Below are 144179 nucleotides of genomic sequence, written 5' to 3' on the forward strand. Positions count from 1 at the left end.
GCCAAAACAGAGTTCCTAGGGACTCTGAAAATCCCCGGGAGAGGGTCCAATCACCACCTGTTACCGGGCAGAGAACGGCTTTTGGGCCAATTCATTGCCCCCCCCCCCCTCCCCCACCCTCCGTCCCAGCCAATCAATAAACCTGAATCCTGCCCCATCGCTCTCTCTCTCTGGTGCCGAGATTTTGGAAGCTGCTGTTCAAACCAGAAAGAGCCAAGCGGAGTGCTCCCTCCCGTAACGCCAGAATCGCTCATTCTCGCCACTGCTGCCTGACAGACACCTGTCCATTAATCATCCGTGTCAAAAATAATCATGGCAAAATAAAAGAAAGGGGGAATGAGGAATAAAGACATAACCGTACGGGTCCCAGAAAGGGACAAAATTCAGCATCCGGGGTGCCAGCATTCAAATGTAGGATCCGTAATCTCCTCCAGCCCCTACACGCTCCCTATCTCCCTAACCTCCTCCAGCACCGACACCCCTCCCTATCTCTGTAACGTCCTCCAGCCCCTACACCCCTCCCTATCCCTGTAACCTCCTCCAATCCCTACACCCCTCCCTATCTCTGTAACCTCCTCCAATCCCTACAACCCTCCCTATCTCTGTAACATCTTCCAGCCGCTACAACCCTCCCTATCTCCCTAACCTCCTCCAACCCCTACACCCCTCCCTATCTCTGTAATCTCCTCCAGTCCCTATAACCCTCCCAATCTCCCTAACCTCCTCCAGCCCCTACACCCTCCCTATCTCTGTAACCTCCTCCAGCCCCTACACCCTCCCTATCTCTGTAACCTCTTCCAGCCCCGACAACCCTCCCTATCTCTGTAACCTCCTCCAGCCCCTACACCCTCCCTATCTCTGTAACCTCCACCAGCCCCCTACACCCCTCCCTATCCCTGTAACCTCCTCCAGTCCCTACAACCCTCCCTATCTCTGTAACCTCCTCCAGCCCCGACACCCCTCCCTATCTCTGTAACCTCCTCCAGCACCGACACCCTCACTATCTCCCTAACCTCCTCAGCCCCGACACCCCTCCCTATCTCTGTAACCTCCTCCAGTCCCTACACCCCTCCCTATCTCCCTAACCTCCTCCAGCCCCTACAACACTCCCTAACTCTGTAACCTCCTCCAACCCCTACATCCCTCCCTATCTCTGTAACCTCCTCCAGTCCCTACAACCCTCCCTATCTCTGTAACCTGCTCCAGCCCCCTACACCCCTCCCTATCTCTGTAACCTCCTCCAGCTCCCTACAACCCTCCCTATCTCTGTAATGTCCTCCAGTCCCTACTACCCTCCCTAACTCTGTAACCTCCTCCAGCCCCCACACCCCTCACTATCTCTGTAACGTTCTCCAGCCCCGACAACCCTCCCTATCTCTGTAACCTCCTCCAGCCCCTACGGCCCTCCCTGTCTCTGTAACCTCCTCCAGTCCCTACAACCCTGCCTATCTCTGTAATGTCCTCCAGTCCCTACTACCCTCCCTATCTCTGTAACCTCCTCCAGCCCCCACACCCCTCCATATCTCTGTAACCTCCCTCAGCCCCTACGACCCTCCCTATCTCTGTAACCTCCTCCAGTCCCTACAAACCTCCCTATCTCTGTAATCTCCTCCAGTCCCTACTACCCTCCCTATCTCTGTAACCTCCTCCAGCCCCTACAACCCTAACTATCCCTGTAACCTCCTCCAGCTCAGACAACCCTCCCTATCCCTGTAACCTCCTCCAGCTCAGACAACCCTCCCTATCTCTGCAACCTCCTCCAGTCCCTACAACCTTCCCTATCTCTGTAACCTCCTCCAGTCCCTACAATCCTCCCTATCTCTGTTACCTCCTCCAGTCCCTACAACCCTCCCTATCTCTGCAACCTCCTCCAGCCCCTACAACCCTCCTTATCTCTGAAACCTCCTCCAGTCCCTACAACCCTTCCTATCTCTGTAACCTCCTCTAGTCCCTACAACCCACCCTATCTCTATAACCTCCTCCAGCCCATACACCCCTCCCTATCTCTGTAACCTCCTCCAGCCCCTACAACACTCCTTATCTCTGTAACCTCCTCCAGCCCCTACAACCCTCCTTATCTCTGTAACCTCCTCCAGCCCCTACAACCCTCCTTATCTCTGTAACCTCCTCCAGCCCCTACAACCCTCCCTATCACTGTAACCTCCTCCAGCCCCTACACCCCTCCCTATCTCTGTAACCTCCTCCAGCCCCTACACCCCTCCCTATCTCTGTAACCTCCTCCAGCCCCTACACCCCTCCCTATCTCTGTAACCTCCTCCAGCCCCTACAACCCTCCCTATCTCTGTAACCTCCTCCAGCCCCTACACCCCTCCCTATCTCTGTAACCTCCTCCAGCCCCTAAACCCCTCCCTATCTCTGTAACCTCCTCCAGCCCCTACACCCCTCCCTATCTCTGTAACCTCCTCCAGCCCCTACAACCCTCCCTATCTCTGTAACCTCCTCCAGCCCCTACACCCCTCCCTATCTCTGTAACCTCCTCCAGCCCCTACAACCCTCCCTATCTCTGTAACCTCCTCCAGCCCCTACACCCCTCCCTATCTCTGTAACCTCCTCCAGCCCCTACACCCCTCCCTATCTCTGTAACCTCCTCCAGCCCCTACACCCCTCCCTATCTCTGTAACCTCCTCCAGCCCCTACACCCCCTCCCTATCTCTGTAACCTCCTCCAGCCCCCTACAACCCTCCTTATCTCTGTAACCTCCTCCAGTCCCTACATCCCTCCCTATCTCTGTGACCTCCTCCAGCCCCCTACAACCCTCCTTATCTCTGTAACCTCCTCCAGCCCCTACACCCCTCCCTATCTCTGTAACCTCCTCCAGTCCCTACACCCCCTCCCTAACTCTGTAACCTCCTCCAGCCCCTACAACCCTCCCTATCTCTGTAACCTCCTCCAGCCCCCTACAACCCTCCCTATCTCTGTAACCTCCTCCAGCCCCTACAACCCTCCCTATCTCTGTAACCTCCTCCAGCCCCTACACCCCTCCCTATCTCTGTAACCTCCTCCAGTCCCTACACCCCTCCCTATCTCTGTAACCTCCTCCAGCCCCTACAACCCTCCCTATCTCTGTAACCTCCTCCAGCCCCTACACCCCTCCCTATCTCTGTAACCTCCTCCAGCCCCTACAACCCTCCCTATCTCTGTAACCTCCTCCAGCCCCTACTCCCCCTCCCTATCTCTGTAACCGCCTCCAGTCCCAGCACCCTCCCTATCTCTGTAACCTCCTCCAGCCCCTACGCCCCTCCCTATCTCTGTAACCTCCTCCAGCCCCTACACCCCTCCCTAACTCTGTAACGTCCTCCAGTCCCTACAACCCTCCCTATCTCTGTAACCTCCTCCAGCCCCTGCAAATCACCCTATATCTGGAACCTCCTCCAGCCACCAACACCCCTCCCTATGTCTGTAACCTCCTCCAGCCCCTAGAACCCTCCCTATCTCTGTAACTGCCTCCAGCCAACTACACTCCTGCCTATCTCTGTAACCTCCTCCAGCCCCTAGAACCCTCGCTATCTCTGGAACCTCCTCCAGCCACTACAACCCTCCCTATCTCTGTAACCTCCTCCAGCCCCTACAACCCTCACTATCTCTGTTACCTGCTCCAGTCACTACACCCCTCCCTATCTCTGTAACCTCCTCCAGCCCCAACAATCCTCCCTATCTCTGTAACCTCCTCCAGCCCCCACAACCCTCCCTATCTCTGTAACCTCCTCCAGCCCCTACAACCTTACCTATTTCTGTAACCCCCTCCAGCCCCTACAACCCTCCCTATCTCTGTAACCTCCTCCAGCCCCTACAACCCTCCCTATCTCTGGAACCACCTCCAGCCCCTACAACCTCCCTATCTCTGTAACCTCCTCAAGCCCCCACAACCCTCCCTATCTCTGTCACCTCCTCCAGCCCCTACAACCTTCCCTATCTCTGTAACCTCCTCCAGCCCCTACAACCCTCCCTATCTCTGTAACCTCCTCCAGCCCCTACAACCTTCCCTATCTCTGGAACCTCCTCCAGCCCCTACAACCCTCCCTATCTCTGTAACCTCCTCCAGCCCCTACAACCCCCTATCTCTGTAACCTCCTCCAGTCCCTACAACCCTCCCTATCTCTGTAACCTCCTCCAGCCCCTACAACCCTCCCTATCTCTGTAACCTCCTCCAGCCACCTACACCCCTCCCTATCTCTGTAACCTCCTCCAGCCTCCGCATTGATCCCCGATTCCCATCGCTCCCGCATTGATCCCTGATTCCCATCGCTCCAGCATTGATCCCGATTCCCATCGCTCCAGCATTGATCCCCGATTCCCATCGCTCCCGCATTGATCCCGATTCCCATCGCTCCAGCATTGATCCCCGATTCCCATCGCTCCCGCATTGATCCCGATTCCCATCGCTCCAGCATTGATCCCGATTCCCATCGCTCCCACATTGATCCCCGATTCCCATCGCTTCAGCATTGATCCCGATTCCCATCGCTCCCGAATTGATCCCGATTCCCATCGCTCCAGCATTGACCCCCGATTCCCATCGCTCCAGCATTGATCCCGATTCCCATCGCTCCAGTATTGATCCCGATTCCCATCGCTCCCGCATTGATCCCGATTCCCATCGCTCCAACATTGATCCCCGATTCCCATCACATCCGCATTGACACCGATTCCCATCGCTCCAGCATTGATCCCGATTCTCATCGCTCCCGCATTGATCCCGATTCCCATCGCTCCAGCATTGATCCCGATTCTCATCGCTCCCGCATTGATCCCGATTCCCATCGCTCCAGCATTGATCCCGATTCCCATCGCTCCAGCATTGATCCTCGATTCCCATCGCTCCAGCATTGATCCCGATTCCCATCGCTCCAGCATTGATCCCGATTCCCATCGCTCCAGCATTGATCCCCGATTCCCATCGCTCCCGCATTGATCCCGATTCCCATCGCTCCCGCATTGATCCCCGATTCCCATCGCTCCCGCATTGATCCCGATTCCCATCGCTCCCGCATTGATCCCGATTCCCAGCGCTCCCACATTGATCCCCGATTCCCATCGCTCCAGCATTGATCCCGATTCCCATCGCTCCAGCATTGATCCCGATTCCCATCGCTCCAGCATTGATCCCGATTCCCATCGCTCCCGCATTGATCCCGATTCCCATCGCTCCAGCATTGTTCCCCGATTCCCATCGCTCCAGCATTGATCCCGATTCCCATCGCTCCAGCATTGATCCCGATTCCCATCGCTCCAGCATTGATCCCCGATTCCCATCGCTCCCGCATTGATCCCGATTCCCATCGCTCCCGCATTGATCCCCGATTCCCATCGCTCCCGCATTGATCCCGATTCCCATCACTCCCGCATTGATCCCGATTCCCAGCGCTCCCGCATTGATCCCCGATTCCCAGCGCTCCAGCATTGATCCCGATTCCCATCGCTCCAGCATTGATCCCGATTCCCATCGCTCCAGCATTGATCCCGATTCCCATCGCTCCCGCATTGATCCCGATTCCCATCGCTCCAGCATTGTTCCCCGATTCCCATCGCTCCAGCATTGATCCCCGATTCCCATCGCTCCAGCATTGATCCCGATTCCCATCGCTCCCGCATTGATCCCGATTCCCATCGCTCCAGCATTGATCCCGATTCCCATCGCTCCCGCTTTGATCCCCGATTCCCATCGCTCCAGCATTGATCCCCGATTCCCATCGCTCCAGCATTGATCCCCGATTCCCATCGCTCCAGCATTGATCCCGATTCCCATCGCTCCAGCATTGATCCCCGATTCCCATCGCTCCAGCATTGATCCCGATTCCCATCGCTCCAGCATTGATCCCGATTCCCATCGCTCCCGCATTGATCCCCGATTCCCATCGCTCCCGCATTAATCGCGATTCCCATCGCTCCAGCATTGATCCCGATTCCCATCGCTCCCGCATTGATCCCGATTCCCATCGCTCCCGCATTGATCCTCGATTCCCATCGCTCCCGCATTGATCACGATTCCCATCGCTCCAGCATTGATCCCCGATTCCCATCGCTCCAGCATTGATCCCGATTCCCATCGCTCCAGCATTGACCCCGATTCCCATCGCTCCAGCATTGATCCCGATTCCCATCGCTCCAGCATTGATCCCGATTCCCATCGCTCCCGCATTGATCCCCGATTCCCATCGCTCCAGCATTGAACCCGATTCCCATCGCTCCAGCATTGATCTCGATTCCCATCGCTCCCGCATTGATCCCCGATTCCCATCGCTCCAGCATTGAACCCGATTCCCATCGCTCCCGCTTTGATTCCCGATTCCCATCGCTCCAGCATTGATCCCGATTCCCATCGCTTCCGCAGTGATCCCGATTCCCATCGCTCCCGCATTGATCCCCAATTCCCATCGCTCCAGCATTGATCCCGATTCCCATCGCTCCCACATTGATCCCGATTCCCATCGCTCCCACATTGATCCCGATTCCCATCACTCCAGCATTGATCCCAATTCCCATCGCTCCCGCATTGATCCCGATTCCCATCGCTCCATCATTGATCCCGATTCCCATCGCTCCAGCATTGATCCCGATTCCCATCGCTCCAGCATTGATCCCCGATTCCCATCGCTCCTGCATTGATCCCGATTCCCATCGCTCCCGCATTGATCCCGATTCCCATCGCTCCCGCTTTGATTCCCGATTCCCATCGCTCCAGCATTGATCCCGATTCCTATCGCTCCAGCATTGATCCCGATTCCCATCGCTCCAGCATTGATCCCCGATTCCCATCGCTCCCGCATTGATCCCGATTCCCATCGCTCCAGCATTGTTCCCCGATTCCCATTGCTCCAGCATTGATCCCCGATTCCCATCGCTCCAGCATTGATCCCGATTCCCATCGCTCCCGCATTAATCCTCGATTCCCATCGCTCCAGCATTGATCCCGATTCCCATCGCTCCAGCATTGATCCCGATTCCCATCGCTCCAGCATTAATCCCGATTCCCATCGCTCCCGCATTGATCCCGATTCCCATCGCTCCCCCATTGATCCCCGATTCCCATCGCTCCAACATTGATCCCCGATTCCCATCGCTCCCGCATTGATCCCCGATTCCCATCGCTCCCGCATTGATCCCCGATTCCCATCGCTCCCGCATTGATCCCGATTCCGATCGCTCCCACATTGATCCCCGATTCCCATCGCTCCAGCATTGATCCCCGATTCCGATCGCTCCCACATTGATCCCGATTCCTATCGCTCCAGCATTGATCCCGATTCCCATCGCTCCAGCATTGATCCCGATTCCCATCGCTCCAGCATTGATCCCGATTCCCATCGCTCCCGCATTGATCCCAATTCCCATCGCTCCCACATTGATCCCCGATTCCCATTGCTCCAGCAATGATCCCGATTTCCATCGCTCTAGCATTGATCCCGATTCCCATCGCTCCCGCATTGATCCCCGATTCCCATCGCTCCCACATTGATCCCGATTCCCATCGCTCCAGCATTGATCCCGATTCCCATCGCTCCCGCATTGATACCCGATTCCCATCGCTCCCGCATTGATCCCGATTCCCATCGCTCCAGCATTGATCCCCGATTCCCATCGCTCCAGCATTGATCCCGATTCCCATCGCTCCCGCATTGATCCTCGATTCCCATCGCTCCCTAATTGATCCCGATTCCCATCGCTCCAGCATTGATCCCGATTCCCATCGCTCCCGCATTGATACCCGATTCCCATCGCTCCCGCATTGATCCCGATTCCCATCGCTCCAGCATTGATCCCCGATTCCCATCGCTCCAGCATTGATCCCGATTCCCATCGCTCCCGCTTTGATCCCCGATTCCCATCGCTCCAGCATTGATCCCCGATTCCCATCGCTCCAGCATTGATCCCCGATTCCCATCGCTCCCGCTTTGATCCCGATTCCCATCGCTCCAGCATTGATCCCCGATTCCCATCGCTCCAGCATTGATCCCGATTCCCATCGCTCCAGCATTGATCCCGATTCCCATCGCTCCAGCATTGATCCCGATTCCCATCGCTCCCGCATTGATCCCCGATTCCCATCGCTCCCGCATTAATCGCGATTCCCATCGCTCCAGCATTGATCCCGATTCCCATCGCTCCCGCATTGATCCCGATTCCCATCGCTCCCGCATTGATCCCCGATTCCCATCGCTCCCGCATTAATCGCGATTCCCATCGCTCCAGCATTGATCCCCGATTCCCATCGCTCCCGCATTGATCCTCGATTCCCATCGCTCCCGCATTGATCACGATTCCCATCGCTCCAGCATTGATCCCCGATTCCCATCGCTCCAGCATTGATCCCGATTCCCATCGCTCCAGCATTGATCCCGATTTCCATCGCTCCAGCATTGATCCCGATTCCCATCGCTCCAGCATTGATCCCGATTCCCATCGCTCCCGCATTGATCCCCTATTCCCATCGCTCCAGCATTGAACCCAATTCCCATCGCTCCAGCATTGATCCCGATTCCCATCGCTCCCGCATTGATCCCCGATTCCCATCGCTCCAGCATTGAACCCGATTCCCATCGCTCCCGCTTTGATTCCCGATTCCCATCGCTCCAGCATTGATCCCGATTCCCATTGCTTCCGCATTGATCCCGATTCCCATCGCTCCCGCATTGATCCCCAATTCCCATCGCTCCAGCATTGATCCCGATTCCCATCGCTCCCACATTGATCCCGATTCCCATCGCTCCCACATTGATCCCGATTCCCATCACTCCAGCATTGATCCCAATTCCCATCGCTCCCGCATTGATCCCGATTCCCATCGCTCCAGCATTGATCCCGATTCCCATCGCTCCAGCATTGATCCCGATGACCATCGCTCCAGCATTGATCCCGATTCCCATCACTCCCGCATTGATTCCGATTCCCATCGCTCCCGCATTGATCCCCGATTCCCATCGCTCCAGCATTGATCCCCGATTCCCATCGCTCCTGCATTGATCCCGATTCCCATCGCTCCCGCATTGATCCCGATTCCCATCGCTCCCGCTTTGATTCCCGATTCCCATCGCTCCAGCATTGATCCCGATTCCTATCGCTCCAGCATTGATCCCGATTCCCATCGCTCCAGCATTGATCCCCGATTCCCATCGCTCCAGCATTGATCCCGATTCCCATCGCTCCCGCATTGATCCCCGATTCCCATCGCTCCCACATTGATCCCGATTCCCATCGCTCCAGCATTGATCCCCGATTCCCATCGCTCCAGCATTGATCCCGATTCCCATCGCTCCAGCATTGATCCCGATTCCCATCGCTCCCGCATTGATCCCCGATTCCCATCGCTCCCACATTGATCCCGATTCCCATCGCTCCAGCATTGATCCCGATTCCCATCGCTCCAGCATTGATCCCCGATTCCCATCGCTCCAGCATTGATCCCGATTCCCATCGCTCCCGCATTGATCCCCGATTCCCATCACTCCAGCATTGATCACGATTCCCATCGCTCCAGCATTGATCCCGATTCCCATCGCTCCAGCATTGATCCCGATTCCCATCGCTCCCGCATTGATCCCCGATTCCCATCGCACCAGCATTGATCCCGATTCCCATCGCTCCAGCATTGATCCCGATTCCCATCGCTCCAGCATTGATCCCCGATTCCCATCGCTCCCGCATTGATCCACGATTCCTATCGCTCTCACATTGATCCTCGATTCCCATCACTCCCACATTGATCCCGATTCCCATCGCTCCCGCGTTGTTCCCGATTCCCATCGCTCCCGCATTGATCCCGATTCCCATCGCTCCAGCATTGATCCCGATTCCCATCGCTCCCGTATTGATCCCCGATTCCCATCGCTCCCGCATTAATCGCGATTCCCATCGCTCCCGCATTGATCCCCGATTCCCATCGCTCCAGCATTGAACCCGATTCCCATCGCTCCCGCTTTGATTCCCGATTCCCATCGCTCCAGCATTGATCCCGATTCCCATCGCTCCAGCATTGATCCAGATTCCCATCGCTCCGCTTTGATTCCCGATTCCCATCGCTCCAGCATTGATCCCGATTCCCATCGCTTCCGCATTGATCCCGATTCCCATCGCTCCCGCATTGATCCCCAATTCCCATCGCTCCAGCATTGATCCCGATTCCCATCGCTCCCACATTGATCCCGATTCCCATCGCTCCAGCATTGATCCCGATTCCCATCGCTCCCGCATTGATCCCGATTCCCATCGCTCCAGCATTGTTCCCGATTCCCATCGCTCCAGCATTGATCCCCGATTCCCATCGCTCCAGCATTGATCCCGATTCCCATCGCTCCAGCATTGATCCCCGATTCCCATCGCTCCAGCATTGATCCCGATTCCCATCGCTCCAGCATTGATCCCCGATTCCCATCGCTCCCACATTGACCCCCAATTCCCATCGCTCCCGCATTGATCCCAGATTCCCATCGCTCGCTTTGATTCCCGATTCCCATCGCTCCAGCATTGATCCCGATTCCCATTGCTCCCGCTTTGATTCCCGATTCCCATAACTCCAGCATTGATCCCGATTCCCATCGCTCCCGCATTGATCCCGATTCCCATCGCTCCAGCATTGATCCCGATTCCCATCGCTCCAGCATTGATCCCGATTCCCATCGCTCCCGCTTTGATTCCCGATTCCCATCACTCCAGCATTGATCCCGATTCCCATCGCTCCCACATTGATCCCGATTCCCATCGCTCCCGCATTGATCCCGATTCCCATCGCTCCCGCATTGATCCCCGATTCCCATCGCTCCAGCATTGATCCCGATTCCCATCGCTCCAGCATTGATCCCCGATTCCCATCGCTCCCGCATTGATCCCCAATTCCCATCGCTCCAGCATTGATCCCGATTCCCATCGCTCCAGCATTGATCCCCGATTCCCATCGCTCCAGTATTGACCCCCGATTCCCATCGCTCCCGCATTGATCCCGATTCCCATCGCTCCAGCATTGATCCCGATTCCCATCGCTCCCGCATTGATCCCGATTCCCATCGCTCCCGCATTGATCCTCGATTCCCATCGCTCCAGCATTGATCCCGATTCCCATCGCTCCCGCATTGATCCCCGATTCCCATCGCTCCAGCATTGATCCACGATTCCCATCGCTCCAGCATTGATCCCGATTCCCATCGCTCCCGCATTGATCCCGATTCCCATCACTCCAGCATTGATTCCCGATTCCCATCGCTCCCGCATTGATCCCCGATTCCCATCGCTCCAGCATTAATCCCGATTCTCATCGCTCCCGCATTGATCCCGATTCCCATCGCTCCAGCATTGATCCCCGATTCCCATCGCTCCAGCATTGATCCCGATTCCCATCGCTCCAGCATTGATCCCCGATTCCCATCGCTCCAGCATTGATCCCGATTCCCATCGCTCCAGCATTGATCCCCGATTCCCATCGCTCCAGCATTGACCCCCGATTCTCATCGCTCCAGCATTGATCCCGATTCCCATCGCTCCCGCATTGATCCCGATTCCCATCGCTCCCACATTGATCCCGATTCCCACCGCTCTAGCATTGATCCCGATTCCCAATGCTCCAGCATTGATCCCAATTCCCATCGCTCCCGCATTGATCCCCGATTCCCATCGCTCCAGCATTGATCCCAATTCCCATCGCTCCAGCATTGATCCCGATTCCCATCGCTCCCGCATTGATCCCCGATTCCCATCGCTCCAGCATTGATCCCGATTCCCATCGCTCCAGCATTGATCCACGATTCCCATCGCTCCAGCATTGATCCCGATTCCCATCGCTCCAGCATTGATCCCGATTCCCATCGCTCCAGCATTGATCCCCGATTCCCATCGCTCCCACATTGACCCCCGATTCCCATCGCTCCCGCATTGATCCCCGATTCCCATCGCTCCCGCATTGATCCTCGATTCCCATCGCTCCAGCATTAATGCCGATTCCCATCGCTCCAGCATTAATCCCGATTCCCATCGCTCCCGCATTGATCCTCGATTCCCATCGCTCCAGCATTGATCCCCGATTCCCATCGCTCCCGCATTGATTCTCGATTCCCATCGCTCCGGCATTGATCCCCGATTCCCATCGCTCCAGCATTAATCCCGATTCCCATCATTCCAGCATTGATCCCCGATTCTCATCGCTCCAGCATTGATCCCGATTCCCATCGCTCCAGCATTGATCCCGATTCCCATCGCTCCAGCATTGATCCCCGATTCCCATCGCTCCCACATTGACCCCCGATTCCCATCGCTCCCGCATTGATCCCCGATTCCCATCGCTCCCGCATTGATCCCCGATTCCCATCGCTCCAGCATTGATCCCGATTCCCATCGCTCCAGCATTGATCCCGATTCCCATCGCTCCCGCATTGATCCCCAATTCCCATCGCTCCAGCATTGATCCCGATTCCCATCGCTCCAGCATTGATCCCGATTCCCATTGCTCCCCCATTGATCCCGATTCCCATCGCTCCCGCTTTGATTCCCGATTCCCATCGCTCCAGCATTGATCCCGATTCCCATCGCTCCCGCTTTGATTCCCGATTCCCATCGCTCCCGCATTGATCCCGATTCCCATCGCTCCAGCATTGATCCCCGATTCCCATCGCTCCAGCATTGATCCCGATTCCCATCGCTCCAGCATTGATCCCGATTCCCATCGCTCCAGCATTGATCCCGATTCCCATCGCTCCCGCTTTGATTCCCGATTCCCATCACTCCAGCATTGATCCCGATTCCCATCGCTCCCGCATTGATCCCGATTCCCATCGCTCCCGCATTGATCCCGAATCCATCGCTCCCGCATTGATCCCCGATTCCCATCGCTCCCACATTGATCCCGATTCCCATCGCTCCAGCATTGATCCCGATTCCCATCGCTCCAGCATTGATCCCGATTCCCATCGCTCCAGCATTGATCCCCGATTCCCATCGCTCCCGCATTGATCCCGATTCCCATCGCTCCAGCATTGATCCCGATTCCCATCGCTCCAGCATTGATCCCCGATTCCCATCGCTCCCGCATTGAACCCGATTCCCATCGCTCCAGCATTGATCCCGATTCCCATCGCTCCCGCATTGATCCCCGATTCCCATCGCTCCAGCATTGATCCCGATTCCCATCGCTCCAGCATTGACCCCCGATTCCCATCGCTCCAGCATTGATCCCGATTCCCATCGCTCCAGCATTGATCCCCGATTCCCATCGCTCCAGCATTGACCCCCGATTCCCATCGCTCCCGCATTGATCCCGATTCCCATCGCTCCAGCATTGATCCCGATTCCCATCGCTCCCGCATTGATCCCCGATTCCCATCGCTCCAGCATTGATCCCGATTCCCATCGCTCCAGCATTGATCCCGATTCCCATCGCTCCCACATTGATCCCGATTCCCATCGCTCCAGCATTGATCCCGATTCCCATCGCTCCCACATTGATCCCCGATTCCCATCGCTCCAGCATTGATCCCCGATTCCCATCGCTCCAGCATTGATCCCGATTCCCATCGCTCCCACATTGATCCCGATTCCCATCGCTCCCGCATTGATCCCGATTCCCATCGCTCCCGCATTGATCCTCGATTCCCATCGCTCCAGCATTGATCCCGATTCCCATCGCTCCCGCATTGATCCCGATTCCCATCGCTCCAGCATTGATCCCCGATTCCCATCGCTCCAGCATTGATCCCCGATTCCCATCGCTCCAGCATTGATCCCGATTCCCATCGCTCCAGCATTGATCCCGATTCCCATCGCTCCAGCATTGATCCCCGATTCCCATCGCTCCAGCATTGATCCCGATTCCCATCGCTCCCGCATTGATCCCCGATTCCCATCGCTCCAGCATTGATTCCCGATTCCCATCGCTCCAGCATTGATTCCCGATTCCCATCGCTCCAGCATTGATCCCGATTCCCATCGCTCCAGCATTGATCCCGATTCCCATCGCTCCCACATTGATCCCCGATTCCCATCGCTCCCGCATTGATCCCCGATTCCCATCGCTCCAGCATTGATTCCCGATTCCCATCGCTCCAGCATTGATCCCGATTCCCATCGCTCCAGCATTGATCCCGATTCCCATCGCTCCAGCATTGATCCCGATTCCCATCGCTCCAGCATTGACCCCCGATTCCCATCGCTCCAGCATTGATCCCGATTCCCATCGCTCCCGCATTGATCCCGATTCCCATCGCTCCCACATTGATCCCGATTCCCACCGCTCCAGCATTGATCCCGATTCCCATCGCTCCAGCATTGATCCCAATTCCCATCGCTCCCGCATTGATCCCCGATTCCCATCGCTCCAGCATTGATCCCGATTCCCATCGCCCCTGCATTGATCCCGATTCCCATCGCTCCCGCATTGATCCCCGATTCCCATTGCTCCAGCATTAATCCGATTCCCATCGCTCCAGCATTGATCCCGATTCCCATCGCTCCCGCATTGATCCCCGATTCCCATCGCTCCAGCATTGATCCCGATTCCCATCGCTCCAGCATTGATCCCGATTCCCATCGCTCCAGCATTGATCCCGATTCCCATCGCTCCCGCTTTGATTCCCGATTCCCATCACTCCAGCATTGATCCCGATTCCCATCGCTCCCGCATTGATCCCGATTCCCATCGCTCCCGCATTGATCCCGAATCCATCGCTCCCGCATTGATCCCCGATTCCCATCGCTCCCACATTGATCCCGATTCCCATCGCTCCAGCATTGATCCCGATTCCCATCGCTCCAGCATTGATCCCGATTCCCATCGCTCCAGCATTGATCCCGATTCCCATCGCTCCAGCATTGATCCCCGATTCCCATCGCTCCCGCATTGATCCCGATTCCCATCGCTCCAGCATTGATCCCGATTCCCATCGCTCCCGCATTGATCCCCGATTCCCATCGCTCCAGCATTGATCCCGATTCCCATCGCTCCAGCATTGTCCCCCGATTCCCATCGCTCCAGCATTGATCCCGATTCCCATCGCTCCAGCATTGATCCCCGATTCCCATCGCTCCAGCATTGACCCCCGATTCCCATCGCTCCCGCATTGATCCCGATTCCCATCGCTCCAGCATTGATCCCGATTCCCATCGCTCCCGCATTGATCCCCGATTCCCATCGCTCCAGCATTGATCCCGATTCCCATCGCTCCAGCATTGATCCCGATTCCCATCGCTCCCACATTGATCCCGATTCCCATCGCTCCAGCATTGATCCCGATTCCCATCGCTCCCACATTGATCCCCGATTCCCATCGCTCCAGCATTGATCCCCGATTCCCATCGCTCCAGCATTGATCCCGATTCCCATCGCTCCCACATTGATCCCGATTCCCATCGCTCCCGCATTGATCCCGATTCCCATCGCTCCCGCATTGATCCTCGATTCCCATCGCTCCAGCATTGATCCCGATTCCCATCGCTCCAGCATTGATCCCCGATTCCCATCGCTCCAGCATTGATCCCGATTCCCATCGCTCCCGCATTGATCCCGATTCCCATCGCTCCCGCATTGATCCCCGATTCCCATCGCTCCAGCATTGATCCCGATTCCCATCGCTCCAGCATTGATCCCCGATTCCCATCGCTCCAGCATTGATCCCGATTCCCATCGCTCCAGCATTGATCCCGATTCCCATCGCTCCAGCATTGATCCCCGATTCCCATCGCTCCAGCATTGATCCCGATTCCCATCGCTCCAGCATTGATCCCGATTCCCATCGCTCCCGCATTGATCCCCGATTCCCATCGCTCCAGCATTGATTCCCGATTCCCATCGCTCCAGCATTGATCCCGATTCCCATCGCTCCAGCATTGATCCCGATTCCCATCGCTCCAGCATTGATCCCGATTCCCATCGCTCCCACATTGATCCCCGATTCCCATCGCTCCCGCATTGATCCCCGATTCCCATCGCTCCAGCATTGATTCCCGATTCCCATCGCTCCAGCATTGATCCCGATTCCCATCGCTCCAGCATTGATCCCGATTCCCATCGCTCCAGCATTGATCCCCGATTCCCATCGCTCCAGCATTGACCCCCGATTCCCATCGCTCCCGCATTGATCCCGATTCCCATCGCTCCCACATTGATCCCGATTCCCACCGCTCCAGCATTGATCCCGATTCCCATCGCTCCAGCATTGATCCCAATTCCCATCGCTCCCGCATTGATCCCCGATTCCCATCGCTCCAGCATTGATCCCGATTCCCATCGCCCCAGCATTGATCCCGATTCCCATCGCTCCCGCATTGATCCCCGATTCCCATCGCTCCAGCATTAATCCGATTCCCATCGCTCCAGCATTGATCCCGATTCCCATCGCTCCCGCATTGATCCCCGATTCCCATCGCTCCAGCATTGATCCCGATTCCCGTCGCTCCCGCTTTGATTCCCGATTCCCATCACTCCAGCATTGATCCCGATTCCCATCGCTTCTGCGTTGATCCCCGATTCCCATCGCTCCAGCATTGATCCCGATTCCCATCGCTCCAGCATTGATCCCGATTCCCATCGCTCCAGCATTGATCCCGATTCCCATCCCTCCCGCATTGATCCCGATTCCCATCGCTCCAGCATTGATCCCGATTCCCATCGCTCCCACATTGATCCCGATTCCCATCGCTCCCGCATTGATCCCGATTCCCATCGCTCCCGCATTGATCCCCGATTCCCATTACTCCCGCATTGATCCCGATTCCCATCGCTCCAGCATTGATCCCGATTCCCATCGCTCCAGCATTGATCCCCGATTCCCATCGCTCCCACATTGATCCCCAATTCCCATCGCTCCAGCATTGATCCCGATTCCCATCGCTCCAGCATTGATCCCGATTCCCATCGCTCCAGCATTGATTCCCATCGCTCCCGCATTGATCCCGATTCCCATCGCTCCCGCATTGACCCCGATTCCCATCTCGTTAACCTCTCCTCCTCTCTCTCTCCTTCTCCACTCCAATGCTCTGTCCTCACTCCCTCCCTGACCGGGCGTCAGTTGAACTCTCTCTGGGATTAGCCTCCGTGTCAGGCCCTGCCTGCGTTTCGCGCTGTGTTGAGGGTTATTAAGATGTCTTCACCTCTCTCTCTCTCTGATTTTAGTGTTGTGTCGAGTTCGCTGTGTGAATGGGGGGACATGCCTGCCCCCTTTTCAATGTCAGTGTCCTCCCGGCTACACTGGCCTCTTCTGTGAGAGAGGTAGGTGAATCTTCGGGAGTCTTGTCTCCATGTCGCTGCACTGGTTATGCGTGTAACTGGGACCCGCGTCGCGAGTTCAAATCCCACCTTCACCACCCAGGGAATATTTAAATTGACTGATTAAACCCTGAATGGTAACGTCAGCCCCAGAAACTGTGACTTTGAAACTATCATCGATTCTTCCAAATGCCCGCTGTCATAATATACATCCCTGTATACAATGGAGTGCAGACAGGCATTGATTGACACACAGGATGACCAGTAAGCGCACAGAACAGAGCAGCCAATCACCAGGCAGGACACGACCACTATAAAGCCAGAGGGCACCAGTTTTCCCGCTCTCTCGGGACCCAGCCTCTGAGACAGTCAGAGTTAGTGAGCTGTCCAGTGCAAACACCATGTGGTAGCTAGTAAGTCTGGTTAGGCTAGTATCAGGTCTCCAGTCAAGTCAGCCTAGTGTCAACCCACAGTTGAAGATGTAGAATAGTTTAGATATTAAATAAAATTGTGTTGCATCTTATCAAGTGTTGGAGGCCTGTCTCTCGCTACACTGCATCGAGTGCAGTCCACCTCGACCCAGCCTACCCAACACATCATGGTAACAGTGAGTGATGCTGAAAATTTGACGGACCTACCTTGAGTGAATCAGCGTTGACCAGCAAACAGCCATCCGGTGACATGGAAAACGTGCGCCCTCCTCCGCAGCTCCGCATCGCCGGCAACCTCGGTGCAAATTGGAAGATCTTCAAACAAAAGTTCCAACTCTATCTCGAAGCCACCGACCTCGAGGCCGTGTCGGACGCCAGGAAGATCGCACTATTCCTCTCCATAGCCGGGGGCCACGCCACCCACATCTACAACTCCCTCACATTCACTGAAGGCGAAGACAAGACGAAATTTAAAACAGTCCTACTGAAGTTCGACAGCCAGTGCGACATTGAGGTGAATGAGAGCTTTGAACGGTACGTTTTCCAGCAGAGGCTTCAGGGTAAGGATGAACCTTTTCAATCCTTTCTGACCCATCTCCGCATCCTCGCGCAGGCATGTAACTCTGACTCGACACTGATTCCATGATCCAGGATCAGATCGTTTTCGGGATCCACTCCGATTTCCTTCGCCAGCAGCTCCTGAAAGTCAAGCAGCTCACCCTCACCATCGCCATCGAAACGTGCGTTCTCCACGAACACGCTAACAATCGGTACTCCCACATCAGGGCAGCAGAAACGGCAAAGCTCACCTCCCACGAGGCGGAACGGGCGCAGGCCATCGCACAAATTCAGGGCCTAAGTATCGACGAGAGTGGCCATTCCGCGCGCTTTTCCCGGGCCCCTGCGCATGTACGCCACGACCGAGGGGACGGCGAGACCGATGACCAGACTGTGCAGGTGCGTACGTCGTTCAACCGCACTGCGCATGCGCAATGGCGCACGCATCGCGCTGACGTTGGCGTCATGACGTGTCCGAATTGTGGCTCCGCCCATTTAAAGCGACAATGTCCGGCAAAATCACGACGGTGTCTACAGTGTGGCAAGCTTGGCCACTACGCAGCCCTTTGCAGATCTGCTCCACTGCCCAGCATCCAGCGATCCCAGCCGCGGCGCAGGAGCGCCCGTTCAATACAGCAGGCCATGCCAGACTCCGACCCCGACAGCCCAACAGATCCTGATGCTGCGTGCCTGAAATCTCCATACCGGGTGGGCATCATTACGAAGCATGCGCTGCCTTTCTCCAAGACAGCGACGCACCTCCCGATCCTCAGCGTGGATCCCGACGACGAGTGGTGTGCTGTCCTCACAGTCAACAAGGCTCGCATCCCGTTCAAACTGGACACCGGCGCATTGGCGAAACTCATCTCCAAATCCGAGCTCGACACCATCCGCGTCAGACCAAGCATTCTTCCACCGGCCTGCCAGCTCCTTGACTACAATGGCAATGCCACAGCTGCCAGTGGCTCATGCCAACTCGGAGTTTCCAACAAGTCATTTGAAGCAACACTGCGATTTGACATCGTGGGACCTGACAGAGCGTCCCTGCTCGGTGCTCGGGCCTGCAAACTCCTGAACTTGGTTCAATGAGTCCACACCATGTCATCCTCACAGGCGACGGCCTCACCTGATGAGAACTTCCAGCTGAAATTGATGACATCATCACGCCGTACCACAGCGTGTTCGACGGAATGGGCACACTCCCATACCGATACAAAATCCTGCTCAAACCCGAACGCCACCCCTGTGATCCACGCACCACGTCGGGTGCTGGCGCCCCTCAAGGACCGCCTCAAGCAGCAGTTACAGGACCTCCAGGACCAGGGCATCATATCAAAGGTCACAGAACCCACGGACTGGGTCAGCTCCGTGGTCTGCGTCAAGAAGCCGTCAGGGGAGCTTCGAATCTGCATCGGCCCCAAGGATTTAAACCGCGACATCATGAGGGAACATTACCCGATACCAAAACGAGAGGAGTTGACCAGCGAGATGGCCCATGCCAAACTCTTTACGAAGCTGGACGCCTCCAAGGGGTTCTGGGAAATACAGCTGGACACGTCCAGTCGCAAGCTGTGCACATTCAATACCCCGTTCAGTCGCTACTGCTACAACCGGATGCCTTTTGGCATCATCTCTGCCTCAGAGGTATTTCACCGCATCATGGAACAGATGACGGAGGGTATCGAGGGGGTGAGCGTGTATGTTGACGATGTCATAATCTGCTCCACAACTCCTCGAGAACACATCGATCGCCTCAAGCAGGTATTCCACAGAATCCATGAGCATGGCCTCCGACTCATCAGAGCCAAGTGCTCGTTCGGTCAATCAGAAATCTAATTCCTTGGTGACCACATCTCGCAGCAAGGCGTGCGGCCAGATGCTGACAAGGTCTCGGCGATCAACGCCATGAAGACCCCAGAGGACAAGAAGGCGGTCCTCCGCTTTCCAGGGATGGTCAACTTCCTCGGGAAGTTCATTCCCAACATGGCGGCACACACCACAGCCCTCCGCCATCTCGTCAAAAAGTCGAGGGAATTCCAGTGGCTGCCCGCTCATGAGAACGAATGGCGTGAGCTGAGGGCAAAACTCACCACAGCCCCGGTTCTGGCGTTCTTCGACCCTACCAAAGAGACCAAAATATCCACTGACGCGAGCCAGGACGGTATTGGGGCGGTGCTCCTCCAACGGGATGACTCCTCCTCATGGGCCCCAGTGGCGTATGCCTCCAGAGCCGTGACGCCCACTGAGCAACGGTACGCTCAGATCGAGAAGGAATGCCTGGGCCTCCTAACGGGAATCGACAACTTTCCCGACTATGTGTATGGCCTCCCAAAATTCACGGTTGAGACGGACCACAGGCCACTAGTCCACATAATCCAGAAGGATTTGAATGAGATGACGCCTCGGTTACAACGAATCCTTCTCAAGCTACGCCGCTATGACTTTGAACTTGTCTACACGCCAGGCAAAGAACTCATTGTTGCAGATGCCCTTTCCAGGTCTATCACCACACCGTGTGAACAAACTGACTTTGTCTGCCAAATCGATGCGCAGCTGCAATTGTGTGCCTCCACCCTTCCGGCCACTGATGAGAGGGTCATTCAAATTCATGAGGAAACGGCCAAGGATCCTCTGTTACAGCGTGTGATGCAGCACCTCACGAATGGCTGGCAGAAGGGACAGTGTCCCCAGTTTTACAACGTCAAGGACAACCTGACGGTGGTGGACGGCATCCTCATGAAGCTCGATTGGATTGTGATTCCGCAGAGCATGCGAGCTATGGTGCTCGGCCAACTCCATGAGGGTCACCTGGGGCTCGAGAAATGTCGACGCAGAGCTCGAGAGGCAGTCTCTTGGCCGGGCATCAGCCAGGACGTTGCCAACATGGTCCTCAACTGCCCCACATGTCAGAAATTTCAGCCACTCAACTCAAAGAAACTCTGCAGCAACATGAGATAGTGACCTCCCCATGGTCCAAAGTCGGTGTCGACCTTTTCCACGCCAAGGGGCGTGACTATGTCCTCCTGGTCGACTACTTCTCTAATTACCCAGAAGTGGTGAAACTGCCCAACCTCACATCGAAGGCGGTGATTAAAGCATGCAAAGAAACGTTCACCAGGCATGGGATACCGCTCACGGTGATGAGTGACAACGGTCCCTGTTTTTACAGCCAGGAACGGTCTGATTTTGCCCGCCTATACAACTTTCGTCACGTAGCCTCCAGCCCCCACTACCCGCAGTCAAACGGGAAGGCCGAAAAAGGGGTCCATATCGTCAAGAGATTACTAAGCAAGGCTGCAGACTCAGGCTCCGACCTCAACCTGGCACTGCTGGCAAACAGAGCATCCCCGCTGTCCACTGGGTTGTCTCCCGCGCAGATGCTCATGAATCTGCGAACCACGGTTCCAGCCATCCATGTTCCAGACCTTGACCACCTCACGGTCATAAAAAAGATGCAGCAGTCTCGGGCCCAACAGAAATCCGCATCCGACGCTCATGCCACGGATCTCCCCGAGCTGGTCCCAACTGATGGTGTTCGTGTGCAGTTGCCTGACGGCGGCTGGTCCACCACAGCTGTGGTGGTCAAGCAAGTGGCCCCGAGATCGTTCCTCGTCCGCATGGCTGGTGGCTCCTTCCTTCGAGCGCTGCGCAGAGTTCCACGCCCGCCACCTAACCATGATGCCCCGCCTCACACAATGCTTCCTCCGGACGTGCCCTACCTCGAGGCCACCGATCTACCAGCAATCCTGCCGACCTCTGCGACCACCGCATTGGCGGCGGTCCCACCTATCCAAGTGCAGGCGGCCCCTGACCCACCCTGGAGGCAGTCAACCAGAATTCATCGCCCGTCGCAGAGACTAAACTTATAGACTGAACTTTTGCACAACTGTGTTACCTTATCGTTTTGACCTCTGCAAATATCGTTGTTACCGTTTCATCTGCCCTATATCTGCACTAGCGACACCTTCCGGTGTACATAAGGTCATTTTAGCACATTCTGTATATCGTCACGCACATATACACATCCACACGCACATGCACCTTAATATTTATTATCTCAACACACACAATACAAAACAAAACAAAAAATAGGGGGCTGGATGTCATAATATACATCCCTGTATACAATGGAGTGCAGACAGGCAGTGATTGGCTCACAGGATGACCAGTAAGCACACAGAACAGAGCAGCCAATCACCAGACAGGACACGACCACTATAAAGCCAGAGGGTGCTAGTTTTCCCGCTCTCTCGGGACCCAGCCTCTGAGACAGTCAGAGTTAGTGAGCTGGCCAGTGCAAACACCATGTGGTAGTTAGTAAGTCTGGTTAGGCTAGTATCAGGTCTCCAGTCAAGTCAGCAGAGTGTCAACCCACAGTTGAACATGTAGAATAGTTTAGATCGTGTTGCATCTTATTAAGTGTTGGAGGCCTGTCTCTCGCTACACTGCATCAAGTGCAGTCCACATCGACCCAGCCTACCCAACACATCACCCACCTGGGGCCCCTCCTCGGGAAGGGCATGTTTGGGCCTTTCCCGTCCGGCCGAGATAGGCTTCAATGACACCACCTCTCGTACCAAACCTTTCGCCTCTACTGCAAGGGTGTGCGGTGTAAAATCAGGAGTCTTATCACAGCTCAGAGGGATTCGGAGCACCTCGTCCGTCGATCGCAAAAGACCAGCCTGCAAATTCAGCAAGTACTCGGGAAGGGGATGTAATGCCGGATTTATTTCAACGGAAATGGAATGTAAAAATAGGAATGTTTTGCTAAAGCTGTACAAGGCATGGGTTCGGACACCTGGAGCATTGTGAAGAGACTGATCCACTTGTCTAAGGATCTCACTGAATGGGGGAGGAGCCTCGCTGGGTCCTCACTCTGTGTTGTGGTGTTAATTCAGGATTACTGTGTCACTTCCTGAAGGAGGTGGTGGTCCCGGGAAGCTGGACTGGGCAGATTCCTGGGATGAAGGGGTTTGTGTGATGGGGGGAGCTTCCACAGGTTGGGACTGTTGGGAGCATCGAAGATTGAGAGGACATACGGACACATGTATTAGGAACAGGAAGAGGCTCTAGCCCCAATCTACAGGATCATCGGCTGACCCGACTGTAACCTCGACCCCACATTCCTGCCGACCCCCGCGATAACCTTTCACCCCCCCCTCGTCAATGATCAATCTCTCCGGCTCTGCCTCAATGATATTCCCAGATTCTGCTCCCGCTTTTGAGGAAGAGAATTCCAGAGACTCGCCGCTCCCTGAGGGAATTAAATTCTCCTCATCTCCGTTAGAAATGGACGTCCCCTTTATTTCTAACCCCCTCGTTCTAGATTGTTCCAGACGAGGAAACATCCTCTCCACATCCACCCTGTCAACACCCCTCAGCCTCTGAAAGGTTTGTCATGATATTCAGGTAAACGTCATAGCACATACATACATACATACTGATGGACAGATCAACGGACCAATCAACACACACACAACACCACAGCCAATCACAGGCAAGAGCATACACACTATAAAACAGGGAACACAACACTTCCTGAAGATTCCAGCAGGAGACAGCTCAGAGCACAGAGATCACAGCAAGACACTCAGATATCCACCATTTGCTGAGTGCTTCTCCAAGATAGTGTTCGGGCTGGGTCCACAGGTTAGAGAGTAATGAACGAACCTCAGTAACCAGTTTATCATTGTAAATATTGTTAGTAATAAAACTGAGTTGTACCATCCACAACCGTGTTGGTTCGTCTGCGTAGCAGAGAACAAACACGACATGGTACCAGGAGTGGGGTCCAGTATCTGTGAGACCTACCTACGCGTCCTCGGGAGTCCGCCATCCTGCGCCATGGACACCGTCAGCAAGCCGCAGCCGCTGCAGATCGCTGGCAACCTCGGCGTCCACTGGAAGCTGTTTACACACCTGCAGGGTAGGGTTGACCCTTTTCGGTCTTTCCTTGCGCACCTCCGTGTCCTCGCGCAGTCCTGCGGTTACACCACCTCCGATTCAATGATTCGGGACCAGATTGTTTTTGGGGTCGCCTCGGACACCCTACGCCAGCAGCTCCTCAAAATGAAAGGCCTCACCCTAGCCTCCCAGTCGAGGCCTGCGTCCTTCATGAAAACCTGACCAGCCGCTACTCCCAATTTCAGGCGGCCGGATCGGCGAGGCAGGCGTCCTACACGGCCGGATCGGAGAGGCAGGGGTCCTACGTGGCCGGATCGGAGAGGCAGGGGTCCTACGCGGCCGGATCGGAGAGGCAGGGGTCCTACGCAGCCGGATCGGCGAGGCAGGGGTCCTACGCGGCCGGATCGGGGAGGCAGGGGTCCTACACGGCCGGATCGGGGAGGCAGGCGTCCTACGCGGCCGGATCGGAGAGGCAGGGGTCCTACACGGCCGGATCGGAGAGGCAGGGGTCCTACGCGGCCGGATCGGAGAGGCAGGGGTCCTACACGGCCGGATCGGAGAGGCAGGGGTCCTACACGGCCGGATCGGAGAGGCAGGGGTCCTACGCGGCCGGATCGGAGAGGCAGGCGTCCTACGCGGCCGGATCGGAGAGGCAGGGGTCCTACACGGCCGGATCGGAGAGGCAGGGGTCCTACACAGCCGGATCGGAGAGGCAGGGGTCCTACACGGCCGGATCGGAGAGGCAGGGGTCCTACACGGCCGGATCGGAGAGGCTGGGGTCCTACGCGGCCGGATCGGAGAGGCAGGCGTCCTACGCGGCCGGATCGGAGAGGCAGGGGTCCTACGTGGCCGGATCGGAGAGGCAGGCGTCCTACGTGGCCGGATCGGAGAGGCAGGGGTCCTACACGGCCGGATCGGAGAGGCTGGGGTCCTACGCGGCCGGATCGGAGAGGCAGGCGTCCTACGCGGCCGGATCGGAGAGGCAGGGGTCCTACGTGGCCGGATCGGAGAGGCAGGCGTCCTACGTGGCCGGATCGGAGAGGCAGGGGTCCTACGCGGTCGGATCGGAGAGGCAGGCGTCCTACGCGGCCGGATCGGAGAGGCAGGGGTCCTACGTGGCCGGATCGGAGAGGCAGGGGTCCTACGCGGTCGGATCGGAGAGGCTGGGGTCCTACGCGGCCGGATCGGAGAGGCAGGGGTCCTACGTGGCCGGATCGGAGAGGCAGGGGTCCTACGCGTCCGGATTGGAGAGGCAGGCGTCCTACGCGGCCGGATCGGAGAGGCAGGGGTCCCACGCGGCCGGATCGGAGAGGCAGGCGTCCTACGCGGCCGGATCGGAGAGGCAGGGGTCCTACGTGGCCGGATCGGAGAGGCAGGGGTCCTACACGGCCGGATCGGAGAGGCAGGGGTCCTACGCGGCCGGATCGGAGAGGCAGGGGTCCTACACGGCCGGATCGGAGAGGCAGGGGTCCTGTGAGGCCGGATCGGAGAGGCAGGGGTCCTACACGGCCGGATCGGAGAGGCAGGGGTCCTACGCGGCCGGATCGGAGAGGCAGGGGTCCTACGTGGCCGGATCGGAGAGGCAGGGGTCCTACGCGGCCGGATCGGCGAGGCAGGGGTCCTACACGGCCGGATCGGGGAGGCAGGGGTCCTACGCGGCCGGATCGGAGAGGCAGGGGTCCTACGCGGCCGGATCGGAGAGGCAGGGGTCCTACACGGCCGGATCGGAGAGGCAGGGGTCCTACGCAGCCGGATCGGAGAGGCAGGGGTCCTACGCGGCCGGATCGGAGAGGCAGGGGTCCTACGCGGCCGGATCGGAGAGGCAGGGGTCCTACACGGCCGGATCGGAGAGGCAGGGGTCCTACACGGCCGGATCGGAGAGGCAGGGGTCCTACACGGCCGGATCGGAGAGGCAGGGGTCCTACGCGGCCGGATCGGAGAGGCAGGCGTCCTACGCGGCCGGATCGGAGAGGCAGGGGTCCTACGCGGCCGGATCGGAGAGGCAGGGGTCCTACGCAGCCGGATCGGAGAGGCAGGAGTCCTACACGGCCGGATCGGAGAGGCAGGGGTCCTACGCGGCCGGATCGGAGAGGCAGGCGTCCTACGCGGCCGGATCAGAGAGGCAGGGGTCCTACACGGCCGGATCGGAGAGGCAGGCGTCCTACGCAGCCGGATCGGAGAGGCAGGGGTCCTACACGGCCGGATCGGAGAGGCAGGGGTCCTACGCGGCCGGATCGGAGAGGCAGGCGTCCTACGCGGCCGGATCGGAGAGGCAGGCGTCCTACACGGCCGGATCGGGGAGGCAGGGGTCCTACACGGCCGGATCGGCGAGGCAGGCGTCCTACGCGGCCGGATCGGAGAGGCAGGCGGCCGGATCGGAGAGGCAGGGGTCCTACGCAGCCGGATCGGAGAGGCAGGGGTCCTACACGGCCGGATCGGCGAGGCAGGGGTCCTACGCAGCCGGATCGGAGAGGCAGGGGTCCTACGCGGCCGGATCGGCGAGGCAGGGGTCCTACACGGCCGGATCGGAGAGGCAGGGGTCCCACGCGGCCGGATCGGAGAGGCAGGCGTCCTACGCAGCTGGATCGGAGAGGCAGGGGTCCTACGCGGCCGGATCGCAGGGTCCCAGCGCCACTCAAGGACCGCCTCAAGCAGCAGCTGCAGGATCTCCAGGACCAAGGGGTCCTTTCCCGGGTAACGGAGCCAACTGCATGGGTCAGCTCCATGGTGTGTGTTAAGAAGCTCTCTGGCGAGCTCCGGATCTGCATCGACCCGAAAGACCTGAACAACAACATTATGAGGGAACACTACCCCAGACCCAAACGGGAAGAGATCACGAGCGAAATGGCCCGGGCTAAAATTTTCACAAAACTTGATGCCTCAAAGGGTTTTTGGCAGATTCAGCTGGATCAGTCCAGCAGGAAGCTGTGCACCTTCAACACCCCTTTCGGCAGGTTCTGCTACAATAGAATGCCGTTTGGCATCATCTCGGCATCCGAGGTATTTGATCGGATCATGGAACAGATGATGGAGGGCATCGAAGGGGTCGCGTCTACGTTGACGACGTCATATCTGGTCCACCAAACCACAGGAGCACATCAAAAGGGGCAGCACGGTAGCATTGTGGATAGCACAATTGCTTCACAGCTCCAGGGTCCCACGTTCGATTCCTGACTTGGGTCACTGTCTGTGCGGAGTCTGCACATTCTCCCCATGTCTGCGTGGGTTTCCTCCGGGTGCTCCGGTTTCCCCCCACAGTCCAAAGATGTGCAGGTTAGGTGGATTGGCCACGCTAAATTGCCCTTCGTGTCCAAAATTGCCCTTAATGTTGGGTGGGGTTACTGGGTTATGGGGATAGGGTGCAGGTGTGGACCTTGGGTAGGGTGCTCTTTCCAAGAGCCGGTGCAGACTCGATGGGCCGAATGGCCTCCTTCTGCACTGTAAATTCTATGTCTCCAGCGCGCCTTTGCGCGGATACGGGAAAACGGCCTGCGCCTCAACCGAGCCAAGTGCTCCTTTGGCCAAACTGAGCTAAAGTTTCTGGGGGACCGCATCTCCCGGTCAGGGGTCCGTCCGGATGCAGACAAGGTCAGCGCCATCACAGCCATGTCGCAGCCGGCAGACAAGAAGGCAGTGCTACGCTTCCTAGGCATGGTCAACTTCCTGGGGAAGTTCATTCCCAACCTCGCCTCCCACACAACGGCTCTTCACCACCAGGTCACAAAGACCACGGAGTTCCAGTGGCTGCCCGCACACCAGCTGGAATGGGAGGAGCTCAAGATTAAGCTCACCACAGCCCCGGTATTGGCGTTCTTCGACACATCTCGTGACACTAAAATCTCGACGGATGCCAGCCAGTCCGGCATTGGGGCGGTGCTCCTGCAACGGGGCGACACCGCATCATGGGCCCCGGTCGCCTATGCCTCGCGGGCCATGACCCCCACAGAACAGCGCTATGCGCAGATCGAGAAGGAGTGCCTGGGCTTGCTAACCGGTTTGATAAGTTCCACGACTACGTGTATGGTCTCCCCCAGTTCACCGTGGAAACCGACCATCGCCCCCTGGTCAGCATCATACATAAGGACCTGAACGAGATGACCCCTCACCTCCAGCGCATCCTGCTCAAGCTCCGGAGGTACGACTTCCAACTGGTCTACACCCCGGGAAAGGACCTCATCGTGGCGGATGCCCTGTCCAGAGCAGTGAGCACACCGCCCGACTCGGAGGGGTTCGTCTGTCAGGTCGAGGCGCAGGTGGCCTTCACATCGGCCAATCTGCCAGCTGATGACTCCAGTCTGGCCCGTATTCGCCGGGAGACTGCGGCTGACCCCCTTCTACAACGGGTGATGCGCCACATGACGGGAGGGGGGCTCAAAGGGCAGTGCCCACAATTCTACAATGTCCGGGACGACTTGGCCGTCATTGACGGTGTCCTCCTGAAGCTGGGCCGGATTGTGATTCCGCACAGCATGCACAAGCTGGTCCTCGACCAACTACACGAAGGCCACCTGGGGGTCGAGAAGTGCAGACGGAGGGCCCGAGAGGTGGTATACGGGCCGGGCATCAGCGACGACATCGCCAACATGGTACTCAACTGCCCCACCTGCCAAAGGTTTCAGCCGGCACAGCCCCCTGAGACACTTCTGCCCCATGAGTTGGTGACGTCCCCCTGGGCGAAGGTGGGTGTGGACCTTTTTCACGCGCTCGGCAGGGACTACGACATCATCACAGATTACTTTTCAAACTATCCAGAGGTCATACGCCTGCACGATTTACATCGTCCGCTGTCATCCGGGCCTGCACAGACACCTTCGCTCGCCACGGCATTCCGATGACTGTCATGTCGGACAATGGGCCCTGTTTTGCCAGCCAGGAATGGTCGCCCTTTGCTGCTTCGTATGGCTTCACACACGTGACGTCCAGCCCTCTGCATCCCCAGTCCAATGGAAAGGCGGAGAAGGGCGTTCACATCGTCAAGCGGCTCCTCTGCAAGGCTGCTGCTGCCGGATCGGATTTCTGCCTCGCCCTGCTGGCCTATCGCTCGGCCCCACTGTCCACGGGCCTCTCGCCAGCCCAGCTGCTGATGGGTCGCGCCCTCAGGACCACTGTGCCATCCATTCTGGTCCCCACAACCAACCATGCTCCGGTACTACACAGAATGCAACAGCAGCGCGTTCGACAGAAGATGGCACATGACACTCGGGCAACTGATCTTCCCGCCCTGGCGCCTGGAGACAACGTCCGCATCCACCTACCAGAAGGTGGCCAGTCGGCAACCGCCGAAGTTCTCCGCCGCGTGGCTCCCCGCTCGTTCCTGGTTCGCCTGCCGGATGGATCCATTCGCCGGCGTAATCGCCGGGCTCTTCGCCTACTTCCACGCTCGCTACGGGAACTTACACCGGTACCACGCCCTCCTGTTGTCCCTGATGTCGACTTCGTGGAGCTTCCTGTCACCATGCCCCTTCCGTCGTCGCCCGTGGCCAGACCCGTTCCTCAGCCGGTGGATCCTGACCCACCCTTGAGGCGGTCAACCCGAATTCGTCGCCCACCTACTCGGCTGGACCTATGAGCCTGTTTGTACATTGAACTCATAACACCGCTGTGTTAATATGTTTCTGTTCTTCCATGTCGTTACAGGAGTTTGTTTCGTCGTTCAACATTTCCCCGTTCTTTGTTTGTGGTACAACCTCGTTGCTCTGTCGCACCCGACATCGCCCCTTGTATATAGTTTAGCCCCATGTACATGCTGTAGATATTGCACACACACACATTCAGCTGCACTCAGTACACATCTCTATTTATAACAACATAGGCACATGTTCTTGTAAAAAAGGGGGGATGTCAAGATATTCAGATAAACATCATGATACAAACATACGTACATACTGATGGACAGATCAACGGACCAATCAATACACATACAACATCACAGCCAATCACAAGCAAGAGCAGACACACTATAAAACAGGGAACACGACACTTCCTGAAGATTCCAGCAGGAGACAGCTCAGGGCACAGAGATCACAGCAAGACACTCAGGCATCCACCATGTGCTGAGTGCTTCTCCAAGATAGTGTTCGGGCTGGGTCCACAGGTTAGAGGGTAATGAACGAACCTCAGTAACCAGTTTACCATTGTAAATACTGTTAGTAATAAAACTGAGTTGTACCATCCACAACTGTGTTGGTTCGTCTGTGTAGCAGAGCACTCAACACGACAAGGTTTGGACCAAGTCTCCTCTCAGTCTGATAAACTCCAGCGGATACAATCCCAACCTCTCCATCCTTTCCTCAGGGGAAATCCCGCCCATTCCTGGTGTTAGTCCAGGAAACCTTCTGGGAACTGATTCCAAAACATTGACATCGTTCCTTCAATCAGGAGACGGATTCTGTCCACACTCCTCCAGATGTGCTCTCCCCAATGCCCTAGACGAAGATAGCGTTGTGACGGTGTGCGATTCGCGGTTTAATTGACACGTCTCCTGGTTATTTCTCTTCCTCAGCTGTCTGCAGTCCATCTTGCGTTACGCCCACCACGTGCCTGACACCCAACACGTGCTCCTGCCCAGTGGGGTTGGCTGGCGCACAGTGTACGGAGGGTAAGAGGGCGATTGGTGGGGTTCTGGTCGGCGGCTGTGACTACCGATTAATTAACTATTAACCCACTCCCCACACTCTCCATCCAAATCCACAACACTTCATATCTACCCAATCTCTCAACCAAAACTCCACCCCCCAAACTTTACTCTGCAACCTCCTCCAGCCCAGACACCCCTCCCTATCTCTGTAACCTCCTCCAGCCCCTATAACCCTCCCTATCTCTGTAACCTCCTCCAGCCCCTACAACCCTCCCTATCTCTGTAACCTCCTCCAGCCCAGACACCCCTCCCTATCTCTGTAACCTCCTCCAGCCCCTATAACCCTCCCTATCTCTGTAATCTCCTCCAGCCCCTACACCCCTCCCTATCTCTGTAACCTCCTCCAGCCCCCTACAGCCCTCCCTATCTCTGTAACCTCCTCCAGTCCCTACACCCCTCCCTATCTCTGTAACCTCCTCCAGCCCCGACAACCCCTCCCTATCTCTGTAACCTCCTCCAGCACCCTACACCCCTCCCTATCTCTGTAACCTCCTCCAGCCCCTACACCCCTCCCTATCTCTGTAACCTCCTCCATGTCCCTACACCCCTCCCTATCTCTGTAACCTCCTCCAGCCCCTACACCTCTCCCTATCTCTGTAACCTCCTCCAACCCCTACAACCCTCCCTATCTCTGTAACCTCCTGCAGACCCTACACCCCCTCCCTATCTCTGTAATCTCCTCCAGTCCCTACAACCCTCCCTATCTCTGTAACCTCCTCCAGCCCCTACACCCCTCCCTATCTCTGTAACCTCCTCCAACCCCTACACCCCTCCCTATCTCTGTAACCTCCTCCAGCCCCTACAACCCTCCCTATCTCTGTAACCTCCTCCAGCCCCTATACCCCTCCCTATCTCTGTAACCTCCTCCAGTCCCTACACCCCTCCCTATCTCTGTAACCTCCTCCAGTCCCTACAACACTCCCTATCTCTGTAACCTCCTCCAGCCCCCACACCCCTCCCTATCTCTGTAACCTACTCCAGCCCCCACACCCCTCCCTATCTCTGTAAACTCCTCCAGCCCAGACAGCCCTCCCTATCTCTGTAACCTCCTCCAGCCCCTACACCACTCCCTATCTCTGTAACCTCCTCCAGTCCCCACAACCCTCCCCATCTCTGTAACCTCCTCCAGTCCCTACACCCCTCCCTATCTCTGTAACCTCCTCCAGCCCCTACACCCCTCCCTATCTCTGAAACCTCCTCCAGTCCCTACAACCCTCCCTATCTCTGTAACCTCCTCCAGCCCAGACAGCCCTCCCTATCTCTGTAACCACCTCCAGTCCCCACACCCCTCCCTATCTCTGTAACCTCCTCCAGTCCCCACACCCCTCCCTATCTCTGTAACCTCCTCCAGCCCCATACATCCCTCCCTATCTCTGTAACCTCCTCCAACCCCTACACCCCTCCCTATGTCTGTAACCTCCTCCAGCCCCTACAACCCTCCCTATCTCTGTAACCTCCTCCAGCCCCTCCACCTCTCCCTATCTCTGTAACCTCCTCCAGTCCCTACACCCCTCCCTATCTCTGTAAGCTCCTCCAGTCCCTACAACACTCCCTATCTCTGTAAACTCCTCCAGCCCCCACACCCCTCCCTATCTCTGTAACCTACTCCAGCCCCCACACCCCTCCCTATCTCTGTAAACTCCTCCAGCCCAGACAGCCCTCCCTATCTCTGTAACCTCCTCCAGCCCCTACACCACTCCCTATCTCTGTAACCTCCTCCAGTCCCCACAACCCTCCCTATCTCTGTAACCTCCTCCAGTCCCTACACCCCTCCCTATCTCTGTAACCTCCTCCAGCCCCTACACCCCTCCCTATCTCTGAAACCTCCTCCAGTCCCTACAACCCTCCCTATCTCTGTAACCTCCTCCAGCCCAGACAGCCCTCCCTATCTCTGTAACCACCTCCAGTCCCCACACCCCTCCCTATCTCTGTAACCTCCTCCAGTCCCCACACCCCTCCCTATGTCTGTAACCTCCTCCAGCCCCCTACACCCCTCCCTATCTCTGTAACCTCCTCCAGCCCCGACACACCTCCCTATCTCTGTCACCTCCTCCAGCCCCCTCACCCTCCCTATCTCTGTAACCTCCTCCAGCCCCTACAACCCTCCCTATCTCAGTAACCTCCTCCAGTCCCTACAACCCTCCCTATCTCTGTAACCTCCTCCAGTCCCTACACCCCTCCCTATCTCTGTAACCTCCTCCAGCCCCCTCACCCTCCCTATCTCTGTAATCTCGTCCAGCACCTACAACCCTCCCTATCTCTGTAACCACCTCCAGCCCCTACAACCCCTCCCTATCTCTGTAACCACATCCAGCACCCTACACCCCTCCCTATCTCTGTAACCTCCTCCAGTCCCTACACCCCTCCCTATCTCTGTAACCTCCTCCAGTCCCGACACCCCTCCCTATCTCTGTAACCTCCTCCAGCTCCTACACCCCTCCCTATCTCTGTAACCTCCTCCAGCCCCTACACCGCTCCCTATCTCTGTAACCTCCTCCGGCCTCTACAACCCTCCCTATCTCTGTAACCTCCTCCAGCCCCCTAAACCCCTCCCTATCTCTGTAACCTCCTCCAGCCCCTACAACCCTCCCTATCTCTTCAGCCTCCTCCAGCCCCTACACCCCTCCCTATCTCCGTACCCTCATCCAGCCCCTACAACCCTCCCAATCTCTGTAACCTCCTCCACCTCACAACAACCATCGCTACCTCAGTAACCTCCTCCAGCCCACCTACCACCCTCCCTATCTCTGTAACCTCATCCACTCCCTACACCCATCGATATCTCTGTAACCTCCTCCAGCTCCTACAACTTTCCCTATCTCTGTAACCTCCTCCAGTCCCTACAACCCTTCGGATCTCTGTCACCTCCTCCAGCCCCTATACCCCCTCCCTATCTCTGTAACCTCCTCCAGCCACCTAAAACCCTCCCCTACTCTGCAACCTCCTCCAGCCCCAACAACCCTCCCTAGCTCTGTAACCTCCTCCAGCCCCCACAACCCTCCCTATCACTCTAACCTCCTACAGCCCCTACAAACCTCCCTATCACTATAACCTCCTCCAGCCCTTACAATCCACCCTCTCTCCGTAACCTCCTCCAGCCCTTACAACCCTCCCTATCTCTGTAACCTCATCCAGCCCCTACAACCCTCCCTATCTCTGTAACCTCCTCCAGCCACCTACACCCTCCCTATCTCTGTAACCTCCTCCAGCCACCTACACCCCTCCCTATCTCTATAACCTCCTCCAGCCCTAACAACCCTCCCTATCTCTGTAACCTCTTCCAGACCCTACAATCCTTCCTATCTCTGTAACCATCTCCAGTCCCTACACCCCTCGCTATCTCAGTAACCTCCTCCAGTCCCTACAACCCTCACTATCTCTGTAACCTCCTCCAGTCCCATACATCCCTCACTATCACTGTAACCTCCTCCAGCCTCTACACCCCTCCCTATCTCTGTAACCTCTTCCAGTCCCCACAACCATCCCAATCTCTGTAACCTCCTCCAGCCCCTACACCCCCTCCCTATCTCTGTAACCTCCTCCACCCACCTAAAACCCTCCCTTACTCTGCAACCTCCTCCAGCCCCTACAACCCTCCCTATCTCTGTAACCTCCTCCAGTCCCTACAACCCTCCCTATCTCTGTAACCTCCTCCAGCCGCCTACAACCATCCCTAGATCTGTAAACTCCTCAAGCCCCCACAACCCTCCCTATCTCTGTAACCTCCTCCAGCCCTTACAAATCTCCCTATCTCTGTAACCTCATCCAGCAACCTACACCCCTCCCTATCTCTATAACCGCCTCCAGCCCTAACAACCCTCCCTATCTCTGTAACCTCTTCCAGACCCTACAATCCTTCCTATCTCTGTAACCATCTCCAGTCCCTACACCCCTCCCTATCTCTGTAACCTCCTCCAGTCCCTACAAACCTCCCTATCTCTGTAACCTCCTCCAGTCCCATACATCCCTCACTATCACTGTAACCTCCTCCAGCCTCTACACCCCTCCCTATCTCTGTAACCTCTTCCAGTCCCCACAACCCTCCCTATCACTCTAACCTCCTACAGCCCCTACAAACATCCCTATCACTATAACCTCCTCCAGCCCTTACAATCCACCCTCTCTCCGTAACCTCCTCCAGCCCTTACAACCCTCCCTATCTCTGTAACCTCATCCAGCCCCTACAACCCTCCCTATCTCTGTAACCTCCTCCAGCCACCTACACCCTCCCTATCTCTGTAACCTCCTCCAGCCCCTACAAATCTCCCTATCTCTGTAACCTCCTCCAGCCACCTACACCCCTCCCTATCTCTATAACCTCCTCCAGCCCTAACAACCCTCCCTATCTCTGTAACCTCTTCCAGACCCTACAATCCTTCCTATCTCTGTAACCATCTCCAGTCCCTACACCCCTCGCTATCTCTGTAACCTCCTCCAGTCCCTACAACCCTCACTATCTCTGTAACCTCCTCCAGTCCCATACATCCCTCACTATCACTGCAACCTCCACCAGCTCCTACACCCCTCCCTATCTCTGTAACCTCCTCCAGCCCCTACAACCCTCCGTATCTCTGTAACCTCCTCCAGCCCCCACAACCATCCCTGTCTCTGTAACCTCCTCCAGTCGCTACAACCCTCCCTATCTCTGTAACCTCGTCCAGTCCCTACAACCCTCCCTATCTGTAACCCTCCAGCCCCCTACACCCCTCCCTATCTCTGTAACCTCCTCCAGCCCCTACACCCGTCCCTATCTCTGTAATCTCCTCCAGCCACTACACCCCTCCCTAACTCTGTAACCTCCACCAGCCACTACACCCCTCCCTATCTCTGTAACCTCCTCCAGCCCCGACAACCCTCCCTATCTCTGTAACCTCCTCCAGCCCCCTACACCCCTCCCTTTCTCTGTAACCTCCTCCAGCCCCTACAACCCACCCTATCTCTGCAACCTCCTCCAGCCCCTACAACCCACCCTATCTCTGCAAACTCCTCCAGCCCCCTAAACCCCCTCCCTATCTCTGAAACCTCCTCCAGCCCCTACAACCCACCCTATCTCTGTAACCTCCTCCAGTCCCTACAACCCTCCCTATCTGTAACTTCCTCCAGCCCCCTACACCCCTCCCTATCTCTGTAACCTCCTCCAGCCCCTACACCCGTCCCTATCCCTGTAACCTCCTCCAGTCCCTACACCCCTCCCTGTCTCTGTAATCTCCTCCAGCCACTACACCCCTCCCTATCTCTGTAACCTCCTCCAGCCCCTACACCCCTCCCTATCTCTATAACCTCCTCCAGCCCTAACAACCCTCCCTATCTCTGTAACCTCAACCAGCCCCTACACCCCTCCCTATCTCTATAACCTCCTCCAGCCCTAACAACCCTCCCTATCTCTGTAACCTCTTCCAGACCCTACAATCCTTCCTATCTCTGTAACCATCTCCAGTCCCTACACCCCTCCCTATCTCTGTAACCTCCTCCAGTCCCTACAACCCTCACTATCTCTGTAACCTCCTCCAGTCCCATACATCCCTCACTATCACTGTAACCTCCTCCAGCCTCTACACCCCTCCCTATCTCTGTAACCTCTTCCAGCCCCCACAACCATCCCTATCTCTGTAACCTCCTCCAGTCCCTACAACCCTCCCTATCTCTGTAACCTCCTCCAGTCCCTACAACCCTCCCTATCTGTAACCTCCTCCAGCCCCCTACACCCCTCCCTATCTCTGTAACCGCCTCCAGCCCCTACACCCCTCCCTATGTCTGTAACCTCCTCCAGTCCCTACGCCCCTCCCTATCTCTGTAACCTCCTCCAGCCCCTACACCCCTCCTTATCTCTGTAACCTCCACCAGCCCCTACACCCCTCCCTATCTCTGTAACCTCCTCCAGCCCCTACAACCCTCCCTATCTCTGTAACCTCCTCCAGCCCCCTACACCCCTCCCTATCTCTGTAACCTCCTCCAGCCCCTACAACCTACCCTATCTCTGCAACCTCCTCCAGCCCCTACGACCCGCCCTATCTCTGTAACCTCCTCCAGCTCCTACAACCCACCCTATCTCTGTAACCTCCTCCAGCCCCCTACAACCCTCCCTATCTCTGTAACCTCCTCCACCCACCTAAAACCCTCCCTTACTCTGCAACCTCCTCCAGCCCCTACAACCCTCCCTATCTCTGTAACCTCCTCCAGCCCCCTACACCCCTCCCTATCTCTGTAACCTCCTCCAGCCCCTTCAACCCTCCCTATCTCTGTAACCTCCTCCAGCCCCTACAACCCTCCCTATCACTGTAACCACCTCCAGCCGCTACAACACTCCCTATCTCTGTAACCTCCTCCAGTCCCTACAACCCTCCCTATCTCTGTAACCTCTTCCAGTCCCCACAACACACCCTTTCTCTGTAACCTCATCCACACACCTACAACCCTCCCTATCACTGTAACCTCCTCCAGCTCCTACAACCCTCCCTACCTCTGTAAACTCCTCCAATTCCGACAACTCTGCCTATCTCTGTAACCTCCTCCTGTCCCGTCACCCCTCCCTATCTCCGTAACCTCATCCAGTCTCCTACAACCCTCCCTACCTCTGTAAACGCCTCCAATTCTGACAACCCTGCCTATCTCTGTAACCGCCTCCTGTCCCGTCACCCCTCCCTATCTCCGTAACCTCATCCAGTCCCCTACAACCCTCCCTATCTCTGTAATCTCCCCCAGACTCTACACCCCTCCCTATCTTCGTAACCTCCTCCAGCCCCCTACACCCCTCCCTATCTCTGTAACCTCCTCCAGTCCCTACAACCCTCCCTATCTGTAACCCTCCAGCCCCCTACACCCCTCCCTATCTCTGTAACCTCCTCCAGCCCCTACACCCGTCCCTATCTCTGTAACCTCCTCCAGTCCCTACACCCCTCCCTGTCTCTGTAATCTCCTCCAGCCACTACACCCCTCCCTAACTCTGTAACCTCCACCAGCCCCTACACCCCTCCCTATCTCTGTAACCTCCTCCAGCCCCTACAACCCTCCCTATCTCTGTAACCTCCTCCAGCCCCCTACACCCCTCCCTTTCTCTATAACCTCCTCCAGCCCCTACAACCCACCCTATCTCTGCAACCTCCTCCAGCCCCTACACCCCTCCCTATCTCTCTAACCTCCTCCAACCCCTACAACCCACCCTATCTCTGTAACCTCCTCCAGCCACCTAAAACCCTCCCTTACTCTGCAACCTCCTCCAGCCCCTACAACCCCCCCTATCTCTGTAACCTCCTCCAGCCCCCTACAACCCTCCCTAGCTCTGTAACCTCCTCCAGCCCCCACAACCCTCCCTATCACTATAACCTCCTACAGCCCCTACAAACCTCCTCCAGCCCTTACAATCCTCCCTATCTCTGTAACCTCCTCCAGCCCCTACAACCTACCCTATCTCTGCAACCTCCTCCAGCCCCTACGACCCGCCCTATCTCTGTAACCTCCTCCAGCCCCTTACACCCCCTCCCTATCTCTGTAACCTCCTCCAGCTCCTACAACCCACCCTATCTCTGTAACCTCCTCCAGCCCCCTACAACCCTCCCTATCTCTGTAACCTCCTCCACCCACCTAAAACCCTCCCTTACTCTGCAACCTCCTCCAGCCCCTACAACCCTCCCTATCTCTGTAACCTCCTCCAGCCCCCTACACCCCTCCCTATCTCTGTAACCTCCTCCAGCCCCTTCAACCCTCCCTATCTCTGTAACCTCCTCCAGCCCCTACAACCCTCCCTATCACTGTAACCACCTCCAGCCGCTACAACACTCCCTCTCTCTGTAACCTCCTCCAGTCCCTACAACCCTCCCTATCTCTGTAACCTCTTCCAGTCCCCACAACACACCCTTTCTCTGTAACCTCATCCACACACCTACAACCCTCCCTATCACTGTAACCTCCTCCAGCTCCTACAACCCTCCCTACCTCTGTAAACTCCTCCAATTCCGACAACTCTGCCTATCTCTGTAACCTCCTCCTGTCCCGTCACCCCTCCCTATCTCCGTAACCTCATCCAGTCTCCTACAACCCTCCCTACCTCTGTAAACGCCTCCAATTCTGACAACCCTGCCTATCTCTGTAACCGCCTCCTGTCCCGTCACCCCTCCCTATCTCCGTAACCTCATCCAGTCCCCTACAACCCTCCCTATCTCTGTAATCTCCCCCAGACTCTACACCCCTCCCTATCTTCGTAACCTCCTCCAGCCCCCTACACCCCTCCCTATCTCTGTAACCTCCTCCAGTCCCTACAACCCTCCCTATCTGTAACCCTCCAGCCCCCTACACCCCTCCCTATCTCTGTAACCTCCTCCAGCCCCTACACCCGTCCCTATCTCTGTAAGCTCCTCCAGTCCCTACACCCCTCCCTGTCTCTGTAATCTCCTCCAGCCACTACACCCCTCCCTAACTCTGTAACCTCCACCAGCCCCTACACCCCTCCCTATCTCTGTAACCTCCTCCAGCCCCTACAACCCTCCCTATCTCTGTAACCTCCTCCAGCCCCCTACACCCCTCCCTTTCTCTATAACCTCCTCCAGCCCCTACAACCCACCCTATCTCTGCAACCTCCTCCAGCCCCTACACCCCTCCCTATCTCTCTAACCTCCTCCAACCCCTACAACCCACCCTATCTCTGTAACCTCCTCCAGCCACCTAAAACCCTCCCTTACTCTGCAACCTCCTCCAGCCCCTACAACCCCCCCTATCTCTGTAACCTCCTCCAGCCCCCTACAACCCTCCCTAGCTCTGTAACCTCCTCCAGCCCCCACAACCCTCCCTATCACTATAACCTCCTACAGCCCCTACAAACCTCCTCCAGCCCTTACAATCCTCCCTATCTCTGTAACCTCCTCCAGCCCCTACAACCTACCCTATCTCTGCAACCTCCTCCAGCCCCTACGACCCGCCCTATCTCTGTAACCTCCTCCAGCCCCTTACACCCCCTCCCTATCTCTGTAACCTCCTCCAGCTCCTACAACCCACCCTATCTCTGTAACCTCCTCCAGCCCCCTACAACCCTCCCTATCTCTGTAACCTCCTCCACCCACCTAAAACCCTCCCTTACTCTGCAACCTCCTCCAGCCCCTACAACCCTCCCTATCTCTGTAACCTCCTCCAGCCCCCTACACCCCTCCCTATCTCTGTAACCTCCTCCAGCCCCTTCAACCCTCCCTATCTCTGTAACCTCCTCCAGCCCCTACAACCCTCCCTATCACTGTAACCACCTCCAGCCGCTACAACACTCCCTCTCTCTGTAACCTCCTCCAGTCCCTACAACCCTCCCTATCTCTGTAACCTCTTCCAGTCCCCACAACACACCCTTTCTCTGTAACCTCATCCACACACCTACAACCCTCCCTATCACTGTAACCTCCTCCAGCTCCTACAACCCTCCCTACCTCTGTAAACTCCTCCAATTCCGACAACTCTGCCTATCTCTGTAACCTCCTCCTGTCCCGTCACCCCTCCCTATCTCCGTAACCTCATCCAGTCTCCTACAACCCTCCCTACCTCTGTAAACGCCTCCAATTCTGACAACCCTGCCTATCTCTGTAACCGCCTCCTGTCCCGTCACCCCTCCCTATCTCCGTAACCTCATCCAGTCCCCTACAACCCTCCCTATCTCTGTAATCTCCCCCAGACTCTACACCCCTCCCTATCTTCGTAACCTCCTCCAGCCCCCTACACCCCTCCCTATCTCTGTAACCTCCTCCAGTCCCTACAACCCTCCCTATCTGTAACCCTCCAGCCCCCTACACCCCTCCCTATCTCTGTAACCTCCTCCAGCCCCTACACCCGTCCCTATCTCTGTAACCTCCTCCAGTCCCTACACCCCTCCCTGTCTCTGTAATCTCCTCCAGCCACTACACCCCTCCCTAACTCTGTAACCTCCACCAGCCCCTACACCCCTCCCTATCTCTGTAACCTCCTCCAGCCCCTACAACCCTCCCTATCTCTGTAACCTCCTCCAGCCCCCTACACCCCTCCCTTTCTCTATAACCTCCTCCAGCCCCTACAACCCACCCTATCTCTGCAACCTCCTCCAGCCCCTACACCCCTCCCTATCTCTCTAACCTCCTCCAACCCCTACAACCCACCCTATCTCTGTAACCTCCTCCAGCCACCTAAAACCCTCCCTTACTCTGCAACCTCCTCCAGCCCCTACAACCCCCCCTATCTCTGTAACCTCCTCCAGCCCCCTACAACCCTCCCTAGCTCTGTAACCTCCTCCAGCCCCCACAACCCTCCCTATCACTATAACCTCCTACAGCCCCTACAAACCTCCTCCAGCCCTTACAATCCTCCCTATCTCTGTAACCTCCTCCAGCCCCTACAACCTACCCTATCTCTGCAACCTCCTCCAGCCCCTACGACCCGCCCTATCTCTGTAACCTCCTCCAGCCCCTTACACCCCCTCCCTATCTCTGTAACCTCCTCCAGCTCCTACAACCCACCCTATCTCTGTAACCTCCTCCAGCCCCCTACAACCCTCCCTATCTCTGTAACCTCCTCCACCCACCTAAAACCCTCCCTTACTCTGCAACCTCCTCCAGCCCCTACAACCCTCCCTATCTCTGTAACCTCCTCCAGCCCCCTACACCCCTCCCTATCTCTGTAACCTCCTCCAGCCCCTTCAACCCTCCCTATCTCTGTAACCTCCTCCAGCCCCTACAACCCTCCCTATCACTGTAACCACCTCCAGCCGCTACAACACTCCCTATCTCTGTAACCTCCTCCAGTCCCTACAACCCTCCCTATCTCTGTAACCTCTTCCAGTCCCCACAACACACCCTTTCTCTGTAACCTCATCCACACACCTACAACCCTCCCTATCACTGTAACCTCCTCCAGCTCCTACAACCCTCCCTACCTCTGTAAACTCCTCCAATTCCGACAACTCTGCCTATCTCTGTAACCTCCTCCTGTCCCGTCACCCCTCCCTATCTCCGTAACCTCATCCAGTCTCCTACAACCCTCCCTACCTCTGTAAACGCCTCCAATTCTGACAACCCTGCCTATCTCTGTAACCGCCTCCTGTCCCGTCACCCCTCCCTATCTCCGTAACCTCATCCAGTCCCCTACAACCCTCCCTATCTCTGTAATCTCCCCCAGACTCTACACCCCTCCCTATCTTCGTAACCTCCTCCAGCCCCCTACACCCCTCCCTATCTCTGTAACCTCCTCCAGTCCCTACAACCCTCCCTATCTGTAACCCTCCAGCCCCCTACACCCCTCCCTATCTCTGTAACCTCCTCCAGCCCCTACACCCGTCCCTATCTCTGTAACCTCCTCCAGTCCCTACACCCCTCCCTGTCTCTGTAATCTCCTCCAGCCACTACACCCCTCCCTAACTCTGTAACCTCCACCAGCCCCTACACCCCTCCCTATCTCTGTAACCTCCTCCAGCCCCTACAACCCTCCCTATCTCTGTAACCTCCTCCAGCCCCCTACACCCCTCCCTTTCTCTATAACCTCCTCCAGCCCCTACAACCCACCCTATCTCTGCAACCTCCTCCAGCCCCTACACCCCTCCCTATCTCTCTAACCTCCTCCAACCCCTACAACCCACCCTATCTCTGTAACCTCCTCCAGCCACCTAAAACCCTCCCTTACTCTGCAACCTCCTCCAGCCCCTACAACCCCCCCTATCTCTGTAACCTCCTCCAGCCCCCTACAACCCTCCCTAGCTCTGTAACCTCCTCCAGCCCCCACAACCCTCCCTATCACTATAACCTCCTACAGCCCCTACAAACCTCCTCCAGCCCTTACAATCCTCCCTATCTCTGTAACCTCCTCCAGCCCTTACAACCCTCCCTATCTCTGTAACCTCATCCAGCCCCTACAACCCTCCCTATCTCTGTAACCTCCTCCAGCCACCTACACCCCTCCCTATCTCTGTAACCTCCTCCAGCCCCTACAAATCTCCCTATCTCTGTAACCTCCTCCAGCAACCTGCACCCCTCCCTATCTCTATAACCTCCTCCAGCCCTAACAACCCTCCCTATCTCTGTAACCTCTTCCAGACCCTACAATCCTTCCTATCTCTGTAACCATCTCCAGTCCCTGCACCCCTCCCTATCTCTGTAACCTCCTCCAGTCCCTACAACACTCACTATCTCTGTAACCTCCTCCAGTCCCATACATCCCTCACTATCACTCTAACCTCCTACAGCCCCTACAAACCTCCCTATCACTATAACCTCCTCCAGCCCTTACAATCCACCCTCTCTCCGTAACCTCCTCCAGCCCTTACAACCCTCCCTATCTCTGTAACCTCATCCAGCCCCTACAACCCTCCCTATCTCTGTAACCTCCTCCAGCCCCTACAAATCTCCCTATCTCTGTAACCTCCTCCAGCCACCTACACCCCTCCCTATCTCTATAACCTCCTCCAGCCCTAACAACCCTCCCTATCTCTGTAACCTCTTCCAGACCCTACAATCCTTCCTATCTCTGTAACCATCTCCAGTCCCTACACCCCTCGCTATCTCTGTAACCTCCTCCAGTCCCTACAACCCTCACTATCTCTGTAACCTCCTCCAGTCCCATACATCCCTCACTATCACTGTAACCTCCTCCAGCCTCTACACCCCTCCCTATCTCTGTAACCTCTTCCAGTCCCCACAACCATCCCTGTCTCTGTGACCTCCTCCAGTCGCTACAACCCTCCCTATCTCTGTAACCTCCTCCAGTCCCTACAACCCTCCCTATCTCTGTAACCTCTTCCAGTCCCCACAACACACCCTTTCTCTGTAACCTCATCCACACACCTACAACCCTCCCTATCACTGTAACCTCCTCCAGCTCCTACAACCCTCCCTACCTCTGTAAACTCCTCCAATTCCGACAACTCTGCCTATCTCTGTAACCTCCTCCTGTCCCGTCACCCCTCCCTATCTCCGTAACCTCATCCAGTCTCCTACAACCCTCCCTACCTCTGTAAACGCCTCCAATTCTGACAACCCTGCCTATCTCTGTAACCGCCTCCTGTCCCGTCACCCCTCCCTATCTCCGTAACCTCATCCAGTCCCCTACAACCCTCCCTATCTCTGTAATCTCCCCCAGACTCTACACCCCTCCCTATCTTCGTAACCTCCTCCAGCCCCCTACACCCCTCCCTATCTCTGTAACCTCCTCCAGTCCCTACAACCCTCCCTATCTGTAACCCTCCAGCCCCCTACACCCCTCCCTATCTCTGTAACCTCCTCCAGCCCCTACACCCGTCCCTATCTCTGTAACCTCCTCCAGTCCCTACACCCCTCCCTGTCTCTGTAATCTCCTCCAGCCACTACACCCCTCCCTAACTCTGTAACCTCCACCAGCCCCTACACCCCTCCCTATCTCTGTAACCTCCTCCAGCCCCTACAACCCTCCCTATCTCTGTAACCTCCTCCAGCCCCCTACACCCCTCCCTTTCTCTATAACCTCCTCCAGCCCCTACAACCCACCCTATCTCTGCAACCTCCTCCAGCCCCTACACCCCTCCCTATCTCTCTAACCTCCTCCAACCCCTACAACCCACCCTATCTCTGTAACCTCCTCCAGCCACCTAAAACCCTCCCTTACTCTGCAACCTCCTCCAGCCCCTACAACCCCCCCTATCTCTGTAACCTCCTCCAGCCCCCTACAACCCTCCCTAGCTCTGTAACCTCCTCCAGCCCCCACAACCCTCCCTATCACTATAACCTCCTACAGCCCCTACAAACCTCCTCCAGCCCTTACAATCCTCCCTATCTCTGTAACCTCCTCCAGCCCTTACAACCCTCCCTATCTCTGTAACCTCATCCAGCCCCTACAACCCTCCCTATCTCTGTAACCTCCTCCAGCCACCTACACCCCTCCCTATCTCTGTAACCTCCTCCAGCCCCTACAAATCTCCCTATCTCTGTAACCTCCTCCAGCAACCTGCACCCCTCCCTATCTCTATAACCTCCTCCAGCCCTAACAACCCTCCCTATCTCTGTAACCTCTTCCAGACCCTACAATCCTTCCTATCTCTGTAACCATCTCCAGTCCCTGCACCCCTCCCTATCTCTGTAACCTCCTCCAGTCCCTACAACACTCACTATCTCTGTAACCTCCTCCAGTCCCATACATCCCTCACTATCACTCTAACCTCCTACAGCCCCTACAAACCTCCCTATCACTATAACCTCCTCCAGCCCTTACAATCCACCCTCTCTCCGTAACCTCCTCCAGCCCTTACAACCCTCCCTATCTCTGTAACCTCATCCAGCCCCTACAACCCTCCCTATCTCTGTAACCTCCTCCAGCCCCTACAAATCTCCCTATCTCTGTAACCTCCTCCAGCCACCTACACCCCTCCCTATCTCTATAACCTCCTCCAGCCCTAACAACCCTCCCTATCTCTGTAACCTCTTCCAGACCCTACAATCCTTCCTATCTCTGTAACCATCTCCAGTCCCTACACCCCTCGCTATCTCTGTAACCTCCTCCAGTCCCTACAACCCTCACTATCTCTGTAACCTCCTCCAGTCCCATACATCCCTCACTATCACTGTAACCTCCTCCAGCCTCTACACCCCTCCCTATCTCTGTAACCTCTTCCAGTCCCCACAACCATCCCTGTCTCTGTGACCTCCTCCAGTCGCTACAACCCTCCCTATCTCTGTAACCTCCTCCAGTCCCTACAACCCTCCCTATCTGTAACTTCCTCCAGCCCCCTACACCCCTCCCTATCTCTGTAACCTCCTCCAGCCCATACACCCGTCCCTATCTCTGTAACCTCCTCCAGTCCCTACACCCCTCCCTGTCTCTGTAATCTCCTCCAGCCACTACACCCCTCCCTAACTCTGTAACCTCCACCAGCTCCTACACCCCTCCCTATCTCTGTAACCTCCTCCAGCCCCTACAACCCTCCCTATCTCTGTAACCTCCTCCAGCCCCCACAACCATCCCTGTCTCTGTAACCTCCTCCAGTCGCTACAACCCTCCCTATCTCTGTAACCTCCTCCAGTCCCTACAACCCTCCCTATCTGTAACACTCCAGCCCCCTACACCCCTCCCTATCTCTGTAACCTCCTCCAGCCCCGACAACCCTCCCTATCTCTGTAACCTCCTCCAGCCCCCTACACCCCTCCCTTTCTCTGTAACCTCCTCCAGCCCCTACAACCCACCCTATCTCTGCAACCTCCTCCAGCCCCTACAACTCTCCCTATCTCTGTAACCTCCTCCAGCCCCCTAAACCCCCTCCCTATCTCTGAAACCTCCTCCAGCCCCTACAACCCACCCTATCTCTGTAACCTCCTCCAGTCCCTACAACCCTCCCTATCTGTAACTTCCTCCAGCCCCCTACACCCCTCCCTATCTCTGTAACCTCCTCCAGTCCCATACATCCCTCACTATCACTGTAACCTCCTCCAGCCTCTACACCACTCCCTATCTCTGTAACCTCTTCCAGTCCCCACAACCATCCCTATCTCTGGAACCTCCTCCAGTCCCTACAACCCTCCCTATCTCTGTAACCTCCTCCAGTCCCTACAACCCTACCTATCTGTAACCTCCTCCAGCCCCCTACACCCCTCCCTATCTCTGTAACCGCCTCCAGCCCCTACACCCCTCCCTATGTCTGTAACCTCCTCCAGTCCCTACGCCCCTCCCTATCTCTGTAACCTCCTCCAGCCCCTACACCCCTCCTTATCTCTGTAACCTCCACCAGCCCCTACAACCCTCCCTATCTCTGTAACCTCCTCCAGCCCCCTACACCCCTCCCTATCTCTGTAACCTCCTCCAGCCCCTACAACCCACCCTATCTCTGCAACCACCTCCAGCCCCTACAACCCGCCCTATCTCTGTAACCTCCTCCAGCCCCTTACACCCCCTCCCTATCTCTTTAACCTCCTCCAGCTCCTACAACCCACCCTATCTCTGTAACCTCCTCCAGCCCCCTACAACCCTCCCTATCTCTGTAACCTCCTCCAGCCCCTACAACCCTCCCTAACTCTGCAACCTCCTCCAGCCCCTACAACCCACCCTATCTCTGTAACATCCTCCAGCCCTCTACACCCCCTCCCTATCTCTGTAACCTCCTCCAGCCCCTACAACCCACCCTATATCTGTAACCTCTTCCAGCCCCCTACAACCCTCCCTATCTCTGTAACCTCCTCCAGTCCCTATAGCCCTCCATATCTCTGTAACCTCCTCCAGTCCCTATAGCCCTGCCTTTGTCTGTAACCTCCTCCAGCCCCCTACACCCCTCCCTATCTCTGTAACCTCCTCCAGCCCCTTCAACCCTCCCTATCTCTGTAACCTCCTCCAGCCCCTACAACCCTCCCTATCACTGTAACCACCTCCAGCCGCTACAACACTCCCTATCTCTGTAACCTCTTCCAGTCCCTACAACCCTCCCTATCTCTGTAACCTCTTCCAGTCCCCACAACACACCCTTTCTCTGTAACCTCATCCACACACCTACAACCCTCCCTATCACTGTAACCTCCTCCAGCTCCTACAACCCTCCCTACCTCTGTAAACTCCTCCAATTCCGACAACCCTGCCTATCTCTGTAACCTCCTCCTGTCCCGTCACCCCTCCCTATCTCCGTAACCTCATCCAGTCCCCTACAACCCTCCCTATCTCTGTAATCTCCCCCAGACTCTACACCCCTCCCTATCTTCGTAACCTCCTCCAGCCCCCTACACCCCTCCCTATCTCTGTAACCTCCTCCAGTCCCTACAACCCTCCCTATCTGTAACCCTCCAGCCCCCTACACCCCTCCCTATCTCTGTAACCTCCTCCAGCCCCTACACCCGTCCCTATCTCTGTAACCTCCTCCAGTCCCTACACCCCTCCCTGTCTCTGTAATCTCCTCCAGCCACTACACCCCTCCCTAACTCTGTAACCTCCACCAGCCCCTACACCCCTCCCTATCTCTGTAACCTCCTCCAGCCCCTACAACCCTCCCTATCTCTGTAACCTCCTCCAGCCCCCTACACCCCTCCCTTTCTCTGTAACCTCCTCCAGCCCCTACAACCCACCCTATCTCTGCAACCTCCTCCAGCCCCTACACCCCTCCCTATCTCTCTAACCTCCTCCAACCCCTACAACCCTCCCTATCTCTGTAACCTCCTCCAGCCACCTAAAACCCTCCCTTACTCTGCAACCTCCTCCAGCCCCTACAACCCTCCCTATCTCTGTAACCTCCTCCAGCCCCCTACAACCCTCCCTAGCTCTGTAACCTCCTCCAGCCCTCACAACCCTCCCTATCACTATAACCTCCTACAGCCCCTACAAACCTCCTCCAGCCCTTACAATCCTCCCTATCTCTGTAACCTCCTCCAGCCCTTACAACCCTCCCTATCTCTGTAACCTCATCCAGCCCCTACAACCCTCCCTATCTCTGTAACCTCCTCCAGCCACCTACACCCCTCCCTATCTTTGTAACCTCCTCCAGCCCCTACGAATCTCCCTATCTCTGTAACCTCCTCCAGCAACCTGCACCCCTCCCTATCTCTATAACCTCCTCCAGCCCTAACAACCCTCCCTATCTCTGTAACCTCTTCCAGACCCTACAATCCTTCCTATCTCTGTAACCATCTCCAGTCCCTGCACCCCTCCCTATCTCTGTAACCTCCTCCAGTCCCTACAACACTCACTATCTCTGTAACCTCCTCCAGTCCCATACATCCCTCACTATCACTGTAACCTCCTCCAGCCTCTACACCCCTCCCTATCTCTGTAACCTCTTCCAGTCCCCACAACCATCCCTATCTCTGTAACCTCCTCCAGTCCCTACAACCCTCCCTATCTCTGTAACCTCCTCCAGTCCCTACAACCCTCCCTATCTGTAACCTCCTCCAGCCCACTACACCCCTCCCTATCTCTGTAACCGCCTCCAGCCCCTACACCCCTCCCTATGTCTGTAACCTCCTCCAGTCCCTACGCCCCTCCCTATCTCTGTAACCTCCTCCAGCCCCTACACCCCTCCTTATCTCTGTAACCTCCACCAGCCCCTACACCCCTCCCTATCTCTGTAACCTCTGCCAGCCCCTACAACCCTCCCTATCTCTGTAACCTCCTCCAGCCCCCTACACCCCTCCCTATCTCTGTAACCTCCTCCAGCCCCTACAACCCACCCTATCTCTGTAACCTCCTCCAGCCCCTTACACCCCCTCCCTATCTCTGTAACCTTCTCCAGCTCCTACAACCCACCCTATCTCTGTAACCTCCTCCAGCCCCCTACAACCCTCCCTATCTCTGTAACCTCCTCCAGCCCCTACAACCCTCCCTATCTCTGCAACCTCCTCCAGCCCCTACAACCTACCCTATCTCTGTAACATCCTTCAGCCCTCTACACCCCCTCCCTATCTCTGTAACCTCCTCCAGCCCCTACAACCCACCCTATCTCTGTAACCTCCTCCAGTCCCTATAGCCCTCCATATCTCTGTAACCTCCTCCAGTCCCTATAGCCCTGCCTTTGTCTGTAGCCTCCTCCAGCCCCCTACAACCCTCCCTATCTCTGTAACCTACTTCAGTCCCCACAACCCTCCCTATCACTGTAACCTCCTCCAGCCCCAACAACCCTCCCTATTTCTATAACCTCCTCCAGCCCCGACAACCCTCCCTGTCTCTGTAACCTCCTCCAGCCACCAACACACCTCCCTATCTCTGTAACCTCCTCCAGCCCCTACAACCCACCCTATCTCTGTAACCTCCTCCAGCCCCCTACAACCCTTCCTATCTCTGCAACCTCCTCCAGCCCCTAAAACCCACCCTATCTCTGTAACCTCCTCCAGCCCCCTACACTCCCTCCCTATCTCTGTAACCTCCTCCAGCCCCTACAACCCACCCTATCTCTGTAACTTCCGCCAGCCCCCTACAACCCTCCCTATCTCTGTAACCTCCTCCAGTCCCTATAGCCCTTCCTATCTCTGTAACCTCCACCAGTCCCTATAGGCCTCCCTACCTCTGTAACCTCCTCCAACCCCCTACACCCCTCCCTATCCCTGTAACCTCCTCCAGTCCCCACAACCCTCCCTATCACTGTAACCTCCTCCAGCCACTACACCCCTCCCTATCTCTGTAACCTCCTCCAGTCCCCTACAACCCTCCCTATCTGTAACCTCCACCAGCTCCTACACCGCTCCCTATCTCTGTAACCTCCTCCAGCCCCTACAACCCTCCCTATCTCTGTAACCTCCTCCAGTCCCTACACCCCTCCTATCTCTGTAACCTCCTCCAGCCCCTACACCCCTCCCTATCTCTGTAACCTCCACCAGCCCCTACACCCCTCCCTATCTCTGTAACCTCATCCAGCCCCTACAACCCTCCCTATCTCTGTAACCTCCTCTAGCCCCCTACACCCCTCCCTATCTCTGCAACCTCCTCCAGCCCCTACAACCCACCCTATCTCTGTAACCTCCTCCAGTCCCCTACTACCCTCCCTATCTCTGTAACCTCCTCCAGCCCCTACAACCCTCCCTATCTCTGCAACCTACTCCAGCCCCTACAACCCACCCTATCTCTGTAACCTCCTCCAGCCCTCAACACCCCCTCCCTATCTCTGTAACCTCCTCCAGCCTCTACAACCCACCCTATCTCTGTAACCTCCTCCAGTCCCTATAGCCCTCCATATCTCTGTAACCTTCTCCAGTCCCTATAGCCCTCCCTATCTCTGTAACCTCCTCCAGCCCCCTACACCTCTCCCTATCTCTTAACCTCCTCCAGCCCCCTACACCTCTCCCTATCTCTGTAACCTCCTCCAGTCCCCACAACCCACTCTATCACTGTAACCTCCTCCAGCCCCTACAACCCTCCCTATTTCTATAACCTCCTCCAACCCCTACAACCCTCCCTGTCTCTGTAACCTCCTCCAGCCCCCAACACAACTCCCTCTCGCTGTAACCTCCTCCAGTCCCTATAGCCCTCCCTATCTCTGTAACCTCCTCCAGCCCCCTACACGCATCCCTATCTCTGTAACCTCCTCCAGTCCCCACAACCCTCCCTATCACTGTAACCTCCTCCAGCCCCTACAACCCTCCCTATTTCTATAACCTCCCCAGCCCCTACAACCCTCCCTATCTCTGTAACCTCCTCCAGCCACCTACACCCCTCCCTATCTCTGTAACCTCCTCCAGTCCACACAACCATCCCCATCTCTATAACCTCCTCCAGCCAACTACACCCCTCCCTATCTTTGTAACCTCCTCGAGCCCCTACAACCCTCGCTATCACTGTAACCTCCTCCAGCCCCCTACAACCCTCCCCATCTCTGTATCCTCCTCCAGCCCTACACCCCTCCCTATCTCTGTAAACTCCTCCAGCCACCTACACCCCTCCCTATCTCTGTAACATCCTCGAGCCCCTACAACCCTCCCTATCTCTGTAACATCCTCCAGCCAACTACACCCCTGCTTATCTCTGCAACCTCCTCCAGTCCCTATAGCCCTCCCTATCTCTGTAACCTCCTCAAGCCCCCGACATCCCTCCCTATCTCTGTAACCTCTTCCAGTCCCCACAACACACCCTTTCTCTGTAACCTCATTACCCACCTACAACCCTCCCTATCTCTGTAGCTTCCTCCAGCCCCTACACCCCTCCCTACCTCTGCAACCTCCTGCAGCCCCCTAAAACCCTCCCTATCTCTGTAACCTCCTCCAGCCCCTACAGCCCTCCATATCTCTGTAACCTCCTCCAGCCCCTGCACCCATCCCTATCTCTGCAACCTCCTCCAGCCCCTACAACCCACCCTATCTCTGTAACCTCCTCCAGCCCCCTACACCCCCTCCCTATCTCTGTAACCTCCTCCAGCCCCTACAACCCACCCTATCTATGTAACCTCCTCCAGCCCCCTACAACCCTCCCTATCTCTGTAACCTCCTCCAGCCCCTACAACCCTCCCTATCTCTGCAACCTCCTCCAGCCCCTACAACCCACCCTATCTCTGTAATGTCCTCCAGCCCTCTACAACCCCTCCCTATCTCTGTAACCTCCTCCAGCCCCTACAACCACCCTATCTCTGTAACCTCCTCCAGCCACCCTACAACCCTCCCTATCTCTGTAACCTCCTCCAGTCCCCACAACCCTCCCTATCACTGTAACCTCCTCCAGCCCCTACAATCCTCCCTATTTCTATAACCTCCTCCAGCACCTACAACCCTCTCTGTCTCTGTAACCTCATCCAGCCCCTACAACCCTCCCTATTTCTATAGCCTCCCCCAACCCTACAACCCTCCCTATCTCTGTAACCTCCTCCAGCCACCTACACCCCTCCCTATCTCTGTAACCTCCTCCAGTCCCCACAACCATCCCCATTTCTATAACCTCCTCCAGCGAACTACACCCCTCCCTATCTTTGTAACCTCCTCGAGCCCCTACAACCCTCCCTACCACTGTAACCTCCTTCAGCCCCCTACAACCCTCCCTATCTCTGTACCCTCCTACAGCCCTACACCCCTCCCTATCTCTGTAAACTCCTCCAGCCACATACACCCCTCACTATCTCTGTAACCTCCTCGAGCCCCTACAACCCTCCCTATCTCTGTAACCTCCTCCAGCCAACTACACCCCTGCTTATCTCTGCAACCTCCTCCAGTCCCTATAGCCCTCCCTATCTCTGTAACCTCCTCAAGCCCCCGACATCCCTCCCTATCTCTGTAACCTCTTCCAGTCCCCACAACCCTCCCTATCACTGTAACCTCCTCCAGCCCCTACAACCTTCCCTATTTCTATAACCTCCTTAAACCCGTACAACCCGCCCTGTCTCTGTAACCTCCTCCAGCCACCAACACACCTCCCTCTCTCTGTAAACTCCTCCAGTCCCTATAGCCCTCCCTATCTCTGTAACCTCCTCCAGCCCCCACAACCATCCCTGTCTCTGTAACCTCCTCCAGTCGCTACAACCCTCCCTATCTCTGTAACCTCCTCCAGTCCTTACAACCCTCCCTATCTGTAACTTCCTCCAGCCCCCTACACCCCTCCCTATCTCTGTAACCTCCTCCAGCCCCTACACCCGTCCCTATCTCTGTAACCTCCTCCAGTCCCTACACCCCTCCCTGTCTCTGTAATCTCCTCCAGCCACTACACCCCTCCCTAACTCTGTAACCTCCACCAGCTCCTATACCCTTCCCTATCTCTGTAACCTCCTCCAGTCCCTACAACCCTCCCTATCTGTAACCCTCCAGCCCCCTACACCCCTCCCTATCTCTGTAACCTCCTCCAGCCCCTACACCCGTCCCTATCTCTGTAATCTCCTCCAGTCCCTACACCCCTCCCTGTCTCTGTAATCTCCTCCAGCCACTACACCCCTCCCTAACTCTGTAACCTCCACCAGCCCCTACACCCCTCCCTATCTCTGTAACCTCCTCCAGCCCCGACAACCCTCCCTATCTCTGTAACCTCCTCCAGCCCCCTACACCCCTCCCTTTCTCTGTAACCTCCTCCAGCCCCTACAACCCACCCTATCTCTGCAACCTCCTGCAGCCCCTACAACCCACCCTATCTCTGTAACCTCCTCCAGCCGCCTAAACCCCCTCCCTATCTCTGAAACCTCCTCCAGCCCCTACAACCCACCCTATCTCTGTAACCTCCTCCAGTCCCTACAACCCTCCCTATCTGTAACTTCCTCCAGCCCCCTACACCCCTCCCTATCTCTGTAACCTCCTCCAGCCCCTACACCCGTCCCTATCTCTGTAACCTCCTCCAGTCCCTACACCCCTCCCTGTCTCTGTAATCTCCTCCAGCCACTACACCCCTCCCTAACTCTGTAACCTCCACCAGCCCCTACACCCCTCCCTATCTCTATAACCTCCTCCAGCCCTAACAACCCTCCCTATCTCTGTAACCTCTTCCAGACCCTACAATCCTTCCTATCTCTGTAACCATCTCCAGTCCCTACACCCCTCCCTATCTCTGTAACCTCCTCCAGTCCCTACAACACTCACTATCTCTGTAACCTCCTCCAGTCCCATACATCCCTCACTATCACTGTAACCTCCTCCAGCCTCTACACCCCTCCCTATCTCTGTAACCTCTTCCAGTCCCCACAACCATCCCTATCTCTGTAACCTCCTCCAGTCCCTACAACCCTCCCTATCTCTGTAACCTCCTCCAGTCCCTACAACCCTCCCTATCTGTAACCTCCTCCAGCCCCCTACACCCCTCCCTATCTCTGTAACCGCCTCCAGCCCCTACACCCCTCCCTATGTCTGTAACCTCCTCCAGTCCCTACGCCCCTCCCTATCTCTGTAACCTCCTCCAGCCCCTACACCCCTCCTTATCTCTGTAACCTCCACCAGCCCCTACACCCCTCCCTATCTCTGTAACCTCCTCCAGCCCCTACAACCCTCCCTATCTCTGTAACCTCCTCCAGCCCCCTACACCCCTCCCTATCTCTGTAACCTCCTCCAGCCCCTACAACCCACCCTATCTCTGCAACCTCCTCCAGCCCCTACAACCCGCCCTATCTCTGTAACCTCCTCCAGCCCCTTACACCCCCTCCCTATCTCTGTAACCTCCTCCAGCTCCTACAACCCACCCTATCTCTGTAACCTCCTCCAGCCCCCTACAACCCTCCCTATCTCTGTAACCTCCTCCAGCCCCTACAACCCTCCCTAACTCTGCAACCTCCTCCAGCCCCTACAACCCACCCTACCTCTGTAACATCCTCCAGCCCTCTGCACCCCCTCCCTATCTCTGTAACCTCCTCCAGCCCCTACAACCCACCCTATCTCTGTAACCTCCTCCAGCCCCCTACAACCCTCCCTATCTCTGTAACCTCCTCCAGTCCCTATAGCCCTCCATATCTCTGTAACCTCCTCCAGTCCCTATAGCCCTGCCTTTGTCTGTAACCTCCTCCAGCCCCTACAACCCTCCCTATCACTGTAACCACCTCCAGCCGCTACAACACTCCCTATCTCTGTAACCTCCTCCAGTCCCTACAACCCTCCCTATCTCTGTAACCTCTTCCAGTCCCCACAACACACCCTTTCTCTGTAACCTCATCCACACACGTACAACCCTCCCTATCACTGTAACCTCCTCCAGCTCCTACAACCCTCCCTACCTCTGTAAACTCCTCCAATTCCGACAACCCTGCCTATCTCTGTAACCTCCTCCTGTCCCGTCACCCCTCCCTATCTCCGTAACCTCATCCAGTCCCCTACAACCCTCCCTATCTCTGTAATCTCCCCCAGACTCTACACCCCTCCCTATCTTCGTAACCTCCTCCAGCCCCCTACACCCCTCCCTATCTCTGTAACCTCCTCCAGTCCCTACAACCCTCCCTATCTGTAACCCTCCAGCCCCCTACACCCCTCCCTATCTCTGTAACCTCCTCCAGTCCCTACACCCCTCCCTGTCTCTGTAATCTCCTCCAGCCACTACACCCCTCCCTAACTCTGTAACCTCCACCAGCCCCTACACCCCTCCCTATCTCGGTAACCTCCTCCAGCCCCTACAACCCTCCCTATCTCTGTAACCTCCTCCAGCCCCCTACACCCCTCCCTTTCTCTGTAACCTCCTCCAGCCCCTACAACCCACCCTATCTCTGCAACCTCCTCCAGCCCCTACACCCCTCCCTATCTCTCTAACCTCCTCCAACCCCTACAACCCACCCTATCTCTGTAACCTCCTCCAGCCACCTAAAACCCTCCCTTACTCTGCAACCTCCTCCAGCCCCTACAACCCTCCCTATCTCTGTAACCTCCTCCAGCCCCCTACAACCCTCCCTAGCTCTGTAACCTCCTCCAGCCCCCACAACCCTCCCTATCACTATAACCTCCTACAGCCCCTACAAACCTCCTCCAGCCCTTACAATCCTCCCTATCTCTGTAACCTCCTCCAGCCCTTACAACCCTCCCTATCTCTATAACCTCATCCAGCCCCTACAACCCTCCCTATCTCTGTAACCTCCTCCAGCCACCTACACCCCTCCCTATCTCTGTAACCTCCTCCAGCCCCTACAAATCTCCCTATCTCTGTAACCTCCTCCAGCAACCTGCACCCCTCCCTATCTCTATAACCTCCTCCAGCCCTAACAACCCTCCCTATCTCTGTAACCTCTTCCAGACCCTACAATCCTTCCTATCTCTGTAACCACCTCCAGTCCCTGCACCCCTCCCTATCTCTGTAACCTCCTCCAGTCCCTACAACACTCACTATCTCTGTAACCTCCTCCAGTCCCATACATCCCTCACTATCACTGTAACCTCCTCCAGCCTCTACACCCCTCCCTATCTCTGTAACCTCTTCCAGTCCCCACAACCATCCCTATCTCTGTAACCTCCTCCAGTCCCTACAACCCTCCCTATCTGTAACCTCCTCCAGCCCCCTACACCCCTCCCTATCTCTGTAACCGCCTCCAGCCCCTACACCCCTCCCTATGTCTGTAACCTCCTCCAGTCCCTACGCCCCTCCCTATCTCTGTAACCTCCTCCAGCCCCTACACCCCTCCTTATCTCTGTAACCTCCACCAGCCCCTACACCCCTCCCTATCTCTGTAACCTCTGCCAGCCCCTACAACCCTCCCTATCTCTGTAACCTCCTCCAGCCCCCTACACCCCTCCCTATCTCTGTAACCTCCTCCAGCCCCTACAACCCACCCTATCTCTGTAACCTCCTCCAGCCCCTTACACCCCCTCCCTATCTCTGTAACCTTCTCCAGCTCCTACAACCCACCCTATCTCTGTAACCTCCTCCAGCCCCCTACAACCCTCCCTATCTCTGTAACCTCCTCGAGCCCCTACAACCCTCCCTATCTCTGCAACCTCCTCCAGCCCCTACAACCTACCCTATCTCTGTAACATCCTCCAGCCCTCTACACCCCCTCCCTATCTCTGTAACCTCCTCCAGCCCCTACAACCCACCCTATCTCTGTAACCTCCTCCAGTCCCTATAGCCCTCCATATCTCTATAACCTCCTCCAGTCCCTATAGCCCTGCCTTTGTCTGTAACCTCCTCCAGCCCCCTACAACCCTCCCTATCTCTGTAACCTCCTTCAGTCCCCACAACCCTCCCTATCACTGTAACCTCCTCCAGCCCCTACAACCCTCCCTATTTCTATAACCTCCTCCAGCCCCGACAACCCACCCTATCTCTGTAACCTCCTCCAGCCCCCTACAACCCTTCCTATCTCTGCAACCTCCTCCAGCCCCTAAAACCCACCCTATCTCTGTAACCTCCTCCAGCCCCCTACACTCCCTCCCTATCTCTGTAACCTCCTCCAGCCCCTACAACCCACCCTATCTCTGTAACTTCCACCAGCCCCCTACAACCCTCCCTATCTCTGTAACCTCCTCCAGTCCCTATAGCCCTTCCTATCTCTGTAACCTCCTCCAGTCCCTATAGGCCTCCCTATCTCTGTAACCTCCTCCAACCCCCTACACCCCTCCCTATCCCTGTAACCTCCTCCAGTCCCCACAACCCTCCCTATCACTGTAACCTCCTCCAGCCACTACACCCCTCCCTATCTCTGTAACCTCCTCCAGTCCCCTACAACCCTCCCTATCTGTAACCTCCACCAGCTCCTACACCGCTCCCTATCTCTGTAACCTCCTCCAGCCCCTACAACCCTCCCTATCTCTGTAACCTCCTCCAGTCCCTACACCCCTCCTATGTCTGTAACCTCCTCCAGCCCCTACACCCCTCCCTATCTCTGTAACCTCCACCAGCCCCTACACCCCTCCCTATCTCTGTAACCTCCTCCAGCCCCTTCAACCCTCCCTATCTCTGTAACCTCCTCTAGCCCCCTACACCCCTCCCTATCTCTGCAACCTCTTCCAGCCCCTACAACCCACCCTATCTCTGTAACCTCCTCCAGTCCCCTACAACCCTCCCTATCTCTGTAACCTCCTCCAGCCCCTACAACCCTCCCTATCTCTGCAACCTACTCCAGCCCCTACAACCCACCCTATCTCTGTAACCTCCTCCAGCCCTCAACACCCCCTCCCTATCTCTGTAACCTCCTCCAGCCTCTACAACCCACCCTATCTCTGTAACCTCCTCCAGTCCCTATAGCCCTCCATATCTCTGTAACCTCCTCCAGTCCCTATAGCCCTCCCTATCTCTGTAACCTCCTCCAGCCCCCTACACCTCTCCCTATCTCTGTAACCTCCTCCAGTCCCCACAACCCACTCTATCACTGTAACCTCCTCCAGCCCCTACAACCCTCCCTATTTCTATAACCTCCTCCAACCCCTACAACCCTCCCTGTCTCTGTAACCTCCTCCAGCCACCAACACAACTCCCTCTCGCTGTAACCTCCTCCAGTCCCTATAGCCCTCCCTATCTCTGTAACCTCCTCCAGCCCCCTACACGCATCCCTATCTCTGTAACCTCCTCCAGTCCCCACAACCCTCCCTATCACTGTAACCTCCTCCAGCCCCTACAACCCTCCCTATTTCTATAACCTCCCCAGCCCCTACAACCCTCCCTATCTCTGTAACCTCCTCCAGCCACCTACACCCCTCCCTATCTCTGTAACCTCCTCCAGTCCACACAACCATCCCCATCTCTATAACCTCCTCCAGCCAACTACACCCCTCCCTATCTTTGTAACCTCCTCGAGCCCCTACAACCCTCGCTATCACTGTAACCTCCTCCAGCCCCCTACAACCCTCCCTATCTCTGTATCCTCCTCCAGCCCTACACCCCTCCCTATCTCTGTAAACTCCTCCAGCCACCTACACCCCTCCCTATCTCTGTAACCTCCTCGAGCCCCTACAACCCTCCCTATCTCTGTAACCTCCTCCAGCCAACTACACCCCTGCTTATCTCTGCAACCTCCTCCAGTCCCTATAGCCCTCCCTATCTCTGTAACCTCCTCAAGCCCCCGACATCCCTCCCTATCTCTGTAACCTCTTCCAGTCCCCACAACACACCCTTTCTCTGTAACCTCATTATCCACCTACAACCCTCCCTATCTCTGTAACTTCCTCCAGCCCCTACACCCCTCCCTACCTCTGCAACCTCCTGCAGCCCCCTAAAACCCTCCCTATCTCTGTAACCTCCTCCAGCCCCTACAGCCCTCCATATCTCTGTAACCTCCTCCAGCCCCTGCACCCATCCCTATCTCTGCAACCTCCTCCAGCCCCTACAACCCACCCTATCTCTGTAACCTCCTCCAGCCCCCTACACCCCCTCCCTATCTCTGTAACCTCCTCCAGCCCCTACAACCCACCCTATCTATGTAACCTCCTCCAGCCCCCTACAACCCTCCCTATCTCTGTAACCTCCTCCAGCCCCTACAACCCTCCCTATCTCTGCAACCTCCTCCAGCCCCTACAGCCCACCCTATCTCTGTAATGTCCTCCAGCCCTCTACAACCCCTCCCTATCTCTGTAACCTCCTCCAGCCCGTACAACCCACCCTATCTCTGTAACCTCCTCCAGCCACCCTACAACCCTCCCTATCTCTGTAACCTCCTCCAGTCCCCACAACCCTCCCTATCACTGTAACCTCCTCCAGTCCCCACAACCCTCCCTATTTCTATAACCTCCTCCAGCACCTACAACCCTCTCTGTCTCTGTAACCTCATCCAGCCCCTACAACCCTCCCTATTTCTATAACCTCCCCCAACCCTACAACCCACCCTATCTCTGTAACCTCCTCCAGCCACCTACACCCCTCCCTATCTCTGTAACCTCCTCCAGTCCCCACAACCATCCCCATCTCTATAACCTCCTCCAGCGAACTACACCCCTCCCTATCTTTGTAACCTCCTCGAGCCCCTACAACCCTCCCTATCACTGTAACCTCCTTCAGCCCCCTACAACCCTCCCTATCTCTGTACCCTCCTACAGCCCTACACCCCTCCCTATCTCTGTAACCTCCTCCAGCCTCTACAACCCACCCTATTTCTTTAACCTCCTCCAGTCCCTATAGCCCTCCATATCTCTGTAACCCCCTCCAGTCCCTATAGCCCTCCCTATCTCTGTAACCTCCTCCAGCCCCCTACACCTCTCCCTATCTCTGTAACCTCCTCCAGTCCCCACAACCCACTCTATCACTGTAACCTCCTCCAGCCCCTACAACCCTCCCTATTTCTATAACCTCCTCCAACCCCTACAACCCTCCCTGTCTCTGTAACCTCCTCCAGCCACCAACACAACTCCCTCTCGCTGTAACCTCCTCCAGTCCCTATAGCCCTCCCTATCTCTGTAACCTCCTCCAGCCCCCTACACGCATCCCTATCTCTGTAACCTCCTCCAGCCCCCACAACCCTCCCTATCACTGTAACCTCCTCCAGCCCCTACAACCCTCCGTATTTCTATAACCTCCCCAGCCCCTACAACCCTCCCTATCTCTGTAACCTCCTCCAGCCACCTACACCCCTCCCTATCTCTGTAACCTCCTCCAGTCCAAACAACCATCCCCATCTCTATAACCTCCTCCAACCAACTACACCCCTCCCTATCTTTGTAACCTCCTCGAGCCCCTACAACCCTCTCTATCACTGTAACCTCCTCCAGCCCCCTACAACCCTCCCTATCTCTGTATCCTCCTCCAGCCCTACACCCCTCCCTATCTCTGTAAACTCCTCCAGCCACATACACCCCTCCCTATCTCTGTAACCTCCTCGAGCCCCTACAACCCTCCCTATCTCTGTAACCTCCTCCAGCCAACTACACCCCTGCTTATCTCTGCAACCTCCTCCAGTCCCTATAGCCCTCCCTATCTCTGTAACCTCCTCAAGCCCCCGACATCCCTCCCTATCTCTGTAACCTCCTCCAGCCCCTACAACCTTCACTATTTCTATAACCTCCTCAAACCCGTACAACCCGCCCTGTCTCTGTAACCTCCTCCAGCCACCAACACACCTCCCTCTCTCTGTAAACTCCTCCAGTCCCTATAGCCCTCCCTATCTCTGTAACCTCCTCCAGCCCCCTACACCCATCCCTATCTCTGTAAACTCCTCCAGTCCCCACAACCCTCCCTGTCACTGTAACCTCCTCCAGCCCCTACAACCCTCCCTATATCTATAACCTCCCCCAGCCCCTACAACCCTCCCTATCTCTGTAACCTCCTCCAGCCACCTACACGCCTCCCTATCTCTGTAACCTCCTCCAGTCCCCACAACCATCCCCATCTCTATAACCTCCTCCAGCCAACTACACCCCTCCCTATCTATGTAACCTCCTCGAGCCCCTACAACCCTCCCTATCACTGTAACCTCCTCCAGTCCCATACATCCCTTACTATCACTTCAACCTCCTCCAGCCTCTACACCCCTCCCTATCTCTGTAACCTCTTCCAGTCCCCACAACCATCCCTATCTCTGTAACCTCCTCCAGTCCCTACAACCCTCCCTATCTCTGTAACCTCGTCCAGTCCCTACAACCCTCCCTATCTCTGTAACCTCCTCCAGCCCCTACACCCCCTCCATATCTCTGTAACCTCCTCCAGCCACCTACAACCCTCCCTAACTCTGGAACCTCCTCCAGCCCCTACAAACCTCCCTATCTCTGTAACCACCTCCAGCCCCTACAACCCTCCGTATCTCTGTAACCTCCTCCAGCCCTTACACCCCTCCCTGTCTCTGTAACCTGCTCCAGCACCTATAGCCCTCCCTATCTCTGTAACCTCCTCCAGCCCCTACACTCCTCCCTTTCTCTGTAACCTCCTCCAGCCAACTACAACCCTCCCGAACTCTGCTACCTCCTCCAGCGCCTACAACCTTCACTATCTCCGTAACCTTCTCCAGTCCCTACACCCCCTCCCTATCTCGGAAAACTCCTCCAGTCCCTACAACCCTCCCTATCTCTGTACCATCCTCCAGCCCCTACAACTCTCCCTATCTCTGTACCATCCTTCAGCCCCTACAACTCTCCCTATCTCTGTAACCTCCTCCTGCCGCAACAACCCTCCCTATCTCTGTAACCTCCTCCAGCCACCTACAACCCTCCCTATCTCTGTAACCTCCTCCAGTCCATACAACCCTCCCTATCTCTGTAACCTCCTCCAGCCACCTGCACCCCTCCCGTCTCTGTAACCTCCTCCAGCCCCTACACCCCTCCCTATCTCTGTAACCTCCTCCAGCCCCCACAACCCTCCCTAACTCTGTAACCTCCTCCAGTCCCTACACCCCTCCCTATCTCTGTAACCTCCTCCAGCCCCTACCACCCTCCCTATCTCTGTAACCACCTCCAGCCGCTACAACACTCCCTATCTCTGTAACCACCTCCAGCCGCCACAACACTCCCTATCTCTGTAACCTCCTCCAGCCCCCTACACCCCTCCCTATCTCTGTAACCTCCTCCAGCCCCTACACCCGTCCCTATCTCTGTAACCTCCTCCAGTCCCTACACCCCTCCCTGTCTCTGTAATCTCCTCCAGCCACTACACCCCTCCCTAACTCTGTAACCTCCACCAGCTCCTATACCCTTCCCTATCTCTGTAACCTCCTCCAGTCCCTACAACCCTCCCTATCTGTAACCCTCCAGCCCCCTACACCCCTCCCTATCTCTGTAACCTCCTCCAGCCCCTACACCCGTCCCTATCTCTGTAATCTCCTCCAGTCCCTACACCCCTCCCTGTCTCTGTAATCTCCTCCAGCCACTACACCCCTCCCTAACTCTGTAACCTCCACCAGCCCCTACACCCCTCCCTATCTCTGTAACCTCCTCCAGCCCCGACAACCCTCCCTATCTCTGTAACCTCCTCCAGCCCCCTACACCCCTCCCTTTCTCTGTAACCTCCTCCAGCCCCTACAACCCACCCTATCTCTGCAACCTCCTGCAGCCCCTACAACCCACCCTATCTCTGTAACCTCCTCCAGCCCCCTAAACCCCCTCCCTATCTCTGAAACCTCCTCCAGCCCCTACAACCCTCCCTATCTGTAACTTCCTCCAGCCCCCTACACCCCTCCCTATCTCTGTAACCTCCTCCAGCCCCTACACCCGTCCCTATCTCTGTAACCTCCTCCAGTCCCTACACCCCTCCCTGTCTCTGTAATCTCCTCCAGCCACTACACCCCTCCCTAACTCTGTAACCTCCACCAGCCCCTACACCCCTCCCTATCTCTATAACCTCCTCCAGCCCTAACAACCCTCCCTATCTCTGTAACCATCTCCAGTCCCTACACCCCTCCCTATCTCTGTAACCTCCTCCAGTCCCTACAACCCTCACTATCTCTGTAACCTCCTCCAGTCCCATACATCCCTCACTATCACTGTAACCTCCTCCAGCCTCTACACCCCTCCCTATCTCTGTAACCTCTTCCAGTCCCCACAACCATCCCTATCTCTGTAACCTCCTCCAGTCCCTACAACCCTCCCTATCTCTGTAACCTCCTCCAGTCCCCACAACCCTCCCTATCTGTAACCTCCTCCAGCCCCCTACACCCCTCCCTATCTCTGTAACCGCCTCCAGCCCCTACACCCCTCCCTATGTCTGTAACCTCCTCCAGTCCCTACGCCCCTCCCTATCTCTGTAACCTCCTCCAGCCCCTACACCCCTCCTTATCTCTGTAACATCCACCAGCCCCTACACCCCTCCCTATCTCTGTAACCTCCTCCAGCCCCTACAACCCTCCCTATCTCTGTAACCTCCTCCAGCCCCCTACACCCCTCCCTATCTCTGTAACCTCCTCCAGCCCCTACAACCCACCCTATCTCTGCAACCTCCTCCAGCCCCTACAACCCGCCCAATCTCTGTAACCTCCTCCAGCCCCTTACACCCCCTCCCTATCTCTGTAACCTCCTCCAGCTCCTACAACCCACCCTATCTCTGTAACCTCCTCCAGCCCCCTACAACCCTCCCTATCTCTGTAACCTCCTCCAGCCCCTACAACCCTCCCTAACTCTGCAACCTCCTCCAGCCCCTACAACCCACCCTACCTCTGTAACATCCTCCAGCCCTCTGCACCCCCTCCCTATCTCTGTAACCTCCTCCAGCCCCTACAACCCACCCTATCTCTGTAACCTCCTCCAGCCCCCTACAACCCTCCCTATCTCTGTAACCTCCTCCAGTCCCTATAGCCCTCCATATCTCTGTAACCTCCTCCAGTCCCTATAGCCCTGCCTTTGTCTGTAACCTCCTCCAGCCCCTACAACCCTCCCTATCACTGTAACCACCTCCAGCCGCTACAACACTCCCTATCTCTGTAACCTCCTCCAGTCCCTACAACCCTCCCTATCTCTGTAACCTCTTCCAGTCCCCACAACACACCCTTTCTCTGTAACCTCATCCACACACGTACAACCCTCCCTATCACTGTAACCTCCTCCAGCTCCTACAACCCTCCCTACCTCTGTAAACTCCTCCAATTCCGACAACCCTGCCTATCTCTGTAACCTCCTCCTGTCCCGTCACCCCTCCCTATCTCCGTAACCTCATCCAGTCCCCTACAACCCTCCCTATCTCTGTAATCTCCCCCAGACTCTACACCCCTCCCTATCTTCGTAACCTCCTCCAGCCCCCTACACCCCTCCCTATCTCTGTAACCTCCTCCAGTCCCTACAACCCTCCCTATCTGTAACCCTCCAGCCCCCTACACCCCTCCCTATCTCTGTAACCTCCTCCAGTCCCTACACCCCTCCCTGTCTCTGTAATCTCCTCCAGCCACTACACCCCTCCCTAACTCTGTAACCTCCACCAGCCCCTACACCCCTCCCAATCTCGGTAACCTCCTCCAGCCCCTACAACCCTCCCTATCTCTGTAACCTCCTCCAGCCCCCTACACTCCTCCCTTTCTCTGTAACCTCCTCCAGCCCCTACAACCCACCCTATCTCTGCAACCTCCTCCAGCCCCTACACCCCTCCCTATCTCTCTAACCTCCTCCAACCCCTACAACCCACCCTATCTCTGTAACCTCCTCCAGCCACCTAAAACCCTCCCTTACTCTGCAACCTCCTCCAGCCCCTACAACCCTCCCTATCTCTGTAACCTCCTCCAGCCCCCTACAACCCTCCCTAGCTCTGTAACCTCCTCCAGCCCCCACAACCCTCCCTATCACTATAACCTCCTACAGCCCCTACAAACCTCCTCCAGCCCTTACAATCCTCCCTATCTCTGTAACCTCCTCCAGCCCTTACAACCCTCCCTATCTCTGTAACCTCATCCAGCCCCTACAACCCTCCCTATCTCTGTAACCTCCTCCAGCCACCTACACCCCTCCCTATCTCTGTAACCTCCTCCAGCCCCTACAAATCTCCCTATCTCTGTAACCTCCTCCAGCAACCTGCACCCCTCCCTATCTCTATAACCTCCTCCAGCCCTAACAACCCTCCCTATCTCTGTAACCTCTTCCAGACCCTACAATCCTTCCTATCTCTGTAACCATCTCCAGTCCCTGCACCCCTCCCTATCTCTGTAACCTCCTCCAGTCCCTACAACACTCACTATCTCTGTAACCTCCTCCAGTCCCATACATCCCTCACTATCACTGTAACCTCCTCCAGCCTCTACACCCCTCCCTATCTCTGTAACCTCTTCCAGTCCCCACAACCATCCCTATCTCTGTAACCTCCTCCAGTCCCTACAACCCTCCCTATCTCTGTAACCTCCTCCAGTCCCTACAACCCTCCCTATCTGTAACCTCCTCCAGCCCCCTACACCCCTCCCTATCTCTGTAACCGCCTCCAGCCCCTACACCCCTCCCTATGTCTGTAACCTCCTCCAGTCCCTACGCCCCTCCCTATCTCTGTAACCTCCTCCAGCCCCTACACCCCTCCTTATCTCTGTAACCTCCACCAGCCCCTACACCCCTCCCTATCTCTGTAACCTCTGCCAGCCCCTACAACCCTCCCTATCTCTGTAACCTCCTCCAGCCCCCTACACCCCTCCCTATCTCTGTAACCTCCTCCAGCCCCTACAACCCACCCTATCTCTGTAACCTCCTCCAGCCCCTTACACCCCCTCCCTATCTCTGTAACCTTCTCCAGCTCCTACAACCCACCCTATCTCTGTAACCTCCTCCAGCCCCCTACAACCCTCCCTATCTCTGTAACCTCCTCGAGCCCCTACAACCCTCCCTATCTCTGCAACCTCCTCCAGCCCCTACAACCTACCCTATCTCTGTAACATCCTCCAGCCCTCTACACCCCCTCCCTATCTCTGTAACCTCCTCCAGCCCCTACAACCCACCCTATCTCTGTAACCTCCTCCAGTCCCTATAGCCCTCCATATCTCTATAACCTCCTCCAGTCCCTATAGCCCTGCCTTTGTCTGTAACCTCCTCCAGCCCCCTACAACCCTCCCTATCTCTGTAACCTCCTTCAGTCCCCACAACCCTCCCTATCACTGTAACCTCCTCCAGCCCCTACAACCCTCCCTATTTCTATAACCTCCTCCAGCCCCGACAACCCACCCTATCTCTGTAACCTCCTCCAGCCCCCTACAACCCTTCCTATCACTGTAACCTCCTCCAGCCCCTACAACCCTCCCTATTTCTATAACCTCCTCCAGCCCCGACAACCCACCCTATCTCTGTAACCTCCTCCAGCCCCCTACAACCCTCCCTATCTCTGTAACCTCCTCCAGCCCCCTACACTCCCTCCCTATCTCTGTAACCTCCTCCAGCCCCTACAACCCACCCTATCTCTGTAACTTCCACCAGCCCCCTACAACCCTCCCTATCTCTGTAACCTCCTCCAGTCCCTATAGCCCTTCCTATCTCTGTAACCTCCTCCAGTCCCTATAGGCCTCCCTATCTCTGTAACCTCCTCCAACCCCCTACACCCCTCCCTATCCCTGTAACCTCCTCCAGTCCCCACAACCCTCCCTATCACTGTAACCTCCTCCAGCCACTACACCCCTCCCTATCTCTGTAACCTCCTCCAGTCCCCTACAACCCTCCCTATCTGTAACCTCCACCAGCTCCTACACCGCTCCCTATCTCTGTAACCTCCTCCAGCCCCTACAACCCTCCCTATCTCTGTAACCTCCTCCAGTCCCTACACCCCTCCTATGTCTGTAACCTCCTCCAGCCCCTACACCCCTCCCTATCTCTGTAACCTCCACCAGCCCCTACACCCCTCCCTATCTCTGTAACCTCCTCCAGCCCCTACAACCCTCCCTATCTCTGTAACCTCCTCTAGCCCCCTACACCCCTCCCTATCTCTGCAACCTCCTCCAGCCCCTACAACCCACCCTATCTCTGTAACCTCCTCCAGTCCCCTACAACCCTCCCTATCTCTGTAACCTCCTCCAGCCCCTACAATCCTCCCTATTTCTGCAACCTACTCCAGCCCCTACAACCCACCCTATCTCTGTAACCTCCTCCAGCCCTCAACACCCCCTCCCTATCTCTGTAACCTCCTCCAGCCTCTACAACCCACCCTATCTCTGTAACCTCCTCCAGTCCCTATAGCCCTCCATATCTCTGTAACCTCCTCCAGTCCCTATAGCCCTCCCTATCTCTGTAACCTCCTCCAGCCCCCTACACCTCTACCTATCTCTGTAACCTCCTCCAGTCCCCACAACCCACTCTATCACTGTAACCTCCTCCAGCCCCTACAACCCTCCCTATTTCTATAACCTCCTCCAACCCCTACAACCCTCCCTGTCTCTGTAACCTCCTCCAGCCACCAACACAACTCCCTCTCGCTGTAACCTCCTCCAGTCCCTATAGCCCTCCCTATCTCTGTAACCTCCTCCAGCCCCCTACACGCATCTCTATCTCTGTAACCTCCTCCAGTCCCCACAACCCTCCCTATCACTGTAACCTCCTCCAGCCCCTACAACCCTCCCTATTTCTATAACCTCCCCAGCCCCTACAAACCTCCCTATCTCTGTAACCTCCTCCAGCCACCTACACCCCTCCCTATCTCTGTAACCTCCTCCAGTCCACACAACCATCCCCATCTCTATAACCTCCTCCAGCCAACTACACCCCTCCCTATCTTTGTAACCTCCTCGAGCCCCTACAACCCTCGCTATCACTGTAACCTCCTCCAGCCCCCTACAACCCTCCCTATCTCTGTATCCTCCTCCAGCCCTACACCCCTCCCTATCTCTGTAAACTCCTCCAGCCACCTACACCCCTCCCTATCTCTGTAACCTCCTCGAGCCCCTACAACCCTCCCTATCTCTGTAACCTCCTCCAGCCAACTACACCCCTGCTTATCTCTGCAACCTCCTCCAGTCCCTATAGCCCTCCCTATCTCTGTAACCTCCTCAAGCCCCCGACATCCCTCCCTATCTCTGTAACCTCTTCCAGTCCCCACAACACACCCTTTCTCTGTAACCTCATTACCCACCTACAACCCTCCCTATCTCTGTAACTTCCTCCAGCCCCTACACCGATCCCTACCTCTGCAACCTCCTGCAGCCCCCTAAAACCCTCCCTATCTCTGTAACCTCCTCCAGCCCCTACAGCCCTCCATATCTCTGTAACCTCCTCCAGCCCCTGCACCCATCCCTATCTCTGCAACCTCCTCCAGCCCCTACAACCCACCCTATCTCTGTAACCTCCTCCAGCCCCCTACACCCCCTCCCTATCTCTGTAACCTCCTCCAGCCCCTACAACCCACCCTATCTATGTAACCTCCTCCAGCCCCCTACAACCCTCCCTATCTCTGTAACCTCCTCCAGCCCCTACAACCCTCCCTATCTCTGCAACCTCCTCCAGCCCCTACAACCCACCCTATCTCTGTAATGTCCTCCAGCCCTCTACAACCCCTCCCTATCTCTGTAACCTCCTCCAGCCCCTACAACCCACCCTATCTCTGTAACCTCCTCCAGCCACCCTACAACCCTCCCTATCTCTGTAACCTCCTCCAGTCCCCACAACCCTCCCTATCACTGTAACCTCCTCCAGCCCCTACAACCCTCCCTATTTCTATAACCTCCTCCAGCACCTACAACCCTCTCTGTCTCTGTAACCTCATCCAGCCCCTACAACCCTCCCTATTTCTATAACCTCCCCCAACCCTACAACCCACCCTATCTCTGTAACCTCCTCCAGCCACCTACACCCCTCCCTATCTCTGTAACCTCCTCCAGTCCCCACAACCATCCCCATCTCTATAACCTCCTCCAGCGAACTACACCCCTCCCTATCTTTGTAACCTCCTCGAGCCCCTACAACCCTCCCTATCACTGTAACCTCCTTCAGCCCCCTACAACCCTCCCTATCTCTGTACCCTCCTACAGCCCTACACCCCTCCCTATCTCTGTAACCTCCTCCAGCCTCTACAACCCACCCTATTTCTTTAACCTCCTCCAGTCCCTATAGCCCTCCATATCTCTGTAACCTCCTCCAGTCCCTATAGCCCTCCCTATCACTGTAACCTCCTCCAGCCCCCTACACCTCTCCCTATCTCTGTAACCTCCTCCAGTCCCCACAACCCACTCTATCACTGTAACCTCCTCCAGCCCCTACAACCCTCCCTATTTCTATAACCTCCTCCAACCCCTACAACCCTCCCTGTCTCTGTAACCTCCTCCAGCCACCAACACAACTCCCTCTCGCTGTAACCTCCTCCAGTCCCTATAGCCCTCCCTATCTCTGTAACCTCCTCCAGCCCCCTACACGCATCCCTATCTCTGTAACCTCCTCCAGTCCCCACAACCCTCCCTATCACTGTAACCTCCTCCAGCCTCTACAACCCTCCCTATTTCTATAACCTCCCCAGCCCCTACAACCCTCCCTATCTCTGTAACCTCCTCCAGCCACCTACACCCCTCCCTATCTCTGTAACCTCCTCCAGTCCACACAACCATCCCCATCTCTATAACCTCCTCCAGCCAACTACACCCCTCCCTATCTTTGTAACCTCCTCGAGCCCCTACAACCCTCGCTATCACTGTAGCCTCCTCCAGCCCCCTACAACCCTCCCTATCTCTGTATCCTCCTCCAGCCCTACACCCCTCCCTATCTCTGTAAACTCCTCCAGCCACCTACACCCCTCCCTATCTCTGTAACCTCCTCGAGCCCCTACAACCCTCCCTATCTCTGTAACCTCCTCCAGCCAACTACACCCCTGCTTATCTCTGCAACCTCCTCCAGTCCCTATAGCCCTCCCTATCTCTGTAACCTCCTCAAGCCCCCGACATCCCTCCCTATCTCTGTAACCTCTTCCAGTCCCCACAACACACCCTTTCTCTGTAACCTCATTACCCACCTACAACCCTCCCTATCTCTGTAACTTCCTCCAGCCCCTACACCCCTCCCTACCTCTGCAACCTCCTGCAGCCCCCTAAAACCCTCCCTATCTCTGTAACCTCCTCCAGCCCCTACAGCCCTCCATATCTCTGTAACCTCCTCCAGCCCCTGCACCCATCCCTATCTCTGCAACCTCCTCCAGCCCCTACAACCCACCCTATCTCTGTAACCTCCTCCAGCACCCTACACCCCCTCCCTATCTCTGCAACCTCCTCCAGCCCCTACAACCCACCCTATCTATGTAACCTCCTCCAGCCCCCTACAACCCTCCCTATCTCTGTAACCTCCTCCAGCCCCTACAACCCTCCCTATCTCTGCAACCTCCTCCAACCCCTACAACCCACCCTATCTCTGTAATGTCCTCCAGCCCTCTACAACCACTCCCTATCTCTGTAACCTCCTCCAGCCCCTACAACCCACCCTATCTCTGTAACCTCCTCCAGCCACCCTACAACCCTCCCTATCTCTGTAACCTCCTCCAGTCCCCACAACCCTCCCTATTTCTATAACCTCCTCCAGCACCTACAACCCTCTCTGTCTCTGTAACCTCATCCAGCCCCTACAACCCTCCCTATTTCTATAACCTCCCCCAACCCTACAACCCACCCTATCTCTGTAACCTCCTCCAGCCACCTACACCCCTCCCTATCTCTGTAACCTCCTCCAGTCCCCACAACCATCCCCATCTCTATAACCTCCTCCAGCGAACTACACCCCTCCCTATCTTTGTAACCTCCTCGAGCCCCTACAACCCTCCCTATCACTGTAACCTCCTTCAGCCCCCTACAACCCTCCCTATCTCTGTACCCTCCTACAGCCCTACACCCCTCCCTATCTCTGTAACCTCCTCCAGCCTCTACAACCCACCCTATTTCTTTAACCTCCTCCAGTCCCTATAGCCCTCCATATCTCTGTAACCCCCTCCAGTCCCTATAGCCCTCCCTATCTCTGTAACCTCCTCCAGCCCCCTACACCTCTCCCTATCTCTGTAACCTCCTCCAGTCCCCACAACCCACTCTATCACTGTAACCTCCTCCAGCCCCTACAACCCTCCCTATTTCTATAACCTCCTCCAACCCCTACAACCCTCCCTGTCTCTGTAACCTCCTCCAGCCACCAACACAACTCCCTCTCGCTGTAACCTCCTCCAGTCCCTATAGCCCTCCCTATCTCTGTAACCTCCTCCAGCCCCCTACACGCATCCCTATCTCTGTAACCTCCTCCAGCCCCCACAACCCTCCCTATCACTGTAACCTCCTCCAGCCCCTACAACCCTCCGTATTTCTATAACCTCCCCAGCCCCTACAACCCTCCCTATCTCTGTAACCTCCTCCAGCCACCTACACCCCTCCCTATCTCTGTAACCTCCTCCAGTCCAAACAACCATCCCCATCTCTATAACCTCCTCCAACCAACTACACCCCTCCCTATCTTTGTAACCTCCTCGAGCCCCTACAACCCTCTCTATCACTGTAACCTCCTCCAGCCCCCTACAACCCTCCCTATCTCTGTATCCTCCTCCAGCCCTACACCCCTCCCTATCTCTGTAAACTCCTCCAGCCACATACACCCCTCCCTATCTCTGTAACCTCCTCGAGCCCCTACAACCCTCCCTATCTCTGTAACCTCCTCCAGCCAACTACACCCCTGCTTATCTCTGCAACCTCCTCCAGTCCCTATAGCCCTCCCTATCTCTGTAACCTCCTCAAGCCCCCGACATCCCTCCCTATCTCTGTAACCTCCTCCAGCCCCTACAACCTTCACTATTTCTATAACCTCCTCAAACCCGTACAACCCGCCCTGTCTCTGTAACCTCCTCCAGCCACCAACACACCTCCCTCTCTCTGTAAACTCCTCCAGTCCCTATAGCCCTCCCTATCTCTGTAACCTCCTCCAGCCCCCTACACCCATCCCTATCTCTGTAAACTCCTCCAGTCCCCACAACCCTCCCTGTCACTGTAACCTCCTCCAGCCCCTACAACCCTCCCTATATCTATAACCTCCCCCAGCCCCTACAACCCTCCCTATCTCTGTAACCTCCTCCAGCCACCTACACGCCTCCCTATCTCTGTAACCTCCTCCAGTCCCCACAACCATCCCCATCTCTATAACCTCCTCCAGCCAACTACACCCCTCCCTATCTATGTAACCTCCTCGAGCCCCTACAACCCTCCCTATCACTGTAACCTCCTCCAGTCCCATACATCCCTTACTATCACTTCAACCTCCTCCAGCCTCTACACCCCTCCCTATCTCTGTAACCTCTTCCAGTCCCCACAACCATCCCTATCTCTGTAACCTCCTCCAGTCCCTACAACCCTCCCTATCTCTGTAACCTCGTCCAGTCCCTACAACCCTCCCTATCTCTGTAACCTCCTCCAGCCCCTACACCCCCTCCATATCTCTGTAACCTCCTCCAGCCACCTACAACCCTCCCTAACTCTGGAACCTCCTCCAGCCCCTACAAACCTCCCTATCTCTGTAACCACCTCCAGCCCCTACAACCCTCCGTATCTCTGTAACCTCCTCCAGCCCTTACACCCCTCCCTGTCTCTGTAACCTGCTCCAGCACCTATAGCCCTCCCTATCTCTGTAACCTCCTCCAGCCCCTACACCCCTCCCTTTCTCTGTAACCTCCTCCAGCCAACTACAACCCTCCCGAACTCTGCTACCTCCTCCAGCGCCTACAACCTTCACTATCTCCGTAACCTTCTCCAGTCCCTACACCCCCTCCCTATCTCGGAAAACTCCTCCAGTCCCTACAACCCTCCCTATCTCTGTACCATCCTCCAGCCCCTACAACTCTCCCTATCTCTGTACCATCCTTCAGCCCCTACAACTCTCCCTATCTCTGTTACCTCCTCCTGCCGCAACAACCCTCCCTATCTCTGTAACCTCCTCCAGCCACCTACAACCCTCCCTATCTCTGTAACCTCCTCCAGTCCATACAACCCTCCCTATCTCTGTAACCTCCTCCAGCCACCTGCACCCCTCCCGTCTCTGTAACCTCCTCCAGCCCAGCCCCTACACCCCTCCCTATCTCTGTAACCTCCTCCAGCCCCCACAACCCTCCGTAACTCTGTAACCTCCTCCAGTCCCTACACCCCTCCCTATCTCTGTAACCTCCTCCAGCCCCTACCACCCTCCCTATCTCTGTAACCACCTCCAGCCGCTACAACACTCCCTATCTCTGTAACCACCTCCAGCCGCCACAACACTCCCTATCTCTGTAACCTCCTCCAGTCCCTGCACCCCTCCCTATCACTGTAACCTCCCCAAGCCCCTACAACACTCCCGATCTCTGTAACCTCCTCCAGCCCCTACAACCCTCCCTATCTCTGTATCCTCCTCCAGTCCCTACAACACACCCTATCTCCGTAACCCCATCCAGTCCCCTAAAAACACTCCCTATCTCTGTAATCTCCCCCAGACTCTACAATCCTCCCTATCTCCGTAACCTCATCCAGCCCCAACAACCTTCCCTATCTCTGTTCCCTCCTCCAGCTCACAACAACCGTCCCTACCTCAGTAACCTCCTCCAGCCCCCCTACCACCCTCCCTATCTCTGTAACCTCATCCACTCCCTACACCCATCGATATCTCTGTAACCTCCTCCAGCTCCTACAACCCTCCCTATCTCTGTAACCTCCTCCAGCCCCTACAATCCTCCCTATCTCTGTAACCTCCTCCAGTCTCTACAACCCTCCCTATCTCTGCAACCTCCTCCAGTCCCTGCACCCCTCCCTATCACTTTAACCTCCTCAAGCCCCTACTGCACTCCCGATCTCTGTAACCTCCTCCAGCCCCTACACCCCTCCCTATCTCTGTATCCTCCTCCAGTCCCTACAACACTCCCTATCTCTGTAACCTCCTCCAGCCCCTACAACACTCCCGATCCCTGTAACCTCTTCCAGTCCCCACAACACACCCTTTCTCTGTAACCTCATCCACCCACCTACAACCCTCCCTATCTCTGTAACCTCCTCCAGTCCCTACAACACTCCCTATCTCTGTAACCTCCTCCAGCCCCTACAACACTCCCGATCTCTGTAACCTCTTCCAGTCCCCACAACACACCCTTTCTCTGTAACCTCATCCACCCACCTACAACCCTCCCTATCTCTGTAACCTCCTCCAGCTCCTACAACCCTCCATATCTCTGTAACCTCCTCCAGCCCCTACAACGCTCCCTATCCCTGTAACCTCCTCCAGTCCCATACTTCCCTCACTATCTATGTTACCTCCTCCAGCCTCTACAACCCTCCCTATCTCTGTAACCTCTTCCAGTTCCTACAACCCTCCCGATCTCTGTAACCTCCTCCAGCTCCTACACCCCCTCCCTATCTCTGTAACCTCCTCCAACCACCTAAAACCCTCCCTTACCCTGCAACATCCTCCAGCCCCTACAACCCTCCGTATCTCTGTAACCACCTCCAGCCCCCTACAACCCTCCCTATCTCTGTAACCTCCTCCAGAGTCCACAACCCTCCCTATCACTGTAACCTCCTACAGCCCCTACGAACCTCCCTATCTCTATGACCTCCTCCAGTCCTTACAACCCTCCCTATCTCTGTAACCTCCTGCAGCCCTTACAACCCTCCCTATCTCTGTAACCTCCTCCAGCCCCCTACACCCCTCCCGATCTCTGTAACCTCCTCCAGCCACCTACACCCCTCCCTATCTCTGTAACCTCCTCCAGTCCCCACAACCCTCCCCATCTTTATAACCTCCTCCAGCCAACTACACCCCTCCCTATCTCTGTAACCTCCTCGAGCCCCTACAACCCTCCCTATCTCTGTAAACTCCTCCAGCGCCTACAACCCTTCCTATCTCTGTAACCTCCTCCAGCCACCTACACCCCTCCCTATCTCTGTAACCTGCTCGAGCCCCGACAACCTTCCCTATCTCTGTAACCTCCTCAAGCCACCCACACCCCTGCTTATCTCTGTAACCGCCTCCAGTCGCTATAGCCCTCCCTATCTCTGTAACCTCCTCTAGCCCCCGACATCCCTCCCTATCTCTGTAAACTGTTCCAGTCCCCACAACACACCCTTTCTCTGTAACCTCATCCACCCACCTACAACCCTCCCTATCTCTGCAACCTCCTCCAGCCCCCTAAAACCCTCCCTATCTCTGTAAACTCCTCCAGCCCCCACAGCCCTCCGTATCTCTGTAACCTCCTCCAGCCACTGCACCCCTCCCTATCTCTGTAACCTCCTCCAGCCCCTACAAACCTCCCTATCTCTGTAACTCTTCCAGACCCTATAATCCTTCCTACCTCTGTAACCATCTCCAGTCCCTACACCCCTCCCTATCTCTGTAACCTCCTCCAGTCCCTACAACCCTCACTATCTCTGTAACCTCCTCCAGTCCCATACATCCCTCACTATCACTGTAACCTCCTCCAGCCTCTACACCCCTCCCTATCTCTGTAATCTCTTCCAGTCCCCACAACCATCCCTATCTCTGTAACCTCCTCCAGTCCCTACAACCCTCCCTATCTCTGTAACCTCTTCGAGTCCCCACAACCCTCCCTCTCTCTGTAACCTCCTCCAGCCAACTACAACCCTCCCTAACTCTGCAACCTCCTCCAGTCCCTACAACCCTCACTATCTCTGTAACCTCCTCCAGTCCCCTACAACCCTCCCTATCTCTGTAACCTCCTCCAACCCCGACAACACTCCCTCTCTCTGTAACCTCCTCCAGCCCCTCCAATCCACTCTATCGATGTAACCTCCTCCAGCCCCTACAGCCTCCCTATCTCTGTAACCTCCTCCATCCCCTACAACCCTCCCTATCTCTGTAACCTCCTCCAGTCCCTCCAACCCACCCTATATTTGTAACCTCCTCCAGTCCGACAACTCTCCCTATCTCTGTAACCTCCTCCAGTCACTACAACCCTCCCTATCTCTCTAACCTCCTCCAGCCACTACAACCCTCCTTATCTCTGTAACCTCCTCCAGCCCTGACAATTCTCCCTATGTAACCTATTCCATATCCTAAAACCCTCCCTATCTCCATAACCTCCTCCATCCCCTACAACACTCCATAACTCTGTGATCTCCTCCAGCCACTACAACCCTCCCGATCACTGTAACCTCCTCCAGCCCCTACAACCCTCCCCATCTCTATAACCTCCTCCAATCCCTACAACTCTCCCTATATCTGTAACCTCCTCCTGCCCCTACAACCCTCCTTATCTCTTTAAACTCCTCCAGCCGCAACAACCCTCCCTATCTCTGTAACCTCCTCCAGACCGTACACCCCTCCCTATCTCTGTAACCTCCTCGAGCCCCTACAACCCTCGCTATCATTGTAACCTCCTCCAGCCCCCTACAACCCTCCCTATCTCTGTAACCTCCTCCAGCCCTACACCCCTCCCTATCTCTGTAAACTCCTCCAGCCCCCTACACCCCTCCCTATCTCTGTAACCTCCTCCAGCCAACTACACCCCTGCTTATCTCTGCAACCTCCTCCAGTCCCCTGAGCCCTCCCTATCTCTGTAACCTCCTCAAGCCCCCGACATGCCTCCCTATCTCTGTAACCTCTTCCAGTCCCCACAACACATCCTTTCTCTGTAACCTCATTACCCACCTACAACCCTCCCTATCTCTGTAACTTCCTCCAGCCCCTACACCCCTCCCTACCTCTGCAACCTCCTGCAGTCCCCTAAAACCCTCCCTATCTCTGTAACCTCCTCCAGCCCCTACAGCCCTCCATATCTCTGTAACCTCCTCCAGCCCCTGCACCCATCCCTATCTCTGCAACCTCCTCCAGCCCCTACAACCCACCCTATCTCTGTAACCTCCTCCAGCCCCCTACACCCCCTCCCTATCTCTGTAACCTCCTCGAGCCCCTACAACCCTCCCTATCTCTGTAAACTCCTCCAGCGCCTACAACCCTTCCTATCTCTGTAACCTCCTCCAGCCACCTACACCCCTCCCTATCTCTGTAACCTGCTCGAGCCCCGACAACCTTCCCTATCTCTGTAACCTCCTCAAGCCACCCACACCCCTGCTTATCTCTGTAACCGCCTCCAGTCGCTATAGCCCTCCCTATCTCTGTAACCTCCTCTAGCCCCCGACATCCCTCCCTATCTCTGTAAACTGTTCCAGTCCCCACAACACACCCTTTCTCTGTAACCTCATCCACCCACCTACAACCCTCCCTAACTCTGCAACCTCCTCCAGCCCCCTAAAACCCTCCCTATCTCTGTAAACTCCTCCAGCCCCCACAGCCCTCCGTATCTCTGTAACCTCCTCCAGCCACTGCACCCCTCCCTATCTCTGTAACCTCCTCCAGCCCCTACAAACCTCCCTATCTCTGTAACTCTTCCAGACCCTATAATCCTTCCTACCTCTGTAACCATCTCCAGTCCCTACACCCCTCCCTATCTCTGTAACCTCCTCCAGTCCCTACAACCCTCACTATCTCTGTAACCTCCTCCAGTCCCATACATCCCTCACTATCACTGTAACCTCCTCCAACCTCTACACCCCTCCCTATCTCTGTAATCTCTTCCAGTCCCCACAACCATCCCTATCTCTGTAACCTCCTCCGGTCCCTACAACCCTCCCTATCTCTGTAACCTCTTCGAGTCCCCACAACCCTCCCTATCTCTGTAACCTCCTCCAGCCAACTACAACCCTCCCTAACTCTGCAACCTCCTCCAGTCCCTACAACCCTCACTATCTCTGTAACCTCCTCCAGTCCCCTACAACCCTCCCTATCTCTGTAACCTCCTCCAACCCCGACAACACTCCCTCTCTCTGTAACCTCCTCCAGCCCCTCCAATCCACTCTATCGATGTAACCTCCTCCAGCCCCTACAGCCTCCCTATCTCTGTAACCTCCTCCATCCCCTACAACCCTCCCTATCTCTGTAACCTCCTCCAGTCCCTCCAACCCACCCTATATTTGTAACCTCCTCCAGTCCGACAACTCTCCCTATCTCTGTAACCTCCTCCAGTCACTACAACCCTCCCTATCTCTCTAACCTCCTCCAGCCACTACAACCCTCCTTATCTCTGTAACCTCCTCCAGCCCTGACAATTCTCCCTATGTAACCTATTCCATATCCTAAAACCCTCCCTATCTCCATAACCTCCTCCATCCCCTACAACACTCCATAACTCTGTGATCTCCTCCAGCCACTACAACCCTCCCGATCACTGTAACCTCCTCCAGCCCCTACAACCCTCCCCATCTCTATAACCTCCTCCAATACCTACAACTCTCCCTATATCTGTAACCTCCTCCTGCCCCTACAACCCTCCTTATCTCTTTAAACTCCTCCAGCCGCAACAACCCTCCCTATCTCTGTAACCTCCTCCAGACCGTACACCCCTCCCTATCTCTGTAACCTCCTCGAGCCCCTACAACCCTCGCTATCACTGTAACCTCCTCCAGCCCCCTACAACCCTCCCTATCTCTGTAACCTCCTCCAGCCCTACACCCCTCCCTATCTCTGTAAACTCCTCCAGCCCCCTACACCCCTCCCTATCTCTGTAACCTCCTCCAGCCAACTACACCCCTGCTTATCTCTGCAACCTCCTCCAGTCCCCTGAGCCCTCCCTATCTCTGTAACCTCCTCAAGCCCCCGACATCCCTCCCTATCTCTGTAACCTCTTCCAGTCCCCACAACACACCCTTTCTCTGTAACCTCATTACCCACCTACAACCCTCCCTATCTCTGTAACTTCCTCCAGCCCCTACACCCCTCCCTACCTCTGCAACCTCCTGCAGTCCCCTAAAACCCTCCCTATCTCTGTAACCTCCTCCAGCCCCTACAGCCCTCCATATCTCTGTAACCTCCTCCAGCCCCTGCACCCATCCCTATCTCTGCAACCTCCTCCAGCCCCTACAACCCACCCTATCTCTGTAACCTCCTCCAGCCCCCTACACCCCCTCCCTATCTCTGTAACCTCCTCCAGCCCCTACAACCCACCCTATCTATGTAACCTCCTCCAGCCACCTACAACCCTCCCTATATCTGTAACCTCCTCCAGCCCCTACAACCCTCCCTATCTCTGCAACCTCCTCCAGCCCCTACAACCCTCCCTATCTCTGTAACTCTTCCAGAACCTATAATCCTTCCTACCTCTGTAACCATCTCCAGTCCCCACACCCCTCCCTATCTCTGTAACCTCTTCCAGTCCCCACAACCATCCCTATCTCTGTAACCTCCTCCGGTCCCTACAACCCTCCCTATCTCTGTAACCTCGTCGAGTCCCCACAACCCTCCCTTTCTCTGTAACCTCCTCCAGCCAACTACAACCCTCCCTAACTCTGTAACCTCCTCCAGTCCCTACAACCCTCCCTAACTCTGTAACCTCCTCCAGCCCCTACAACCCACCCTATCTATGTAACCTCCTCCAGCCACCTACAACCCTCCCTATATCTGTAACCTCCTCCAGCCCCTACAACCCTCCCTATCTCTGCAACCTCCTCCAGCCCCTACAACCCACCCTATCACTGTAACGTCCTGCAGCCCTCTACACCCCCTCCCTATCTCTGTAACCTCCTCCAGCCCCTACAACCCACCCTATCTCTGTAACCACCTCCAGCCACCCTACAACCCTCCCTATCTCTGTAACCTCCTCCAGTCCCCACAACCCTCCCTATCACTGTAACCTCCTCCAGCCCCTACAACCCTCCCTATTTCTATAACCTCCTCCAGCACCTACAACCCTCTCTGTCTCTGTAACCTCCTCCAGCCCCTACAACCCTCCCTATTTCTATAACCTCCCCCAGCCCCTACAACCCTCCCTATCTCTGTAACCTCCTCCAGCCACCTACACCCCTCCCTATCTCTGTAACCTCCTCCAGTCCCCACAACCATCCCCATCTCTATAACCTCCTCCAGCGAACTACACCCCTCCCTATCTTTGTAACCTCCTCGAGCCCCTACAACCCTCCCTATCACTGTAACCTCCTTCAGCCCCCTACAACCCTCCCTATCTCTGTATCCTCCTCCAGCCCTACACCCCTCCCTATCTCTGTAAACTCCTCCAGCCACCTACACCCCTCCCTATCTCTGTAACATCCTCGAGCCCCTACAACCCTCCCTATCTCTGTAACCTCCTCCAGCCACCTACACCCCTGCTTATCTCTGTAACCTCCTCCAGTCCCTATAGCCCTCCCTATCTCTGTAACCTCCTCTAGCCCGCAACTTCCCTCCCTATCTCTGTAACCTCTTCCAGTCCCCACAACCCTCCCTATCACTGTAACCTCCTCCAGCCCCTACAACCCTCCCTATTTCTATAACCTCCTCAAATCCCTACAACCCGCCCTGTCTCTGTAACCTCCTCCAGCCACCAACACACCTCCCTCTCTCTGTAAACTCCTCCAGTCCCTATAGCCCTCCCTATTTCTGTAACCTCCTCCAGCCCCTACACCCATCCCTATCTCTGTAAACTCCTCCAGTCCCCACAACCCTCCCTGTCACTGTAACCTCCTCCAGCCCCTACAACCCTCCCTATCTCTGTAACCTCCTCCAGTCCCATACATCCCTCACTATCACTGCAACCTCCTCCAGCCTCTACACCCCTCCCTATCTCTGTAACCTCTTCCAGTCCCCACAACCATCCCTATCTCTGTAACCTCCTCCGGTCCCTACAATCCTCCCTATTTCTGTAACCTCTTCGAGTCCCCACAACCCTCCCTTTCTCTGTAACCTCCTCCAGCCAACTACAACCCTCCCTAACTCTGCAACCTCCTCGAGTCCCTACAACCCTCACTATCTCTGTAACCTCCTCCAGTCCCCTACAGCCTCCCTATCTCTGTAACCTCCTCCAGCCCCTATACCCCTCCCTATCTCTGTAACCTCCTCCATCCCCTACAACCCTCCCTATCTCTGTAACTTCCTCCAGTCCCTCCAACCCACCCTATCTCTGTAACTTCCTCCAGTCCCTCCAACCCACCCTATCTCTGTAACCTCCTCCAGTCCCTACAACCCTCCCTATCTCTGTAACCTCCTCCAGTCCCCACAACCATCCCCATCTATATAACCTCCTCCAGCCAACTACACCTCTCCCTATCTTTGTAACCTCCTCGAGCCCCTACAACCCTCCCTATCTCTGTAACCGCCTCCAGCCACCTACACGCCTCCCTATCTCTATAACCTCCTCCAGCCCTAACAACCCTCCCTATCTCTGTAACCTCTTCCAGACCCTACAATCCTTCCTATCTCTGTAACCATCTCCAGTCCCTACACCCCTCCCAATCTCTGTAACCTCCTCCAGTCCCATACATCCCCTACAATCACTGTAACCTCCTCCAGCCTCTACACCCCTCCCTATCTCTGGAACCTCTTCCAGTCCCCACAACCATCCCTATCTCTGTAACCTCCTCCAGTCCCTACAACCATCCCTATCTCTGTAACCTCGTCCAGTCCCTACAACCCTCCCTATCTCTGTAACCTCCTCCAGCCCCTACACCCCCTCCATATCTCTGTAACCTCCTCCAGCCACCTACAACCCTCCCTAACTCTTGAGCCACCTCCAGCCACTACAAACCTCCCTATCTCTGTAACCCCCTCCAGCCCCTACAACCCTCCCTATCTCTGTAACCTCCTCCAGCCACCTACTCCCCTCCCTATCTCTGTAACCTGCTCCAGCACCTATAGCCCTCCCTATCACTGTAACTTCCTCCAGCCCCTAAACCCCTCCCTGTCTCTGTAACCTCCTCCAGTCCCTACACTCCTCCCTGTCTCTGTTACCTCCTCCAGCCTCTACATCCCTCCCAATCTCTGTAACCTCTTTGAGTCACCACAACCCTCCCTTTCTCTGTAACCTCCTCCAGCCAACTACAACCCTCCCGAACTCTGCTACCTCCTCCAGCGCCTACAACCCTCACTATCTCCGTAACCTTCTCCAGTCCCTACACCCCCTCCCTATCTCGGAAAACTCCTCCAGTCCCTACAACCCTCCCTATCTCTGTAACCTCCTTCAGCCCCTACAACTCTCCCTATCTCTGTAACCTCCTCCTGCCCCAACAACCCTCCCTATTTCTGTAACCTCCTCCAGCCACCTACAACCCTCCCTATCTCTGTAACCTCCTCCAGTCCATACAATCCTCCCTATCTCTGTAACCTCCTCCAGCCACCTGCACCCCTCCCTATCTCTGTAACCTCCTCCAGCCCCTACACCCCTCCCTATCTCTGTAACCACCTCCAGCCCCTAAAACACTCCCTATCTCTGTAACCTCCTCCAGCCCCCACAAACCTCCCTATCTCTGTAACCTCCTCCAGTCCCTACACCCCTCCCTATCTCTGTAACCTCCTCCAGCCCCTACCACCCTCCCTATCTCTGTAACCACCTCCAGCCGCTACAACACTCCCTATCTCTGTAACCACCTCCAGCCGCCACAACACTCCCTATCTCTGTAACCTCCTCCAGTCCCTACACCCCTCCCTATCTCTGTAACCTCCTCCAGCCCCTACCACCCTCCCTATCACTGTAACCTCCTCAAGCCCCTACAACACTCCCGATCTCTGTAACCTCCTCCAGCCCCTACAACCCTCCCTATCTCTGTATCCTCCTCCAGTCCCTACAACACTCCCGATCTCTGTAACCTCTTCCAGTCCCCACAACACACCCTTTCTCTGTAACCACATCCACCCACCAACAACCCTCCCTATCTCTGTAACCTCCTCCAGATCCTACAACCCTCCCTACCTCTGTAAACTCCTCCAATTCCAACAACCCTGCCTATCTCTGTAACCTCCCCCTGTCCCGTCACCCCGCTCTATCTCCGTAACCTCATCCAGTCCCCTACAACCCTCCCTACCTCTGTAATCTCCTCCATTTCCGACAACCCTGTCTATCTCTGTAACCTCCTCCTGTCCCGTCACACCTCCCTATCACTGTAACCCCATCCAGTCCCCTAAAAACACTCCCTATCTCTGTAATCTCCCCCAGACTCTACAACCCTCCCTATCTCCGTAACCTCATCCAGCCCCAACAACCTTCCCTATCTCTGTTCCCTCCTCCAGCTCACAACAACCATCCCTACCTCAGTAACCTCCTCCAGCCCCCCTACCACCCTCCCTATCTCTGTAACCTCCTCCAGCCCCGACAACCCTCCCTATCTCTGTAACCTCCTCCAGTCCCTACAACCCTCCCTATCTCTGTAACCTCCTCCAGCTCCTACAACCCTCTATATCTCTGTAACCTCCTCCAGCCCCTACAACCCTCCCTATCCCTGTAACCTCCTCCAGTCCCATACATCCCTCACTATCTATGTTACCTCCTCCAGCCTCTACACCCCTCCCTATCTCTGTAACCTCTTCCAGTTCCTACAACCCTCCCTACCTCTGTAACCTCGTCCAGTCCCTACAACCCTCCCGATCTCTGTAACCTCCTCCAGCTCCTACACCCCCTCCCTATCTCTGTAACCTCCTCCAACCACCTAAAACCCTCCCTATCTCTGTAACCTCCTCCAGCCACCTACACCCCTGCTTATCTCTGTAACTGCCTCCAGTCGCTATAGCCCTCCCTATCTCTGTAACCTCCTCTAGCCCCCGACATCCCTCCCTATCTCTGTAACCTCTTCCAGTCCCCACAACACACCCTTTCTCTGTAACCTCATCCACCCACCTACAACCCTCCCTAACTCTGCAACCTCCTCCAGCCCCCTAAAACCCTCCCTATCTCTGTAACCTCCTCCAGCCCCCACAGCCCTCCGTATCTCTGTAACCTCCTCCAGCCCCTGCACCCCTCCCTATCTCTGTAACCTCCTCCAGCCCCTACAACCCTCCCTATCTCTGTAACTCTTCCAGAACCTATAATCCTTCCTACCTCTGTAACCATCTCCAGTCCCCACACCCCTCCCTATCTCTGTAACCTCTTCCAGTCCCCACAACCATCCCTATCTCTGTAACCTCCTCCGGTCCCTACAACCCTCCCTATCTCTGTAACCTCGTCGAGTCCCCACAACCCTCCCTTTCTCTGTAACCTCCTCCAGCCAACTACAACCCTCCCTAACTCTGTAACCTCCTCCAGTCCCTACAACCCTCACTATCTCTGTAACCTCCTCCAGTCCCCTACAACCCTCCCTATCTCTGTAACCTCCTCCAACCCCGACAACACTCCCTCTCTCTGTAACCTCCTCCAGCCCCTCCAACCCACTCTATCGATGTAACCTCCTCCAGCCCCTACAGCCTCCCTATCTCTGTAACCTCCTCCATCCCCTACAACCCTCCCTATCTCTGTAACTTCCTCCAGTCCCTCCAACCCACCCTATCTCTGTCACCTCCTCCAGTCCGACAACTCTCCCTATCTCTGTAACCTCCTCCAGTCACTACAACCCTCACTATCTCTGTAACCTCCTCCAGCCCCTACAACCCTCCTTATCTCTGTAACCTCCTCCAGCCCTGACAATTCTCCCGATGTAACCTATTCCATACCCTAAAACCCTCCCTATCTCCATAACCTCCTCCAGCCCCTACAACACTCCATATCTCTGTAATCTCCTCCAGCCACTACAACCCTCCCGATTACTGTAACCTCCTCCAGCCCCTACAACCCTCCCCATCTCTATAACCTCCTCCAATCCCTACAACTCTCCCTATCTCTGTAACCTCCTCCTGCCCCTACAACCCTCCTTATCTCTTTAACCTCCTCCAGCCGCAACAACCCTCCCTATCTCTGTAACCTCCTCCAGACCGTACATCCCTCCCTATCTCTGTAACCTCCTCCAGCCCCTGCACCCCTCCCTATCTCTGTAACCTCCTCCAGCCCCTACAACCCTCCCTATCTCTGTAACTCTTCCAGAACCTATAATCCTTCCTACCTCTGTAACCATCTCCAGTCCCCACACCCCTCCCTATCTCTGTAACCTCTTCCAGTCCCCACAACCATCCCTATCTCTGTAACCTCCTCCGGTCCCTACAACCCTCCCTATCTCTGTAACCTCGTCGAGTCCCCACAACCCTCCCTTTCTCTGTAACCTCCTCCAGCCAACTACAACCCTCCCTAACTCTGTAACCTCCTCCAGTCCCTACAACCCTCACTATCTCTGTAACCTCCTCCAGTCCCCTACAACCCTCCCTATCTCTGTAACCTCCTCCAACCCCGACAACACTCCCTCTCTCTGTAACCTCCTCCAGCCCCTCCAACCCACTCTATCGATGTAACCTCCTCCAGCCCCTACAGCCTCCCTATCTCTGTAACCTCCTCCATCCCCTACAACCCTCCCTATCTCTGTAACTTCCTCCAGTCCCTCCAACCCACCCTATCTCTGTCACCTCCTCCAGTCCGACAACTCTCCCTATCTCTGTAACCTCCTCCAGTCACTACAACCCTCACTATCTCTGTAACCTCCTCCAGCCCCTACAACCCTCCTTATCTCTGTAACCTCCTCCAGCCCTGACAATTCTCCCGATGTAACCTATTCCATACCCTAAAACCCTCCCTATCTCCATAACCTCCTCCAGCCCCTACAACACTCCATATCTCTGTAATCTCCTCCAGCCACTACAACCCTCCCGATTACTGTAACCTCCTCCAGCCCCTACAACCCTCCCCATCTCTATAACCTCCTCCAATCCCTACAACTCTCCCTATCTCTGTAACCTCCTCCTGCCCCTACAACCCTCCTTATCTCTTTAACCTCCTCCAGCCGCAACAACCCTCCCTATCTCTGTAACCTCCTCCAGACCGTACATCCCTCCCTATCTCTGTAACCTCCTCCAGACCCTACACCTCTCCCTATCTCTGTAACCTGTTTTTGAAAACTCACCAGTATTCTTAGAATTCCCCCTATACCAACAAGGGCCGACATTCTAAATGGTGATCAGGGATTTTGACTCCCCGACTCCGATGCAAGCTTCAGTGGGTGCTATTCAGGTCAAACTATATTTTCAAGTTATCCCCCGGTATAACCCATACCTTCACCGAAGATTTCATCTACTTACCACTTAGTAGCATCGACCCTAGGTCCCGCATTGCTAAGTAAGTAAAGTAGACTAAGAACCACTGTTTCAGGTTAAAACTTTTAAGTTATTTTATTATTATATATTTTTTCCTCTTTTTAAAAGATGCAATCACTGTCTTTACAGAAAGTAAAAAGATCTTGCTTCCGGATCCTTCTGGTTGGTTGAAGGGACCTTCAGGCCCAACTTGACAATCAATCTTCTTTAAGTCTGGTCTTCTTTAGATGTATTCACTGATGAGCTCGGTTGCTGTGTCCTGTCTTTCCCTTGTACCGAGCTGTGAGAGCTGGCTCTGCTGGCTGTCTCTGAGCTGACACTGACTCCTCTTTAAATTCTAGTCTTCCTTAGATAAATTAGCTATTTTAGCTCAGCTGCTCTGCCCTGTCTCTTTCCCAGGACCGAGCTGACTGTAATCTGTCTCTGCTTCTCCCCTCTCTCCCTCTGAGTTCTGGTTCTCGTTCTGGTTCTCGTTCTGGGAGTTCCTGCTCTGGGGCGTCATTCTCCGACCCCCCGCCGGGTTGGAGAATCGCCGGGGGCTGCCGTGAATCCCGCCCCTGCCGGTTGCCGAAGTCTCCGGCACCGGACATTCGGCGGGGGCGGGAATCGGGCCGCACCGGTTGCGGGCCCCCCTGCTGGATTCTCCGGCCCGGATGGGCCGAAGTCCCGCCGATAAATTGCCTGTCCCGCTGGCGTGGATTAAACCACCTTTTGAACGGCGGGACTAGGCGGCGTGGGCGGGCTCCGGGGTCCTGGTGGGGCGCGGGGCGATCTGGCCCCGGGGGGGGTGCCCCCATGGTGGCCTGGCCCGCGATCGGGGCCCACCGATCCGCGGGCGGGCCTGTGCCGTGGGGGCACTCTTTCCCTTCCGCCTCCGCCACGGTCTCCACCATGGCGGAGGCGGAAGAGACTCCCTCCACTGCGCATGCGTGGGAAACTGTCAGCGGCCGCTGACGCTCCCGCGCATGCGCCGCCCGGGGATGTCATTTTCGCGCCAGCTGGCGGGCGGAAATCCCTCCGGCATCGGCCTAGCCCCTCAATGTTGGGGCTCGGCCCCCAAACATGCGGAGCATTCCGCACCTTTGGGGCGGCGCGATGCCCGTCTGATTGGCGCCGTTTTGGGCGCCAGTTGGCGGACATCGCGCCGTTTCCGGAGAATTTCGCCCCAGGTCTCTCGGTTTATATTCGCTTTCTAACAGTTAAGTTTTTATGACGTTATTGGAAAGTAACTCTTATCTTCTTTGATTGTTAAAAGTCTAAACAGTCTAATCCAAGTAAGTATTCATTTGGACCTGACTTCGCCTCATAGATCTGATTACAGTGTTTCCTTTGTGATGTTCAAAATGCTTTGACTTCGAGAGATGTTACTTTTAATTCCTGTCATTTCTATAGTTACATTTTCCAATTGTGTCCACAATGTTGACTTTGATTTTGCCTGATATTATGTTTCTCGTGGACTGATAAACCTGGTATTAGCAAATTTTCACACAAAGAATTCTCACCAGATTCAACTGAACCTCATCCTTTTTTCCAGCTGCTAACTAAGACAGTTACTTTCAATGAAGGTGTGGGCCATTGTTTTTGGCTTCATTCAAAATCCTGTTTGTCTTGTTTGCTAAGCCTGCTTGAGCAAGGATATCTGCATTTTACAATCCTCTCCTGGCATCTGCTGTTAACCCTTTGTGGGATCTTTCCCTGTATTCTCTCATGTTTCTCTCAGACCAGATATTGCCAGACTTCCATGTTTCAAATGACACATCTTTCAATAACAAACCTCCTCCAGTCCCTACAACCCTCCCTATCTCTGTAACCTCCTCCAGCCCCTACAACCCTCCCTATCTCTGTAACCTCCTCCAGCCCCCACAACCCTCCCTATCTCTGTAACCTCCTCCAGCCACAACAACCCTCCCTATCTCTGTAAACTCCTCCAGCACCTACACCCCCCCTATCTCTGTAACCTCCACCAGCCCCCACAACCCTCCCTATCTCTGTAACCTCCTCGAGCCCCTACAATCCTCCCTATCTCTGTAACCTCCTCCAACCCCTACAACGCTCCCTCTCTCTGTAACCTCCTAAGCCCCTCCAACCCACCCTATCGATGTAACCTCCTCCAGCCCCTACAACCTATCTCTGTAACCTCCTCCAGCCCCTACAACCCTCCCTATCTCTGTAACCTCCTCCAGGCCCTCCAACCCACCCTATCTCTGTAACATCCTCCAGATCCCTACAACCCTCCCTATCTCTGTAACCTCCTCCAGTCCCTACAACCCTCACTATCTCTGTAACGTCCTCCAGCCCGTACAACCTTCCGCATCTCACTAACCTCCTCCAGCCCCTACAACCCTCCCAATCTCTGTAACCTCCCTCATTCCCTACAACCCTCCCCATTTCTGCAGCCTCCTCCCTACATCCTCCCTATCTCTGTAACCTCCTCCAGCCCCTACAACCCCTCTCTGTCTCTGTAACCTCCTTAAACCATGCTGATCAATACAGTGACACAGTAACCCTTAACTGCTATCTTTACTCCCACTCCAACAACAAAACCATCTCAGCCCTCAATCCACTGTTAAATACAGTTAGCAGGCTGGGAATGCTGGCTATTCCGTGCTCTTTGAGACAGTTTGAAGACGTGGACCTGGATCCTGTGGGACCAATGCAGCATCTCGAGTCTTCAGAAACTGCCTTGGCGTTATGAATTCCATTTTCCAACTGACCAATCACTGCCCCTCTGCTCTCATTCCTGGTAGGTGACAGTAACATCACCTTCCCGAGCTGGACACAACGGCCTCTAATTATCAGCTCGACAGGGAACCCACTTAATCCAAACAAAAAATTATCAGCCCAAGCTTTTACGGTGCTTTAGTTGCACCTCTGGCTGCCACAATGCTATCTTCCAAACCAGGATTTCAAAAAAACAGCTCCACGCTCCAGCCCCACGTGCAACACAATCGATTCCGATGGGAATCTGTGCGGGATTGGCCGGGTCCGTGATCGACACTCGGGAGGCTGACGAGCTGCAGCCGCAGATACACATTACACTCCCCACACACACTCATCCCACCCGCACACACACTACACTCCCCACACACACTCATCCCAGCCGCACACACACATTACACTCCCCACACACACTCATCCCAGCCGCACACACATTACACTCCCCGCACACACTCATCCCAGCCGCACACACATTACACTCCCCACACACACTCATCCCAGCCGCACGCACACATTACACTCCCCACACACACACATCCCAGCCGCACACACACATTACACTCCCCACACACACTCACCCCAGCCATTCACACACATTACACTCCCCACACACACTCATCCCAGCCGCACACACATGACACTCCCCACACACACTCATCCCACCCGCACACACATTACACTCCCCACACACACTCATCCCAGACGCACACACACATTACACTCCCCACACACACTCATCCCAGCCGCACACACATTACACTCCCCGCACACACTCATCCCAGCCGCACACACACGTTACACTCCCCACACACACTCATCCCAGCCGCACACACACATTACACTCCCCGCACACACTCATCCCACCCGCACACACATTACACTCCCCACACACACTCATCCCAGCCGCACACACACATTACACTCCCCACACACACACATCCCAGCCGCACACACACATTACACTCCCCACACACACTCATCCCAGCCGCACACACACATTACACTCCCCACACACACTCATCCCAGCCGCACACACATTACACTCCCCACACACACTCATCCCACCCGCACACACATTACACTCCCCACACATACTCACCCCAGCCGCACACACACGTTACACTCCCCACACACACTCATCCCAGCCGCACACACACATTACACTCCCCACACACACTCATCCCAGCCGCACACACACATTACACTCCCCACACACACTCATCCCAGCCGCACACACATTACACTCCCCACACACACTCATCCCAGCCGCACACACACATTACACTCCCCACACACACTCATCCCAGCCGCACACACACATTACACTCCCCACACACACTCATCCCAGCCGCACACACACATTACACTCCCCACACATACTCACCCCAGCCGCACACACACGTTACACTCCCCACACACACTCATCCCAGCCGCACACACACATTACACTCCCCACACACACTCATCCCAGCCGCACACACACATTACACTCCCCACACACACTCATCCCAGCCGCACACACACATTACACTCCCCACACACACTCATCCCAGCCGCACACACACATTACACTCCCCACACATACTCACCCCAGCCGCACACACACGTTACACTCCCCACACACACTCATCCCAGCCGCACACACACATTACACTCCCCACACACACTCATCCCAGCCGCACACACACATTACACTCCCCACACACACTCATCCCAGCCGCACACACACATTACACTCCCCACACACACTCGTCCCAGCCGCACACACATTACACTCCCCACACACACTCATCCCAGCCGCACACACATTACACTCCCCACACACACTCATCCCTGCCGCACACACACATCACACTCAACACACACACTCATCCCAGCCGCACACACATTACACTCCCCACACACACTCATCCCAGCCACACACACACAGTACACTCCCCACACACACTCATCCCAGCCGCACACACACATTACACTCCCCACACACACTCATCCCACCCGCACACACATTACACTCCCCACACATACTCACCCCAGCCGCACACACACGTTACACTCCCCACACACACTCATCCCAGCCGCACACACACATTACACTCCCCACACACACTCATCCCAGCCACACACACACATTACACTCCCCGCACACACTCATCCCAGCCGCACACACACATTACACTCCCCACACACACTCATCCCAGCCGCACACACACATTACACTCCCCACACACACTCGTCCCAGCCACACACACATTACACTCCCCACACACACTCATCCCAGCCGCACACACACATTACACTCCCCACACACACTCATCCCTGCCGCACACACACATCACACTCAACACACACACTCATCCCAGCCGCACACACATTACACTCCCCACACACACTCATCCCAGCCACACACACACAGTACAATCCCCCCACACACTCAGCCCAACCACACACACACATTACACTCCCCACACACACTCATCCCAGCCGCACACACATTACACTCCCCACACACACTCATCCCAGCCGCACACACACATTACACTCCCCACACACACTCATCCCAGCCGCACACACACATTACACTCCCCACACACACTCATCCCAGCCGCACACACACATCACACTCCCCACACACACTCATCCCAGCCGCACACACACATTACACTCCCCACACACACTCATCCCAGCCGCACGCATACATTACACTCCCCACACACACTCACCCCAGCCGCACACACACATTACACTCCCCACACACACTCATCCCAGCCGCACACACACATTACACTCCCCACACATACTCATCAGAGCCGAACACACACATTACACTCCGCACACACACTCATCCCAGCCGCACACACACATTACACTCCCCACAAACACTCACCCCAGCCGCACACACACATTACACTCCCCACACACACTCATCCCTGCCGCACACACACATTACACTCCCCACACACACTCACCCCAGCCGCACACACACATTACACTCCCCACACATACTCATCAGAGCCGCACACACACATTACACTCCCCACACACAATCACCCCAGCCGCACACACACATTACACTCCCCACACACACTCACCCCAGCCGCACACACACATTACACTCCCCACACACACTCATCCCAGCCGCACACACACATTACACTCCCCACACACCCTCATCCCAGCCGCACACACACATTACACTCCCCACACACACTCATCCCTGCCGCACACACACATCACACTCCCCACACACACTCATCCCAGCCGCACACACATTACACTCCCCACACACACTCATCCCAGCCACACACACACATTACACTCCCCACACACACTCATCCCAGCCGCACACACACATTACACTCCCCACACACACTCATCCCTGCCGCACACACACATCACACTCCCCACACACACTCATCCCAGCCGCACACACATTACACTCCCCACACACACTCATCCCAGCCACACACACACATTACACTCCCCACACACACTCATCCCAGCCGCACACACACTACACTCCCCACGCACACTCATCCCAGCCACACACACACATTACACTCCCCACACACACTCATCCCAGCCACACACACACATTACACTCCCCACACACACTCATCCCAGCCGCACACACACATTACACTCCCCACACACACTCATCCCAGCCACACACACACATTACACTCCCCACACACACTCATCCCAGCCGCACACACACATTACACTCCCCACACACACTCATCCCAGCCACACACACACATTACACTCCCCACACACACTCATCCCAGCCGCACACACACATTACACTCCCCACACACTCATCCCAGCCACACACACACATTACACTCCCCACACACCCTCATCCCAGCCGCACACACACATTACACTCCCCACACACACTCATCCCAGCCGCACACACACATTACACTCCCCACACACTCATCCCAGCCACACACACACATTACACTCCCCACACACACTCATCCCAACCACACACACACATTACACTCCCCACACACCCTCATCCCAGCCACACACACACATTACACTCCCCACACACACTCATCCCAGCCGCAGACACACATTACACTCCTCACACACACTCATCCCAGCCGCAGACACACATTACACTCCCCACACACACTCATCCCAGCCGCACACACACATTACACTCCCCACACACACTCATCCCAGACGCACACACACATTACACTCCCCACACACACTCAGCCGAACCACACACATTACACTCCCCACACACACTCATCCCAGCCACACACACACATTGCACTCCCCACCCACACTCATCCCAGCCGCACACACACATTACACTCCCCACACACACTCACCCAGCCGCACACACACATTACACTCCCCACACACAGTCATCCCAGCCGCACACACACATTACACTCCCCACACACACTCAGCCGAACCACACACATTACACTCCCCACACACACTCATCCCAGCCACACACACACATTACACTCCCCACACACACTCATCCCAGCCGCACACACACATTACACTCCCCACACACACTCATCCCAGCCGCACACACACATTACACTCCCCACACACACTCATCCCAGCCACACACACACATTACACTCCCCACACACACTCATCCCAGCCGCACACACACATTACACTCCCCACACACACTCATCCCAGCCACACACACATTACACTCCTACACACACTCATCCCAGCCGCACACACACATTACACTCCCCACACACACTCATCCCAGCCGCACACACACATTACACTCCCCACACACACTCATCCCAGCCACACACACACATTACACTCCCCGCACACACTCATCCCAGCCACACACACACATTACACTCCCCACACACACTCATCCCAGCCGCACACACACATTACACTCCCCGCACACACTCATCCCAGCCGCACACACACATTACACTCCCCACACACACTCATCCCAGCCACACACACACATTACACTCCCCACACACACTCATCCCAGCCGCACACACACATTACACTCCCCACACACACTCATCCCAGCCGCACACACACATTACACTCCCCACACACACTCATCCCAGCCGCACACACACATTACACTCCCCACACACACTCATCCCAGCCGCACACCCACATTACACTCCCCACACACACTCATCCCAGCCGCACACACACATTAAACTCCCCACACACGCTCATCCCTGCCGCACACACACATTACACTCCCCACACACACTCACCCAGCCTCACACACACATTACACTCCCCACACACACTCATCCCAGCCTCACACACACATTACACTCCCCACACACACTCATCCCAGCCGCACACACACATTAAACTCCCCACACACACTCATCCCAGCCGCACACAGACATTACACTCCCCACACACACTCATCCCAGCCGCACACACACATTACACTCTCCACACACACTCATCCCAGCCGCACACACACATTACACTCCCCACACACACTCATCCCAGCCGCACACACACATTACACTCTCCACACACACTCATCCCAGCCGCACACACACATTACACTCCCCTCACACACTCATCCCAGCCGCACATACACATTACACTCCCCACACACACTCATCCCAGCGACACACACATTACACTCCCCACACACACTCATCCCAGCCGCACACACACATTACACTCCCCACACACACTCATCCCAGCGACACACACATTACACTCCCCACACACACTCATCCCAGCCGCACACACACATTACACTCCCCACACACACTCATCCCAGCCGCACACACACATTACACTCCCCACACACACTCATCCCAGCCGCACACACACATTACACTCCCCACACACACTCATCCCAGCCACACACACACATTACACTCCCCACACACACTCATCCCAGCCGCACACACATTACACTCCCCGCACACACTCATCCCAGCCGCACACACACATTACACTCCCCACACACTCATCCCAGCCGCACACACACATTACACTCCCCACACACACTCATCCCAGCCGCACACACACATTACACTCCCCACACACACTCACCCCAGCCGCACACACACATTACACTCCCCACACACACTCATCCCAGCCGCACACACACATTACACTCCCCGCACACACTCATCCCAGCCGCACACACACATTACACTCCCCACACACACTCATCCCAGCCGCACACACACATTACACTCCCCACACACACTCATCCCAGCCGCACACACACATTACACTCCCCACACACACTCATCCCAGCCGCACACACACATTACACTCCCCACACACAATCATCCCAGCCGCACACACACATTACACTCCCCACACACACTCATCCCAGCCGCACACACACATTACACTCCCCACACACACTCATCCCAGACACACACACACATTACACTCCCCACACACACTCATCCCAGCCGCACACACACATTACACTCCCCACACACAATCATCCCAGCCGCACACACACATTACACTCCCCACACACACACATCCCAGCCGCACACACACATTACACTCCCCACACACACTCATCCCAGCCGCACACACACATTACACTCCCCACACACACTCATCCCAGCCGCACACACACATTACACTCCCCACACACACTCATCCCTGCCGCACACACACATCACACTCAACACACACACTCATCCCAGCCGCACACACATTACACTTCCCACACACACTCATTCCATCCGCACACACACATTACACTCCCCACACACACTCATCCCTGCCGCACACACACATCACACTCAACACACACACTCATCCCAGCCGCACACACATTACACTTCCCACACACACTCATCCCAGCCGCACACACACATTACACTCCCCACACACAATCATCCCAGCCGCACACACACATTACACTCCCCACACACACTCATCCCAGCCGCACACACACATTACACTCCCCACACACACTCATCCCAGACACACACACACATTACACTCCCCACACACACTCATCCCAGCCGCACACACACATTACACTCCCCACACACAATCATCCCAGCCGCACACACACATTACACTCCCCACACACACACATCCCAGCCGCACACACACATTACACTCCCCACACACACTCATCCCAGCCGCACACACACATTACACTCCCCACACACACTCATCCCAGCCGCACACACACATTACACTCCCCACACACACTCATCCCTGCCGCACACACACATCACACTCAACACACACACTCATCCCAGCCGCACACACATTACACTCCCCACACACACTCATCACAGCCACACACACATTACACTCCCCACACACACTCATCCCAGCCACACACACATTACACTCCCCACACACACTCGTCCCAGCCGCACACACACATTACACTCCCCACACACACTCATCCCAGCCGCACACACACATTACACTCCCCATACACACTCATCCCAGCCGCACACACACATTACACTCCCCAGACACACTCATCCCAGCCGCACACACACATTACACTCCCCATACACACTCATCCCAGCCGCACACACACATTACACTCCCCACACACACTCATCCCAGACTCACACACATTACACTCCCCACACACACTCATCCCAGCCGCACACACACATTACACTCCCCACACACACTCATCCCAGCCGCACACACACATTACACTCCCCACACACACTCATCCCAGCCGCACACACACATTACACTCCCCACACACACTCATCCCAGCCGCACACACACATTACACTCCCCACACACACTCATCCCAGCCGCACACACACATTACACTCCCCACACACACTCATCCCAGCCGCACACACACATTACACTCCCCACACACACTCATCCCAGCCGCACACACACATTACACTCCGACACACACTCATCCCAGCCGCACACACACATTACACTCCCCACACACACTCATCCCAGCCGCACACACACATTACACTCCCCACACACACTCATCCCAGCCGCACACACACATTACACTCCCCACACAAACTCATCCCAGCCGCACACACACATTACACTCCCACACACACTCATCCCAGCCGCACACACACATTACACTCCCCACACACACTCATCCCAGCAACACACACATTACACTCCCCACACACACTCATCCCAGCCGCACACACACATTACACTCCCTACACACACTCATCCCAGCCACACACACACATTACACTCCCCGCACACACACATCCCAGCCGCACACACACATTACACTCCCCGCACACACTCACCCCAGCCGCACACACAGATTACACTCCCCACACACACTCATCCCAGTCGCACACACACATTACACTCCCCACACACACTCATCCCAGCCGCACACACACATTACACTCCCCACACACACTCATCCCAGCCACACACACACATTACAATCCCCACACACACTCATCCCAGCCGCACACACACATTACACTCCCCGCACACACACATCCCAGCCGCACACACACTTTACACTCCCCACACACACTCATCCCAGCCGCACACACACATTACACTCCCCACACACACTCATCCCAGCCGCACACACACATTACACTCCCCACACACACTCATCCCAGCCGCACACACACATTACACTCCCCACACACACTCATCCCAGCCGCAAACACATTACACTCCCTACACACACTCATCCCAGACACACACACACATTACACTCCCCACACACACTCATCCCAGCCGCACACACACATTACACTCCCTACACACACTCATCCCAGCCACACACACACATTACACTCCCTACACACACTCATCCCAGCCACACACACACATTACACTCCCTACACACACACATCCCAGCCGCGCACACACATTACACTCCCCACACACACTCACCCCAGCCGCACACAGACATTACACTCCCCACACACACTCATCCCAGCCGCACACACATTACACTCCCCACACACACTCATCCCAGCCGCACACACACATTACACTCCCCACACACACTCATCCCAGCCGCACACACACATTACACTCCCCATACACACTCATCCCAGCCGCACACACACATTACACTCCCCACACACACTCATCCCAGACTCACACACATTACACTCCCCACACACACTCATCCCAGCCGCACACACACATTACACTCCCCACACACACTCATCCCAGCCGCACACACACATTACACTCCCCACACACACTCATCCCAGCCGCACACACACATTACACTCCCCACACACACTCATCCCAGCCGCACACACACATTACACTCCCCACACACACTCATCCCAGCCGCACACACACATTACACTCCCCACACACACTCATCCCAGCCGCACACACACATTACACTCCCCACACACACTCATCCCAGCCGCACACACACATTACACTCCCCACACACACTCATCCCAGCCGCACACACATTACACTCCCCACACACACTCATCCCAGCCGCACACACACATTACACTCCCCACACACACTCATCCCAGCCGCACACAGACATTACACTCCCCACACACTCTCATCCCAGCCGCACACACACATTACACTCCCCACACACACTCATCCCAGCAACACACACATTACACTCCCCGCACACACTCATCCCAGCCGCACACACACATTACACTCCCCACACACACTCATCCCAGCCGCACACACACATTACACTCCCCACACACACTCATCCCAGCCGCACACAGACATTACACTCCCCACACACTCTCATCCCAGCCGCACACACACATTACACTCCCCACACACACTCATCCCAGCAACACACACATTACACTCCCCACACACACTCATCCCAGCCGCACACACACATTACACTCCCCACACACACTCATCCCAGCCGCACACACACATTACACTCCCCACACACACTCATCCCAGCCGCACACAGACATTACACTCCCCACACACTCTCATCCCAGCCGCACACACACATTACACTCCCCACACACACTCATCCCAGCAACACACACATTACACTCCCCGCACACACTCATCCCAGCCGCACACACACATTACACTCCCCACACACACTCATCCCAACCGCACACACACATTACACTCCCTACACACACTCATCCCAGCCACACACACTCATTACACTCCCCGCACACACACATCCCAGCCGCACACACACATTACACTCCCCGCACACACTCACCCCAGCCGCACACACACATTACACTCCCCACACACACTCATCCCAGCCGCACACACACATTACACTCCCCACACACACTCATCCCAGCCGCACACACACATTACACTCCCCACACACACTCATCCCAGCCACACATACACATTACAATCCCCACACACACTCATCCCAGCCGCACACACACATTACACTCCCCATACACACTCATCCCAGCCGCACACACACATTACACTCCCCAGACACACTCATCCCAGCCGCACACACACATTACACTCCCCATACACACTCATCCCAGCCGCACACACACATTACACTCCCCACACACACTCATCCCAGACTCACACACATTACACTCCCCACACACACTCATCCCAGCCGCACACACACATTACACTCCCCACACACACTCATCCCAGCCGCACACACACATTACACTCCCCACACACACTCATCCCAGCCGCACACACACATTACACTCCCCACACACACTCATCCCAGCCGCACACACACATTACACTCCCCACACACACTCATCCCAGCCGCACACACACATTACACTCCCCACACACACTCATCCCAGCCGCACACACACATTACACTCCCCACACACACTCATCCCAGCCGCACACACACATTACACTCCGACACACACTCATCCCAGCCGCACACACACATTACACTCCCCACACACACTCATCCCAGCCGCACACACACATTACACTCCCCACACACACTCATCCCAGCCGCACACACACATTACACTCCCCGCACACACTCATCCCAGCCGCACACACACATTACACTCCCCACACACACTCATCCCAGCCGCACACACACATTACACTCCCCACACACACTCATCCCAGCCGCAAACACATTACACTCCCTACACACACTCATCCCAGACACACACACACATTACACTCCCCACACACACTCATCCCAGCCGCACACACACATTACACTCCCTACACACACTCATCCCAGCCACACACACACATTACAATCCCCACACACACTCATCCCAGCCGCACACACACATTACACTCCCCGCACACACACATCCCAGCCGCACACACACTTTACACTCCCCACACACACTCATCCCAGCCGCACACACACATTACACTCCCCGCACACACTCATCCCAGCCGCACACACACATTACACTCCCCACACACACTCATCCCAGCCGCACACACACATTACACTCCCCACACACACTCATCCCAGCCGCAAACACATTACACTCCCTACACACACTCATCCCAGACACACACACACATTACACTCCCCACACACACTCATCCCAGCCGCACACACACATTACACTCCCTACACACACTCATCCCAGCCACACACACACATTACACTCCCTACACACACTCATCCCAGCCACACACACACATTACACTCCCTACACACACACATCCCAGCCGCGCACACACATTACACTCCCCACACACACTCACCCCAGCCGCACACAGACATTACACTCCCCACACACACTCATCCCAGCCGCACACACATTACACTCCCCACACACACTCATCCCAGCCGCACACACACATTACACTCCCCACACACACTCATCCCAGCCGCACACACACATTACACTCCCCATACACACTCATCCCAGCCGCACACACACATTACACTCCCCACACACACTCATCCCAGACTCACACACATTACACTCCCCACACACACTCATCCCAGCCGCACACACACATTACACTCCCCACACACACTCATCCCAGCCGCACACACACATTACACTCCCCACACACACTCATCCCAGCCGCACACACACATTACACTCCCCACACACACTCATCCCAGCCGCACACACACATTACACTCCCCACACACACTCATCCCAGCCGCACACACACATTACACTCCCCACACACACTCATCCCAGCCGCACACACACATTACACTCCCCACACACACTCATCCCAGCCGCACACACATTACACTCCCCACACACACTCATCCCAGCCGCACACACACATTACACTCCCCACACACACTCATCCCAGCCGCACACAGACATTACACTCCCCACACACTCTCATCCCAGCCGCACACACACATTACACTCCCCACACACACTCATCCCAGCAACAGACACATTACACTCCCCACACACACTCATCCCAACCGCACACACACATTACACTCCCTACACACACTCATCCCAGCCACACACACTCATTACACTCCCCGCACACACACATCCCAGCCGCACACACACATTACACTCCCCGCACACACTCACCCCAGCCGCACACACACATTACACTCCCCACACACACTCATCCCAGCCGCACACACACATTACACTCCCCACACACACTCATCCCAGCCGCACACACACATTACACTCCCCACACACACTCATCCCAGCCACACACACACATTACAATCCCCACACACACTCATCCCAGCCGTACACACACATTACACTCCCCGCACACACACATCCCAGCCGCACACACACTTTACACTCCCCACACACACTCATCCCAGCCGCACACACACATTACACTCCCCACACACACTCATCCCAGCCGCACACACACATTACACTCCCCACACACACTCATCCCAGCCGCACACACACATTACACTCCCCACACACACTCATCCCAGCCGCAAACACATTACACTCCCCACACACACTCATCCCAGACACACACACACATTACACTCCCCACACACACTCATCCCAGACACACACACACATTACACTCCCTACACACACACATCCCAGCCGCGCACACACATTACACTCCCCACACACACTCACCCCAGCCACACACATTACACTCCCCACACACACTCATCCCAGCCGCACACACACATTACACTCCCCACACACACTCATCCCAGCCGCACACACACATTACACTCCCCACACACACTCATCCCAGCAACACACACATTACACTCCCCACACACACTCATCCCAGCCGCACACACACATTACACTCCCTACACACACTCATCCCAGCCACACACACACATTACACTCCCCGCACACACACATCCCAGCCGCACACACACATTACACTCCCCGCACACACTCATCCCAGCCGCACACACACATTACACTCCCCACACACACTCATCCCAGCCACACACACACATTACACTCCCCACACACACTCATCCCAGCCGCACACACATTACACTCCCCGCACACACTCATCCCAGCCGCACACACACATTACACTCCCCACACACTCATCCCAGCCGCACACACACATTACACTCCCCACACACACTCATCCCAGCCGCACACACACATTACACTCCCCACACACACTCACCCCAGCCGCACACACACATTACACTCCCCACACACACTCATCCCAGCCGCACACACACATTACACTCCCCGCACACACTCATCCCAGCCGCACACACACATTACACTCCCCACACACACTCATCCCAGCCGCACACACACATTACACTCCCCACACACACTCATCCCAGCCGCACACACACATTACACTCCCCACACACACTCATCCCAGCCGCACACACACATTACACTCCCCACACACAATCATCCCAGCCGCACACACACATTACACTCCCCACACACACTCATCCCAGCCGCACACACACATTACACTCCCCACACACACTCATCCCAGACACACACACACATTACACTCCCCACACACACTCATCCCAGCCGCACACACACATTACACTCCCCACACACAATCATCCCAGCCGCACACACACATTACACTCCCCACACACACACATCCCAGCCGCACACACACATTACACTCCCCACACACACTCATCCCAGCCGCACACACACATTACACTCCCCACACACACTCATCCCAGCCGCACACACACATTACACTCCCCACACACACTCATCCCTGCCGCACACACACATCACACTCAACACACACACTCATCCCAGCCGCACACACATTACACTTCCCACACACACTCATTCCATCCGCACACACACATTACACTCCCCACACACACTCATCCCTGCCGCACACACACATCACACTCAACACACACACTCATCCCAGCCGCACACACATTACACTTCCCACACACACTCATCCCAGCCGCACACACACATTACACTCCCCACACACAATCATCCCAGCCGCACACACACATTACACTCCCCACACACACTCATCCCAGCCGCACACACACATTACACTCCCCACACACACTCATCCCAGACACACACACACATTACACTCCCCACACACACTCATCCCAGCCGCACACACACATTACACTCCCCACACACAATCATCCCAGCCGCACACACACATTACACTCCCCACACACACACATCCCAGCCGCACACACACATTACACTCCCCACACACACTCATCCCAGCCGCACACACACATTACACTCCCCACACACACTCATCCCAGCCGCACACACACATTACACTCCCCACACACACTCATCCCTGCCGCACACACACATCACACTCAACACACACACTCATCCCAGCCGCACACACATTACACTCCCCACACACACTCATCACAGCCACACACACATTACACTCCCCACACACACTCATCCCAGCCACACACACATTACACTCCCCACACACACTCGTCCCAGCCGCACACACACATTACACTCCCCACACACACTCATCCCAGCCGCACACACACATTACACTCCCCATACACACTCATCCCAGCCGCACACACACATTACACTCCCCAGACACACTCATCCCAGCCGCACACACACATTACACTCCCCATACACACTCATCCCAGCCGCACACACACATTACACTCCCCACACACACTCATCCCAGACTCACACACATTACACTCCCCACACACACTCATCCCAGCCGCACACACACATTACACTCCCCACACACACTCATCCCAGCCGCACACACACATTACACTCCCCACACACACTCATCCCAGCCGCACACACACATTACACTCCCCACACACACTCATCCCAGCCGCACACACACATTACACTCCCCACACACACTCATCCCAGCCGCACACACACATTACACTCCCCACACACACTCATCCCAGCCGCACACACACATTACACTCCCCACACACACTCATCCCAGCCGCACACACACATTACACTCCGACACACACTCATCCCAGCCGCACACACACATTACACTCCCCACACACACTCATCCCAGCCGCACACACACATTACACTCCCCACACACACTCATCCCAGCCGCACACACACATTACACTCCCCACACAAACTCATCCCAGCCGCACACACACATTACACTCCCACACACACTCATCCCAGCCGCACACACACATTACACTCCCCACACACACTCATCCCAGCAACACACACATTACACTCCCCACACACACTCATCCCAGCCGCACACACACATTACACTCCCTACACACACTCATCCCAGCCACACACACACATTACACTCCCCGCACACACACATCCCAGCCGCACACACACATTACACTCCCCGCACACACTCACCCCAGCCGCACACACAGATTACACTCCCCACACACACTCATCCCAGTCGCACACACACATTACACTCCCCACACACACTCATCCCAGCCGCACACACACATTACACTCCCCACACACACTCATCCCAGCCACACACACACATTACAATCCCCACACACACTCATCCCAGCCGCACACACACATTACACTCCCCGCACACACACATCCCAGCCGCACACACACTTTACACTCCCCACACACACTCATCCCAGCCGCACACACACATTACACTCCCCACACACACTCATCCCAGCCGCACACACACATTACACTCCCCACACACACTCATCCCAGCCGCACACACACATTACACTCCCCACACACACTCATCCCAGCCGCAAACACATTACACTCCCTACACACACTCATCCCAGACACACACACACATTACACTCCCCACACACACTCATCCCAGCCGCACACACACATTACACTCCCTACACACACTCATCCCAGCCACACACACACATTACACTCCCTACACACACTCATCCCAGCCACACACACACATTACACTCCCTACACACACACATCCCAGCCGCGCACACACATTACACTCCCCACACACACTCACCCCAGCCGCACACAGACATTACACTCCCCACACACACTCATCCCAGCCGCACACACATTACACTCCCCACACACACTCATCCCAGCCGCACACACACATTACACTCCCCACACACACTCATCCCAGCCGCACACACACATTACACTCCCCATACACACTCATCCCAGCCGCACACACACATTACACTCCCCACACACACTCATCCCAGACTCACACACATTACACTCCCCACACACACTCATCCCAGCCGCACACACACATTACACTCCCCACACACACTCATCCCAGCCGCACACACACATTACACTCCCCACACACACTCATCCCAGCCGCACACACACATTACACTCCCCACACACACTCATCCCAGCCGCACACACACATTACACTCCCCACACACACTCATCCCAGCCGCACACACACATTACACTCCCCACACACACTCATCCCAGCCACACACACACATTACACTCCCCACACACACTCATCCCAGCCGCACACACACATTACACTCCCCACACACACTCATCAGAGCCGCACACACACATTACACTCCCCACACACACTCATCCCAGCCGCACACACACATTACACTCCCCACACACACTCATCCCAGCCGCACACACACATTACACTCCCCACACACACTCATCCCAGCCGCACACACATTACACTCCCCACACACACTCATCCCAGCCGCACACACACATTACACTCCCCACACACACTCATCCCAGCCGCACACAGACATTACACTCCCCACACACTCTCATCCCAGCCGCACACACACATTACACTCCCCACACACACTCATCCCAGCAACACACACATTACACTCCCCACACACACTCATCCCAACCGCACACACACATTACACTCCCTACACACACTCATCCCAGCCACACACACTCATTACACTCCCCGCACACACACATCCCAGCCGCACACACACATTACACTCCCCGCACACACTCACCCCAGCCGCACACACACATTACACTCCCCACACACACTCATCCCAGCCGCACACACACATTACACTCCCCACACACACTCATCCCAGCCGCACACACACATTACACTCCCCACACACACTCATCCCAGCCACACATACACATTACAATCCCCACACACACTCATCCCAGCCGCACACACACATTACACTCCCCATACACACTCATCCCAGCCGCACACACACATTACACTCCCCAGACACACTCATCCCAGCCGCACACACACATTACACTCCCCATACACACTCATCCCAGCCGCACACACACATTACACTCCCCACACACACTCATCCCAGACTCACACACATTACACTCCCCACACACACTCATCCCAGCCGCACACACACATTACACTCCCCACACACACTCATCCCAGCCGCACACACACATTACACTCCCCACACACACTCATCCCAGCCGCACACACACATTACACTCCCCACACACACTCATCCCAGCCGCACACACACATTACACTCCCCACACACACTCATCCCAGCCGCACACACACATTACACTCCCCACACACACTCATCCCAGCCGCACACACACATTACACTCCCCACACACACTCATCCCAGCCGCACACACACATTACACTCCGACACACACTCATCCCAGCCGCACACACACATTACACTCCCCACACACACTCATCCCAGCCGCACACACACATTACACTCCCCACACACACTCATCCCAGCCGCACACACACATTACACTCCCCGCACACACTCATCCCAGCCGCACACACACATTACACTCCCCACACACACTCATCCCAGCCGCACACACACATTACACTCCCCACACACACTCATCCCAGCCGCAAACACATTACACTCCCTACACACACTCATCCCAGACACACACACACATTACACTCCCCACACACACTCATCCCAGCCGCACACACACATTACACTCCCTACACACACTCATCCCAGCCACACACACACATTACAATCCCCACACACACTCATCCCAGCCGCACACACACATTACACTCCCCGCACACACACATCCCAGCCGCACACACACTTTACACTCCCCACACACACTCATCCCAGCCGCACACACACATTACACTCCCCGCACACACTCATCCCAGCCGCACACACACATTACACTCCCCACACACACTCATCCCAGCCGCACACACACATTACACTCCCCACACACACTCATCCCAGCCGCAAACACATTACACTCCCTACACACACTCATCCCAGACACACACACACATTACACTCCCCACACACACTCATCCCAGCCGCACACACACATTACACTCCCTACACACACTCATCCCAGCCACACACACACATTACACTCCCTACACACACTCATCCCAGCCACACACACACATTACACTCCCTACACACACACATCCCAGCCGCGCACACACATTACACTCCCCACACACACTCACCCCAGCCGCACACAGACATTACACTCCCCACACACACTCATCCCAGCCGCACACACATTACACTCCCCACACACACTCATCCCAGCCGCACACACACATTACACTCCCCACACACACTCATCCCAGCCGCACACACACATTACACTCCCCATACACACTCATCCCAGCCGCACACACACATTACACTCCCCACACACACTCATCCCAGACTCACACACATTACACTCCCCACACACACTCATCCCAGCCGCACACACACATTACACTCCCCACACACACTCATCCCAGCCGCACACACACATTACACTCCCCACACACACTCATCCCAGCCGCACACACACATTACACTCCCCACTCACACTCATCCCAGCCGCACACACATTACACTCCCCACACACACTCATCCCAGCTGCACACACACATTACACTCCCCACACACACTCATCCCAGCCGCACACAGACATTACACTCCCCACACACTCTCATCCCAGCCGCACACACACATTACACTCCCCACACACACTCATCCCAGCAACAGACACATTACACTCCCCACACACACTCATCCCAACCGCACACACACATTACACTCCCTACACACACTCATCCCAGCCACACACACTCATTACACTCCCCGCACACACACATCCCAGCCGCACACACACATTACACTCCCCGCACACACTCACCCCAGCCGCACACACACATTACACTCCCCACACACACTCATCCCAGCCGCACACACACATTACACTCCCCACACACACTCATCCCAGCCGCACACACACATTACACTCCCCACACACACTCATCCCAGCCACACACACACATTACAATCCCCACACACACTCATCCCAGCCGTACACACACATTACACTCCCCGCACACACACATCCCAGCCGCACACACACTTTACACTCCCCACACACACTCATCCCAGCCGCACACACACATTACACTCCCCACACACACTCATCCCAGCCGCACACACACATTACACTCCCCACACACACTCATCCCAGCCGCACACACACATTACACTCCCCACACACACTCATCCCAGCCGCAAACACATTACACTCCCCACACACACTCATCCCAGACACACACACACATTACACTCCCCACACACACTCATCCCAGACACACACACACATTACACTCCCTACACACACACATCCCAGCCGCGCACACACATTACACTCCCCACACACACTCACCCCAGCCACACACATTACACTCCCCACACACACTCATCCCAGCCGCACACACACATTACACTCCCCACACACACTCATCCCAGCCGCACACACACATTACACTCCCCACACACACTCATCCCAGCCACACACACATTACACTCCCCACACACACTCATCCCAGCCGCACACACACATTACACTCCCCACACTCACTCACCCCAGCCACACACACATTACACTCCCCACACACACTCATCAGAGCCGCACACACACATTACACTCCCCACACACACTCATCCCAGCCGCACACACACATTACACTCCCCACACACACTCATCCCAGCCGCACACACATTACACTCTCCACACACACTCATCCCAGCCGCACACACACATTACACTCCCCACACACACTCATCCCAGCCGCACACACACATTACACTCCCCACACACACTCATCCCAGCCGCACACACACATTACACTCCCCACACACACTCATCCCAGCGACACACACACATTACACTCCCCACACACACTCATCCCAGCCGCACACACACATTACACTCCCCACACACACTCATCCCAGCCGCACACACACATTACACTCCCCACACACACTCATCCCAGCCACACACACACATTACACTCCCCACACACACTCATCCCAGCCGCACACACACATTACACTCCCCACACACACTCATCCCAGCCGCACACACACATTACACTCTCCACACACACTCATCCCAGCGACACACACACATTACACTCTCCACACACACTCATCCCAGCCACACACACACATTACACTCCCCACACACACTCATCCCAGCCACACACACACATTACACTCCCCACACACACTCATCCCAGCCGCACACACACATTACACTCCCTACACACACTCATCCCAGCCACACACACACATTACACTCCCCGCACACACTCATCCCAGCCGCACACACACATTACACTCCCCACACACACTCATTCCAGCCGCACACACACATTACACTCCCCACACACACTCATCCCAGCCGCACACACACATTACACTCCCTACACACACTCATCCCAGCCGCACACACACATTACACTCCCCACACACACTCATCCCAGCCGCACACACACATTACACTCCCCACACACACTCATCCCAGCCGCACACACACATTACACTCCCCGCACACACTCATCCCAGCCGCACACACACATTACACTCCCTACACACACTCATCCCAGCCGCACACACACATTACACTCCCCACACACACTCATCCCAGCCGCACACACACATTACACTCCCCACACACACTCATCCCAGCCGCACACACATTGCACTCCCTACACACACTCATCCCAGATGCACACACACATTACACTCCCCATGCACACTCATCCCAGCCGCACACACACATTACACTCCCCACACACACTCATCCCAGCCGCACACACACATTACACTCGCCACACACACTCATCCCAGCCGCACACACACATTACACTCCCCACACACACTCATCCCAGCCGCACACACACATTACACTCCCCACACACACTCACCCCAGCCACACACACACATTACACTCCCCACACACACTCATCCCAGCCGCACACACACATTACACTCCACACACACACTCATCACAGCCGCACACACACATAACACTCCCCACACATACTCATCCCAGCCGCACACAAACATTACACTCCCCACACACACTCATCCCAGCCAACAAGATCGTGCTAGTGCTGATGGGTCGGCTGGGGTCAGAGGGCAGCCGGGTGGGTGACCTCGGGGGGAGGCCCATACGACCCGTGTCCCGAGGTTCACTCTGGGCTGTCAGTGGTGTGGGCAGCTACACGTCTGCCTTTCCAGTTGTGGCAATGGTGTTCCATGCCCATGCACCCTGGCCCCACAGCCCACCTCCTGGACCCCCCCTCCCCCCCGCTACTCCCCCCCGCTGCTCGGAAACTCTGGCGATGTCGGACACTCTCCGAACCCCGTCCCTCTCCTGATTTTTCAAAGCACCGCTCGGTCGGGGCCTCGGTCCGACGGAGAATGGCGGAGGCCCAGGAGAATCCCGGGCCGTCCCGCTGATGATATGTACAAGCTGTTTACTGTCCGTGCGTCCCCCAACGCATTGACCCCATTTTCGAAGTGACGGAGAATCGCGATTTGGCGTCAAGTCAGCGCCCGCCCCAACTTCAGCTTCAGAACCGATTCCCGCCCAATCACGTTTCACGATTTCAACGGAGAATTCCGCCCACCATGATAACATTCGTCACATCCTGGGAGGCCCACGTTCATCGCTGGGAGCATTCTTGTGAATCTGTCCCCTCCCCTGCCGTCCCTTTGGAGTTGTCCGAATATTGTTTCCCCACGGCAGCACGGTAGCACAGTGGTTAGCACTGCTGCTTCACAGCTCCCCGGTCCCAGGTTCGATTCCGGCTTGGGTCACTGTCTGTGCGGAGTCTGCACGTCCTCCCCGTGTGTGCGTGGGTTTCCTCCGGGTGCTCCGGTTTCCTCCCACAGTCCAAAGACGTGCAGGTTAGGTGGATTGGCCGCGATAAATTGTCCCTTAGTGTCCAAAATTGCCCTTAGTGTTGGGTGGGGTTACTGGGTTATGGGGATAGGGTGGAGGTGTGGACCTTGGGTAGGGTGCTCTTTCCAAGGGCCGGTGCAAACTCGATGGGCCGAATGGCCTCCTTCTGCACTGTAAATTCTAGAAATCCTGTCACATTTCTCTGCATTGAATTGTGTCAATCTTTCCCCGTTCACAGACGTGAATGAATGTCTGATCGACAATGGAGGCTGTTCCCACACCTGTGTCAACGCCATTGGATCCCATCACTGCTCCTGTCGAGCTGGGTACCAACTGGGAGATGACAGAAAGAATTGTAAAGGTACAGAGTCAAACACCAGACTGTCTTCATATAGAGCACGCCGCACTGTCAGAGGGTCAGTACTGAGGGAGTGCTGCACTGTCAGAGGGTCAGTACTGAGGGAGTGCCGCACTGTCAGGGGGTCAGTACTGAGGGAGTGCCGCACTGTCAGGGGGTCAGTACTGAGGGAGTGCCGCACTGTCAGAGGGTCAGTACTGAGGGAGTGCCGCACAGTCAGAGGGTCAGTACTGAGGGAGTGCCGCACTGTTAGAGGGTCAGTACTGAGGGAGTGCCGCACTGTCAGAGGGTCAGTACTGAGGGAGTGCCGTACTGTCCGAGGGTCAGTACTGAGGAAGTGCCGCACAGTCAGAGGGTCAGTACTGAGGGAGTGCCGCACTGTCAGACGGTCAGTACTGAGGGAGTGCCGCACTGTCAGAGGGTCAGTACTGAGGGAGAGCTGCACTGTCAGAGGGTCAGTACTGAGGGAGTGCTGCACTGTCAGAGGGTCAGTACTGAGGGAGTACCGCACTGTCAGAGGGTCAGTACTGGGGGAGTGCCGCACAGTCAGAGGGTCAGTACTGAGGGAGTGCTGCGCTGTCAGAGGGTCAGTACTGAGGGAGTGCTGCAGTGTCTCAGGGTCAGTACTGAGGGAGTGCCGCACTGTCAGAGGGTCAGTACTGAGGGAGTGCCGCACTGTCAGAGGGTCAGTACTGAGGGAGTGCCGCACTGTCAGAGGGTCAGTACTGAGGGAGTGCCGTACTGTCCGAGGGTCAGTACTGAGGGAGTGCCGCACATTCAGAGGGTCAGTACTGAGGGAGTGCCGCACAGTCAGAGGGTCAGTACTGAGGGAGTGCTGCGCTGTCAGAGGGTCAGTACTGAGGGAGTGCTGCACTGTCAGAGGGTCAGTACTGAGGGAGTGCCGCACTTTCAGAGGGCCAGTACTGAAGGAGTGCTGCACCGTCAGAGGGTCAGTACTGAGGGAGTGCTGCACTGTCAGAGGGTCAGTACTGAGGGAGTGCCGCACTTTCAGAGGGCCAGTACTGAAGGAGTGCTGCACCGTCAGAGGGTCAGGACTGAGGGAGTGCTGCACTGTCAGAGGGTCAGTACTGATGGAGTGCCGCAGAGTCAGAGGGTCAGTACTGAGGGAGTGCCGCACTGTCAGAGGGTCAGTACTGAGGGAGTGCCGCGCTGTCAGAGGGTCAGTACTGAGGGAGTGCTGCACTGTCAGAGGGTCAGTACTGAGGGAGTGCCGCACTGTCAGAGGGTCAGTACTGAGGGAGTGCCGCACTGCCAGAGGGTCAGTACTGAGGGAGTGCCGCACTGTCAGAGGGTCAGTACTGAGGGAGTGCCGCACTTTCAGAGGGTCAGTACTGAGGGAGTGCCGCACTGTCAGTGCGTCAGTACTGAGGGAGCACATCACTGTCAGAGGGTCAGTACTGAGGGAGTGCCACACTGTCAGAGGGTCAGTACTGAGGGAGTGCCGCACTGTCAGAGGGTCAGGACTGAGGGAGTGCCGCACAGTCAGAGGGTCAGTACTGAGGGAGTGCCGCACTGTCAGAGGGTCAGTGCTGAGGGTGTGCAGCACAGTCAGAGGGTCAGTACTGAGGGTGTGCTGCACTGTCAGAGGGTCAGTACTGAGCGAGTGCCGCACTGTCAGGGGTCAGTACTGAGGGAGTGCCGCACTGTAAGAGGGTCAGTACTGAGGGAGCGCTGCACTGTCAGAGGGTCAGTACTGAGGGAGTGCCGCACAGTCAGAGGGTCAGTACTGAGGGAGTGCCGCACAGTCAGAGGGTCAGTACTGAGGGAGTGCCGCACAGTCAGAGGGTCAGTACTGAGGGAGTGCCGCAGTGTCAGAGGGTCAGTACTGAGGGAGTGCCGCACAGTCAGAGGGTCAGTACTGAGGGAGTGCCGCACAGTCAGAGGGTCAGTACTGAGGGAGTGCCGCACTGTCAGAATGTCAGTACTGAGGGAGTGCCGCACAGTCAGCGGGTCAGTACTGAGGGAGTGCCGCACAGTCAGAGGGTCAGTACTGAGGGAGTGCCGCACTGTCAGAGGGTCAGTACTGAGGGTGTGCTGCACTGTCAGAGGGTCAGTACTGAGGGAGTGCCGCAGTGTCAGAGGGTCAGTACTGAGGGAGTGCCGCACAGTCAGAGGGTCAGTACTGAGGGAGTGCCGCACAGTCAGAGGGTCAGTACTGAGGGAGTGCCGCACTGTCAGAATGTCAGTACTGAGGGAGTGCCGCACAGTCAGCGGGTCAGTACTGAGGGAGTGCCGCACAGTCAGAGGGTCAGTACTGAGGGAGTGCCGCACAGTCAGAGGGTCAGTACTGAGGGAGTGCTGCACTGTCAGAGGGTCAGTACTGAGGGAGTGCCGCACTGTCAGAGAGTCAGTACTGAGGGAGTGCCGCACTGTCAGAGGGTCAGTACTGAGGGAGTGCCGCACTGTCAGAGGGTCAGTACTGAGGGAGTGCCGCACTGTCAGAGGGTCAGTACTGAGGGAGTGCTGCACTGTCAGAGGGTCAGTGCTGAGGGAGTGCCGCACTGTCAGATGGTCAGTACTGAGGGAGTGCTGCACTGTCAGAGGGTCAGTTCTGAGGGAGTGCCTGTCAGAGGGTCAGTACTGAGGGAGTGCCGCACTGTCAGAGGGTCAGTACTGAGGGAGTGCCGCACAGTCAGAGGGTCAGTACTGAGGGAGTGCTGCACTGTCAGAGGGTCAGTACTGAGGGAGTGCTGCACTGTCAGAGGGTCAGTACTGAGGGAGTGCTGCAGTGTCTCAGGGTCAGTACTGAGGGAGTGCTGCACTGTCAGAGGGTCAGTACTGAGGGAGTGCCGCAATGTCAGAGGGTCAGTACTGAGGGAATGCTGCACTGTCAGAGGGTCAGGACTGAGGGAGTGCCGCACTGTCAGAGGGTCAGTACTGAGGGAGTGCTGCACTGTCAGAGGGTCAGTACTGAGGGAGTGCCGCACTGTCAGAGGGTCAGTACTGAGGGAGTGCCGCACTGCCAGAGGGTCAGTACTGAGGGAGTGCCGCACTGTCAGAGGGTCAGTACTGAGGGAGTGCCGCACTTTCAGAGGGTCAGTACTGAGGGAGTGGCGCACTGTCAGTGCGTCAGTACTGAGGGAGCACATCACTGTCAGAGGGTCAGTACTGAGGGAGTGCCACACTGTCAGAGGGTCAGTACTGAGGGAGTGCCGCAGAGTCAGAGGGTCAGTACTGAGGGAGTGCCACACTGTCAGAGGGTCAGTACTGAGGGAGTGCCGCACTGTCAGAGGGTCAGGACTGAGGGAGTGCCGCACAGTCAGAGGGTCAGTACTGAGGGAGTGCCGCACTGTCAGAGGGTCAGTACTGAGGGAGTGCCGCACTGTCAGAGGGTCAGTGCTGAGGGTGTGCAGCACAGTCAGAGGGTCAGTACTGAGGGTGTGCTGCACTGTCAGAGGGTCAGTACTGAGGGAGTTCTGCACTGTCAGAGGGTCAGTACTGAGGGAGTGCCGCACTGTCAGAGGGTCAGTACTGAGGGAGTGCCGCACTGTAAGAGGGTCAGTACTGAGGGAGCGCTGCACTGTCAGAGGGTCAGTACTGAGGGAGTGCCGCACTGTCAGAGGGTCAGTACTGAGGGTGTGCTGCACTGTCAGAGGGTCAGTACTGAGGGAGTGCCGCAGTGTCAGAGGGTCAGTACTGAGGGAGTGCCGCACAGTCAGAGGGTCAGTACTGAGGGAGTGCCGCACAGTCAGAGGGTCAGTACTGAGGGAGTGCCGCACTGTCAGAATGTCAGTACTGAGGGAGTGCCGCACAGTCAGCGGGTCAGTACTGAGGGAGTGCTGCACAGTCAGAGGGTCAGTACTGAGGGAGTGCCGCACAATCAGAGGGTCAGTACTGAGGGAGTGCCGCACAGTCAGAGGGTCAGTACTGAGGGAGTGCTGCACTGTCAGAGGGTCAGTACTGAGGGAGTGCCGCACTGTCAGAGGGTCAGTACTGAGGGAGTGCTGCACTGTCAGAGGGTCAGTGCTGAGGGAGTGCCGCACTGTCAGATGGTCAGTACTGAGGGAGTGCTGCACTGTCAGAGGGTCAGTACTGAGGGAGTGCCTGTCAGAGGGTCAGTACTGAGGGAGTGCCGCACTGTCAGAGGGTCAGTACTGAGGGAGTGCCGCACAGTCAGAGGGTCAGTACTGAGGGAGTGCTGCACTGTCAGAGGGTCAGTACTGAGGGAGTGCTGCACTTTCAGAGGGTCAGTACTGAGGGAGTGCTGCAGTGTCTCAGGGTCAGTACTGAGGGAGTGCTGCACTGTCAGAGGGTCAGTACTGAGGGAGTGCCGCAATGTCAGAGGGTCAGTACTGAGGGAATGCTGCACTGTCAGAGGGTCAGGACTGAGGGAGTGCCGCACTGTCAGAGGGTCAGTACTGAGGGAGTGCCGCACTGTCAGAGGGTCAGTACTGAGGGAGTGCCGCACTGTCAGAGGGTCAGTACTGATGGAGTGCCGCAGAGTCAGAGGGTCAGTACTGAGGGAGTGCCGCACTGTCAGAGGGTCAGTACTGAGGGAGTGCCGCACTGTCAGAGCGTCAGTACTGAGGGAGTGCCGCACAGTCAGAGGGTCAGTACGGAGGGAGTGCAGCACTGTCAGAGGGTCAGTACTGAGGTAGTGTCGCACTTTTAGAGGGTCAGTACAGAGGGAGTGCCGCACTGTCAGAGGGTCAGTACTGAGGGAGTGCCGCACTGTCAGAGGGTCAGTACTGAGGGAGTGCCGCACTGTCAGAGGGTCAGTACTGATGGAGAGCCGCACTGTCAGAGGATCAGGACTGAGGGAGTGCCGCACTGTCAGAGGGTCAGTACTGAGGGAGTGCCGCACTGTCAGAGGGTCAGTACTGAGGGAGTGCCGCACTGTCAGAGGGTCAGTACTGAGGGAGTGCCGCACTGTCAGAGGGTCAGTACTGATGGAGAGCCGCACTGTCAGAGGGTCAGTACTGAGGGAGTGCCGCACTGTCAGAGGGTCAGTACTGAGGGAGTGCCGCACTGTCAGAGGGTCAGTACTGATGGAGAGCCGCACTGTCAGAGGATCAGTACTGAGGGAGTGTCGCACTGTCAGAGGGTCAGTACTGAGGGAGTGCCGCACTGTCAGAGGGTCAGTACTGAGGTAGTGTCGCACTGTCAGAGGGTCAGTACTGAGGGAGTGCTGCACTGTCAGAGGGTCAGTACTGAGGGAGTGCTGCAGTGTCTCAGGGTCAGTACTGAGGGAGTGCTGCACTGTCAGAGGGTCAGTACTGAGGGAGTGCTGCAATGTCAGAGGGTCAGTACTGAGGGAATGCTGCACTGTCAGAGGGTCAGGACTGAGGGAGTGCCGCACTGTCAGAGGGTCAGTACTGAGGGAGTGCCGCACTGTCAGAGGGTCAGTACTGAGGGAGTGCCGCACTGTAAGAGGGTCAGTACTGATGGAGTGCCGCAGAGTCAGAGGGTCAGTACTGAGGGAGTGCCGCACTGTCAGAGGGTCAGTACTGAGGGAGTGCTGCACTGTCAGAGGATGAGTACTGAGGGAGTGCTGCACTGTCAGAGGGTCAGTACTGAGGGAGCGGCGCACTGTCAGTGGGTCAGTACTGAGGGAGTGCCGCACTGTCAGAGCGTCAGTACTGAGGGAGTGCCGCACAGTCAGAGGGTCAGTACGGAGGGAGTGCCGCACTGTCAGAGGGTCAGTACTGAGGGAGTGTCGCACTTTTAGAGGGTCAGTACAGAGGGAGTGCCGCACTGTCAGAGGGTCACTACTGAGGGAGTGCCGCACTGTCAGAGGGTCAGTACTGAGGGAGTGCCGCACTGTCAGAGGGTCAGTACTGAGGTAGTGCCGCACTGTCAGAGGGTCAGTACTGATGGAGAGCCGCACTGTCAGAGGATCAGTACTGAGGGAGTGCCGCACTGTCAGAGGGTCAGTACTGAGGGAGTGCCGCACTGTCAGAGGGTCAGTACTGAGGGACTGCCGCACTGTCAGAGGGTCAGTACTGAGGGAGTGCCGCACTGTCAGAGGGTCAGTACTGATGGAGAGCCGCACTGTCAGAGGGTCAGTACTGAGGGAGTGCCGCACTGTCAGAGGGTCAGTACTGAGGGAGTGCCGCACTGTCAGAGGGTCAGTACTGATGGAGAGCCGCACTGTCAGAGGATCAGTACTGAGGGAGTGTCGCACTGTCAGAGGGTCAGTACTGAGGGAGTGCGGCACTGTCAGAGGGTCAGTACTGAGGGAGTGCCGCACTGTCAGAGGGTCAGTACTGTGGGATTGCCGCACTGTCAGAGGGTCAGTACTGAGGGAGTGCCGCACTGTCAGAGGGTCAGTACTGAATGAGTGTCGCACTGTCAGAGGGTCAGTACTGAGAGAGAGCCGCACTGTCAGAGGGTCAGTACTGAGGGAGTGCCGTACTGTCAGAGGGTCAGTACTGAGGGAGAGCCGCACTGTCAGAGGATCAGTACTGAGGGAGTGCCGCACTGTCAGAGAGTCAGTACTGAGGGAGTGACGCACTGTCAGAGGGTCAGTACTGAGGGAGTGCCGCACTGTCAGAGGGTCAGTACTGAGGGAGAGCCGCACTGTCAGAGGGTCAGTACTGAGGGAGTGCTGCACTGTCAGAGGGTCAGTACTGAATGAGTGTCGCACTGTCAGAGGGTCAGTACTGAGAGAGAGCCGCACTGTCAGAGGGTCAGTACTGAGGGAGTGCCGCACTGTCAGAGGGTCAGTACTGAGGGAGAGCCGCACTGTCAGAGGATCAGTACTGAGGGAGTGCCGCACTGTCAGAGGGTCAGTACTGAGGGAGTGACGCACTGTCAGAGGGTCAGTACTGAGGGAGTGCCACACTGTAAGAGGGTCAGTACTGAGGGAGTGCCGCACTGTCAGAGGGTCAGTACTGAGGGAGTGCCGCACTGTCATAGGGTCAGTACTGAGGGAGTGCCGCACTGTCAGAGGGTCAGTACTCAGGGAGTGCCGCACTGTCAGAGGGTCAGTACTGAGGGAGTGCCGCACTGTCAGAGGGTCAGTACTGAGGGAGTGCTGCACTGTCAGAGGGTCAGCACTGAGGGAGTGCCGCACTATCAGAGGGTCAGTACTGTGGGAGTGCCGCACTGTCAGAGGGTCAGTGCTGAGGGAGTGTCGCACTGTCAGAGGGTCAGTACTGAGGGAGCGCCGCACTGCCAGAGGGTCAGTACTGAGGGAGTGCCGCACTGTCAGAGGGTCAGTACTGAGGGAGTGCTGCACTGTCAGAGGGTCAGTACTGAGGGAGTGCCGCACAGTCAGAGGGTCAGTACTGAGGGAGTGCCGCACTGTCAGAGGGTCAGTACTGAGGGAGTGCTGCACTGTCAGAGGGTCAGTGCTGAGGGAGTGCCGCACTGTCCGAGGGTCAGTACTGAGGGAGTGCTGCACTGTCAGAGGGTCAGCACTGAGGGAGTGCCGCACTGTCAGAGGGTCAGTACTGAGGGAGTGCCGCACTGTCCGAGGGTCAGTACTGAGGGAGTGCCGCACAGTCAGAGGGTCAGTACTGAGGGATTGCCGCACAGTCAGAGGGTCAGTACTGAGGGAGTGCTGCACTGTCAGAGGGTCAGTACTGAGGGAGTGCTGCAGTGTCTCAGGGTCAGTACTGAGGGAGTGCCGCACTGTCTGAGGGTCAGTACTGAGGGAGTTCCGCACTGTCAGAGGGTCAGTACTGAGGGAGTGCCGCACTGTCAGAGGGTCAGTACTGAGGGAGTGCTGCACTGTCAGAGGGTCAGTACTGAGGGAGTGCCGCACTGTCAGAGGGTCAGTACTGAGGGAGTGCCGCACTGTCAGAGGGTCAGTACTGAAGGAGTGCTGCACTGTCAGAGGGTCAGTACTGAGGGAGTGCCGCAGAGTCAGAGGGTCACTACTGAGGGAGTGCCGCACTGTCAGAGGGTCAGTACTGAGGGAGTGCCGCACTGTCAGAGGGTCAGTACTGAGGGAGTGCCGTACTGTCAGAGGGTCAGTACTGAGGGAGTGCCGCACTGTCAGAGGGTCAGTACTGAGGGAGTGCCGCACTGTCAGAGGGTCAGTACAGAGGGAGTGCCGCACTGTCAGAGGGTCAGTACTGAGCGAGTGCCGCCCTGTCAGAGGGTCAGTACTGAGGGAGTGCTGCACTGTCAGAGTGTCAGTACTGAGGGAGTGCCGCACTGTCAGAGGGTCAGTACTGAGGGAGTGCCGCACTGTCAGAGGATCAGTACTGAGGGAGTGCCGCACTGTCAGAGGGTCAGTACTGAGGGAGTGCAGCACTGTCAGAGGGTCAGTACTGAGGGAGTGCCGCATTGTCAGAGGGTCAGTACTCAGGGAGTGCCGCACTGTCAGAGGGTCAGTACTGAGGGAGTGCCGCACTGTCAGAGGGTCAGTACTGAGGGAGTGCCGCACTGTCAGAGGGTAAGTACTGAGGGAGTGCCGCACTGTCAGAGTGTCAGTACTGAGGGAGTGCCGCACTGTCAGAGGGTCAGTCCTGAGGGAGTGCCGCACTGTCAGAGGGTCAGTACTCAGGGTGTGCCGCACAGTCAGAGGGTCAGTACTGAGGGAGTGCCGCACAGTCAGAGGGTCAGTACTGAGGGAGTGCCGCACTGTCAGAGGGTCAGTACTGAGGGAGTGCTGCACTGTCAGAGGGTCAGTGCTGAGGGAGTGCCGCACTGTCCGAGGGTCAGTACTGAGGGAGTGCCGCACTGTCAGAGGGTCAGTACTGATGGAGTGCCGCACTGTCAGAGGGTCAGTACTGAGGGAGTGACGCACTGTCCGAGGGTCAGTACTGAGGGAGTGCCGCACTGTCCGAGGGTCAGTCCTGAGTGAGTGCCGCACTGTCAGAGGGTCAGTACTGAGGGAGTGCCGCACTGTCAGAGGGTCAGTACTGAGGGAGTGACGCACTGTCCGAGGGTCAGTACTGAGGGAGTGCCGCACTGTCCGAGGGTCAGTACTGAGGGAGTGCCGCACTGTCCGAGGGTCAGTACTGAGGGAGTGCCGCACTGTCAGAGGGTCAGTACTGAGGGAGAGCTGCACTGTCAGAGGGTCAGTACTGAGGGAGTGCTGCACTGTCAGAGGGTCAGTACTGAGGGAGTGCTGCACTGTCAGAGGGTCAGTACTGAGGGAGTGCTGCACTGTCAGAGCGTCAGTACTGAGGGAGTGCCGCACTGTCAGAGGGTCAGGACTGAGGGAGTGTCGCACTGTCAGAATGTCAGCACTGAGGGAGTGCTGCACTGTCAGAGGGTCAGGACTGAGGGAGTGCAGCACAGTCAGAGGGTCAGTACTGAGGGAGTGCTGCACTGTCAGAGGGTCAGTACTGAGGGAGTGCCGCACAGTCAGAGGGTCAGTACTGAGGGAGTGCCGCACTGTCAGAGGGTCAGTACTGAAGGAGTGCCGCACTGTCAGAGGGTCAGTACTTTGGGAGTGCCGCACTGTCAGAGGGTCAGTACTGAGGGAGTGCCGCATTGTCAGAGGGTCAGTACTCAGGGAGTGCCGCACTGTCAGAGGGTCAGTACTTTGGGAGTGCCGCACTGTCAGAGGGTCAGTACTGAGGGAGTGCCGCACTGTCAGAGGGTAAGTACTGAGGGAGTGCCGCACTGACAGAGTGTCAGTACTGAGGGAGTGCCGCACTGTCAGAGGGTCAGTACTGAGGGAGTGCCGCACTGTCAGAGGGTCAGTACTGAGGGGGTGCTGCACTGTCAGAGGGTCAGTACTGAGGGAGTGCCGCACAGTCAGATGGTCAGTACTGAGGGAGTGCGGCACTGTCAGAGGGTCAGTACTGAGGGAGTGCCGCACTGTCAGAGGGTCAGTACTGAGGGAGTGCCGCACTGTCAGAGGGTCAGTACTGAGGGAGTGCCGCACAGTCAGAGGGTCAGTACTGAGGGAGTGCCGCACTGTCAGAGGGTCAGTACTGAGGGAGTGCCGCACTGTCAGAGGGTCAGTACTGAGGGAGTTCCGCACTGTCAGAGGGTCAGTACTGAGGGAGTGCCGCACTGTCAGAGGGTCAGTACTGAGGGAGTGCCGCACTGTCAGAGGGTCAGTACTGAGGGAGTGCTGCACTCTCAGAGGGTCAGTACTGAGGGAGTGCCGCACTGTCAGAGGGTCAGTACTGAGGGAGTGCCGCACTGTCAGAGGGTCAGTACTGAGGGAGTGCCGCACTGTCAGAATGTCAGCACTGAGGGAGTGCTGCACTGTCAGAGGGTCAGGACTGAGGGAGTGCAGCACAGTCAGAGGGTCAGTACTGAGGCAGTGCTGCACTGTCAGAGGGTCAGTACTGAGGGAGTGCCGCACTGTCAGAGGGTCAGTACTGAGGGAGTGCCGCACTGTCAGAGGGTCAGTACTGAAGGAGTGCTGCACTGTCAGAGGGTCAGTACTTTGGGAGTGCCGCACTGTCAGAGGGTCAGTACTGAGGGAGTGCCGCAGAGTCAGAGGGTCACTACTGAGGGAGTGCCGCACTGTCAGAGGGTCAGTGCTGAGGGAGTGCCGCACTGTCCGAGGGTCAGTACTGAGGGAGTGCCGCACTGTCAGAGGGTCAGTACTGAGGGAGTGCCGCACTGTCAGAGGGTCAGTACTGAGGGAGTGACGCACTGTCCGAGGGTCAGTACTGAGGGAGTGCCGCACTGTCCGAGGGTCAGTCCTGAGTGAGTGCCGCACTGTCAGAGGGTCAGTACTGAGGGAGTGCCGCACTGTCAGAGGGTCAGTACTGAGGGAGTGACGCACTGTCCGAGGGTCAGTACTGAGGGAGTGCCGCACTGTCCGAGGGTCAGTACTGAGGGAGTGCCGCACTGTCCGAGGGTCAGTACTGAGGGAGTGCCGCACTGTCAGAGGGTCAGTACTGAGGGAGAGCTGCACTGTCAGAGGGTCAGTACTGAGGGAGTGCCGCACTGTCAGAGGGTCAGTACTGAGGGAGTGCTGCACTGTCAGAGGGTCAGTACTGAGGGAGTGCTGCACTGTCAGAGCGTCAGTACTGAGGGAGTGCCGCACTGTCAGAGGGTCAGGACTGAGGGAGTGTCGCACTGTCAGAATGTCAGCACTGAGGGAGTGCTGCACTGTCAGAGGGTCAGGACTGAGGGAGTGCAGCACAGTCAGAGGGTCAGTACTGAGGGAGTGCTGCACTGTCAGAGGGTCAGTACTGAAGGAGTGCCGCACTGTCAGAGGGTCAGTACTTTGGGAGTGCCGCACTGTCAGAGGGTCAGTACTGAGGGAGTGCCGCATTGTCAGAGGGTCAGTACTCAGGGAGTGCCGCACTGTCAGAGGGTCAGTACTTTGGGAGTGCCGCACTGTCAGAGGGTCAGTACTGAGGGAGTGCCGCACTGTCAGAGGGTAAGTACTGAGGGAGTGCCGCACTGACAGAGTGTCAGTACTGAGGGAGTGCCGCACTGTCAGAGGGTCAGTACTGAGGGAGTGCCGCATTGTCAGAGGGTCAGTACTGAGGGGGTGCTGCACTGTCAGAGGGTCAGTACTGAGGGAGTGCCGCACAGTCAGATGGTCAGTACTGAGGGAGTGCGGCACTGTCAGAGGGTCAGTACTGAGGGAGTGCCGCACTGTCAGAGGGTCAGTACTGAGGGAGTGCCGCACTGTCAGAGGGTCAGTACTGAGGGAGTGCCGCACAGTCAGAGGGTCAGTACTGAGGGAGTGCCGCACTGTCAGAGGGTCAGTACTGAGGGAGTGCCGCACTGTCAGAGGGTCAGTACTGAGGGAGTTCCGCACTGTCAGAGGGTCAGTACTGAGGGAGTGCCGCACTGTCAGAGGGTCAGTACTGAGGGAGTGCCGCACTGTCAGAGGGTCAGTACTGAGGGAGTGCTGCACTCTCAGAGGGTCAGTACTGAGGGAGTGCCGCACTGTCAGAGGGTCAGTACTGAGGGAGTGCCGCACTGTCAGAGGGTCAGTACTGAGGGAGTGCCGCACTGTCAGAATGTCAGCACTGAGGGAGTGCTGCACTGTCAGAGGGTCAGGACTGAGGGAGTGCAGCACAGTCAGAGGGTCAGTACTGAGGGAGTGCTGCACTGTCAGAGGGTCAGTACTGAGGGAGTGCCGCACTGTCAGAGGGTCAGTACTGAGGGAGTGCCGCACTGTCAGAGGGTCAGTACTGAAGGAGTGCTGCACTGTCAGAGGGTCAGTACTTTGGGAGTGCCGCACTGTCAGAGGGTCAGTACTGAGGGAGTGCCGCAGAGTCAGAGGGTCACTACTGAGGGAGTGCCGCACTGTCAGAGGGTCAGTACTGAGGGAGTGCCGCACTGTCAGAGGGTCAGTACTGAGGGAGTGCCGCACTGTCAGAGGGTCAGTACTGAGGGAGTGCCGCACTGTCAGAGGGTCAGTACTGAGGGAGTGCCGCACTGTCAGAGGGTCAGTACTGAGGGAGTGCCGCACTGTCAGAGGGTCAGTACTGAGCGAGTGCCGCCCTGTCAGAGGGTCAGTACTGAGGGAGTGCTGCACTGTCAGAGTGTCAGTACTGAGGGAGTGCCGCACTGTCAGAGGGTCAGTACTGAGGGAGTGCCGCACTGTCAGAGGATCAGTACTGAGGGAGTGCCGCACTGTCAGAGGGTCAGTACTGAGGGAGTGCCGCACTGTCAGAGGGTCAGTACTGAGGGAGTGCCGCATTGTCAGAGGGTCAGTACTCAGGGAGTGCCGCACTGTCAGAGGGTCAGTACTGAGGGAGTGCCGCACTGTCAGAGGGTCAGTACTGAGGGAGTGCCGCACTGTCAGAGGGTAAGTACTGAGGGAGTGCCGCACTGACAGAGTGTCAGTACTGAGGGAGTGCCGCACTGTCAGAGGGTCAGTACTGAGGGAGTGCCGCACTGTCAGAGGGTCAGTACTGAGGGGGTGCTGCACTGTCAGAGGGTCAGTACTGAGGGAGTGGCGCACTGTCAGAGGGTCAGTACTGAGGGAGTGCTGCACTGTCAGAGGGTCAGTACTGAGCGAGTGCCGCCCTGTCAGAGGGTCAGTATTGAGGGAGTGCCGCACTGTCAGAGAGTCAGTACTGAGGGAGTGCCGCACAGTCAGAGAGTCAGTACTGAGGGAGTGCCGCACAGTCAGATGGTCAGTACTGAGGGAGTGCGGCACTGTCAGAGGGTCAGTACTGAGGGAGTGCCGCACTGTCAGAGGGTCAGTACTGAGGGAGTGCCGCACTGTCAGAGGGTCAGTACTGAGGGAGTGCCGCACAGTCAGAGGGTCAGTACTGAGGGAGTTCCGCACTGTCAGAGGGTCAGTACTGAGGGAGTGCCGCACTGTCAGAGGGTCAGTACTGAGGGAGTGCCGCACTGTCAGAGGGTCAGTACTGAGGGAGTGCTGCACTCTCAGAGGGTCAGTACTGAGGGAGTGCCGCACTGTCAGAGGGTCAGTACTGAGGGAGTGCCGCACTGTCAGAGGGTCAGTACTGAGGGAGTGCCGCACTGTCATAGGGTCAGTACTGAGGGAGTGCCGCACTGTCAGAGGGTCAGTACTCAGGGAGTGCCGCACTGTCAGAGGGTCAGTACTGAGGGAGTGCCGCACTGTCAGAGGGTCAGTACTGAGGGAGTGCTGCACTGTCAGAGGGTCAGCACTGAGGGAGTGCCGCACTATCAGAGGGTCAGTACTGTGGGAGTGCCGCACTGTCAGAGGGTCAGTGCTGAGGGAGTGTCGCACTGTCAGAGGGTCAGTACTGAGGGAGCGCCGCACTGCCAGAGGGTCAGTACTGAGGGAGTGCCGCACTGTCAGAGGGTCAGTACTGAGGGAGTGCTGCACTGTCAGAGGGTCAGTACTGAGGGAGTGCCGCACAGTCAGAGGGTCAGTACTGAGGGAGTGCCGCACTGTCAGAGGGTCAGTACTGAGGGAGTGCTGCACTGTCAGAGGGTCAGTGCTGAGGGAGTGCCGCACTGTCCGAGGGTCAGTACTGAGGGAGTGCTGCACTGTCAGAGGGTCAGAACTGAGGGAGTGCCGCACTGTCAGAGGGTCAGTACTGAGGGAGTGCCGCACTGTCCGAGGGTCAGTACTGAGGGAGTGCCGCACAGTCAGAGGGTCAGTACTGAGGGATTGCCGCACAGTCAGAGGGTCAGTACTGAGGGAGTGCTGCACTGTCAGAGGGTCAGTACTGAGGGAGTGCTGCAGTGTCTCAGGGTCAGTACTGAGGGAGTGCCGCACTGTCTGAGGGTCAGTACTGAGGGTGTGCCGCACTGTCAGAGGGTCAGTACTGAGGGAGTGCCGCACAGTCAGAGGGTCAGTACAGAGGGAGTGCCGCACTGTCAGAGGGTCAGTACTGAGCGAGTGCCGCCCTGTCAGAGGGTCAGTAATGAGGGAGTGCTGCACTGTCAGAGTGTCAGTACTGAGGGAGTGCCGCACTGTCAGAGGGTCAGTACTGAGGGAGTGCCGCACTGTCAGAGGATCAGTACTGAGGGAGTGCCGCACTGTCAGAGGGTCAGTACTGAGGGAGTGCCGCACTGTCAGAGGGTCAGTACTGAGGGAGTGCCGCATTGTCAGAGGGTCAGTACTCAGGGAGTGCCGCACTGTCAGAGTGTCAGTACTGAGGGAGTGCCGCACTGTCAGAGGGTCAGTACTGAGGGAGTGCCGCACTGTCAGAGGATCAGTACTGAGGGAGTGCCGCACTGTCAGAGGGTCAGTACTGAGGGAGTGCCGCACTGTCAGAGGGTCAGTACTGAGGGAGTGCCGCATTGTCAGAGGGTCAGTACTCAGGGAGTGCCGCACTGTCAGAGGGTCAGTACTGAGGGAGTGCCGCACTGTCAGAGGGTCAGTACTGAGGGAGTGCCGCACTGTCAGAGGGTAAGTACTGAGGGAGTGCCGCACTGTCAGAGTGTCAGTACTGAGGGAGTGCCGCACTGTCAGAGGGTCAGTCCTGAGGGAGTGCCGCACTGTCAGAGGGTCAGTACTCAGGGTGTGCCGCACAGTCAGAGGGTCAGTACTGAGGGAGTGCCGCACAGTCAGAGGGTCAGTGCTGAGCGAGTGCCGCACTGTCCGAGGGTCAGTACTGAGGGAGTGCCGCACTGTCAGAGGGTCAGTACTGAGGGAGTGCCGCACTGTCAGAGGGTCAGTACTGAGGGAGTGACGCACTGTCCGAGGGTCAGTACTGAGGGAGTGCCGCACTGTCCGAGGGTCAGTCCTGAGTGAGTGCCGCACTGTCAGAGGGTCAGTACTGAGGGAGTGCCGCACTGTCAGAGGGTCAGTACTGAGGGAGTGACGCACTGTCCGAGGGTCAGTACTGAGGGAGTGCCGCACTGTCCGAGGGTCAGTACTGAGGGAGTGCCGCACTGTCCGAGGGTCAGTACTGAGGGAGTGCCGCACTGTCAGAGGGTCAGTACTGAGGGAGAGCTGCACTGTCAGAGGGTCAGTACTGAGGGAGTGCCGCACTGTCAGAGGGTCAGTACTGAGGGAGTGCTGCACTGTCAGAGGGTCAGTACTGAGGGAGTGCTGCACTGTCAGAGCGTCAGTACTGAGGGAGTGCCGCACTGTCAGAGGGTCAGGACTGAGGGAGTGTCGCACTGTCAGAATGTTAGCAATGAGGGAGTGCTGCACTGTCAGAGGGTCAGGACTGAGGGAGTGCAGCACAGTCAGAGGGTCAGTACTGAGGGAGTGCTGCACTGTCAGAGGGTCAGTACTGAGGGAGTGCCGCACTGTCAGAGGGTCAGTACTGAGGGAGTGCCGCACTGTCAGAGGGTCAGTACTGAAGGAGTGCCGCACTGTCAGAGGGTCAGTACTGAGGGATTGCCGCACTGTCAGAGGATCAGTACTTTGGGAGTGCCGCACTGTCAGAGGGTTAATACTGAGGGAGTGCCGCAGAGTCAGAGGGTCACTACTGAGGGAGTGCCGCACTGTCAGAGGGTCAGTACTGAGGGAGTGCCGCACTGTCAGAGGGTCAGTACTGAGGGAGTGCCGCACTGTCAGAGGGTCAGTACTGAGGGAGTGCCGCACTGTCAGAGGGTCAGTACTGAGCGAGTGCCGCCCTGTCAGAGGGTCAGTACTGAGGGAGTGCTGCACTGTCAGAGTGTCAGTACTGAGGGAGTGCCGCACTGTCAGAGGGTCAGTACTGAGGGAGTGCCGCACTGTCAGAGGATCAGTACTGAGGGAGTGCCGCACTGTCAGAGGGTCAGTACTGAGGGAGTGCCGCACTGTCAGAGGGTCAGTACTGAGGGAGTGCCGCATTGTCAGAGGGTCAGTACTCAGGGAGTGCCGCACTGTCAGAGGGTCAGTACTGAGGGAGTGCCGCACTGTCAGAGGGTCAGTACTGAGGGAGTGCCGCACTGTCAGAGGGTAAGTACTGAGGGAGTGCCGCACTGACAGAGTGTCAGTACTGAGGGAGTGCCGCACTGTCAGAGGGTCAGTACTGAGGGAGTGCCGCACTGTCAGAGGGTCAGTACTGAGGGGGTGCTGCACTGTCAGAGGGTCAGTACTGAGGGAGTGGCGCACTGTCAGAGGGTCAGTACTGAGGGAGTGCTGCACTGTCAGAGGGTCAGTACTGAGCGAGTGCCGCCCTGTCAGAGGGTCAGTATTGAGGGAGTGCCGCACAGTCAGATGGTCAGTACTGAGGGAGTGCGGCACTGTCAGAGGGTCAGTACTGAGGGAGTGCCGCACTGTCAGAGGCTCAGTACTGAGGGAGTGCCGCACTGTCAGAGGGTCAGTACTGAGGGAGTGCCGCACAGTCAGAGGGTCAGTACTGAGGGAGTTCCGCACTGTCAGAGGGTCAGTACTGAGGGAGTGCCGCACTGTCAGAGGGTCAGTACTGAGGGAGTGCCGCACTGTCAGAGGGTCAGTGCTGAGGGAGTGCTGCACTCTCAGAGGGTCAGTACTGAGGGAGTGCCGCACTGTCAGAGGGTCAGTACTGAGGGAGTGCCGCACTGTCAGAGGGTCAGTACTGAGGGAGTGCCGCACTGTCATAGGGTCAGTACTGAGGGAGTGCCGCACTGTCAGAGGGTCAGTACTCAGGGAGTGCCGCACTGTCAGAGGGTCAGTACTGAGGGAGTGCTGCACTGTCAGAGGGTCAGCACTGAGGGAGTGCCGCACTATCAGAGGGTCAGTACTGTGGGAGTGCCGCACTGTCAGAGGGTCAGTGCTGAGGGAGTGTCGCACTGTCAGAGGGTCAGTACTGAGGGAGCGCCGCACTGCCAGAGGGTCAGTACTGAGGGAGTGCCGCACTGTCAGAGGGTCAGTACTGAGGGAGTGCTGCACTGTCAGAGGGTCAGTACTGAGGGAGTGCCGCACAGTCAGAGGGTCAGTACTGAGGGAGTGCCGCACTGTCAGAGGGTCAGTACTGAGGGAGTGCTGCACTGTCAGAGGGTCAGTGCTGAGGGAGTGCCGCACTGTCCGAGGGTCAGTACTGAGGGAGTGCTGCACTGTCAGAGGGTCAGCACTGAGGGAGTGCCGCACTTTCAGAGGGTCAGTACTGAGGGAGTGCCGCACTGTCCGAGGGTCAGTACTGAGGGAGTGCCGCACAGTCAGAGGGTCAGTACTGAGGGATTGCCGCACAGTCAGAGGGTCAGTACTGAGGGAGTGCTGCACTGTCAGAGGGTCAGTACTGAGGGAGTGCTGCAGTGTCTCAGGGTCAGTACTGAGGGAGTGCCGCACTGTCTGAGGGTCAGTACTGAGGGAGTGCCGCACTGTCAGAGGGTCAGTACTGAGGGAGTGCCGCACTGTCAGAGGGTCAGTACTGAGGGAGTGCTGCACTGTCAGAGGGTCAGTACTGAGGGAGTGCCGCACTGTCAGAGGGTCACTACTGAGGGAGTGCCGCACTGTCAGAGGGTCAGTACTGAGGGAGTGCCGCACTGTCAGAGGGTCAGTACTGAGGGAGTGCCGCACTGTCAGAGGGTCAGTACTGAGGGAGTGCCGCACTGTCAGAGGGTCAGTACTGAGGGAGTGCCGCACTGTCAGAGGGTCAGTACAGAGGGAGTGCCGCACTGTCAGAGGGTCAGTACTGAGCGAGTGCCGCCCTGTCAGAGGGTCAGAACTGAGGGAGTGCTGCACTGTCAGAGTGTCAGTACTGAGGGAGTGCCGCACTGTCAGAGGGTCAGTACTGAGGGAGTGCCGCACTGTCAGAGGATCAGTACTGAGGGAGTGCCGCACTGTCAGAGGGTCAGTACTGAGGGAGTGCCGCACTGTCAGAGGGTCAGTACTGAGGGAGTGCCGCATTGTCAGAGGGTCAGTACTCAGGGAGTGCCGCACTGTCAGAGGGTCAGTACTGAGGGAGTGCCGCACTGTCAGAGGGTCAGTACTGAGGGAGTGCCGCACTGTCAGAGGGTAAGTACTGAGGGAGTGCCGCACTGTCAGAGTGTCAGTACTGAGGGAGTGCCGCACTGTCAGAGGGTCAGTCCTGAGGGAGTGCCGCACTGTCAGAGGGTCAGTACTCAGGGTGTGCCGCACAGTCAGAGGGTCAGTACTGAGGGAGTGCCGCACAGTCAGAGGGTCAGTACTGAGGGAGTGCCGCACTGTCAGAGGGTCAGTACTGAGGGAGTGCTGCACTGTCAGAGGGTCAGTGCTGAGGGAGTGCCGCACTGTCCGAGGGTCAGTACTGAGGGAGTGCCGCACTGTCAGAGGGTCAGTACTGAGGGAGTGCCGCACTGTCAGAGGGTCAGTACTGAGGGAGTGACGCACTGTCCGAGGGTCAGTACTGAGGGAGTGCCGCACTGTCCGAGGGTCAGTCCTGAGTGAGTGCCGCACTGTCAGAGGGTCAGTACGGAGGGAGTGCCGCACTGTCAGAGGGTCAGTACTGAGGGAGTGACGCACTGTCCGAGGGTCAGTACTGAGGGAGTGCCGCACTGTCCGATGGTCAGTACTGAGGGAGTGCCGCACTGTCCGAGGGTCAGTACTGAGGGAGTGCCGCACTGTCAGAGGGTCAGTACTGAGGGAGAGCTGCACTGTCAGAGGGTCAGTCCTGAGGGAGTGCCGCACTGTCAGAGGGTCAGTACTGAGGGAGTGCTGCACTGTCAGAGGGTCAGTACTGAGGGAGTGCTGCACTGTCAGAGCGTCAGTACTGAGGGAGTGCCGCACTGTCAGAGGGTCAGGACTGAGGGAGTGTCGCACTGTCAGAATGTCAGCAATGAGGGAGTGCTGCACTGTCAGAGGGTCAGGACTGAGGGAGTGCAGCACAGTCAGAGGGTCAGTACTGAGGGAGTGCTGCACTGTCAGAGGGTCAGTACTGAGGGAGTGCCGCACTGTCAGAGGGTCAGTACTGAGGGAGTGCCGCACTGTCAGAGGGTCAGTACTGAAGGAGTGCTGCACTGTCAGAGGGTCAGTACTTTGGGAGTGCCGCACTGTCAGAGGGTCAGTACTGAGGGAGTGCCGCAGAGTCAGAGGGTCACTACTGAGGGAGTGCCGCACTGTCAGAGGGTCAGTACTGAGGGAGTGCCGCACTGTCAGAGGGTCAGTACTGAGGGAGTGCCGCACTGTCAGAGGGTCAGTACTGAGGGAGTGCCGCACTGTCAGAGGGTCAGTACTGAGGGAGTGCCGCACTGTCAGAGGGTCAGTACTGAGGGAGTGCCGCACTGTCAGAGGGTCAGTACTGAGCGAGTGCCGCCCTGTCAGAGGGTCAGTACTGAGGGAGTGCTGCACTGTCAGAGTGTCAGTACTGAGGGAGTGCCGCACTGTCAGAGGGTCAGTACTGAGGGAGTGCCGCACTGTCAGAGGGTCAGCACTGAGGGAGTGCCGCACTGTCAGAGGGTCAGTACTGAGGGAGTGCCGCACTGTCAGAGGGTCAGTACTGAGGGAGTGCCGCACTGTCAGAGGGTAAGTACTGAGGGAGTGCCGCACTGACAGAGTGTCAGTACTGAGGGAGTGCCGCACTGTCAGAGGGTCAGTACTGAGGGAGTGCCGCACTGTCAGAGGGTCAGTACTGAGGGGGTGCTGCACTGTCAGAGGGTCAGTACTGAGGGAGTGGCGCACTGTCAGAGGGTCAGTACTGAGGGAGTGCTGCACTGTCAGAGGGTCAGTACTGAGCGAGTGCCGCCCTGTCAGAGGGTCAGTATTGAGGGAGTGCCGCACAGTCAGATGGTCAGTACTGAGGGAGTGCGGCACTGTCAGAGGGTCAGTACTGAGGGAGTGCCGCACTGTCAGAGGGTCAGTACTGAGGGAGTGCCGCACTGTCAGAGGGTCAGTACTGAGGGAGTGCCGCACAGTCAGAGGGTCAGTACTGAGGGAGTTCCGCACTGTCAGAGGGTCAGTACTGAGGGAGTGCCGCACTGTCAGAGGGTCAGTACTGAGGGAGTGCCGCACTGTCAGAGGGTCAGTACTGAGGGAGTGCTGCACTCTCAGAGGGTCAGTACTGAGGGAGTGCCGCACTGTCAGAGGGTCAGTACTGAGGGAGTGCCGCACTGTCAGAGGGTCAGTACTGAGGGAGCGCCGCACTGTCAGAGGGTCAGTACTGAAGGAGTGGGGCACTGTCAGAGGGTCAGTACTGGGGGAGTGCTGCACTGTCAGAGGGTCAGTACTGAGGGAGCGCCGCACAGTCAGAGGGGCAGTACTGAGGGAGTGCCGCACTGTCAGAGGGTCAGTACTGAGGGAGTGCTGCACTGTCAGAGGGTCAGTACTGAGGGAGTGCCGCACTGTCAGAGGGTCAGTACTGAGGGAGTGCTGCACTGTCAGAGGGTCAGTACTGAGGGAGTGCCGCACTGTCAGATGTTCAGTACTGAGGGAGTGCCGCACTGTCAGAGGGGCAGTACTGAGGGAGTGCTGCACTGTCAGAGGGTCAGTACTGAGTGAGTGCCGCACTGTCAGAGGGTCAGTACTGAGGGAGTGCCGCACTGTCAGAGGGTCAGTACTGAGGGAGTGCCGCACTGTCAGAGGGTCAGTACTGAGAGAGTGCCGCACTGTCAGAGGGTCAGAACTGAGGGAGTGCCGCACTGTCAGAGGGTCAGTACTGAGGGAGTGCCGCACTGTCAGAGGGTCAGTACTGAGGGAGTGCCGCACTGTCAGAGGGTCAGTACTGAGGGAGTGCCGCACTGTCAGAGGGTCAGTACTGAGGGAGTACCGCACTGTCAGAGGGTCTGTACTGAGGGAGTGCCGCACTGTCAGAGGGTCAGTACTGAGGGAGTGCTGCACTGTCAGAGGGTCAGTACTGAGGGAGTGCTGCACTGTCAGAGGGTCAGTACTGAGGGAGTGCCGCACTGTCAGAGGGTCAGTACTGAGCGAGTGCCGCCCTGTCAGAGGGTCAGTACTGAGGGAGTGCCGCACTGTCAGAGGATCAGTACTGAGGGAGTGCCGCACTGTCAGAGGGTCAGTACTGAGGGAGTGCCGCACTGTCAGAGGGTCAGTACTGAGGGAGTGCTGCACTGTCAGAGTGTCAGTACTGAGGGAGTGCCGCACTGTCAGAGGGTCAGTACTGAGGGAGTGCCGCACTGTCAGAGGATCAGTACTGAGGGAGTGCCGCACTGTCAGAGGGTCAGTACTGAGGGTTTGCCGCATTGTCAGAGGGTCAGTACTGAGGGAGTGCCGCACTGTCAGAGGGTCAGTACTGAGGGAGTGCCGCACTGTCAGAGGGTCAGTACTGAGGGTTTGCCGCATTGTCAGAGGGTCAGTACTGAGGGAGTGCTGCACTGTCAGAGGGTCAGTACTCAGGGAGTGCCGCACTGTCAGAGGGTCAGTACTGAGGGAGTGCCGCACTGTCAGAGGGTCAGTACTGAGGGAGTGCCGCACTGTCAGAGGGTCAGTACTAAGGGAGTGCCGCACTGTCAGAGGGTCAGTACTGAGCTAGTGCCGCACTGTCAGAGCGTCAGTACTGAGCTAGTGCCGCACTGTCAGAGGGTCAGTACTGAGGGAGTGTTGCACTGTCAGAGGGTCAGTACTGAGGGAGTGCCGCACTGTCAGAGGGTCAGTACTGAGGGAGTGCTGCACTGTCAGAGGGTCAGTACTGAGGGAGTGCCTCACTGTCAGAGGGTCAGTACTGAGGGAGTGCTGCACTGTCAGAGGGTCAGTACTGAGGGAGCGCCGCTCTGTCAGAGGGTCAGTACTGAGAGAGTGCCGCACTGTCAGAGGGTCTGTACTGAGGGAGTGCCGCACTGTCAGAGGGTCAGTCCTGAGGGAACACTCCCCCTCCTTGTTATTGTGTCCACCTCCCGATTAAAACTGTTGTCTCCTCACAGCGATCTGTCGTCCGGCCTGCTGGAATTTTGGGGTTTGTGTCAGCCCAAACTCGTGCTCCTGTCTCCCCTGGTTCACCGGAGAGGCGTGCAGAACAGGTGTGGATTGCGACCCTTTTGTCGATGTTCTGTCGCGCTCACAGAGGTCAGAGCGACATTGCGCGGGGGTCAGGAGTGCACGGGAATAACGGGAGACCTCTCTGATCCACACGGACTCAGAGATAATCACACACACTCACACACAGGCCATTCTTCCCACCTCCCCCATTCTGTTACCCGACAACCACCTCCTCCCACCCTCGACATCTCCCTCCTCCACCATGACGCTCCCATTCCTCTGCCCTCTACTTGTTTATCCAGTTACCCCACAAATACGGGGGCAGCACGGCAGCGCAGTGGTTAGCACTGCTGCTTCACAGCGCCAGGGTCCCAGGTTCGATTCCGGCTTGGGTCACTGCCTGTGCGGAGTCTGCACGTTCTCCCCGTGTCTGCGTGGGTTTCCTCCGGGTGCTCCGGTTTCCTCCCACAAGTCCCGAATGATGTGCAGGTTAGGTGGATTGGCCGCGATAAATTATCCCTTTGTGTCCAAAATGTTAGGTGGGGTAACTTGGTTACGGGGATAGGGTGGAGGTGTGGGCTTGGGTAGGGTGCTCTTTCCAAGAGCCGGTGCAGACGCGATGGGCCGAATGGCCTCCTTCTGCACTGTAAATTCTGTGATGATTGATGACTGGAACAGTTTTGGAAAATGGGATTCAAAGCGTTGGGCAATTGAAGGGTTAAAAGACTGGGGTCAGTGTGTGTTTAACTGCAGTGGTCACTGTTTTGGAAAGGAGTTTTTAGGAGCCGGATGGCAAAGCTGACAAAGGAATGTGTTTGTCAGTCTGGGCTAATGCACTGTGGTTTGAGCTGGGGACAGAGAAGTCCTGTCTGAAGACAAGAAAGGGGTCCCGTTTGAAGATATTCAGCCAGAGTCTGAAGGGGTTTTAACACGAGCCAGAATCTGTTTTATACCCCGAGTATTTCTCAATGCCAGACTGATTTTAAGCTGGATTGCGAGGTGCATGTTTATTTTCTTGTTGTTTAATGGGAAGTTGTATAGTAATGTTAAGGCGTAATTGTAAGCTACTCTTTCTTGTGTGTGGAATTTAGTGTTTAATATTATTGATAATAATCTTTATTTTGGAAAAGCCAAAGGACTATATTTCATCTCTCAAATCATTCTTCCCACACAGTCTTAAAATAAACTGAAATATTGCAGTTTCTCTCCCGTGTCCTGACCCGTGTTGGGATCTGGAATGATAATCCCCCCCCCCCCCCCCGACGCACAGTGTCAGCCGTGTGTCCCATCTACAAGATGCACAGCAGCAACTCACCGAGGTTCCTCAGGCAGCACCTTCCAAACCCACGCCCACCTCCATCGAGAAGGACAAGAGCAGCAGATACCCGGGAACCCCCCCCCCCCACCTGGAGGCTCCCCTCCGAGTCACCCCCCACCCCGACTGGGAAATATATCGGCCGTTCCTTCACTGTCGCCGGGGCAACAGGCTGAAACTCCCTCCCTAACAGCACAGCGGGTGTACCTACACCTCGGGGACTGCAGCGGGTACAAGAAGACAACACAATAACAATTTGCAATTTGAAAACTGGGATTGATGGATTGACAGGATTCAGGATCGCTTGACTGAGCTGAATTCAGAGAATTAGGGTTTTATCAATCATGATCTGATAGAATGATGGAACTGATTTGAGAGCTAAATGGCCTCCTCCTGTTCCTGTGTAACGGGCTGGAGAAGGGGCTGAATGGGGCTTCCTCCTGTTCCTGTGTAACAGGCTGGAGAAGGGGCTGAATGGGGCCTCCTCTTGTTCCTGTGTAACAGGCTGGAGAAGGGGCTGAATGGGGCCTCCTCCTGTTCCTGTGTAACAGGCTGGAGAGGGGCTGAATGGGCCTCCTCCTGTTCCTGTGTAACAGGCTGGAGAGGGGGCTGAATGGGCCTCCTCCTGTTCCTGTGTAACAGGCTGGAGAGGGGCTGAATGGGCCTCCTCCTGTTCCTGTGTAACAGGCTGGAGAAGGGGCTGAATGGGCCTCCTCCTGTTCCTGTGTAACAGGCTGGAGAAGGGGCTGAATGGGCCTCCTCCTGTTCCTGTGTAACAGGCTGGAGAAGGGGCTGAATGGGGCCTCCTCCTGTTCCTGTGTAACAGGCTGGAGAAGGGGCTGAATGGGGTCTCCTCCTGTTCCTGTGTAACGGGCTGGAGAACGGGCTGAATGGGGACTCCTCCTGTTCCTGTGTAACGGGCTGGAGAAGGGGCTGAATGGAGCCTCCTCCTATTCCTGTGTAACAGGCTGGAGAAGGGGCTGAATGGGGTCTCCTCCTGTTCCTGTGTAACGGGCTGGAGAAGGGGCTGAATGGGGCCTCCTCCTATTCCTGTGTAACAGGCTGGAGAACGGGCTGAATGGGGCCTCCTCCTGTTCCTGTGTAACAGGCTGGAGAACGGGCTGAATGGGGACTCCTCCTGTACCTGTGTAACAGACTGGAGAAGGGGCTGAATGGGGCCTCCTCCTGTTCCTGTGTAACAGGCTGGAGAAGGGGCTGAATGGGGCCTCCTCCTGTTCCTGTGTAACAGGCGGGAGAAGGGGCTGAATGGGGCCTCCTCCTGTTCCTGTGTAACAGGCTGGAGAAGGGGCTGAATGGGGCCTCCTCCTATTCCTGTGTAACAGGCTGGAGAAGGGGCTGAATGGAGCCTCCTCCTGTTCCTGTGTAACAGGCTGGAGAAGAGGCTGAATGGGGCCTCCTCCTGTTCCTGTGTAACAGGCTGGAGAAGGGGCTGAATGGGGCCTCCTCCTGTTCCTGTGTAACGGGCTGGAGAAGGGGCTGAATGGGGCCTCCTCCTGTTCCTGTGTAACGGGCTGGAAAAGGGGCTGAATGGGGCCTACTCCTGTTCCTGTGTAACAGGCTAGAGAAGGGGCTGAATTGGGCCTACTCCTGTTCCTGTGTAACGGGCTGGAGAAGGGGCTGAATGGGGCCTCCTCCTGTTCCTGTGTCACAGGCTGGAGAAGGGGCTGAATGGGGCCTCCTCCTGTTCCTGTGTAACGGGCTGGAAAAGGGGCTGAATGGGGCCTCATCCTGTTCCTGTGTAACAGGCAGGAGAAGGGGCTGAATGGGGCCTACCCCTGTTCCTGGGTAACAGTCTGGAGAAGGGGCTGAATGGGCCCTCCTCCTGTTCCTGTGTAACTGGCTGGAGAAGAGGCTGAATGGGGCCTCCTCCTGTTCTTGTGTAACAGGCTGGAGAAGGGGCTGATTGGGGCCTCCTCCTGTACCTGTGTAACAGGCTGGAGAAGGGGCCGAATGGGGCCTCCTCCTGTTCCTGTCTAACAGGCTGGAGAAGGGCTGAAAGGGGCCTCCTCCTGTTCCTGTGTAACGGGCTGGAGAAGGGGCTGAATGGGGCCTCATCCTGTTCCTGTGTAACAGGCTGGAGAAGGGGCTGAATGGGGCCTCCTCCTGTTCCTGTGTAACGGGCTGGAGAAGGGGCTGAATGGGGCCTCCTCCTGTTCCTGTGTAACGGGCTGGAGAAGGGGCTGAATGGGGCCTCCTCCTGTTCCTGTGTAACGGGCTGGAGAAGGGGCTGAATGGGGCCTCCTCCTGTTCCTGTGTAACGGGCTGGAGAAGGGGCTGAATGGGGCCTCCTCCTGTTCCTGTGTAACAGGCTGGAGAAGGGGCTGAATGGGGCCTCCTCCTGTTCCTGTGTAACGGACTGGAGTTGGGGCTGAATGGGGCCTCATCCTGTTCCTGTGTAACTGGCTGGAGAGGGGACTTAATGGGGCCTCTTCCTGTTCCTGTGTAACAGGCTGGAGAAGGGGCTGAATGGGGCCTCCTCCTGTTCCTGGTTAACAGGCTGGAGAAGGGGCTGAATGGGGCCACCTCCTGTTCCTGTGTAACAGGCTGGGGAAGGGGCTGAATGGGGCCTCCTCCTGTTCCTGAGTAACGGGCTGGAGAAAGGGCTGAATGGGGCCTCCTTCTGTTCCTGTGTAACTGGCTGGAGAAGGGGCTGAATGGGGCCTCCTCCTGTTCCTGTGTAACAGGCTGGAGAAGGGGCTGAATGGGGCCACCTCCTGTTCCTGTGTAACAGGCTGGGGAAGGGGCTGAATGGGGCCTACCCCTGTTCCTGGGTAACAGTCTGGAGAAGGGGCTGAATGGGGCCTCCTCCTGTTCCTGTGTAACAGGCTGGAGAAGGGGCTGAATGGGGCCTCCTCCTGTTCCTGTGTAACAGGCTGGAGAGGGGGCTGAATGGGGCCTCATCCTGTTCCTGTGTCACAGGCTGGAGAAGGGGCTGAATGGGGCCTCCTCCTGTTCCTGTGGAACAGGCTGGAGAAGGGGCTGAATGGGGCCTCCTCCTGTTCCTGTGTAACGGGCTGGAGAAGGGGCTGAATGGGGCCTCCTCCTGTTCCTGTGTAACAGGCTGGAGAAGGGGCTGAATGGGGCCTCCTCCTGTTCCTGTGTAACGGGCTGGAGAAGGGGCTGAATGGGGCCTCCTCCTGTTCCTGTGTAACAGGCTGGAGAAGGGGCTGAATGGGGCCTCCTCCTGTTCCTGTGTAACGGGCTGGAGAAGGGGCTGAATGGGGCCTCCTCCTGTTCCTGTGTAACAGGCTGGAGAGGGGACTGAATGGGGCCTCCTCCTGCTCCGTGTAACAGGCTGGAGAAGGGCTGAATGGGGCCTCCTCCTGTTCCTGTGTAACAGGCTGGAGAAGGGGCTGAATGGAGCCTACCCCTGTTCCTGGGTAACAGTCTGGAGAAGGGGCTGAATGGGGCCTCCTCCTGTTCCTGTGTAACAGGCTGGAGAAGGGGCTGAATGGGGCCTCCTTCTGTTCCTGTGTAACGGGCTGGAGAAGGGGCTGAATGGGGCCTCCTCCTGTTCCTGTGTAACAGGCTGGAGAAGGAGCTGAATGGGGCCTCCTCCTGTTCCTGTGTAACAGGCTGGAGAAGGTGCTGAATGGGGCCTCCTCCTGTTCCTGTGTAACAGGCTGGAGAAGGGGCTGAATGGGGCCTCATCCTGTTCCTGTGTCACAGGCTGGAGAAGGGGCTCAATGGGGCCTCCTCCTGTTCCTGTGTAACGGGCTGGAGAAGGGGCTGAATGGGGCCTCCTCCTGTTCCTGTGTAACGGGCTGGAGAAGGGGCTGAATGGGGCCTCCTCCTGTTCCTGTGTAACGGGCTGGAAAAGGGGCTGAATGGGGCCTCATCCTGTTCCTGTGTAACAGGCAGGAGAAGGGGCTGAATGGGGCCTACCCCTGTTCCTGGGTAACAGTCTGGAGAAGGGGCTGAATGGGCCCTCCTCCTGTTCCTGTGTAACTGGCTGGAGAAGAGGCTGAATGGCGCCTCCTCCTGTTCTTGTGTAACAGGCTGGAGAAGGGGCTGATTGGGGCCTCCTCCTGTACCTGTGTAACAGGCTGGAGAAGGGGCCGAATGGGGCCTCCTCCTGTTCCTGTCTAACAGGCTGGAGAAGGGCTGAAAGGGGCCTCCTCCTGTTCCTGTGTAACGGGCTGGAGAAGGGGCTGAATGGGGCCTCATCCTGTTCCTGTGTAACAGGCTGGAGAAGGGGCTGAATGGGGCCTCCTCCTGTTCCTGTGTAACGGGCTGGAGAAGGGGCTGAATGGGGCCTCCTCCTGTTCCTGTGTAACGGGCTGGAGAAGGGGCTGAATGGGGCCTCCTCCTGTTCCTGTGTAACGGGCTGGAGAAGGGGCTGAATGGGGCCTCCTCCTGTTCCTGTGTAACGGGCTGGAGAAGGGGCTGAATGGGGCCTCCTCCTGTTCCTGTGTAACAGGCTGGAGAAGGGGCTGAATGGGGCCTCCTCCTGTTCCTGTGTAACGGACTGGAGTTGGGGCTGAATGGGGCCTCATCCTGTTCCTGTGTAACTGGCTGGAGAGGGGACTTAATGGGGCCTCTTCCTGTTCCTGTGTAACAGGCTGGAGAAGGGGCTGAATGGGGCCTCCTCCTGTTCCTGGTTAACAGGCTGGAGAAGGGGCTGAATGGGGCCACCTCCTGTTCCTGTGTAACAGGCTGGGGAAGGGGCTGAATGGGGCCTCCTCCTGTTCCTGAGTAACGGGCTGGAGAAAGGGCTGAATGGGGCCTCCTTCTGTTCCTGGGTAACAGTCTGGAGAAGGGGCTGAATGGGGCCTCCTCCTGTTCCTGTGTAACAGGCTGGAGAAGGGGCTGAATGGGGCCTCCTCCTGTTCCTGTGTAACAGGCTGGAGAGGGGGCTGAATGGGGCCTCATCCTGTTCCTGTGTCACAGGCTGGAGAAGGGGCTGAATGGGGCCTCCTCCTGTTCCTGTGGAACAGGCTGGAGAAGGGGCTGAATGGGGCCTCCTCCTGTTCCTGTGTAACGGGCTGGAGAAGGGGCTGAATGGGGCCTCCTCCTGTTCCTGTGTAACAGGCTGGAGAAGGGGCTGAATGGGGCCTCCTCCTGTTCCTGTGTAACGGGCTGGAGAAGGGGCTGAATGGGGCCTCCTCCTGTTCCTGTGTAACAGGCTGGAGAAGGGGCTGAATGGGGCCTCCTCCTGTTCCTGTGTAACGGGCTGGAGAAGGGGCTGAATGGGGCCTCCTCCTGTTCCTGTGTAACAGGCTGGAGAGGGGACTGAATGGGGCCTCCTCCTGCTCCGTGTAACAGGCTGGAGAAGGGCTGAATGGGGCCTCCTCCTGTTCCTGTGTAACAGGCTGGAGAAGGGGCTGAATGGAGCCTACCCCTGTTCCTGGGTAACAGTCTGGAGAAGGGGCTGAATGGGGCCTCCTCCTGTTCCTGTGTAACAGGCTGGAGAAGGGGCTGAATGGGGCCTCCTTCTGTTCCTGTGTAACGGGCTGGAGAAGGGGCTGAATGGGGCCTCCTCCTGTTCCTGTGTAACAGGCTGGAGAAGGAGCTGAATGGGGCCTCCTCCTGTTCCTGTGTAACAGGCTGGAGAAGGTGCTGAATGGGGCCTCCTCCTGTTCCTGTGTAACAGGCTGGAGATGGGGCTGAATGGGGCCTCATCCTGTTCCTGTGTCACAGGCTGGAGAAGGGGCTCAATGGGGCCTCCTCCTGTTCCTGTGGAACAGGCTGGAGAAGGGGCTGAATGGGGCCTCCTCCTGTTCCTGTGTAACGGGCTGGAGAAGGGGCTGAATGGGGCCTCCTACTGTTCCTGTGTAACGGGCTGGAGAAGGGGCTGAATGGGGCCTCCTCCTGTTCCTGTGTAACGGGCTGGAGAAGGGGCTGAATGGGGCCTCATCCTGTTCCTGTGTAACAGGCTGGAGAAGGGGCTGAATGGGGCCTCCTCCTGTTCCTGTGTAACAGGCTGGAGAAGGGGCTGAATGGGGCCTCCTCATGTTCCTGTGTAACGGGCTGGAGAAGGGGCTGAATGGGGCCTCATCCTGTTCCTGTGTAACAGGCTGGAGAAGGGGCTGAATGGGGCCTCCTCCTGTTCCTGTGTAACAGGCTGGAGAAGGGGCTGAATGGGGCCTCCTCCTGTTCCTGTGTAACAGGCTGGAGAAGGGGCTGAATGGGGCCTCCTCCTGTTCCTGTGTAACAGGCTGGAGAAGGGGCTGAATGGGGCCACCTCCTGTTCCTGTGTAATAGGCTGGAGAAGGGGCTGAATGGGGCCTCCTCCTGTTCCTGTGTAACAAGCTGGAGAAGGGGCTGAATGGGGCCTCCTCCTGTTCCTGTGTAACGGGCTGGAGAAGGAGCTGAATGGGGCCTCCTCCTGTTCCTGTGTAACACGCTGGAGAAGGGGCTGAATGGGGCCTGTTCCTGTGTAACGGGCTGGAGAAGGGGCTGAATGGGGCCTCCTCCTGTTCCTGTGTAACAGGCTGGAGAAGGAGCTGAATGGGGCCTCCTCCTGTTCCTGTGTAACAGGCTGAAGAAGGGGCTGAATGGGGCCTCCTCCTGTTCCTGTGTAACAGGCTGGGGAAGGGGCTGAATGGGGCCTCCTCCTGTTCCTGTGTAACAGGCTGGAGAAGGGGCTGACTGGGACCACCTCCTGTTCCTGTGGAACGGGCTGTAGAAGGGGCTGAATGGGGCCTCCTCCTGTTCCTGTGTAACAGGCTGGAGAAGGGGCTGACTGGGACCGCCTCCTGTTCCTGTGGAACGGGCTGTAGAAGGGGCTGAATGGGGCCTCCTGCTGTTCTTCCTGTGGGAAGTGTGTTGAGGGTTTGGGGGATTACTATGTGTTTGGAAATCACTGAAGCTTCACTGTGAATAATTACCTCCAATGTTTCTGCTCAGTTTTAGTGCTGAAGATTTCTCCAACCGACTCAGATTCCTAAGATGTGGACTCTGACGTGAGTTAAGGACGAGGTGAAGGAATATTCCCAGATTCTGCTCCCGCTTTTGAGGAAGAGAATTCCAGAGACTCGCCGCTCCCTGAGGGAATTAAATTCTCCTCATCTCCGTTAGAAATGGACGTCCCCTTTATTTCTAACCCCCTCGTTCTAGATTGTTCCAGACGAGGAAACATCCTCTCCACATCCACCCTGTCAACACCCCTCAGCCTCTGAAAGATTTGGACCAAGTCTCCTCTCAGTCTGATAAACTCCAGCGGACACAATCCAAACCTCTCCATCCTTTCCTCAGGGGAAATCCCGCCCATTCCTGGTGTTAGTCCAGGAAACCTTCTGGGAACTGATTCCAACACATTGACATCTTTCCTTCAATAAGGAGACGGATTCTGTCCACACTCCTCCAGATGTGCTCTCCCCAATGTCCTGGACAACTGAAGCACATCCTCCCGACTTTTATATTCAATTCCCCCCCAATAAACAATAACACTGTTAACGTTCCCAGTGACTCGCTGCTCCTGTACTCCAGCCGTTTGTGATCCATCCACTCGGACCCCCAGATCCCTCTGTACCTCAGAGTTCTGTAATCTCCACCATTTAGACAATCAGTGTATTTTGTATCCTTCCTGACCAATTGGACAATGTCACATTTCCCCCATTTGCCAGCTCTTTACCCACTCACTGAGCCTCTCTGTGTCTCTTTGTAACCTCCTTACGTCCTCTTCACACCTTACTGTCCGACCTATCTCTGTGCCGTCAGTGAATTTAATATCCAGCCCTTCAGTCCCGCCATCCACGTCATTGATATAAATTGTAAAGAGTTGATGCCCCAGCGCTGATCCCTGTGACTCACCAATCGTCACTTCCTGTCAGTCAGAAAATACCCCATTTAGACCTCCTCTCTGTTTCCTGTTCGCCAATCCGCAATCCACGTTACCCCCTTACACAATAAGCTTTTACTTTCTGCAATAACCTTTAATGAGGCTCCTTGTCAAATGGCTTCTGGAAATCTCAGTACAGTACATCCACCGGTTCCCCTCTACCCACAGCACTTCCATTATGAAGTCTGATGTAAGATCTCTGTTTGATTCCCCCGCCATCTCTTCGTCTCCCACCAATAAAACTCCAGCGTCACGTCCAATAGCATAAACGTTCACTCTGTCACTCTGCATCACTACCCAACCACCCAGTGAACTTAGCAAACTGACCCTGAAATCCCTAATAAACACCTCCTATTTCTAGCTAGATCTCCCTCATACTCTAATTCCTCCTTATCAATCCCTTTCATCCCCCTTCAATTAAGTCCAACCTTCTGACCTTTCCAGAATTAACAGTGAGCACTCCGCTTCTCACAGTAATCACCATTGTCTCTGTTGTCTCCACACTCCACAATTCCAGTCCCCTCCCACCTCACATCCCGTCTACGGCATTCGGTAACCATCAACTCTGAAAAACTGGAAAGCCAGTGAATCCTGTTCACACATCGCTCCCTCACACCCACTCCATATCCCTGAAACCACTCCAGCCCTAAAACCCTCCCTCTCTCTGCAACCTCCTCCCGTCCCAACCCTCCCTATCTCTGTAACCTCCTCCAGCCCCTACACCCCTCCCTATCTCTGTAACCTCCTCAAGCCCCTACACCCCTCCCTATCTCTGTAACCTCCTCCAGCCCAGAAAACCCTCCCTATCTCTGTAACCTCCTCCAGCCCCTACAACACTCCCTATCTCTGTAACCTCCTCCAGGCCCTACAACCCTCCCTATCTCTGTAACCTCCTTCAGTCCCAACAACCCTCCCTATCTCTGTAACCTCCTCCAGCCCCTACACCCCTCCCTATCTCTATAACCTCCTCCAGCCCCTCCAACCCTCCCTATCTCTGTAACCTCCTCCAGTTCCTACAACCCTCCCTATCTCTGTAAACTCCTCCAGTCACTACACCCCTCCCTACCTCTGTAACCTCCTCCAGTACCGAAAACACTCCCTATCTCTGTAACCTCCTCCAGCCCCTACACCCCTCACTATCTCTGTAAGCTCCTCCAGCCCCTACAACCCTCCCTATCTCTGTAAACTCCTCCAGTCACTACACCCCTCCCTACCTCTGTAACCTCCTCCAGTACCGAAAACACTCCCTATCTCTGTAACCTCCTCCAGCCCCTACACCCCTCACTATCTCTGTAAGCTCCTCCAGCCCCTACAACGCTCCCTATCTCTGTAACCTCCTCCAGCCCCTACAACCCTCCCAGTCTCTGTAACCTCCTTCAGCCCCTACAACCCACCCTATTTCTGTAACCTCCTCGAGCCTCTACAACCTTCCCTACCTCTGTCACCTCCTCCAGCCCCTACAACCCACCCTATCTCTGTAAACTCCTCCAGCCCCTGCAGCCCTCCCTATCTCTGTAACATCCTCCAGTCCCTACAACCCTCCTTATCTCTGTAACCTCCTCGAGCCTCTACAACCTTCCCTACCTCTGTAACCTCCTCCAGCCCCTACAAACCTCACGATCTCTGTAAACTCCTCCAGCCCCCCCTATCTCTGTAACCTCCTCCAGCCCCTACAACCCTCCTTATCTCTGTAA

At 56.4% G+C, this 144179-nt stretch overlaps 1 long non-coding RNA gene across 1 annotated transcript; it reads left to right on the forward strand.

The window, feature by feature from the left end:
- Window positions 1–17107: 17107 nt before the first annotated feature.
- Window positions 17108–111301, forward strand: LOC140411544 (uncharacterized). Its single transcript, XR_011940858.1, has 3 exons — window positions 17108–17203; window positions 30596–30691; window positions 111190–111301. It is a non-coding gene; the product is annotated as an uncharacterized lncRNA (long non-coding RNA).
- Window positions 111302–144179: the final 32878 nt, after the last annotated feature.

This window comes from Scyliorhinus torazame, chromosome 4, assembly GCF_047496885.1.
Source record: "Scyliorhinus torazame isolate Kashiwa2021f chromosome 4, sScyTor2.1, whole genome shotgun sequence".
Taxonomy (NCBI): Eukaryota; Metazoa; Chordata; class Chondrichthyes; order Carcharhiniformes; family Scyliorhinidae; genus Scyliorhinus; species Scyliorhinus torazame.